This window comes from Schistocerca serialis, chromosome 8, assembly GCF_023864345.2.
Source record: "Schistocerca serialis cubense isolate TAMUIC-IGC-003099 chromosome 8, iqSchSeri2.2, whole genome shotgun sequence".
NCBI lineage: Eukaryota > Metazoa > Arthropoda > Insecta > Orthoptera > Acrididae > Schistocerca > Schistocerca serialis.
Window position 1 is genome coordinate 385,109,556 of NC_064645.1, and position 144,179 is coordinate 385,253,734.

Genomic DNA, 144,179 nt, shown 5'->3' on the forward strand with positions numbered 1-144,179 from the left:
GGAACACGAAACACCAATTTTTTGATCGTGAAATGGACGTTCGAGTATCTCGTGCGGTTTTCTCGCCATTGAATACCTGGTATTCGGCGAATTGTTAATTCCGGATAAATAAAACCTTGTCTCATCTGACATGAAACAGGATGTCGGGTCTATGTGACCAGCAACAAGGTTTTCGAGAAGCCACTGACAATAATCAATTTATTTCGTCTTGTCTCTCTCCTTCAGCTGTTGCACTGTTGTAACGCTGTAAAATTTCAATGTTAATTCATGGACATTTTTACGACACGATGCCGGCCTTGGTGGCCGAGCGGTTCTAGGCGCTTCAGTCCGGAACCGCGCGACTGCTACGGTCGCAGGTTCAAATCCTGCCTCGGGCATGGATGTGTGTGATGTCCTTAGGTTGGTTAGGTTTAAGTAGTTCTAAGTTCTAGGGGACTGATGACCTCAGATGTTAAGTCCCATAGCGCTCAGAGCAATTTGAAACATTTTTACGACACGATGTGTATTTAACACCATTATGTCCGGTTTGCTTGCGTAGTGGTCCTTTTTTTGGGTTGGCAGGAAATCTCCTTCCACTATCGGTAATGGCCTGTAATTATTTTATTTTATCTAATAAAAAGTACCTGGACTCCTATGAGTGGACATTAACATGGGGTCTGTTCACCCTTCGCCTTTATGACGGCTTGAAATCTACTCGGAGCACTGAGACGATGTCTGAATGTCTGTGGAGGAGTTGTAGCTCATTCTTCGTCAAGAGCCGGAACAACAGAAGGTAGTGATGTTGGGAGCTGTCTTGAACCAAGACGACGTTCTTATTCATCCCAAAAGTGTTCCACTGGGTTCAGGTTTGAACTCGGGGCTGGTCAGTGTATTTCAGGAATATTTTTGTCCACAAACCACTGCCCCACAGATGCTACTCTGACAAGGGGCATTGTCATGATGTTACAAACATCACCGTCTCCAAAAAGTCCCTCTACTGTATGAAGTACACTTTCTTTCTTTCGCTTATGCCATAGTCCCACAGCGATCGCAGGGTCGGCGTGGTTACATCGGATTTGGCAAGGTTAGTTTTAGGGATGGCCGAATGCCCTTCCTACCACCACCCCAAACCCCCCCCCCCCCCCCCAGGACGGAATCAGTGTACCCAACTGTCTGCGTCTAGTGTAAATCGTGAAATAGTGCGGACGTGTTTCAAATGTCTGCGACGCGTATAACTGAGGCGGAACGTGGGGACCAGCCCGGTATTCACCTAGCGGGATGTGGAAAACCGCCTAAAAACCACATCCAGGCTGACCGGCACACTGGCCCTCGTCGTTAATCCGCCGGGCGGTTTCGATCCGGGGCCGGCGCGCTTACCCGAGTCCAGGAAGCAGCGCGTTAGCACTCTCGGCTACCCTGGCGGGTTCTGTATCAAATACACAGAGGTAAAAAAGTGTTCATATCCTTTCACATTTATTGTTTTCGTAGTTGCAGTAAGGAGACCAAACCCTAGTCATGAAAGACACCGTTATACCGTAACTCCACTTCCTCCATACTTCACTGTTGGCATTATACACTGTGGTAGGTAACGTTCTCTCCAAACCCAAATACTTCCATCACATTGTCACAGGGTACAGCATGATCACCATTCCAAGTATAGGGTGACTTATCAGCCCAAATCACTCGTTTCCACTCATCCATTGTCCATTGCCGTCGCTCTTCACACCAATTCATGCATCGCATAACGTTGACTACACAAATGTGTGGCTTACAAGGAACTGTTCGATCATTGTACCCGGTAACTCCATATGCACAGTCACTGTGTTAGGTGGTCTGCTGGTATCAATTTGGAACTCACAAATTATTCCTTCCCCTGAGTCCATGAGATTTTTTACAACCAGCGGCGGTAATTCTCGACGATTCCTCTCCGTCAGCACATGAGGGCTGCCTGATCTTGGTTGTTCCTCCGCGGTTCCACTCCACAAGCGCCGAGCGGGATAGCCGCGTGGTCTGGGGCGCCTTGGCACGGTTCGCGCGGCTTCCCCCGCCGGAGATACGAGTCCTCCCTCGGGCATAGGTATGTGTTGTCCTTAGCGTAAGTTAGTTTAATTTAGATTAAGTAGTGTGTAAGCCTAGGGACCGATGACCTCAGCAGTTTGGTCCCATAGGAACTTACCACCACCACCACCACCACCACCATTCCACAATCACATCACCAACATAGGCAAATTTATAACATTTGAAATGTCCCTTATTGATTTGTCAGCTGACACTCAATGACTTCTGCAGGTCACTGAACTCTCCTGCCCGACCGATTGTGCTGTTACTGCCTCTCTCCTGACAACACAGTACTCCCTGTCTCTGGCATACTGCTGGGTCTAACTCTCGTGACATCTAGTGGTCAGTTCAGCAATTACGTAAAGATGTCCGGATACATTTGATCAGATAGTGTATTTAGTTTTGCATTTAAAACCGAACGTATTGTACACTGTGTAACACCTCTATCACTTTGAAAGGTGCGCTCCAGTAGCTAGTTGTAAAAGACTGCTGTACTTGTGAGGGATATTGTTGGAAACGCACATCACGTACAACTCGCAATGTTCTGTCTCTCAGCTGGCGTCTTCTGAAGATGATGATGTTCCCTTTGCTGCAGAAGATATGCACGGCGGTGGCTTCGTTTATGAGTTTATATAGTAACTGTTAGGACTATAGGAGAATGAGGATATACTTCTCAGTAAAGAGCACTTCAGTATAACTTAAGGGACACCTTGTTTTATTCCGGGCTGTAGGTCTTGCCACAACATTGTTACCACCTCATGATTACACACTCTGTCACATGCGTAACTTGCTGAGTAACAAATTCAGTAATGCTTGATAACACTTTATCAGGAACGTTCTGAGCAGTGAACCAATTTATGCACACTACAGCTCGTACTATTAACCTTTTACATACCAGGTGCGGTCTCGCAGACCGCTAACATTTATTGTTACTCTGTTTCTAATGCTTAGACGCGGGGTAGGAGATGTCACTGTTGTCTAGTTGCTCTTTCCCGAATCTGCAATGATTTCCTTTGTCAATAGCCACTTTAATGTGACGTGAACTCATACTATTATTGCTTCTTTCGTGCTGGCGGTTTCTGAGACCACACCTGCCACTTTGTGTTATGGATTCAGTAGCCATGTCTTCACCTGTTGTTCATACTACATCTACATCTACATTTATACTCCGCAAGCCACCCAACGGTGTATGGCGGAGGGCACTTTACGTGCCACTGTCATTACCTCCCTTTCCTGTTTCAGTCGCGTATGGTTCGCGGGAAGAACGACTGTCTGAAAGCCTCCGTGCGCGCTCTAATCTCTCTAATTTTACATTCGTGATCTCCTCGGGAGGTATAAGTAGGGGGAAGCAATATATTCGATACCTCATCCAGAAACGCACCCTCTCGAAACCTTGCGAGCAAGCTACACCGCGATGCAGAGCGCCTCTCTTGCAGAGTCTGCCACTTGAGTTTGTTAAACATCTCCGTAACGCTATCGCGGTTACCAAATAACCCTGTGACGAAACGCGCCGCTCTTCTTTGGATCTTCTCTATCTCCTCCGTCAACCCGATCTGGTACGGATCCCACACTGATGAGCAATACTCAAGTATAGGTCGAACGAGTGTTTTGTAAGCCACCTCCTTTGTTGATGGACTACATTTTCTAAGGACTCTCCCAATGAATCTCAACCTGGTACCCGCCTTACCAACAATTAATTTTATATGATCATTCCACTTCAAATCGTTCCGCACGCATACTCCCAGATATTTTACAGAAGTAACTGCTACCAGTGTTTGTTCCGCTATCGTATAATCATACAATAAAGGATCCTTCTTTCTATGTATTCGCAATACATTACATTTGACTATGTTAAGGGACAGTTGCCACTCCCTGCACCAAGTGCCTATCCGCTGCAGATCTTCCTGCATTTCGCTACAATTTTCTAATGCTGCAACTTCTCTGTATACTACAACATCATCCGCGAAAAGCCGCATGGAACTTCCGACACTATCTACTAGGTCATTTATATATATTGTGAAAAGCAATGGTCCCATAACACTCCCCTGTGGCACGCCAGAGGTTACTTTAACGTCTGTAGACGTCTCTCCATTGATAACAACATGCAGTGTTCTGTTTGCTAAAAACTCTTCAATCCAGCCACACAGCTGGTCTGATATTCCGTAGGCTCTTGCTTTGTTTATCAGGCGACAGTGCGGAACTGTATCGAACGCCTTCCGGAAGTCAAGAAAAATAGCATCTACCTGGGAGCCTGTATCTAATATTTTCTGGGTCTCATGTACAAATAAAGCGAGTTGGGGCTCACACGATCGCTGTTTCCAGAATCCATGTTGATTCCTACATAGTAGATTCTGGGTTTCCAAAAACGACATGATACTCGAGCAAAAAACATGTTCTAAAATTCTACAACAGATCGACGTCTGAGATATAGGTCTATAGTTTTGCGCATCTGCTCGACGACCCTTCTTGAAGACTGGGACTACCTGTGCTCTTTTCCACTCATTTGGAACCTTCCGTTCCTCTAGAGACTTGCGGTACACGGCTGTTAGAAGGGGGGCAAGTTCTTTCGCGTACTCTGTGTAGAATCGAATTGGTATCCCGTCAGGTCCAGTGGACTTTCCTCTGTTGAGTGATTCCAGTTGCTTTTCTGTTCCTTGGACACTTATTTCGATGTCAGCCATTTTTTCGTTTGTGCGAGGATTTAGAGAACTTCCTCTGTGAAACAGCTTTGGAAAAACGTGTTTAGTATTTCAGCTTTACGCGTGTCATCCTCTGTTTCAATGCAATCATCATCCCAGATTGTCTGGATATGCTGTTTCGAGCCACTTACTGATTTAACGTAAGACCAGAACTTCCTAGGATTTTCTGTCAATTCGGTACATAGAATTTTACTTTCGAATTCACTGAACGCTTCACGCATAGCCCTCCTTACGCTAACTTTGACATCGTTTAGCTTCTGTTTGTCTGAGAGGTTTTGGCTGCGTTTAAACTTAGAGTGAAGCTCTCTTTGCTTTCGCAGTAGTTTCCTAACTTTGTTGTTGTACCACGGTGGGTTTTCCCGTCCCTCACAGTTTTACTCGGCACGTACCTGTCTAAAACGCATTTTACGATTGCCTTGAACTTTTTCCATAAACACTCAACATTGTCAGTGTCGGAACAGAAATTTTCGTTTTGATCTGTTAGGTAGTCTGAAATCTGCCTTCTATTATTCTTGCTAAACAGATAAACCTTCCTCCCTTTTTTTATATTCCTACTACCTTCCATATTCAGGGATGCTGCAACGGCCTTATGATCACTGATTCCCTGTTCTGTACATACAGAGTCGAAAAGTTCGGGTCTGTTTGTTATCAGTAGGTCCAAGATGTTATCTCCACGAGTCGGTTCTCTGTTTAATTGCTCGAGGTAATTTTCGGATAGTGCACTCAGTATAATGTCACTCGATGCTCTGTCCCTACCACCCGTCCTAAATATCTGAGTGTCCCAGTCTATATCTGGTAAATTGAAATCTCCACCTAAGACTATAACATGCTGAGAAAATTTACACTCCTGGAAATTGAAATAAGAACACCATGAATTCATTGTCCAAGGAAAGGGAAACTTTATTGACACATTCCTGGGGTCAGATACATCACATGATCACACTGACAGAACCACAGGCACATAGACACAGGCAACAGAGCATGCACAATGTCGGCACTAGTACAGTGTATATCCACCTTTCGCAGCAATGCAGGCTGCTATTCTCCCATGGAGACGATCGTAGAGATGCTGGATGTAGTCCTGTGGAACGGCTAGCCATGCCATTTCCACCTGGCGCCTCAGTTGGACCAGCGTTCGTGCTGGACGTGCAGACCGCGTGAGACGACGCTTCATCCAGTCCCAAACATGCTCAATGGGGGACAGATCCGGAGATCTTGCTGGCCAGGGTAGTTGACTTACACCTTCTAGAGCACGTTGGGTGGCACGGGATACATGCGGACGTGCATTGTCCTGTTGGAACAGCAAGTTCCCTTGCCGGTCTAGGAATGGTAGAACGATGGGTTCGATGACGGTTTGGATGTACCGTGCACTATTCAGTGTCCCCTCGACGATCACCAGTGGTGTACGGCCAGTGTAGGAGATCGCTCCCCACACCATGATGCCGGGTGTTGGCCCTGTGTGCCTCGGTCGTATGCAGTCCTGATTGTGGCGCTCACCTGCACGGCGCCAAACACGCATACGACCATCATTGGCACCAAGGCAGAAGCGACTCTCATCGCTGAAGACGACACGTCTCCATTCGTCCCTCCATTCACGCCTGTCGCGACACCACTGGAGGCGGGCTGCACGATGTTTGGGCGTGAGCGGAAGCGGCCTAACGGTGTGCGGGACCGCAGCCCAGCTTCATGGAGACGGTTGCGAATGGTCCTCGCCGATACCCCAGGAGCAACAGTGTCCCTAATTTGCTGGGAAGTGGCGGTGCGGTCTCCTACGGCACTGCGTAGGATCCTACGGTCTTGGCGTGCATCCGTGCGTCGCTGCGGTCCGGTCCCAGGTCGACGGGCACGTGCACCTTCCGCCGACCACTGGCGACAACATCGATGTACTGTGGAGACCTCACGCCCCACGTGTTGAGCAATTCGGCGGTACGTCCACCCGGCCTCCCGCATGCCCACTATACGCCCTCGCTCAAAGTCCGTCAACTGCACATACGGTTCACGTCCACGCTGTCGCGGCATGCTACCAGTGTTAAAGACTGCGATGGAACTCCGTATGGCACGGCAAACTGGCTGACACTGACGGCGGCGGTGCACAAATGCTGCGCAGCTAGCGCCATTCGACGGCCAACACCGCGGTTCCTGGTGTGTCCGCTGTGCCATGCGTGTGATCATTGCTTGTACAGCCCTCTCGCAGTGTCCGGAGCAAGTATGGTGGGTCTGACACACCGGTGTCAATGTGTTCTTTTTTCCATTTCCCGGAGTGTATGTGAAATGTATTCCAAATTTTCTGTTAGTTGTTCTGCCACTAATGCTGCTGAGTCGGTAAAAGGAGCCAATTATTAACCTAGATCGGTTGTTGAGTGTAACCTCCACCCAAAATAATTCACAGGAACTATCCACTTCTATTTCACTACAGGATAAACTTCTACTAACAGCGACGAACACTCCACCACCGGTTGCATGCAATCTATCCTTTCTAAACACCATCTGTACCTTTGTAAAAATTTCGGCAGAATTTATCTCTGGCTTCAACCAGCTTTCTGTACCTACAACGATTTCGGCTTCGGTGCTTTCTATCAGCGCTTGAAGTTCCGGTACTTTACCAACGCAGCTTCGACAGTTTACAATTACAATACCGATTGTTGCTTGGTCCCCGCATGTCCTGACTTTGCCCTGCACCCGTTGAGGCTGTTGCCCTTTCTGTACTTGCCCAAGGCCATCTAACCTAAGAAACCGCCCAGCCCACGCCACACAACCCCTGCTACCCGTGTAGCCGCTTGTTGCGTGTAGTGGACTCCTGACCTATCCAGCGGAACCCGAAACCCCACCACCCTATGGCGCAAATCGAGGAATCTGCAGCCCACACGGTCGCAGAACCGTCTCAGCCTCTGATTCAGACCCTCCACTCGGCTCTGTACCAAAGGTCCGCAGTCAGTCCTGTCGACGATGCTGCAGATGGTGAGCTCTGCTTTCATCCCGCTAGCGAGACTGGCAGTCTTCACCAAATCAGATAGCCGCCGGAAGCCAGAGAGGATTTCCTCGGATCCATAGCGACACACATCATTGGTGCCGACATGAGCGACCACCTGCAGATGGGTGCACCCTGTACCCTTCATGGCATCCGGAAGGACCCTTTCCACATCTGGAATGACTCCCCCCGGTATGCACACGGAGTGCACATTGGTTTTCTTCCCCTCTCTTGCTGCCATATCCCTAAGGGGCCCCATTACGCGCCCCATTACGGACCCTGACTTTCAGGATACTGTTTTAAAATAGTCTGAGGGTAGCTTTGGAAGTGATGTTGGTTTAGATAGTGACAACGAAATTACAAGTGAACGTAATTCAGAATAGGAACAGTACAAAAGCCAAGATGAATTTGTTTTGAAATCCTTGAATGAAACAAGTGATCAAAGTGATGTAGACAGAACTGTAGAGAATGAAGATTCAGCTAAAAGTTCTCCTAGAAATACGTTTAGTTGAAACAAATATTGCTGGTCGAATAACCCCTTCCAACAAAGACCAATGGCATTATTTTTCCGCATGTTGGATGTAAGTCCGGTGAAAGCGTTTGTCCTTCACAGTTCCTACAAAGGCGATACTCAGATGAGCAGTTTTAATTTTCTGAAGAAGCTTGCAAGTTCAGTAACTGTCACACAGCCCGTGAATTTCGTGTATCTATCACCGTGTTTTGGGTGTAGCAGAACCAAGAGTAGAAGTCGTTGTAGAAAAACTGGAAAACGCGGAACATGCTCCACCTGTGACACAAAAAAGAAGAGAAAGACGTCTTATATTTTTCACCGTTGCAAGAAGCAAATATAGCTTAGTTTCTCTATAAAAATTTCCAGCGAGTGCAGGGAAAACCTCTGACAAGAAAATTGGCTCTGAGCACTATGGGACTTAACAGCTGAGGTCATCAGTCCCCTAGAACTTAGAACTTCTTAAACCTAACTAATCTAAGGACATCACACACATCCATGCCCGAGGCAGGATTCGAACCTGCGACCGTAGCGATCGCGCGGTTCCAGACTGAAGCGCCTAGAACCGCTCGGCCACACTGGCCGGCTAGAAGAAAATTAAAAAACTTGAAAAGTATTAGAGTAACTTTCATTTTTTGAATGTTTTATTGGAGTTTTTATGTTTTTATTGTTACGTGTATAATAAACAATAAAAATATAGCAAAAAGTAAAATTTGGAGCGCAAGGTATTGAGTTTTTATAGCATTAACATTATCGTGTAATATTATGTTCATTTTGTGCACTTTTTTGTTTAAATCAGATTTTTACGTGAAAATAGACTATAAAATTTATATGAATGTATTTATTGTGTAGTATTAATGCAGTCTTTTTAATAAAAAACTGAACTGTTTCACTGAAGCAACTGAATGCAATTTTTATGGCGATCTAAACATTGCGGTCTGTCAGACCGCGCCTGGGACAGAACGTGACAAAAAGTATCCGGGGAAGGTAAGGGCTCACAGAACTCTACATTCGCGACCGTAATGGGCTTCGGCAGTCACATACGCGTCAGTTGTCAACAACGGACTGCACACAACGCATATAATGCACCCTCCTGATGCAATTAACACCATGAATGAAAATAAACATATGCGACCGGAATTGACTACGCCTGTCACGTAGGCAACCTTCACTTTGGTAATCGCCACCTACATCCAATAATGCGATACTTATTAACAGCGACGTCACTTGCTCGACCGTATTTGACAGTCAGCGCCACCAAACTCTAATAATAACGGGATTACACGTAATAACGCTACCAACTATAGACGGGTCACGTTGGGCGTCGCCACCCCATTCTCACCTGCAGTGGAAATAGAGCTGCTGCCTCATACCTTTCGACCATTCAAAGGCCAGGAGAATCCTCTCTACGTTCCCTCAGCCAACATGAATTGTGCACGCTGTCTCTATGTGGACTGTGACACCATAACTCACCACCAAGAGGCTTCCACCTCCTAATAGGCCGCCCATCAATAGGTCTTGCTATGTATTACATGAATCTACACAATCTATTGTTTATGAACTGTAGATTAAAACTGAAGAAACTGCAAAAAGGTAGGAATTTAAGGAGATGGGACTTGGATAAACTGAAAGAATTTTTTGCTTGTTGCTAAGAGATCAAGTGTGTTTTCACAACCGTTTACTATTCGCGTGGGCTCATGAACTAACTGCTCGAAATAATTTTCAGAGAATGCGTTTAGCACAATTTAGGTTGATATTTTATGCTTACCTCCGGAATTAAACACGTATTTTTGCCAACGTATCGAGAGTAAATTAAAGTCACCACCAACTATTATCGTATGAGTCTGGTAGGTGTTTTAAATCAAACTCAAGTTTTCTTTGAACCTTTCAGCAACTGTATCATCTGAATTGGGAGGTCGGTAGAAGGATCCAATTATTATTTTATTCCGGTTGTCAACAATGACCTCTGCCCATACTAACTCACAGGAAGTATCTACTTCAATTTCGCGACAAATTAAACTACTTCTAACAGCAACAAACACGCCACCGCCAACCGTGTTTAGCCTATCCTTTCGGAACACCGTTAGGTTCTTCGCAAAAATTTCGGCTGAGCTTATATCCGGCTTCAGCCAGCTTTCAGTGCCTATACCCATTTGAGCATCAGTGCTTTCTATTAGCGCTTGGAGCTCTGGTACTTTCCCAACACAACTACGACAGTTTACAACTGTTATACCAATGGTTCCTGTATCTACGTACTTCCTGTGTTCAGCCTGCACCTTTTGTGACTGAAGAAGCCCTTCTTGTGTTTTCCCGAGACCCTCTAACCTAAAAAAACCGCCCAGTCCACGCCACACAGCCCCTGCTACCCGTGTGGCCGCCTCCTGCCTATAGTGGACACCTGACCTATTCAGCGGAACCCGAAACCCAACCACCCTTTGGCGCAAATCGAGGAATCTGCAGCCTACGTGGTCGCAAAACCGTCTGAGCCTCTGATTCAGACCATCCACTCGGCTCTGTACCAGAGGTCCGCAATCGGTCCTGTCGACTATGCTGCAAATGGTCAGCTCTGCTTTCATCTTGCAAGCAAGACTGGCAGCCTTTACCACTTCTGTTAGCTGCTCGAAACCAGAGAGAATCTCTTCTGATCCAAAGTGACACACATCATTGGTACCGACGTGAGCAACCACCTGCAGTTGGCTGCACCCTGCTCTTTTCATAGCATCCGGGAGGACCTCTTCCAAATCTGGAATGACTCCACCCGGTATGCACACGGAGTTCACATTGGTCTTCTTCCCCTTCTTGTCAGCCAAGTCCCTAAGGGGCCCCATAACGCGCCTAACGTTGGAGCTTCCAACTACCAATAATCCCACCCTCTGTGATTGCTCGGATCTTGCAGGCTGAGTGGTTTCCTCTGAAACAGGACAGGCGACAGCATCTGGTTCAGCGACAGTGTCAGCCACAGACAGCACCCGGAACCTGTTTGTCAGACAAACCGGGGAGGCCTTACGTGCGGCTGCCTGGGAAGTCTTCCGCCGCCTGTTTCGCCCTGGAACGACCTCCCACTTGGCCACAGGTGAGGGGTCAGCCTCAGTGCGAGCAGCAACTGGGCTGGCCACCGGTGAGGACCGATCGGAGGACTCTGACGTGCTGGACGTCCGTTGGATCCCCACGGCCGGCCCACAACAGTGGTGCCTATCCACTGCAGCCTCAAGCTATGTAACCGAAGCCATCACAGCCTGAAGCTGAGACCGAAGTGTCACAAACTCGGCTCGCATCAGCACGCAACAATCGTCCATACTAAAGACTGTCATACTGTCCATACTAAAGACCGCGGAAAACTAAACTATGCAGGTAAACCGACTATCGACACGTGCTGCGCAACTCTACTGTAGACCATGAGGAAAACGCAGGAACTGTGTCTAGTAATACGCAGATATTCCAAAACCTAACTACCGAAGCACTCAGGTGAAATTAAATAATTCGCCCCTGATTAGGAACTTGTAATATATCACAAAATCGATTTACTTTCCGACGCAAACGAAAAAGCAAGAACTGTGGCTATTAGAAATTAAATTTACACGCAGAAACTCAAGAAAATAAACTATTAAAGCTCGCAGATGATACAATAAAATTCGCTCCTGGTTAGGAACGCGTAAATGTGACAAAAGCGGTTACTTTCCTGTTGCTGCGTCTGTCTCGGTCGGCTACTACTGCCTGCCTGACTGACTCTGTCAATAGTTACTATCTTCAGCTTCCCGCCTTTTAAAGAACAACAACTCTGTAGAGTATGTCTCCATTAACATCAACGATGAAGAGTTAGCATTTGATATTTGTCAGATATAAAGAGGAACAAGCACTATCTCGCAGTTGTCTCTTATTGTGAATGGTTGCCTACAGTCGCAAAAAGTAACAGCTGGTGTTTTCTATGAGTCAGAACGTAGGAAGGAATAAGTGCTGCCCTGCGCTTGTCTCTAATTGTGGTAAAAGTATTTTATTGTGTATTGTTGGAACAGGTTGCAAAACAGAGTGCTCGTCTCTGATAGTGGAAAGTAGACCACAGGAACTGGGAATTGCTGGAAAGTAGAGTGCTAGAATATGCTCATTGATTTGCAAAGACAGAAGGCCACTTTAAGACATGTCTCCGAGTAAATCTTAACTCTTGAGAAATAAATTGTTCTTAAATTGAATCCTTACATGTTTGCTCCCTTATTCTCTTTCTACGAAGCCATCAACTTCTTCTGAGTTCAGGCAGACAACATCAATGTTTTAAGACTCTGTGTGTAACACTGTATTAACGTAAGATGACTTCAGCTAGTACGTGAGACGTTAGGGCCATCAGTGAGAAGGATGCTCTTGTGTTAGTAAATAAGTCATTTGACTGGGCTAAGTCCGAAGTTAGAAAGTTCGTTGAGAATATGAACACTGTGTTCGAAGTAGTCCACATGGATGACACATCATTGCTATTTCGATACATCAAGTTTAAAACCATGCTAGGGCAAAGTTAACTGTTCGGGGTAGAGCTAATAATTGCGATAAAAAAAAGATATTATTGGAAGAAAATTTTTTGGATGAATGCCCCATTGACTGTTACACCTACGAGAATTTTCAGGCCAGACAACGCCCTAGGGAAGCAACTGCCTCATGGCCTAACACAGGGTGGGGCAAACAAAAGTAACCCGGACGAGTGGATACGATTGTGTAGGGGACGATCGTACTCACAATGGAGCAGCGGATGTTCGTTGTGGAAAGTTGCGTGACAACAAAGTCGCGGATACGGTATGGTCAGTCGGTTGCTAAGAAATGTAATGGTGTCAAAGTGCCAGCAAAGAGTGACTTCCAACACTTAGTAAGAAAATGACGTCAGACAGGATCTGTTACCAAAAAACTACATTCCGAAATGTGACTGCACACAAGAAAATGTGTCTGCATTTTGACAGAAAATGCTTCAAAGTTCTATAAGATCAACCCTACGCCTGTCGCAAGAGACTGGCATATCACATCGATCACGCAGACGAATACTCCACTTGGACCTGCACAAGCATCCCTACCAAGTCTCTGTTCTTCATACATTAAAACCAGCAGATGCTCCTCAGCGCCTTAATTTTTGTGAGTGGCTGTTCACCGAGATAATAAGGAATGGCTAGGACATGGCTCTGTTCTTTACGTCTGGTGTAGCCTGGTTTCCCCTGAGTGGTTATGTCAACTCACAGAATCACAGATTCTGGGCAACGGAGAATCCGCATAACTTCCACGAAACACCATTGCATGGCCAGAAGGGCAGGGGCTGGTGTGCAGTGTCTGCACGCCGTATTGGTGGTCCCATCATCTTTCATCACACGCTGACTTCGGCGCATATATCGCCAAATTTTGAAACCATTTGTGCCAACATTAACGGAGGAGGAAAAGACCTGCAACTACTTACGACAGGAAGGGGCAACTGCCCGTACCGCCGGCCGAACATTGGAGCACATTTACACAGTCTTCATGCCTGACAGAGTTGTTAGCATACGCCAGTCTGGTGGCAGCCTTAGCTGGCCACCCAGCTCACCTGATCTGTCAGTGTGCGATTACTCTGTGTGGGGAGACCTCAAGTCTAAGGTGTATCGCAAGTACCCTCATAGTCTCCAATAACTGCAGCAGAAGATTTCGGATGAGACTGCAGCAATTCCAGCAGTCCAACTTCGTTCCTTTTCAGAAACTTGCTGACCAGGGCCAAACAGTGCCCAGAGATGAATGGTGCTTAATTTCAACATATGCTATAGTCAGGTTAGAGCTGTATTCCCTTTCATCTGCTGTGTTTCTTTGTACTCTGGAACTCTGTTCTCCGGGCCATTTTTATTTGCCCCACCTTCTGGAATATATGAATTCATTCACCAGAGTACAGATGCGTCACAATTATAAGGTGCATTAGAATTGGTATACACTAATGCGCTTTCCTCATACAGGGTCTAGCAAGTGATATGATTCAGACAATCGTACAAAGCCGGGGTGAGCACATTAGTTTAGGTGACGCTTTTGAGGTAGCGTTGGAAGTGGAAATCATGCTATCGTACATGAAAGAAAAGGGGTAAGTGCTTTGCAAGGAAGTTAAAATTAAAAGTAATACAGGAGGAAGATGTTACAACTGTGGGCAGAGGTATCACATGGCGAGAGACTGCAGGAAACCAGAGAGGAGCACTAAGGTACGATGGGTAGTGATATCCACAAGAGCAGAAGAAGTCAAGGACTTCCGGAATGTTTGTTACCGTTTCGACGAACAAAGTCACTTGGATTCCAAATATGGAAAGAAAACCGTTTGTGAAAAAGGCAGAAGGAACGGGCATTACCCTCTGGAGTGTAAAACACATAGGTGTTACAGGTGCAACCTATATGGGCACATTAGACCCTGACGCAGTGGGAGATCAGGGACCGTATCCACAAGTTAAAAAGGAAACTATCGCTGGTAAGCACGAAGCAGTCAGACGTTGCCACGGTAAAATGACCAGACTGCGAAGAAGAAACGAAGTTATGACGGATATGACGACGAATTAGCAAGGCAGTTATGGTTATTAACAGATACTCGAGCACATACCGTATAAGCCTTTAAAAGAGCAGAGGCTCCCAAAAGAAGCAGTAGTTAGCAGTAAAGATACCTGTACCCTGAAGAGTGTGACACAAAGTACAGGAGATACATTGAGAAGCATGGATCTGCAATCACTAGTAAAGGGGAAAGTGCTAGTGAAGCTTGAGTTCCAAATCACAGGAGGAGGACTGGACGTTTCTTATGATGGAGTTACAGGAAGCGACTTCCTGAGGAAGAAAAAGGTTTTGATTAACTATGGTGAGACAGTGATCAGAATACAGAACTGATTTCCACTGCTGTCAGTACTCGGGACCGAAGAAACGCCACAAGTTTGTAGGACGCCCGTGGGTCAAATAAGAACGGCAGTTATTGGAAAATGCATTAACAGACACGAAAGAAAGCATGTTTCAAGACAGTCCATATATCGGACTGCAAAGAAAGTGAAACTCGACAGGAATAGTAGATAGCAAAAGAGATCTACGAATAGGAGGGCTGGTCCCACATCAAACAGAGATACGATGAAACACTGTGCGTAACTAGATGTCGAAGGAAGAAGAAAGGTACGCAAATCAAAGACAAGCCATGACACGAAAACTGATGAGTTACTTTTGAAGCAAAATAATGGGCACCGGAAAGTGACATGAGAATAAATCCAAGGGAACAAAAAATTTTAAGGATATTTTTGAAAGAGGCCCGGATCCCAGTAATGAAAAAGAAATGATTATATCCAAACAAGGGATATTCCCGGGCACGTGTATAGCAAGGCATTCACGCCCAGTATTAGCAGAACGCAAAGGAAAGGGTGTGAATGTGCGTCTATATACAATACTGAAAGCGCGAAAGGCAGTATTACAGGACCAAATCCAGAATAGATTAACGAGGATATAATTGTTGGAAGTCAGAGAACATGGAAAGCTCCTGTGTTGCTAGTACTGAAGAAACGAAATGCCTGTGGAACAGTGGAATATAGGTTCGGAACAGACTATAGAAAATTAAATAAAATTCTGGCGGGAATGGCCGTTACCACTCCCAACATAAATAAGATATAGAATAAACTGGGAAAAGTCAAGCACTTCTCCACTTATATTTGACCAGAGGATACAATCAGATTTTAAAGGAATCAGAAGATAGAGGAAAGACTGCACTCATTGCAAATTATCAACATTATATGAGTACGAAAGGGGGAAATGGGGCTACGGGATACACGAAGTAAATTTCAAAGAATAATGAGTGTTTATTTGGCAGGACTGCAAGGGGCAAAGTGTTTATTGTATTTGGATGACATAATTTAATATGGAAGTTCATTAAAGAAACGAAATGAGAAGCTGCAGGAAATCTTGGATAAATGAAAAGGATAGATTGAAGTTACAACCAGATAAGTGCGAATTCCTGAATAACAGGACAATATTCTTAGAGCACAAAATAGCTGATAATAAAGGTGTGGAACCACATGACCATAATGCGGAAAAGATAAGGAACTTCGCAGTTCTGAAAACCATGAAGGAATTAAAAGGTTATTTAGGGCTTGCTGAATATTACTGTCAGTTTATTCCAAAGCTGAGTAAAATTTCGTGTCCATTACATAAACTGCTGAAGACCTAAGTGCCATACGAATGGGGAGATCAGTAACAAGCAGCATTTGGGAAACTGAGAGAGAGAGATTAGTAAATCCTCCCATATTGAGCTAGCCAGATTTCTAGGAACCATTTATAGTCACTGCAGCACACAAATGTGGGGAGCAGCTCTGTAACAAGGAAAGATAGGCACAGAATTACAAATCGTGTATGCTTCATGGTCACTGAATAAGGCTGCAACTAAATTAGAATGTTTAGTGATCTTACGGGTGGCAAAGCAGTTCGGGTTATATGTCTATGTGCAAAATTTTACAAAAAATAACATGTCGTAAATTACTGACCTGGATTTTCAGTGTCAAAGATCCATTGACAAGCCTACAAAAATGCGATTGAAACTAGGAGTATGCTTACGACATCCTATTTTAATCTAGAAAGCTCAATGCAATTGGAGACATTTTAAGTAGAAAGCTATCTGATGATGTAGAGGATTTAAGTGAAAGTATGGGACACGTAAGAGTGATTAGGGTAAATGAAGAACAGTAAAGAGAAAAAGTGGAACTTGGTACAGAGGAAAAGGACGAATTCATGAAGGAATTGCGCGATAAACAGTTAGGCAGACCTCAAGGGGTGCATGGGACGTTAGATTGAATAAAGAATTACAAGCAGTGGAAAGGCATGGAAAGAGACCTAGAAGAATAAGGTTGTAAGTTCACACAGAGCAAGACAAAGACGCCTCTAGTATTTGTAGACACAGTAATGATGGTATTCGTGAAATGTAACGTAGTCATTGTACGTCCATTAGATACAACTACTGGCAGTCGATACATTTTAACCTTCCAAGATGACCTGAGCAAATTTACAGTAGCAGTTCACATCGAGAGGCAGGACACCGACAAAGTGACGAAGAAATTAATAGATGAAATTGTTTTGAGGTACAGAATTCTGTCAGTGTTGTTGACCAAGCAGGAGTCGAATTTTTTAAATGAAGTGTTCAAGAAGATATACAAATTATTAAGGATCAGAAAGATCCAGACAATGTTTCACCCAAAAACAAACTTGGCACTCAAGAGAACACCCAGAAAGCTGTTGGAATATTTACGACACTTCTTTAGATTCATTAGAGAGGGTCATGCTAGATAGGATTTGTGGATACCATAAAGTATTTCTTTATCTGACACAACGCCGCATAGTAACACTGGGTACGCATCTTTTGACTTAGGGTTTTTTCAAGGGTTCTACAAAAGGGGAAAGAAATGTTTAGTATAGTTATAATGATTACAGAAATCAGTTGCGAACTAAAATGCAAGAAAGCACACCGTATGTCACAAGCAAGGATAAAAGAAGTAAACGAAATCAGTAAGTCTCACTATGAGAAGGTAGTGAATCCAGCAGTATTTAGGACAGGAGGTAAGGTTCTCTTGTATGATCAGGTCGTAAGAAATTTCTTAGAATGTATTTTAGAGCACAGCATTATATGTTGTGAGACATGGACTGTGGTAAAACTGGGACAGAAGAGAACTGAAGTTTTTGAGATGTAGTGCTTCAGAAGAATGTTGAAAATTAGGTAGACTGATAAGATAAGGCACGAGGAGAATCGGTGAGGAAAGGAATATATGAAAAACATTGACAAGAAGAAGGAGCAGGATTGTTTGACATGTATTAAGACATCGGGGACTGACTTCCATGGTTCCAAAGAGAGCTGTAGAGGGTAAAAACTGTAGGGAAAACAAGGATTGGAATACATTCAGCAAATAATTCAGGACAGAGGTTGTAAGTGCTACTCTGAGATGAAGAGGTTCCCATAGGAGAGGAATTATGACGGGCCGTATCAAACCAGTCAGAAGACTGATGACTAAAAAAAAATGGATTCATGCTTCAACAAATAATATATTTAGATATTTTCGTACTAGCTAATCTGTTAGGGTATGCCATTAACATTCCACTAGTAGGAAAGGTTCTCTTGTATGATCAGGTCGTAAGAAATTTCTTAGAATGTACTTTTAGAGCACAGCATTATATGTTGTGAGACATGGACTGTGGTAAAACTGGGACAGAAGGGAACTGAAGTTTCTGAGATGTAGTGCTTCAGAAGAATGTTGAAAATTAGGTAGACTGATAAGATAAGGCACGAGGAGAATCGGTGAGGAAAGGAATATATGAAAAACATTGACAAGAAGAAGGAGCAGGATTGTTTGACATGTATTAAGACATCTATTTCTCTCGCAAATGCAGAAAGATGTAGTAATTGGAAACTCTTTTATATACAGCCATAGAAAGAATATTTACTATTACACAAACCTGATAAGTTGTATGCTACACTCTCGACATGTCAATTTCGATACAATGAAATTGTTAAGGGAACAAAAATATAGAAACAAACCTTGGTAATGTTGTTTCTGTCTGCCCAGGACGAGTGTGAAGCCCAATTATTTCAAAGTAGGGAAATCCAAAGACTTGCGCCTGGAAACTAATTACCTCAGCGAAACGTTTGTCAACGCATCAGAGGGATAATGAATGGCTATACATAAGCCCAACGGAAAAAAGTATGACAGTTTCTTCTGAGAAACTGACTTCTGGAGATATTCACCTACAAGGCGTGGGATTGTTAATGTTCCATACAAACAGTAAGGTGTATGAATCGCAGATGTACATCCAGTTGAATAGAATAACACAGACCAATGTCACTCTAAGAGACAATTGCAACGGAAATCGATTGTTGTGAAGAAAAGGAGAATAAGTTAATCATATCAGATGTACCATTAGAATTACAATGAAGACACGTAGTACGTGGTTAGACAACTTACAAGTAGCTGGGAGAAGTTTGTAGGGTGTGGAGCAGACAACAAAGGGAAGCTGACAGAGAAGTGTCCAGCACTATTCTGCAGCTACGTACATCGACTTAATTTTAACTATAATAATAGTTATAGGCTGCTAATTCTCGCACTGCCCATATGTATATACATATATAAGACTGCTACAGGCTATTTTCGTGATGGGAATTATTGCCAGAGAATATATCTTAAGACTTCTGAAGTTAATACACCCGAGGCTGCTCGACATGTAAAGAACAGATGACGTTGTCATTTATGAGAGACATCCTCATGAACAAGAAGATAAGGTGAATTTAAAAAACGAAATGAGAAAAGGAACATCGATATCATGTTACTAGATTATAAGAAATATCATGGAAAAATAAATGTATTTGTAAATTGAAAGGAATAAATTGAAAGGAATTAATGGCAGATGTACTATTTCCCTTGAACTGTGTCAGGAGAATGAAGAAGTATTACAGTTATCAAATTTTCTTAATGTAAGGAGTGGTATTGTTGTGAGGAAACTTTATTAACAGCAATATCAAGACAACGCATGAGGCATGGTGTGAGGTGCACATCAGAAAATGTTCCAGTGCTTTCACCAAGATAACTATCAAATGCTGGCATACAGCCAGAATGTTCGAGAACCAATATTTAGGAAGACCTTCAAAAGAGTCAGAGGAAAACATCTCTATAGAAGGAACTTGTACAAGTGCCCTCGAAAAACCAATATATGAACGGCCATTGCAGGGGCCAACAAATTGATAACCAGGAAATATCTAGAAGCGGTACAAGAGCTGAGTCGTCGGGAGGAGCTACTATAGAGTAATTTTTGGATGCTGCTGCAGTAAAACCACTAAAAGACTGTCCACGTTCGAGGGAAGGCAACTGCATTTCCGACAAGTACCCAGCAACATTTATTCTCTTGAGTTTTCTGCCTGTTAGAGAACGAGTTGTTTAGAGTTTGTTTCCAGTAACAGCAACGATTAGGAGTTAGTATTTTCTGCGTGTCAGAATATAAAGAGAAAAAAGTTCTGTCTTGCACTTCTCTTCTATAGGGAACGATTGTGTATAGTTACATCGAATAATAGTAGTATTTTTAGCAGCTATTTCGCCCACAAGTCGAGTTTATGCCGCTAGGTGGTAACACTGTCACTGCGTTACAGTCACTATTGATGGTAAAAAATCTAAGGTGGAGTCGGCGGGAAATCCAAAAAACCGTGTGAAATTCAAAATAGATCAGTTGTCCTGGCTATGAAATGATGAGAAATTTTTAAAGAAGTTGGTGCGAAATTTAACAAAATCCAGTTAGCTCAATTGTGCTTTATACCCCAACCATCCTCCACCTCTCCTAACAAGCAATTACAGCAAAGTATTAAAAGAAGGCATTCAATCAGAATAAAATAAATTAAAAAATCATACTACCCAACTTGTGGTTTATACCCCTTCCTCCTGCCACCTCTTGCTTCCTGCCTATCATAGTTCAATATTAAATATGAGAGAGCCAATGAAAAAGTCAAAGGTGGGGGAAACAGTCCTGTTGCGTCAGTGGAAAAAGTAAAAAAACTCTCCCGTTTCCTTATTTCCAATAAATAACACAATGTAGTACTTCTTATCTCCTGTGTGGTACTACAAATCAAATATGGCAGAAGTAGGCCAGTTACGTTAATGAGAAATCCTTCAGCCCATATCTCCAGTCAATTATACTGCAGTATTAAAAATCCAAGTTGATGGAAATAAACAAATTGTGTGCTTCATACCCCACACCCCATCCCCTTTCCAGTCATTCAGTGTTTTGATATATACTTCCCTGTCTCCAAACAATGAGAGTATATTATTAAAAGTAGTCAAATATGCAGTAAAAATTATGAAACCTTAGTTTGAAGTCAAAGATATTCATAATTTCCAAAAGACATTTACCTCTAGCGTAAAAACAGTGTCAAATCACATGATTTACATACATATGTATACCTCTGACGAAAGTAATTAAAAAACTGCAAGATCAATGATATACACTGTGTATATTAAACAGAGTACACACACTGCATAGTACTCCAACATTGTCTCTTCCTTTTCAGTCAGAAGTGTGTATTAAAATGCAAGAACCAATCACAATGTAGCCCAATGTGGGTTGTGTGCTCAAAAGTATCCCAACGACCTGAAATACTTAGCAACAAAATACGACACACACCTCTTTCTGATGTCTCAGGAGGAATGGTCAATGAAGATGATGTACCACTAGCAAAATAAAATCAATCTCAATTATTGAAAATGACTGGGGGCCTAGATTAGGTTAAGTACAAGAAAAACATTATAATGGTCAAATTAATTACTTCACCTCATCTACGATGCTTGTTAAAATTGTCATGATGTTCTAAAATGGATCAGAAACCACAATTTTTATCTCGCAACATTACCTAAATACGTGAAGTGTATTCACTCTAAAAATGTGTGTAGTATCATCATCTATCGTTATAGTCTGTAAATCACCAGTTTAGGAAGGGGGAGGGGGGACTGAAGGTTGTACATCAAAAGAAAAAATACAATAGTTGACAAGTATTACAGACAAACTGCTGCTGCATTTGGGAAACTATTGCTTGCTAAAAAAATCTGTAATCAACTACATGAACATCTAAACACACACACACACACACACACACACACACACACACACACACACACACACACAACAAATTTTTTAGGAAAACGAAGAAACGAGGTGTTCAATTTTAGGCACGAATAAGGTGTTTTATTGCGATATTTAACTTACACTGTAGAATGACATAGACTGTTTCTACCCGCTCATGAGAAAGACGACTCAAGACGATAACAGTGAGAGATATGAAGTCTCCAAAGACAATGTTAGAATCGAGGTGGTGGTAGTTGGGATGTTTAAGGGGGACTAAACAGCTAAGGTCATCAGTCCCCCGTTAGAATCGATGTCGCGAATATAAATAAAATTATTTATCATTTGTGGTGATGATTTTCGTACTTTACAAGCACAGTGAAGCTTCAAATTAAATCTTACTATATGTAAACTGTTTGTATTACTTACTAAAGTACTCTCAGATTGCATATTAGGACTACTGACAGGAAATTTTATGTTAAGCAGCACTCATTTTCGACGAATGTTCGATATGTGTGCCAACCTTGCATGCTCTACAGACCACTAAACATAATATTTTACTACTTCCAAAGCGTCTTATTAAAATACACACAGCTACAGTCTTGCAGCTTGCATGTTGCGACTATTCATAAGAAATTGTAGGTTTGGTAGCACTCGTTTTTGACGAAAATTTGGTATGTGTAGTACACCTGCATGCTCTGTGGACCTTTAAACAAAATATTTTTGTGTTTCTAAAGTCTGTGTAACGTATTTAAATACACACAGCTTGCATGCTTATCATATACAGAAAACTTCTACCTAAATTAAAGCAAAAAAAAAAAAAAACAATAGTAAGAATCGCACGCTTCACTAGCTTCAAGTTAAACGTTTCTACATCCAAACGGTTTGTGTTACTTATGAAAATACTCTCAGATCACTTATAAGATTAATGAGAAAAGACTGTTGGGTTAAGCAACACTCTTTAATAGTCACACAAGTGCGTTATACCTAAATCTGCTTCTATATTAATACAAATAACTGTCTTTTAACAATAGCGATTTATTTTTCACAGTTAACGAAGTACGCACTGTACATTAACAATCCGTTTGATATGTTAAATTTGTTTGTTGATACTGAATTTATTATGACTAATTTGCTCTTTTTATAGCTAAAACAGGATTCTGACACACAGTACATAGGAAGGGGAAGGTTCTCAATTAACACAAACAACGATGTGTTCACATGGAAAGAATAGCACCCCTTTTCTTCTTGGAAAGAAAACTTACACATGTGATTATTGTCAAAAACATCCCTCAACCTTTTATCGTACGATTTACTTGCTTAGCAACACGGACTTCGGTGCTGAAGTATATTGATTTGAGTCCCAGCACTTTTTATTTTATTTACATGTCAAGTTCCATAGGACCAAACTGAGGAGCAAGTATAAAAGGTCATGGAATGTGTCAGTACATGAAATTACAACATAAAAACAATAACATGTAGAATAAAATGTTTATTAAACCAAAAAAGTCTAACCATAAGTTAAAGTAAAAGCAATGAACAAATATAACATAAGAATCAGCTTAATTTTTCAAGCAACTCCTCAGTAGGATAGAAGGAGTTACCCATGAGGAAACTCTTCAGTTTCGATTTGAAAGCTGGTGGATTACTGCTAAGATTTTTGAATTCTTGTGGTAGGTTATTGAACTTGGATGTAGCAGTATACTGCACATCTTTCTGCACAAGAGTTAAGGAAGTCTGATCCAAATGTAGGTTGCATTTCTGCCGAGTGTTAACTGAGTGAAAGCTGCTTATTCTTGGGAATAAGCTGTTATTGTTAACAAGAAACGACAATAAAGAATATAAATGTATTGAGAGGCCAATATCAAAATACCCAAACCAGTGAACAGGGGTCGACCAGAGGTTCACGAACTTACTCCACTTATTGCCCAAACAGCCTGTTTCTGAGCCAGAAATATCCTTCTAGTACCTCTGTAGATTTTCTTAGCTAGGGAGATGTGGAACTTGGCTGATCAAGGTAGGGATGTCTGGAACTCGGATGCACAGGAGATTGCGATATTTACAGCTGTGAAGATGCAATAGATATTTTGGGCTACTTTATACCGTTGGAGTGGGAACTAGTACACTTGTGCGACTGTGGGGTAAATTGATACATTTTGGGGCAAGTTGATACAGTTTGGGGGGTAATTTTATACGCTTGGAGGTAAGCTGATACACTTTTAGGGCGAACTGATACAATTGGGGATAATTTGAAACACTCTGGCGCAAGTTGATGCACATCTGTGGCTAGATAATCCACTTTTAGGACATGTTGATTCAGTTTGAGTGGTACTTTAGTGAAGTTTGTGACAAGTTTATACGCTTTTAGACAGGTTGATACAATTTGAGTGGTAATTTAATACACTTTTGGTGCAGGTTGACACATTTTACAGGGTAATTGAAGGCACATTTAGGACAAATTGATACAACTTTGGGGATAGTTGATACATTTTGAGTGGTAATATGATACACTGTTGGGTAAGGTGATACACTTTTGTGGCAAGTTGATACAGTTAGAGAGGTAATTTGATACGTGTTGGAGGCTAGTTGATGTACTTTGAGGCAGGCTGATGCAAATTTTGGTGTATGATGATATAATGTGTTCTTTGATACAATCATTTTTTGATACACTCATAGAGAATCATCTCTGGAGCAATTTGATTCACTTTGAAGGATAATATGATACACCTTTGGGGCAAGTTGATATGTTTCTGAGGCAAGCTAATACTCTTTTAGGACAAATTATTGCAGTTTGAGGGGTACTTTGATACACTTTCGTGGCAAGTTGATAGACTTCTAGGACAGGTCGATAGCTGATGCATTGTGGGAGGTAACTGGACATACGTTTGAGTCAAGCCTATAAACCTTTGGGGCAAGCTGATACAGTCAGAGGTCTAATTTTATCCAGCAATTTGATACATCCTTGAGGCAAGTTGATACAGTTGAGGAAGAATTTGTTATACTTTGGGGCAAGGTGGTAGGCTCTTGGAGCAAGTTGATATACTTTTATTTATAATTTCGTATCCTTTTCGTTCAAGTTGACTCACTATTGTTCGAAGTTGCTATATTTTATTGGGCAATTTGATGCACTTTTGGGGCAAGTCGGTACACTTATTGGGACACTTTCATGGCAAGTTGGTATAGTCTGAGGTGTAACATGATAAACATTTGTCCAAACTGTTACACTTTAGGGGTAAGATTATACAGTTATGGAGTAAGTTGAGACACATTTGGGTAACATTATAAAGGGAAATCATGGGCTCTTTAAGTGGCCACAAAACTTTATGGGAAAAACTGGGCCTAAGGGATTTCGAATGCTTCATTTATTGGTTTAATACATGCAAGTAACTTACAAAGCTATGTTCATTACAAATTACGTAAATTTAGTCATAAAATATAATATAAGGGAAGAAATGAACTTTGTCAAACAGAGCTATTACCCCAATAAACAAGTTACTTTAAAAAATTATGAGCCTTTATAATACAAATGATTAACAATTTTAACAGGAGGAATAACTCAGAGCAAAACTTAGTTTCAAATAACAATGACATGAGCCGACATTAACGATACCTTTAAAATAGAAACTTTCGGTTTGATTTAAATAAATAATAACTTACATTGCAGTTTCCAATGAAAGAATGAAGTTAAATACCCCCACCTTTATTTTAAATGGAAGTCTGCCCCACTTAAACCTGAGATGCTGTCTCCAATGTTTACAAATTTATCCTTGCTTTCTTCCAGTTAGATTCAGTAACTCCTGGATTGATCTCCTTAGGTAAGATTTATCCAATGGCCATAAACGAGTAAGGGATCAGTTAATGGGGTAGGACAAAATAAATAGTTTCGTGCTGAGCGTGTTAAAGCAAAATTAAGCCAATAGATAGAACTATCTCACTTCTCCTGAGCCTTGAAATGGAAAATAATTAGTGCAGGCTTAAGATTCCTGTTGATCCGTTCAGCAAATGACAACTTACGATAATGTGGAGTGATTGTGATATGCTGAACGCCATTCTGGAAACACGATCTCCTGTATTTCCTAGAAGTGAACGCTGGGGTGTTATCACTAACTAAGGACTTAAATGGACGAAACACCGAAAAAATTTTAGTTAGACGATGAATGATCAAACCAAGTAAAGCGCGAAAAGGCATCCACCACAACAAGGATATATCGATTTCCATTCCGGTGCAGGGCGGAGATCCGACATAATCGACATAAGATTTGTTCATTGGATGATCTTCACGAGTCGAATACAGAAAATATTTCTTAGAATTGGGATCAGGTTTGGCTATTTTACATTTCTCGCACTCCCCCACCAAACGTGGACATTCTTGTACGAGAAAAACCACATAAGATGTTCCATAATTTTAGCAGTGTCCTGTAAAGTCCAGAACGTCCCCCTATCACAGAGTTATGAAAATAGTGGAATATGGCAGGTATCAAATCTTTAGGAAGACAAATTTTAACCCACGACCCTGACTAGCCTTAAGGAAAACAAACCTTTTTCTCAAGGTATAATCATCGAATTCTTCAGCCCTTTGTAAACGACACTTAATGGAATGAATGGCGGGGATTAGTGAACACAAGGTCATTGAGGCGAGGCTCAAAACCATATCAACCAAAACCACTAAAAATAAACGCAAAATATATCTATTTAAAACAGCTGATAAAAATTCGCTTGATGCCTTCTTAGGAGAGAGTCTCAATTCCTTCCAAGCTAATTATGTAAGTGTAAACCAGATATGGCTCAAATTCAATGACATAGTATCGACGGCAATAGATAGATTCATACCGCGTGAGTTAATAAGAGACGGGAGTGATCCACCATGGTACACAAAACACGTCAAAACACTGTTGCAGAAGCAACGAAGAAAGCTTTCCAAATTCAGAAGAACGCAAAATCCCCAAGACTGGCTAAGTTTCACGTAAGCTCGAAATTTAGTGCGGACGTCAATGCGAGATGCTTGTAATAGTTTCCACAATAAAACATTGTCCCAAAATATGGTAGAAAACCCAAAGAGATTCTGGTCGTATGTAAAGTACACCAGTGGCAAAAAACAGTCAATACCGTCACTGCGCGATAGCGTTGGAAATGTTACCGATGATGGTGCCACTAAAGCGAAGTTACTAAATGCAGTTTTCCGTAATTCCTTCACGAAAGAAGATGAAGTAAATATTCCAGAATTCGAAATCAGAACAGCTGTTAGCATGAGTCACATAAAAGTGTTGCGAAAAAACTCAAATCACTTAAGAAAGGCAAGTCTTCCGGTCCAGATGGTATACCAATCAGGTTCTTTTAAGAGTATGCAGACACAATAGCGGATTTCTTAGCAATCATATACAGCCGCTCACTTGACGAAAGGTTTGTTCCAAAAGACTGGAAAGTAGCAGAGGTCACACCAATATTCAAGAAAGGAAATTATTGAATTACAGATCCATATAACTGACCTCAATTTGCAGTAGGATTTTGGAGCATATACTGTACTCGAACATTATGAATCTCTTTGAAGAAAAGACGTATTGATACATAACCAACAGGGATTCAGAAAATATCGTTCTTGTGCAACACAGCTAGCTCTTTATTCCCATGAAGTAATGAGTGCTGTCGACAAGGGATCTCAGATCGATTCCATATTCCTAGATTTCCAAAAGGCTTTTGATACCGTTCCTCACAAGCGACTGTTAATCAAATTGCGTGCGTATGGAGTATCGTCTCAATTGTGTGACTGGATTCGTGATTTACTCTCAGAGAGGTCACAGTTCGTAGTGATAGACGGTAAATCATCGAGTCGAACGGAAGTGATATCTGGCGTTCCGCAAGGTAGTGTCATAGGCCCTCTGCTGTTCCTGATTTACATAAACGATCTAGGTGATAATCTGAGCAGCCCCCTTAGATTGTTTGCAGATGATGCTGTAATTTACCGTCTAGTAAAATCATCAGACGATCTATTCGAATTACAAAATGATCTAGAGAGAATTTCTGTATGGTGCGAAAAGTGGCAATTGGCACTAAACAAAGAAAAGTGCGACGTCATCCACATGGCTACTAAAAGAAATCCGATAAATATTGGGTATACGATAAATCGCACAAATCTATGGGCTGTCAATTCTACTGAATATCTAGGAATTACAATTACGAGCAACTTAAATTGGGAAGAACACATGGATAATATTGTGGGGAAGGTGAAACAAAGACTGCGCTTTGTTGGCAGAACACTTAGAAGATGCGACAAACCCACTAAAGAGACAGCCTACGTTACACTTGTCCGTCCTCTGCTGGAATATTGCTGCGCGGTGTGCGATCCTTACCAGGTAGGATTGACGGAGGACATGGAAAAAGTGCAAAGAAGTGCAGCTCGTTTCTTGTTATCGGGCAATAGGGGTGAGAGTGTCACTGACGTGATACGCGAAATTTCAATCACCAACTTTCTCTTCCGAATTCTAAAATATTTTGTTGACACCCATCTACGTAGGGAGAAATGATCATCATAATAAAATAAGAGAAATCAGAGCTCGAACGGAAAGATTTAGGTGTTCCTTTCTCCACGTGCCATTCGAGAGTGGAATGGTAGAGAAGTAGAATGAAAATGGATCGATGAACCCTCTGCCAGGCACTTAAGTGTGAATTGCAGAGTGCCGGCCGAAGTGGCCGTGCGGTTAAAGGCGCTGCAGTCTGGAACCGCAAGACCGCTACGGTCGCAGGTTCGAATCCTGCCTCGGGCATGGATGTTTGTGATGTCCTTAGGTTAGTTAGGTTTAACTAGTTCTAAGTTCTAGGGGACTAATGACCTCAGAAGTTGAGTCCCATAGTGCTCAGAGCCATTTTTGAATTGCAGAGTAACCATGTAAACGTAGATGTAGCACTGCGGCTCTGCACCTCGCCTGTGTAACACACCTACTTCGCTGAGCTGGTCATCCTCCGGAAATATTCGAATGAGTGCGTCGGCAACTTGGTTGTGAGCATCTTTTATACGCCTAACAGTAAACTTGAATGTAGATATGTGGACTGCCCAACGGGCGATTCTCCATTTTTCCTGGGGCGTCCAATAACTCAGCTCAGAGCTTGATTGCCTACCTAGAGTTGAAGTGCTCTATGATGCAAATAAAATTTGAGCTTTTCTGACGCAAAGAGCTTGGCGAGGGCTTCCCACTCGCACACAGAATACTTCAGTTCGTCAGGAGAGAGCTTACTCGAGACCTAGGCTACAGGAAATCTCCGGCACTCATACTTTCAAACTCTCGCAGAAGGACGGCAGCGTTTCTTGAGTTGGAGGCGTCCGTTTAGACAATAAGCTTAGGGATTCCCAAAACTGTAGGGTTATCCAGTGCTTCCTTAAGATCTTCAAAGGCGACATGATGGCTCTCACCCCAGTTAAAGGACTCTCCCTTTTTGTACAAGTTTTTAAGAGGTGCTGCTAACTGCTGAATTCGTGACGAATTTGCGGAAAAAGTTTGCCATACCAATGAACCTGGTCGCCGCTCTCTTGTTCTTGGAAGGGGAAAACCTACGCAAATCACGCGTACGTTCTTGGTCCATTCCGACCCCGTCAGCTGACCCTAAATGTCCCAAACAGGAAGTATGAGTGTGGGCTTAGTTAGTTTTAGATAATTGCAGGGTCAAGCCAGTCCCTCTATGCGAAGTAAACTTGTTCAAGGTAACTCAAGTGCTCCTCATAGGTGGCAGTATAAACGACAACATCGTCCAAATAGTTATAAAAATATTAAAATCTGATATCTGCAAAAACCTTGTCCAACAGGCGAGACAGTACCGCTGCCCCTTAGAAGAACTGGAAGGATCCATCTTAACTTCATAAAGATTCCAGCCGGTGCAGAAAGTGGTAATACGTTAGCAATCTTCCATTAGAGGTATCTGCTAATTAGCTTGATTTGAATCTAGGACTCTAAAGTAACAAGCTCCAGAAAGCCACATAAAACTGTTTTGGAGATCCGCAAGGGAAAGAATTCTAAGATAACCTTATTTGAGAGCCTTTAGTCAACAACCGCTTGGTAATCGCCTCTCTGTTTTTTAGAAACCAAGAAGAACGGAGTGATATAGAGACAGATGAATGCCCTAAAAACTCTCTCATGGATCATGCCATTAATTATTCCCCTCAGAGCTTTCATCTTGGGCAGAGTTAATCTATATTGAGCTTGCCTCATAGGTACATCATCTTTCAACTCTGTCTCATACTCGACTTCATTGGTGACACCAAGCCTATTGGCTAACACGTCAGAGAACCCCTGAAAGAGCTGCAACAGCTTATCAGTCCTGCCTGCTTCCAAGTGAGCGAGATCAAATTAATCACCTCACTCTAACCCCCCCCCCCATCCGCACACACACACACACACACACACACACACACACACACACACACACACACACACACACGCGCGCGTGCGCGCACACGCACACGCACACACACTGACCAACAAACGGCCGTGGCCGGGACACAGGGAAAATGTTCACTTGGACAAAATTTAGAAAAAGAAAATGTTACCACCATAGTCCAGAACAATACCAGTACACGGTATAAAATCACAGCCCAGCAATAGGTTAACAGTAAGACCATGAATCACCAACAAATTAATCCAGGATACTCAATATGCCCCGCACTTTACTCGTCAGAAGAAACATCTGCCCATTCACCACACGACGTCTCTGATCGGAAGCACGTAAGGAAGACATATTACAAACCGCAAAAATTAAAGGGGCCATTGCTAATCAAGAAAGGAAAATGAACCACCTGAATCAAGCACAGCACAGACAGGCTCCTGAATAAGCTGTGCCCAAACTTAAGACCTGTCTAATGTGAGCACAATGCTGAGGTGGCTTAGAACCACTATCCTTGCTACGCCTGTCCCGATATCATCTGTTTGAACGGGGACCTCATTTCATAGGACAATCTCACACCAGATTCCATCCATCAACACAGCGATGACATCCCCTAGCTTCAGGCTGAAGGGAGGGAACACTTGCCAAATGATTCAAAACTTCTTAAGCATGAGGGACAAGATTACTGTTTTCCTCATGTCTGTCATATGCAAACCTCAACCCGTCAATAGAAGCTATAGTTCATCCAGTTCCGCCAGGGAAGTAGGCTTATTGGAAAATACGACCTGTGAAAGATCCTCGGGTTTCATGCCCGCTAAAACATTCTGAACTATATGATGTTATAAGGCAGCCACGGCAGTGGGAATGCTCTCAACATAATCAGCTAAATTTTTGCAGGTCGATTGTATACGCCAAAAATGCAACGAGTCTTTGCAAAACACCTAAGGTGTCACGTGATATTCAAAGCGAACTGTTAAGCACAAAAAGTTTTCGACGTGGGCAAGTTGTTAAACAGGAAGATTATCAACTCCCCACAATCTTTAACAAGGGGGTACGGCCATGTAGCATATTCCTTGGCAACAACCCTGCTTGCTGAGAACCCTCCCACTCCAAGGGTATTTAGCACCTTATAATCAAGTTAACTCTGTGAAGAAATCTTGAGACACCGGTATACAGTATATGTTGAAACGGACTGGTTACTATGTGAGCCACTGTATTACAAAATGCATATGTCGTTTGGCCACTGCAGCAAAAACACAACCAAGAATAATTTTAATTTAAGGCTGATATTTAAGAGAAGTAGTGTATCATGATTAGTCAACTATTAAACATACATCAATGGATGATGCCACATTATTAGGGTTACATAACTTAGTACAGACATGGCAAACAAAACCAACTCAAATATGAAAATTCATCCCTCTAAAATAATGGGTAAAGACTGGACTTTAGGACATTAATTTATGACTCTTGCATGAGACGTGCACTAGAATTACAATTTGAAGTTTCTTTAAACATCAAGGTAAGTTACCAGAATGCCACGAAGGAAAAAGATGGTGCGTGTAAGAATACAATGACAGCCAGGGCCGCTTAGCACAGTGGTCTTTTCCTTTCAAGAACACTTGACATTAATCACAGGCCAGTAAAATAATCCAGTAAGGCAATACAAAATTCACACACACGGCATACCAGCGCAAACGTTCCAGAACACAACTCTAAAGTCTCACTAAAACGAAATTGAACAGAACGTAACATAAGCTCGCTCTCTTAACCACAGGAAAGCCACTGCAATCTATCACCATGGAGTCGAACACAGTAGAAAAACACCCGTCCGTCAACACGAGCACACCTCTGGCAACCCGGTACTTCCCTCGTAACCAATATCACGTTCCTTGAAGATGCCAAACGATGAATACGAGGCTCGTTTAGGCCGCGATGTTGAGAGCCTTTTTCCTCTCTTGCACCAACAGCCCGTATGCTGCCAGGGAACCTGTTTTTGATTCCAACTCCATAGCCCATACTGCCACGACCAAAGACAACCAAACCCCAAGTTCACCACAGTTGCCCCATCCCCCCCCCCCCCCCCCCAGAGGGAGCCACACTCATTTCAAAACTGTGCAGTCAAAGATGAAAACGACTACCAAAGTCGACAGCGCCTGATAAGCCGCCACGGCTCAACCTCCCACACCAAAGCAGCTAGCCTGCACCCCAAAGTGTGTTAGAGCTAAGTCTGGCCACTTTCTTTTACATGGCTAACATGAATCTTAGATATCTTCATCTTCTTGGTCTTAAGATCACATATGACAAGATTAATCAGGCTTAATAATTGCATAACCCAGCAAGGACCCACGAAACGGGGAGACAATTTATTAGAGGGTTCCTCCTGTCACTCTCTGCCAGTGTTAAAGTTTTGTATGAAAATGTGATCACACACCTTTATTTTAATTGGACGTCTGCCCCAGTTAAAGCTGAGATGCTGTCTCCAATGAGCTAACTCATTATTAATTCTTGCTTCCTTCCAGTTACATTCGATAAAGCTTGGAAAGATCCCCTTAAGCAAGATTTCATCAAAGGACCATAAATGGGCAAGGTACGAGTTAATGAGGTAGGACAACATTAGGGAGGTGCGGGTAGTTTTAATGACTTCATGCTGATTGGTGTTAAAGGCAAAATTAAGCCAAGGGAAAGAACTATCCCACCTCTCCTGGGCTTTGGAATGAAAAATAATTAGTGCAGGTTTAACATTCCTATTGACCCTTTCAGCAAATGACGACTGGCAATAATGTGGAGTGGTTCTAATATGCTGATCGTCGTTCTGGAAACACAATCTACTGAAATCCCTGGAAGTGAGCGCTGGGGCGTTGTCACTAACTAAGGACTTAGATGGACCAAACATTAAAATAAATTTAGTTAGATGTGGAGTGGTCAAAGCTGCAGTAACCCCCTAGCTTGGAACCAACCAAATAAAGCGCAAAAAGACATCCACCGCAACATGGATGTACCGATTTCCATTTCTGGTACAGGGCGGAGATCCGACATAATCGACATAAGTGTTGTCCATTGGATGATCTTCACGAGTGGAATGCAAAAACTCTTTATGAAAATTGGGCCGTACGATGAATAGAAGGCTCCTTTAGGCCGCGATGTTGAGAGCCTTTTTCTCCTCTTTCGCCAACAGACCGGGTGCTGCCAGGAAACCTGTTTTTGATTCCACTCCACAGTCCATACTGCCACGACCAAAGAAAACCAAATCCCAAGTTTACCACGGTTCGCCCAGAAGGAGCCCACTCGTTTGAGAACCTTGCAGTACAAGATGAGAAACGACTACCAGAGTTGATATTACGCGATAAGCTGCCACGGCTCAAACTTGATACACTTTAGGGGCAAGTTGATGTAGTTTGAGACGTAATTTGATGCAAATTTTGTGCTTATTGATACAGTTTCCAGGCACGTTGATAGTATTTGAGGAGTAATTTGATACACTCTTGGTGCAAGTTGGTACGCTTTTCGGTCAACTTGATACTCTTTTAGGTCACATTTAATACAGTTTAGGGTAATTTGATGCAGTTTGATAGTGCACACAAAATAAAAATATTACTTGCAACATTTGCACAATTTGCTCACAGACATCTCTGATTTATTCACCACACTTAATTTCTTCTCTGTCGTTTTAATGCTTATTTTATTTAGACTATAGACTACAATGTCTTGACTTGATAAATCTCAACTTGCTTGTTTGTGTCATAGCTTGCAGGAACAAGTCTCAGCTTGCTTAGTCAACATCATGCTGCCCTCTGCAAGTGCACTTGACACAGTTTCCAAGCATATTTAAGCAGCAGAATATGGTCAGTTTGTTTAATTGTGTTGGGATTAGTTTTGAAGGAACCACGAGAAACTACAAAAAGAAGACAAACAGACCACAACGGCAGAAGAAACATATAGGGAAGCAGCAAAAGAAGTGATAAGAAGGGAAACAACTAGTAAATATGGGATACATTTCATGAAGTTTCGTTGATTCTGTTGAAAAATGGAAACCGATTCTTCTGGTGATAATATTTTATGTAAAGTAATTGAGTGAATATTTTAATTTTCGATGACGCAGAAAAAATTCAATGAATCAATAAGTACAATATTCACTAAGTCTCTTACCATCACTCAGTCGAGATATATTTTTATTTCAGGCCCTAATCTGACTGTACATGACGTTGGATGAAAAAAATTTGTCAACGTTTACTCAGAGGAGGAGGAGGAGGAGAAGAAGAAGGAAGAGGAAGAGAAGGAGGAGGAGGAGGAGGAGGAAAAGAAGGAGAAGAAAATGTTTCCCGTCAGACTCAGGGAGTAAAAATGTAAATTTGTATATTCTCTTAGCATTACTTAATAGATATATTAATGATGTATTGCTCTGAATTTGAGGCCCTAATACAACTTTCTTAAAGTTGAATATAAAAAATCTCAGCTGGTTTTGTCAGAGGAGAAGAAGAAAGCGTGAACACTTCAACTTACCATCCGAGTCAGTGGCTAAAAATGTAAAATAGCATTATTTAAATAGTCTCTTACCATTACTTAACACATATTGTCGAGTTCGGAGAGGGAGTGAGAAGGACACGTTGTAATTACAAGGGCCTACCTCCATCGATGTAATCGATGGGCGAATTTCGCATAGGCAGCTTGCAGAACTGATCCCCGTAAAGAATCTACAAGCTAAAGAGGGTGTTCAGGGGCACAGAGCTCGGTGCACAGTGCAAGGAAACTCAGATCTAATCAAACTCAGACTAATAAAGTTCATTGGAAGTTCACTTCTGACACTACTGGCTTTAGATTCTTCTATTCAGTGCACGATGTTACGATATACGGCTTCATGTAACTCTGTCAGCTGCCTTCTATCTTGTAGTCCTGAGACTATCTTCTCAGTATTATTTCTATCCCGACGTGACTCTAACTGTCCTAGGTCCTCAGCCCGGCGACGCCTGGCACACGGATAGCGTCCCAGGCGTGTGCTCCCCCCTTGGGTTGGGGCGGGTCCCCTTTTTATAACGCTCGTCGAATTTCTACAACATCCCCTCTGACGCACATTGCCAACGAGGAGTGTACATTACCGTATATGGGAAATTCACGAGGCACTCGTGTCACTGTCACGACCTCGGTCATGCGAAGGTTGACCAGAGGCCGTTCCCGTGTGTACTTAGCCTGTGTACCGACCGCCGCCAGTCAGTCGCTGTTTGAATACCCGACTGCGACAACTCCTCCGTCGCCTTCCCAGGCCGCCCCTCGCTTACAACTTTGAATTTAATGCCGTATTCCATCCCGTATTGATAGTGGATTTCGCGACAATATGTTAATGAGAAATTATTCTCCATTTTAGACCCTAATCCAGCTGTGCCTAAGAAATCTCGCCACGTTTTGGCGGAAGAAAGGAAGGCGTGCTTCAGGAAGAAGCATGAACTTCAACCTGCTTCTCAGAGATTGGGACAACTATTCGAAATGAAGACAGACGTCGTGTTAAGAACTTTATATTTATGAAAGAAAAAGAAGAAGAAGATGAATTCGATGGTGGTCAAGGTGGAGGGGATACAGAAGGTCAGCCGGTAACTTTTTTTTCTCTCTCTCTCTCTCTCTCTCTCTCTCTCTCTCTCTCTCTCTCACTCTCACTCTCCCTCTCTTTTTTTCCCCTGAACCAGATGTCAACACACGTGATACTGTACACAGCATCAGATCTGAACCAACAGCAAGAGTGTGGAGGTTTGGTGAATCATCGGTAGATGTTTTGATGGAGATGATTTAATGCTTCACAATGTATACCTGCGAATGACAGGATTATGTAATTCACTGCTTAAAACTGAACCTCCTCGAAAGACTTACGCAATGCAACATCTTCAAAATTATGGTAAAATTCTCAAAGCTACCAGTGTTCATAAGCAAACGTATCTTACCTACAGACAAGTAAATTCCAAAATAGGTTATGAATACATGCATATCGTTAAGGCCGCATTAGATAATACTGGTCGATTATTGTTGAAAGATAATGATGATACACAATTCAGCATGGTAGAGAACACAGTACCAGCTGTGCATGAAAGATATATTCATATTTTGTCAGACGATAAGAAGAATTCAACAGGCATGCACTTCAACCTGCCTCTCAGCGATCAGGGCAGCTACGCTTAAAGAAGACAGAAGAAGACGTTAAAAGTGGTGTACATATAAAAGTAAAAGGTACAGAAGAAGAAGAGGATGATTATCACGATGAAGATTAAGATGGAAAAGAATAGGATGATGACGTTCACGATTGGAAGACAAGTCTTCAACAAATCGTTAGGAGATACCAGTCCGAATGAACTGGTAGAGTGATAAACGATTTTGACGGCTTCGAAAGCGGTGGACAAAAATTCACATGATAATCAAATAGTATCTTCTGAAGAGCAAGTTCGAGAAACATCGATTATCATATAATTTTAGATGGAAAAATAAAATGAAGTTGCATATGAGAAACTAGACGCAGTAGCATGGTGAGGGAAACGTTTGACTCGTGCACCTTCCCTTTTCTCATGTGTGTCAGAATCCTTATTTTAGCCGCAGTAAGAGCGTATTGGTCGTAATAAATTCAATATCAATGAACGGTTCTGATGCACCAAATTAATTCTCGACATCCATTTTTGTGCCTTGTTAAGAGTGAAAAATAAATCGCTACCGTTAAAAACTGTAATTTGTATTTTTTAGAGTAACAGACTTAAGTATAACACACTAATGTACGCTTAAGAGCAATGCTTTATCTAACAGTTTGTATAGGTAATGCTATAATTCCACTGTGAGTATTTTAAAAACTAATACATTGAAATTAAATGCAGAAAAATTTAATCTGAAGCTTGCAAAGCGTGTGAAATCTTAGGTATTCTTGCTCCAATTTCGTGGAAGTTTAGTATATTACTATAATAATTCTAGCTGTGTGTATTTTATTAAGTTAGACACTCCATCAGCTGAAAAATATGTAGTTTAAAGGTCCACAAAATTTGTAAGTATGGTGCAGATATCGAACTGTCATCGAATACAAGTGCTGCTTAATCTAAACTTTCCTATCACAGAGTCAATATGCTAGCTGCGAGTATTTTAGTAAGTAATACTGCCAATTTAGCAACAGCAATAATTTGAAGTTCCATTGTGATTGAAAAGTGTAAGAAATTTCACCAAATGATTAATAATTTTATTTATTCCGAGATATCGACTCTGATGTTGTCTTCGTAGATGTCATATCTCTCTCTTAGTGACTTTAGTCGTCTGTCTCGTGAGTGTGTAGAAACAGTCTACGTCGTTCTACAGTTTAAGTGATATATCGCAATAAAATGTCCTAGTCCATCTTAAAATCGAACTTTATTCGTTCCTTCCCAAAAAAATAGTGTAGTATGTGTGTGTGTGTGTGTGTGTGTGTGTGTGTGTGTGTGTGTGTGTGCATGTGAGTGGTGGTAATTTTATTAGATGTTTGTGTAGTTGGTTAGAGGGTCTTTTAGCGAGCCATAGTTTCCCGAATGCAGCAGCAGTTTGTAATACTTGTCATCGATTGTATTTTTTATTGTGATACAATATCTTCACTCCCTCTCCCTAAATTAGTAATTTTTTTAAAAAAGAAAGTTATGTGATAACGGTACATACATTATCAGATAGAACGCGCTTTACGTATTTAGATACTGTTGCAACATAAACATTACATTTTCAGATGCATTTTAGGATCTTGTGGAATTTCTGATAAGCATAGCAAAATAATTAATTTGAGTCTTAACAGCGTTTTTCTTGTACTTAACCTCAGCTAGGTCCCAATCATTTGTAATAATTGAAATCGACGGCATTTTTCTAGTGACATATTATCTTCACTCTCCATGCCCCCTAACGTATCACAATCATGCTTTGTAGAAGAAAAATAACTTGTTAAAAAATAGTACTATGATAATCGATGTAAATGTCGCACTTTTAAAGCTAGCGACGTACTTTTCAAAAATATTAGAATATTGTGACATCATAGATGAGGGAAATGATTAATTTAAGGCTCTCTATTGTGTCCTATACAAAGTGCAGTACATGTATCGAACTCTGAACGTTTTTACCCAGTACATACACCTGCTGTTGACATTGAGAAGCCGGCCGGAGTGGCCGAGCGGTTCTAGGCGCTACAGTCTGGAACCGCGCGACCTCTACGGTCGCAGGTTCGAATCCTGCCTCGGGCATGGATGTGTGTGATGTCCTTAGGTTAGTTAGGTTTAAGTAGTTCTAAGTTCTAGGGGACTGATGACCACAGCAGTTAAGTCCCATAGTGCTCAGAGCCATTTGAACCATTAGCCATTTTTGACATTGAGAAGAACTTGCAGGCGAGAGGTGAAACTTGTATCACTTTTTAAAAACGGCGTCATCTGTTGGTGACTATAAACAACTGGGATGTGGAACAGCAGTTGATTTTATTTCACACTTTCAGGGTTTACCGAACAGTATTTAAGATAAAACTCACCTTCGATAACTATGTATTCCTAATTTGTTATTTATATTTTGTAAGAAAATGGCAATTTTTAAATTATTTGTAGGGAATTTGTTGTAGTCTCCTTCCAATATTCCATGGAAAATAAAACATTCCTCTGAATGAAATTTGCCGATGTGATTGGTGAGTCAGTTCATAAACGATTTTTTGGAAGTCAGTAAGACAAAGATAGTTGACAAAATTCTCCATATTTTAGACGATTCGGGTACTTCGAGCTATTTTTTGATAAAAAATATTTCATATACTTTTGAATAGAGCACAGATGGAACTATCTTGTGATAATAACACTAGGCTCCGATTGGAGGGATAAGAGAGACTGCATGATTTATTTTTTTGATAAATAATAATTCAGGTATTTCGGAGACTTTTCAGCCCATAGCCAAGATGGGGCTTCTCTGTAACTAGCTGTTGCATTTCAATATAAGGCTCTGGCTTGAGGAAAGGGAGTTGGAAAACTAAGCAACGTATGTGTTCTGTTTTACATTTACAATATGTATATTTGACCTTGCAGTCATTTCAGTTATTTACATCAGGGGTATATAGATGTACATAAATAACATATTTTGACTGCATTTTTACGCTAGAGGAAACGTGTGTAAAGATAATGAATATCTTCGACTTGAACCTGGGGTGTTATAATTTTTATGGTATATCTGATGCTATTTTTAATACTGCACTCTGGTTGGTTGGAGATAGGGATGTGTACACCGAAAATAATGTAATATGACACCATTTAAATACTATGCTCTAACTGGTTGGAATGAGAAGAGAGCATAGGGCACAAAGCACAAAATCAGTCTATTTCTGTCATCACGTATTTGTAATACTATGCCGTGATTTGCTGGAGATGTGGCGGGAAGGACTTTCAGTATCTAGTTAACATAACTGTTCTATTTCTGTCATCGAGGATGTTCTTAATACTGCACTGTCGATAAGGAGTACTGTACTGTATGATTGATTGGAGTTGGGGGGGGGGGGAGAGGATGTTGTTTTTCCACTGACTCAATTAGCCTAATTCCATTATCTTGGATTTTCATTCACTCTATTTTATTTAATACTGCACTATGATTGGCTGAATGGGAGAGGAGGGGGGAGGAGGAGAGCGATATAAAACACAGCTGGGTTAGTTAGATTTTTCAAAGTGTGTTTGATTCTGATGAGATGCCTTGTTTTAATGCTTCGCTGTGATTGGTTGATAGTAGAGGGGGAGGGAGATTGAGGCATAAAGTAGCACTGAGCTAGTTGGAATTTTGAAATTAAAATTTACTGCCAGTGCTATCCTTGATTTTTAAAATTTGCCGCCATCCACAATCTTGGACTATTTAAATTTCCCTCCAGGTTATATGCTGGTCAACTGAGATACTTTGAATTTTACTCCATCCACCATCTTGGTTCTTTTTTTTAATTTCCCAGCAAAAGCTACTGTAGTTCTGTGACTGTGTTACCACCTAGTGGCAGAAACTGGAACTGTGCACCAATGAGCTGTTAGACATACTACTATAGTTGATATTTTGTGTATGTCAGAAAACAGGAAGAAACAATTGTTGTATCGCAGCTGCCTCTAATTGTGGTTAAAGTATTCTACCCGTCTTATGCATTGTCAGAATGTGCTGAAACCAGAGTTCTTGTCTCTGATAGTGAAAGATAGAACTCGGAAACCATGAGTTGCCAGAAAAGGCTACAGAATAGAGTGGTAAGGTGCACTCATGACCATCTAGACCATTGTCTCTGATGCACACTCGCCATCGAGTACAACGTTCTGGGTTTCTACTACTTAAGCAGTTTTCAAGTCACTCACATGTATGGGAACCTGTTCCACATGTTCGTATCTTAGTTAACAGGCTTCAGTAGGGCACAGTGTCAAACGCTTTTCGAGGATCTAGGAATATGGTATCTGCTTGTTGCACTACATCCACGGTTCGCAGGATGTCATGTGAAAAAACGTCAAGCTGAGTTCCCCTCGAGCGATGTTTTCTAAAACCGTGGTGATTTGTAGACAGAAGCATTTCCATCTCAAGAAAATTTATTATACCAAGATTGAGATGGCACCCTGTTGATGAAAATGATGATGATAACGATGATGATAATGATGATGATGACGATGAGTAAGTAACTTCTATTACAAAAGTTGCACGTCGGACTTCAAAGAATAGGTGAGACATTGTGCAGTTTCACACTGCAAGAGAGAAACGAAGCAGAGAGTTGGAGTGAGATAAGGAAGCAGTTGAGAGTATCACGAGCAGGAGGACATTAGCGAGATGGGGCAGACGCCCATGGGGTCTTTCATAACACGTACTCCCATCTGCAGCGGAAGTGCTGAAAGTGCCTCCAGTATGGGCACTCCGTCCGGAAAACAGCGCTTAACTACGGCGCATCCAGAGCTCTAACGGAAATCTGTGGCGTTTGCGGCGGACTTCTGGCTCACTCTGCATTAAAAGAGACCGCTAGCTATTACTGCTGTCCAGATAAGAACTGATATACACGGAAGTTCCAAGTACCTGAGGGCAGAAATTCTTGCTCATGTTTGTGGAGGTAAGGTTCCTAACGGAGCGGAATGTCTTCTGATTACGTCGACAAGTAGCTATTACGGGTGCTGTAACTTTTGTATGTTGAGCAAGAAGATGATCTAGAATTGAACATACATTCATACTCCTCAAGCCACCTTATGATGTATGGCAGCGAGTAATTCGTGTTCTACTGTCTGTTTATCTCCCCATTTCTTGCTCCAATCGAGACGGTAGATGGTATGCGAGAAGAATGAAAGGCTGGTAAGCTTCCGTATGAAGCTTTGTATTCGTTGCTCTTCAAGTAACCGTGATGTTCAGCGCTGCTCTTGTAACATTCTCTAAACTCGAGTGCTGAAAAAACCAAAACTCGGAAAAACTTGAACCTCGAAAATAGCCGAAACTTGAAAAAAAACTAAGAACTCGAAAAATCTAGAAATTTTAAAATACACGACAGTCGATTACAAGAACTCGAAATTTGGAAAACAGTGCACACCACCATACTCACTATAACATACAGTAACATCAGCAGCTAGTAGCTGCTAGCATCCTAGAAGCGGGTAGCACTCATTTCACAAGGCTTCATGCATACGAGACGCCATTTTGACGTCACACCCAGCATCGAAGACAGCAAGAACTTTTGTTCGATGTGGTGTGCTTCGGAGTCTCCATACTGGTATTTCGCATCATGACTTCCGTGTTATGAAAGTATGCCGTTTCAAGGTAACGGCACAGAGAAGATTTATAAAGACACGTCGTCCGCGATTCGATTTATATAATTAAACATTAAACGTCAAATACTGACGTATCAGCAGTTAAAGATTTCATGATTTATAAGTCATAGAATAAAATCTGATGTTGCTTCAAGCTGGTGTCTTGAAGTAGTTACGATTGAGGAGTCACGGTAGTGGTGAAGTGTAAAGTGGTGAGTTTGCATACAGCTGTTTCCAGTTACTTTTTTCTTCGTCTTCGCATTTCTGAAAGATTCTGGGACGTCATTATTAATTTAATAGATCTATGTTCTGTAATATTTGATGTTATTTGTATGAATAAAGAGCTCCGTCAGGAATGAATTGTCACTGTCAATAATTTACAAATTAACAATGAAACATGCAAATGCGAGTAAATATTCAACACGTGTTGATCACCTGGTACAACAAACTACCACTCAGAACAAAAAGGATGTAAAAGGCTGACACCTTAGCAAACGTATGAAAAGGTAACTTTGTCTCAACCACCTATAAATAATAACAGAAAATATACTAAATAGTTTCTTTTAGCATACATCTTTGCCAACAACAATTAAACTGTATCTTTAACCACTAATACGACATTTAGTTTTTGTTTCGAGAGGTACTGAATGTACGGTTGCTTTCAAACAGCATTTATTCACAGAACATAAGGTAAATGAGCTGCTGCTTCAATTCGTGTGCTAGAATGGCCATCCATCCTTTTTAACTACAGACCAACTCCCGAAACTTAGGTTGTTGAGACACCTTGATGAATGATGTTGAATATATACTGTAGGTTAAATGCGTTAAGTGCTGACTGGCTCCGGCTTGTTTGTTGCTCGTAAATCAGAAAGTGGTCTCACTTTCGAGGCTGATGAAGTTGTATTAGCCGGCCGCGGTGGTCTAGCGGTTCTAGGCGCGCAGTCCGGAACCGCGCGACTGCTACGGTCGCAGGTTCGAATCCTGCCTCGGGCATGGATGTGTGTGATGTCCTTAGGTTAGTTAGGTTTAATTAGTTCTAAGTTCTAGGCGACTGATGACCACAGAAGTTAAGTCGCATAGTGCTCAGAGCCATTTGAACCATTTTGAAGTTGTATTAGGAAAAATAGTCTGTATGACTTTTCCAGTAACTTTCGGAACTATTTCTTGCAAACACCTTAAACTCTCCCTAATACACAGCACAGTCCACATGAATGCATACCTTCACACATTTATGAAGAACGTAACTTCTAGGTTAACATACTCTGCATTAAAGAAAATCATAGTCTCCAGTTTTCTCTAATTGAGGCCGATATTATTGTTCAGAAAGTCATGTTCGTGATAAGTGTTATGAACTGCACGGTTACGAAACTTTCCGTCTTCGACAGACCGTGTGACATCAAAATGACGCCACATTTATGTTACCCTCTAGAAGTTCTAAGGATGGCTCACTCTGCACATGTCAGTTGTTTCCACCGCAAATATGTGATCTTGGGCGTTGTATTCACGTGCCTTACAGAAATGTGAGCTTGACTGCTGAGTTCCGTGCGGGATTAGCCGAGCGGTCTGGGCGCTGCAATCATGGAATGTGCGGCTGGTCCCGGCGGAGGTTCGAGTCCTCCCTCGCGCATGGGTGTGTGTGTGTGTCCGTCCTTAGAATAATTTAGGTTAAGTAGTGTGTAAGCTTAGGGACTGATGACCATAGCAGGTAAGTCTCAAAAGATTTCACACACATTTGAACATTTTATTGACTGTTGAACACGTGATTGTGGAACCTTTTTTCATATGAGTACAACAGAGGAATGGGATTTCGTTATGAACAACTAAATTTAGCATATCTTAGCGTGCTAAAATCTGTGATGTTCGTATATTAGTCGTAATTTTTGAAGGAATTACTTCATGTACTGGGATCGTGGCGCGAATAACGGAAATAGTGACGGGTCTGCACACATGCTGCTTTGTGTCTTTTTATTTGGGGCAGCGCTGGAGTGTATTGGCCCAACGAGCTGCGAGCATTCTGCAAATCGTGATTTAACACAAAAACTGGCAAAGAACCGCACTGTTACATCATCCCATAAAGAGCCAGAAGTAGACAGTATAACTTTTACGACAAGATTTTCACTGCCAGCAGTGTTGGTTGGCGTTATATCACCGAAAGATGTAACAAAAACTTTAGAGGAAACCTCAGTTCGCTAGCATGTATGTCACCCCAATCTTACTGAGATCATAGAAGGTGGCTTTAGCCATCCTACAATCAAATGGGATAGTTCAATTTTGTATGGTGGTATCCTGCGAACCAGTTCTAAATTTGTTCCCTGAAGAGTGTCTACAATAAATAGTTTGGAATCCCACTCATGGTGGACATACACTGACGAGGCGTAACATTACGACTACCCTTTTAGTTGCTTGTTGGTGCAACACAGTAATGACTCTGCGTGACGTGGATCCCACAAGTTCTTGGTAGAGCTCTGGAAGCAGATGTCTCCACACAGGTCACACAGTTCCCAAAAACTACGGGGTGGCGGTTTGTGGGCGCAAAAGTGACGTCAGGTAGCACCGCATATGTGTTCCATCGGATTCAGATCAGGCGAATTTGGTGGACAAATCACTATCATGCTCCTCAAAACACTGTAGCATGATTCTGGATAGTTGTGCTGGAAGATGTCCTCCTCGTCGGGAAAGACATCAAGCATGAAGGGATACTGCAATTATGTTTCGTAGTCCACAGCTGTCATGATACCTTCGATTGCTACTACATGTCTCACGGAAGCCAAGGTGAATGACCCCTACAGCACAATACTGCCGCCACAGGCCTGTGATGGCGTGTTCGGACACACAGTCGATCTGGTGTAACAAAAAATGTGATTCATCAGACCAAGTGACACGTTTCCCTTGGTCCATGGTCCAGTTTCCATGATCACGTGTCCACTGTAAATGCATTTATAAAGCATGTGGATCAACATGGAAACCTGTAGAGATCGTCTGCTGCAGATTCCCATATTCAAGAGTGTCTACTGAATGGTTTGGTCCGACATATTTGCACAAGCATGTGAAGTTACGGCCTACTCGACAACTCCCTCACATTCAGTTCGCGTTGATATTAATCACATCCGAGTTTATGCAGTTTTGTTTGAATTTTATTTTTGATGATAAGTTGAAGTGGTTCAAATGTCTCTAAGCACTATTGGACTTAACATCTGAGGTCATCAGTCCTCTAGACTTAGAACTACTTAAACCTAACTAACCTATGGACAACACACACATCCATGCCCGAGGCAGGATTCGAACCTGCGACCGTAGCAGCAGCGCGGTTCCCGACTGAAGCGCCTAAAACCGCTCGGCCACATCGGCTGATCAGAAGTGAGTGACTACAAAATAGAGGTGCAATGTTTCTCGTATAATTTCTTTTCATAACTTTATCTTACAGTTAAGATTCTAAAAGTGCATATGTACACAGTGTTTTGGCTCTGTTGAGCAGTACACATTGGAAAGTGATTCTGTGTCCGGCAGGAGGTAGGGTGACGCCAAGTATACGCCAGAGCACTGTCAAAGGTATGTCACTCTGTGGCCTGTATAATGTGCAGTCGCTTTCAGACGCTGCGTGGGCTGGCGATTTTCATATCTAGTTCTGTTTGTGACGGTACAAACTCCAGTTACTAGATGCATATTTCTAGTATGCAAGGATTGCTTTGTGGAGAGCGAGCGCGCTACATGGTGCGCAATTCGCGGAAGCGCGTGGCGCGCCCGCGCGAGATTTGCAACGGTCGGAGGGATGGTCTGCGCCGCCGGGCGGCCACGTGGCCCGCAGCTTACGGCATTGTTCGGTTTTTCGCGCATTACGCGAAGACTATGTAACTTACGGTAAAGAGCGATGCGGCAGTGGGTTGTGGTCAGCAATATGCACCTTCTCAAAAATCGATCTTTATTTCAAGTCATGAGACGCAACAGTTATAGTAACCTCAAAATCGGTTAATATTACGAATACTGAAAGATTAATAAAAATAATAAATACCAACTTAGAGGGATGAGCGAGCACTCATTAAAAACGTTTTGTCAAAGCGGATCTAGTGCCGTAGTCATATGTTAAGATTCATAAGTAATTAAGCCCGTAAAGAGCAATAAACAAAGTTTGAGGGAAAATTGTTTATAAAATTAGAATAGAAAATTCATGACGTAAAGAACGGCACTATATAATATTTTGTGTGGCATCACACGTATTTTAAACTAGTTAAATTACACTATACAATTAACTTGCAATAGTTTTCATTGTTTGCAAATTATTATTAATATTTATCGCCCATGATTAATTAATTATTATAGATATGAAGATTTTGAGCAGAACAATGTGTAGATCGCTATAGATTACGTCTAAAAACGGCGGTATATGCAGTTCTATGTTAAAACTTTGCAGTACAGATGTCAACAAACAAATTTGCGCTAAGTGGCGGAATTTTGCAAAAACTTGATTTACGGGTGATAGAATAATCCTAGAAACTAATGTAACATAGTAAATAAGATGTACTTTTTAGCGCGTTTCTGATGGTGTACTTATTTCTGTTGAGGGATGTATGTATCAAAATTTGTAACCTTAAATGGTGAGATTGGTACTTAAATAATCAGGGGGTTGACGTCCGAGCCTATATAAACGAGCGGCTATCTTGGCCAGGGGTCAGTCGTTGGTCAGTCATTTTGGAGGGTGGGTGGCGAGCGAGCCCCACTTTTGGGTGACCCATGTGGTCGTTTGAGAATTCTTTTTCGCGCCGATTTATTTTCACAAAGAGTATTGTTTAAGAATGCAAGTGTGCAAGCATATATTTGGTGAACTGGAAGTGCTACGATTATTTGTGTGAGTACGATTTACGAGGTATACATCGACGTACGTGAACATGTGGCGAACTGTGATTTCGCGCCGAAACTGTTAGAACAAAAAGGACAGTGGCCCTTGTGGTTCTGTTCGAATTGATTGAGTAATTTTAGTTTATAGCAGCCTACCTTACTGCTATTGGAGGCTCAGAGTCAAATTATTATTAAAGTAAAACTTTAAACCATCTCACCAGTGCTAATTTCATTGTGTGAAAGACAAGTACAACACCAATAAATAGTGATTGAACTGTGTCCTGAAAAACTGATTTTGCTATAATAATCGCCAAATTTTTGTTCCCTAGCATAAACTGTACTGATGAATATTAATTCAATAAACTATAAGTAGTGTGTGGGTGTGGAACAGTGTACTAATGCACCAAGTGTGGAAATCATCCCCTGAGACTTATATAAGAGCCAAAATTTGCAATAACATTTTTTAACCAACATTTGTATATGTACATTCGTGTGAACTCTGCAAACCACACTTCATTATTTACTGCCCCGACGCATGTTGAATGATTATGACATCGATCTCTACCTGAGAAGCAATATAATCAAGCTGCAGTCACAAGTGTAACATTCAATTTAAAAATGAAAACAAAGATAAGTAAAATAATTAGGCTAGCAGCGAATATTTAGATATTTTAACTAGATATGTTAAAAATACTCTGATAGCACATTGTGTACAGCTTATTTTCCAAAAATGGTGTTTAAGAAACTGGCTTTATTACACATGGCTGTATGTAGCTTGGAAACTTATTTAATTTATGTTGGCAACAAAAGTTTTCATTTTTCAACATTAATTAATGGTGGTGAGGTATTTTGCAAAATTTCAAATTATTACAAAGTTCGATTATACAGTTTTTAAGAATGTTAATTACATATCAGCTTTTATATGAGAAACATTTCTGATATATTATCGTTTCGAAGATATTCCCTCCAAACCTAATATGACAAACTACCATTAGGGGTGTGTTTTACCCCTGAAAAGTAAAATTGGTTGCAAAAAAACAAACATATTCGATTATTTTTCTCCCTCTACACACTCGGCAAGTTTTATCAAGGTCGTTTATTGACACTTGGGAATATTCCCTTGTCAGTAATAAAATATCTTATTTTTCAGTGTCATATTACATGATAATATTTTATTACACTCGACATCGTCAAGCTATCACATTATACTACAAGATACAGCAACACACACATCTTTTATATACATTAGTTGTTAGACAGATATTCTCTCGTGTTCCGACACCTACCCCTATTTCCAATTTTGTTTTTCCGAAGTTTACTTGGAATCAGTCCAAACAAACAGTGCTCATTGCATCTCTCGTATGGTGGCCATTGTCCTATTGATTTGTTCCCCATTACAAGCAAAATGATTTTTTAAAAACGGAATTTTACGTGCAGATTCGATAGAGCAGTCCCATATCGTTCTACAGTTATATCTATTATATCGATGTGTACCAGCAAGGACAGGAAAACACGACTAATAACCAGTACTCCAGGACCACCCTGGGCCAAGCTGACTCCTACAACCATACAGCAGCGCTGCTCAGTCGCTGCTGGAATATTCACTATTCTTCGTTTTCTACTGTTCCTATAAATACACATCAACAAACCAAATAGTGTAAAAGATTAATTTTGGGCCGCTCTATCGAATGGGCTCGTAAAATTCCTCTACAAAAATAATTTCATTTCTAAAGGAAAACAGTCATTTCCGTGTACAATGGGCGTTGCACGAAGGTGTGATGAGTCATATTCGTTTGATACAATTCCAGCTACACATCACAAAAACGAAACTGCAGACATCTGGCGGAACACTAGATAAAATGCGCCAGACGACTTGTAGGAGGGACATACATATATTGTATTTCTCTGTGACAGCCACCAGAGTGCATGTTTAATTTTGTTACCGTGCCTGGCAGGAGATTTAAGAGGCATAAATGGTATCAGATGTTGAGTAATAACTGTGAAGGACATTTGACATGTTGTGTACTCGTGTGAGACAGTGGCAACAGCACCCGACAGAGGTTAAAAATGACGTTATTGTTGATCACTGTTTGGTTGGCTAGTCTAGCTGTGAAGTATCCAGATATGTAGGACATTTGGATGTGATAGTGTCCCATTGTTAGAAAGCATTGAAATGTGAGAGTAGGCATATTTGTTGTCAAGGTTCTGGTGTACCACAACTGATCGCCTTAAGAGAGGGTGTCCACGCATGAAGTGCATTTTAACCTCTACACATCTGTACCTGCCTGCTAAGAACAAACAGTGGACTTCCTGAAACACTGTGTCACACTCCACATCACTTATTGGAGACTAGCAGCAGCCAAACCAGGGAGTTTTCATCCCATGCGTAGCCTGCTGTTAACACTATCACACATAGAGCTACATGTGAAGTGATGCTGTGACTGGGAAGCAACAACTGCCGAACCCTTGGCGGTTAGCATGCGATTCCTCATCCGCAATCAAGACAACAGTGTATCTAGCAAAACCCACTCAGTCTGCCGCCCGCAGTGCTGCAAAGTGGTCACACGCCAGAGCTCTGCTGGCGAGGCACTTGTCGTGATTTGTGTTTACTTCGTCCGCTGATAAGTGTCGACTTCCTTACTGATCAATGTGATACACATCTATCGCTAAACGACTTTTTCTTCGCGATGATGTTAAAATACCACTACACGATCCCACTGATATCCATGTGACTATATTTAGGAGCACCACGTACGTCAGGATGATTAATGATGCAATGTGCGACAGGGTGCTGCAGGAGACGAAACGTGGACTATGTTTCTATCATTCCGACGGCAGTTGAGGGCCCGTTACTGTCAATCACGCTGTTCTCGGAGTAGGAGCAATATAAATATACCAACTGGCTTTCGAACTTCCCAAGGCTGTCATCATTGTGGCAGCTTGGCCCTACGGCAATGACCTGAACCTTATTGCCGAACTACGGGTACAGTTCCCAACCTATGTCATTTTAAATTGTTTCATATAGGTTCGTATCAATCTTCAGAGAGTAGTATGCTCGTGAGAGTTCTGGTGCAAACACCAACCCTCATGCTGTTTTAGCCAATAATCACATAGGTATACTACTACTTATCAAATCTCAAGTTCACAAACCCAGAATAAAATATCGCGTTCCCCCCAACCCTCAAATAAAAAAATCTCTTTTGGCCCTCTCGAAAACATAAAAAATTAATTTCTACAAAAAATGAAAAGCAAAGCTGAGCTGCATGAGAGCTCAGAAAATCAAAATAAAGAAAAATTTAATTTCAGTAAAAGAAAAAATAATCAATTTTTTTAAATACAATAATGTGAGTTGATTAATCTTTATTTACCTTATTACCTTGATAAACGAAATGAAAATTTACAAATTTATTCAATTTTTCATCATTTTTAAAGATTTTAGTATATCGATCTGGCAGAGTAATTTTATATTTTTCATCTAAAACCAATGGTATCTTATCTCCAAATTTAGTTGACAAAACTTCTGCTTTTGAAATGACCTATGGTTTGTATTTTTCCAGGTCCAATAATTGTGTAAAAATTACTGAACAACCATTACTATAATTCTTGAGTTCATGTAATAGATTTTCAGTGGTTCTGTATCATGTAGAAAAAAGAAAGTTAAAAAAAGAAGAATGGAAAATAGTGGGAAAAACAAAGAATGAAAAATGAAAATGTTTTCCAAACGTTCTCCAAATGTTTTTGAGAACACTTCCATTTCTTAAAAACTCAAGTTTTCAGTTTAAAAATTTTCAGCAAGTATTCTATGTTGTGAATCACAAGTCAAATTCTTTTTATCATATATAATAACATAGCAACTGTATCATTTGGAATATTTTCATTAAAGAGTGAACATAATTTCGTTGTTGTGTTTTGAGTAGCTACAACATTTAATGTTTTAGACATATTAATTACATAGATAAGATAATTTTGAATAAAATTGAATAGACTGACAATCAAATCATTGTTTACATCTGTTATTCTTTTAAAATCTCTTAAAGCATCATAAGCTTTTAAGAATTTATTAAGCGGTTCAAGATTTCACAGTTCTTGTGGAAAAACGTCATTTGTACTATTTTTAACATAGATATTTTGTAATTGGACAAGGTTGATTAAAGTAGAAGCATTGAACTGATTATTTTTTCAGTTAGTTTGAAAAACAAAGAAAATGAAGCAAGGCATGTCAAATTCAGTAGAATTATAGTAAATTGTGATGTCCAGTTACAAATCCAGCAAATTCAACTGTTTAGAGTTCAAAGAAAGTAATTGTAATTTTTGGATATTTAAGCCTTTCTTGTTCTAATTCAAATGAAATTTCTGGTTCATGTTTAACAACAGAAACATGAATTTCCTTAATGACAATTTTTCCTTCTTTTGGACAAGAATCAGGAACAGAAGTACCATCATAATTTTTACTAAACCATCAAAGAACTGAATCTTCAGAACTTGAACTCCAAGTGCGAATTATAGTTGAATCACCTTCAAACAAAATTTCTTTATAAACTTTGAAAAATCCACAAAATAATTGTAAAGGATAAAGAACTTGATTAGGTTTATTTTTAATTTTTCCATTGTTAAGAGATTGACCTTCTATAGATGGTCCATTCGAAAGAGAAGTTAAGCAAATAAGAAATAAAAGGACATACAATTCTAGGCAAAATATTGTTTCTTTTCTTTATTTTGATAGCATCAAACGACTTTAAGACATAATTATTAACAAGTTCAATATCTGACTTTCCATCATATGCAGAAAAATCTATTCTATCTGTATGAATAACATCAAAAGTTATGTAAAGTTGTGAAGTTAGGATGAACCCAACCATCACCAATATTACTATTAATCTCTGTCTCCTTGTTAGGAAGTTTTAAATTATTTTCTGCTTTATCATTCACAGGAAACGAGTAAAATTGATAACTCTCGATTTTGTTCATGATTCATTTAGGAAAAAAGTTTATTAATTCATTTTTAAAATTAAAGACACATAAGCTCCATTGAAGTCAATCAAATCATCATTTAGAGTTATTGCAAATTTTGAATAGTATGAAAAATTGGAATTTTTGTAGGATGATTTGTTTCATAAATTATTGGACTCTGACCACAATCTATTGGCTATGATCTGTAGATTAAAACTAAAGAAACTGCAAAAAGATGTTGATTTAAGGAGATGGGACTGTATCAACTGTCAGATCCAGAGGTTGTAGAGAGTTTCAGGGAGAGCATTAGGGAACGATTGACAAGAATGGGGGAAAGACATACAGTAGAAGAAGAATGGGAAGCTTTGGGTGATGAAATAATGAAGGCAGCAGAGGATCAAGTAGGTAAAAAGACGAGGGATAATAAAAATTCTTGGGTAACAGAAGAGATACTGAATTTAATTGATGAAAGGAGAAAATACAAAAATGCGGTAAATGAAGCAACCAAAAGGGAATAGGAACATCTTAAAAATGAGACTGACAGGAAGTGCAAAATGACTAAGCAGGGATGGCTAGAGGACAAATGTAAGGATGTAGAGGCATATATCACTAGGGGTAAGATAGATACTGCTTACAGGAAAATTAAAGAGACCTTTGGCGAAAAGAGAACCATTTGTATGAATATCAAAAGCTCAGATAGAAACCCAGATCTAAGCAAAGAAGGGAAAGCAGAAAGGTGCAAGGAGTATATAGAGGGTCTATACAAGGGCGATGTTCTTGTGGACAACATTATGGAAATGGAAGAGGATGTAGATGAAGATGAAGTGGAGATACGATACTGCGTGAAGAGTTTGACAGAGCACTGAAAGACCTAAGTCGAAACAAGGCCGCAGGAGTAGACAACATTCCATTAGAACTACTTATAGCCTTGGGAGAGCCAGCCCTGACAAATCTCTACCATATGGTGAGCAACTTCAAGAAGAATATAATAATTTCAATCCCAATGAAAGCAGGTGTTGACAGATGTGAAAATTACTGAACTGTCTGTTGAATAAGTCATGGCTGCAAACTACTAACGCGAATACTTTACTGACGAATGGAAAAACTGGTAGATACTGACCTCGGGGAAGATCAGTTTGGATTCCATAGAAATGTTGGAACACGCTTGGCAATACTGACACTATGACTTGTCTTAGAAAATAGATTAAGGAAAGGCAAACTTATGTTTCTAGGATTTGTAGACTTAGAGAAAGCTTTTGGCAATGTTGACTGGAATACTCTCTTCCAAATTCTGAAGGTGGCAGGGGTAAATTACAGGGAGCGAAAGGCGATTTACAATTTGTACAGAAACCAGATGGCAGTTATTAGAGTCAAAGGGCATGAATGGGAAGCAGTGGTTGGGAAGGGAGTGAGACAGGGTTGTAGGCTATCCCTGATGTTATTCAATCTGTATATTGAGCAAGCAGTAAAGGAAACAAAAAAAAATGTGGGGTAGGTATTAAAATCCATGGAGAAGAAATAAAAACTTTGAGGTTCACCGACGACATAGCAATTCTGTCAGAGACAGAAAAGGACCTGGAAGAGCAGCTGAACGGAATCGACAGTGTCTTGAAAGGGGGATATAAGATGAACATCAAGAAAAGCAAAACGAGGATAATGGACTGCGGTCGAATTAAATCAGGTGATGCTGGGGGTATTTGATTAGGAAATGAGACGCTTAAAGTACTAAATGAGTTTTGCTTTTTGGGGAGCAAAATAACTAATGATGGTCGAAGTAGAGAGGATATAAAAGTTAGACTGGCAATGGAAAGGAAAGCGTTTCTGCAGAAGAGAAATTTGTTAGCATCGCGTATAGATTTAAGTGTCAGGAAGTCTTTTCGGAAAGTATTTGTATGGAATGTAGCCATGCATGGAAGTGAAATGTGGACAACAAATAGTTTAGACAAAACGAGAATATAAGCTTTCGAAATGTGGTGTTACAAAAGGATGCTGAAGATTAGATGGGTAGATCACATAACTAATGAGGAGGTACTGAATAGAATTTGAGAGATGAGAAATTTGTATCACAACTTGACTAGAACAAGGGATTAGTTGGTAGGACATTTTCTGAGCCATCAAGGGATCACCAATTTAGTCCTGGAGGGCAGGACAGAGGGTAAAAATCGTAGAGGGAGACCAAGAGATGAATACACTTAACAGATTCAGAAGGATGTAGGTTGCAGTAGGTACTGGGAAATGAAGAAGCTTGCACAGGATAGAGTAGCATGGAGAGCTGTATCAAACCGGTCTCTGGACTGAAGACCACAACAGCAACAAAAACGCAAATGGAATAATTTTAGGAACATCATTAGCAACAGTTTTTTGATTAGGATCAGCAATTTCATAATTAAAACACAAAACTTGAGCAATGCAATCTTCTTTATCTATGTATAATTTTTTATAACATTCAATAACAACTTTATTTAAAATTTCATCTGCTTCAATAAGAAGTTTGGGTATTTCGAATGAATAAATTTCTCTAAATTTTTCAAACCTTATTGACCAACAGGAATCTCTATTGTTTGTTAATTGCAGTAAAGTTTATTATTTTTCAGCCTGATAAAAATAAAACATCCTTTGACTGGGGCTTCGTCTCAGGTAGTCCATTCACTGGTTGCAAGTCTTTCGATTTGACTTCACTCTGGCAACTTGCACGTCAATGGGGATGAAGTGATGATGGGTAGGGCAACACAACACCCAGTCCCTGAGTGAAGAAAATCTCTGAAGCAGCAGGGAATTGAACCCGGGCCCATAGGATTGACATTCTGTTGTACTGACTACTCAGCTTCCATGGGCAGACGAAGCATGATTGTTGGAGCTAAAATAGATGAGTGAAGGCCAACAAATGAAACAGTTTTAAAATTATTTACTAAAGGAACAGTTAATATTTTCTTCAGAATGGAAGAATTAGCACTCAATTGAAATAGTATACTCATTTATATCAATAAAATTATATAAATAAATGAGATATGGGGAGCCAAAAATAAGAATTCCAGAAAAGAAATCAAAAAATAAACATGGCAATTTTTTAGCAAATTCAATCTGCGGATGTGGAGAAACAACATTAATGATCGATAATTATATTCTAGTACCAAGATGACTAAATGAGGAAGAAATTAATCATTTGTAGGTTTATTCAGAATGTTGAAATCAACCAAAATACGCAGAATTTATTAAAAAATGTGAAAAATTTTAGGATGAAATTAATGAAAAAATTGTTAGTTTTATTGGAAATAATGAAGAAATTATTGCATTAGATGAATGTCAAGATAATTCAGTTGTTATTTTGATGACTTCATTCTCAATAATCCAGATATAGTTAGCAAATATTTTATGAGAGGTAGACACAAAGGAGTAGATTGTTTTTATTTAAGTCAAACATACTTAAAAATTCCAATAAAATTAGTCAGAGACAATCTCACTATTTAAAATATTTTCAGACATGATGATACACATCTTAATCACATTTATCATGAGTTGTTGGTGGGGATTTAAAGTTTTATGATTTTAAAGAATTATGTAGTAAATGTTGCAATAGCGATAAATTTGGTTTTTTCAGAATTGACATGTCTAGAAAAATTAATGAAGGTAAATATAGAGAAAAATTAAGAATTTTTTGAACTTTGAACATAGACATTAAACGATGAATGCAGACGTTGAATGTTGAACATAAACTATGAACAGTGAATGTTGAAGATAAATGATGAACACAAATGAGAAATGATGAACATAATTGGTGAATGATAAGCATAAACGTTAAATAGGAAGCATAAATGATGAGTTTAAAATAAAACAACAATTATCATTTTATTCTTAATAAATGTGTATGAAATACAATCCCAAAGTTATCAAATAAGCAAGACAAAACAGAAGAGTAAAAGAGCAATTAAGAGAAGAGTTTAAGAAATAGCAAAAAAAAAAAAAACAAAGAACAGAACATGAAAAAATTTAAACAATAAGATCAACCAGTTATGTATGCAATAGTAAAAGTTAAAGATAGAATCTATCACAAAGATAAACTCTTCCATTGTCGTAATATTTATGCTGTGAAACGAAGTGTACGACAAAATAGTTGTATCGAGTGACAAAAGAACAATATTCCACCACAAAAAAGAGAGAGAAACATGATGAACAGTGTGGAAGGCGAGAACACAAAGATGTCATTATATGGCAGTGATAATAGTGGTAGTGCGACCTCCAGACCAGATGTGAGGAAATGCAGATCAGCAAATTATCCCACTGATGATGCCTTAGAACAGGAGAAGGTGAAACACATACGGGATAAATAAAGTAACTACAGCAGGAAAACGCAGTTTTATTTACAGAACAAGTATCTTCCATTGTGTTTGCTCAATTCTGTGCTAATTAATGTTTATAGATTTTTCATCCATCAATAATGTGAACTGTTTTCATCTCAAATTGAAAGAAGATTTACACGTTTTTCTTATTTATTTTGTGTATGGTAAAGAGGAATAGTTTTTCTCCTTTTTCACTTCTTATTTCATATGAATGAACACTGATTAAAATGTTTGACTTCTTCTCAAATTTTGGAATATCTGTTAGCTGAACTGGAAAATTTATTTCTTCTTTTTCAAAAATTTCATCTGTCTCCCAGCCAAAATTTTTGTATTTATTAACTCTTTGTGCATCAGGATATAATGCAGATTTTATTGAATAAATGCATTTTTGATCTGTGTTTTTCATATAATTACTGATTTTTTATCTTTAATTGTTATTGGTAAATTGATATATGAAGAACCAGATATTGGTTTGTGTCTTTTAACACATAATTCTAAATTGTCTTTAAAATGGAGACCAACCAGATTGTTTTCTTTGCATTTCCTCCATTTCGTTTATTAGTTTATTTATCGATTTTTGATAGTAATCTTCTAAATCTGTTGTTCTTAATAAAATTTGATTTAGTGTTTAAAATTAAATTCTTGGATTTCTTCTTGTCTTTTAAAACTACAATAGAAGTTCATGTTATGTTTAGTTGATTGTCTTTGTATTAAAATCTTTTTTAATTTGATGGTTATTAGTTCTTTGTTTTGATTAAAAACTCTTGTAGATTCCACAATATTATCTATATTGTCAACTCCATACATTATTATTCATGACTTGAAATTAGAAGCTTTTCTGTAAAGTTCTCCAGGTGATTTGAAAAAATCTTAATTTTCTAGTAAATTGAAACTGGGTAAATTTTTCTGATAATTTTTTTTGTTTAATTCCTTGATATTTATCCACTAAACATTTCTGAAGACTATCGTTATTAATAATTTTGCCCTCAGATCCATTGATAAGATCGATTAATTAATGTTCACGAAGTATAGAATAATTTTTTAAAATTTTTGTTTTGCAAATTTGACAAAGATCATTGAAGGATTTTTTACTCAAATCGTTATCTTCATGATACAACGGTTTGAGTAAAAAATCTTCCTTTGACAAGATCAATTATCTGACTTTCTGCAGGCTTAGAATAATATATATATTTTTAGTTTTTCAGATCTGATAAATTTTGTAAGAGATATTTTACTCAAATCGTCATTTATTTTGTTATCTTGGCTTGCAATAAGATCAATCAAGTTTTGCTTTTTAAGCTTGGAATAATTCTTCAGCTTTTCTGTTTTAGTGATTGATTGAAGTTGATTTACAGTTTTAAATTCTAATTCTTTCTCTTCATATTTTTCTTGTTTTCTTTGGTGTTAAAATAATCAATAAACTCTCACAAATCGTTTCCAGCTACGTGTTTGAGTAGGAATTTTTACACAAGTTTCTAAATGTATAATCCTCTTTTCCCTTTACAAAAATTTTCTAAACTATCAAACAGCTCAGATTTGTTCATCATTTTTTCCCCATCGTATTTAGAGTGGAGTAAATTAGATTTTTTATTTAATTGTTCGCTGCTTAAATGTGTCTTTGAGTTTTGAAGTTTGTTGGTGTCCATTTACAGAGAACAAAATATAATAGTTTTTAAATTTTTTAATATCTTGAAATTGAATTTGATTTTTTCGAAATAGGCAAACAAACAGCTCAAGATCGCAAAACGAATTTTTTTTGATTTGGGGCTTGTGGGGAGTGAGAAATTGAATTCTGGGTTTGTGAATTTGAGATTTGATGAGTAGTAGTATACTCGTGTGATTTCTGGGTAAAACAACATCAGGGATGCTGTTTGCGCCATAATTCTCATGAGTATACTACTGCAGAGGAGTAAGAGGAGATTAGTGTTTAACTTTCTGTCAACAATGAGGTCATTAGATATGGAGAACAAGCTTGAATTAGAAAAGGATACCGAATGAACCATCCCATCATTTGCCTGAAGAGATTCAGGGAAATCACATAAAACCAAAATCAAGATGGCTGCATGTGGGTCTGAACCATCATCCTCCCGAATGCGAGTCCAGTGTGCTAACCCCTGCGCCACCACATTCGGTCGATCTGCAGAGTCATGTACCATCCTACCTTCGTATCGGAGGCTGTTGTGCCATCATAATGTATGACAGTCAGTCCAACACCTATTCGAGTTGGAAAGGAGGTCCATTTGCAGTCTGACTGCAACCAACTAAGTATCACACAGCTACCATTGTCAGAAGCTACTGTGCCACCTATGCTAAGTGCCTTACCAAATTACGCAGCAGCCCTCGCTATGCCTGTGGCTTCGCCCAGCCATCGCGTGTTCTCTCTGATCAGCACATCCTGCCATCCAACCACCCTTCAGACGGTGCAGTCGTTGCAGCAGTTGCTCCACCTGTCGACATCACCGCCTCTTGAGACAGATGACACTGTCACAGGTACCTCTCCACAACATACCCTTGACTCCTTCATGTTACCAAACTGAAACCTTTGTACTAGATTGATGCTTCTCCTTGCCATCGTATGAAACTGAGCAACACATGCACAAACAACGCTCACTGCTTCAGTGCAAAAGTCGTCACTGCTGGCTGAGCAGGCCTCACAACACTCTGACCCAAGATGATGGAGACACTGCCCAATTAGCCAATGGTCCCATGCAGGTGTCAGCAGTTGGAACTAGTGATGACCAACACGTTTTGCTGGATGGATAACCAGTGTGCGGGCTGAGATGCCTGTCTCCCTGCTAACGCCTCATAATCTCTCTCAGCACAACAACATTCATATGAATACTGGAGACACCATCAGGACAGGGGCATGGGGTGTCGACATGAAGGAAGTAAATGCCTCCTCTATAGGACTGTCTGCCCCTTCCCCTTCTCGACGAGTTTGCCCATTAATAATGAAATCGACGCACTGTGGTTGGCGGGGTGGGCCCTCCTTGTGGTCCCCACTTCACACTGCCACCAGAGATGGTAGACGCATGTCCGCCACTGCTATCACAAATGTATGGGTTCATCACATTGAACATCAACACCTTTTGCAAGGGCATCAAAACAGCAGCTTCTCTGTAATATACTTCAGACATATGATGTTGACGTCAGCCTGTTTCGGGAAGTTCGTGTTGCCATGCTGCCATCAGTTTGAGGCTAGGGTTCATACATGTCTGCAGGCGATCACTCAGACTGCAGAGTGACCTTTGACGTATGCAAAGGGAACGTGGTCACTGACATGACACTCCTCCCATGTGGCTAGAGCATTGCTGCAGCCTTGTTTGATGTGCACGTCATTGTTATCTGTGCCCTATCGGGCTTCATAAATCATCAGCAGCAGTCCACTTCCTACACTGGCAACATGTCCCCCTGTTTTCTGGAAGATATGATCGCTTGTTTGTGGCTGCAGTTCCGACAGTAGCTTGAACTAGTTACAATGTCCCTAAGAGGGTTGCCCAGAAAGTAGTGAACCGCGTTTTTTTCTTAGCTGCAGACAATGCTATGAATGCAAAACGTTACATATGTGTTATTTGATGTCTCCTGAGTGAGCGAGGCAAGTTTGCGTCACTTGCGACAGATAGCGTAGCTGCAGGACAGTTTCAAAATGGCGTCTGTAGTAGATGTTCGTTGCAAGCAACATGCTGTCATCGAATTTCTCACTACGGAGAAAGAATCTGTGGTGAATATTGGCAAACGCTTGTGCAATGTCTGAGGAGCATCTGCTGTCAACAGAAGTATAGTTAATCACTGGGCACGGAGGGTGAGGTCATCAGAAGGTGGTTCGGTGGAGCTCCACGATTTGCAGTAATCTGGGAGACCATCCACAGCTGTCTCACCTGATACACCTGCCCTAGACCCCTCGGATTTCCACTTGTTTGGACCATTAAAGAATGCCATTAGTGGAAGACATTTTGAGGATGATGAGGAGGTGAAGCACTGGCTCTGCCACCAGGACAAAGATTTGTATCGACACGGCATTCACGCCCTTATTTCGCACTGGAGGAAGACCATAAAACGGGATGGAGATTACATGAAAAAATAGGGTGTGTAGATAGAACACCATTCTTTCGTGAGAACTAGGGGACGGACGCCTAAAAATTAAAAAAAAAAAAAACTGAACCTGACGAGTACTCGAACCTTAGCTCTATGGTGGATATTGGCGAGACGTTCCGGCAGTCTACTCTGGGACCTACAATGGTTGATGCAGTAGTTCAGTGAGATACACGTTGTTCTGTACATTCCGATGCACTGTACGATGTGACACTGTTGCCAGATAATCGTTCTAAGACATAACGTTTTCAGAATGCAGTCTATCTGATTTTGCTTGATAAACTTGTCTTGAATCTTGATGAGGAATCGCATGTCGACCTCCAAGTTCGACAATGTTTCTTCACGCTGTATATTATACCGTGTTTTCAAAGACAATAATTTTCATTCATGTGAACAGTCATCAGCAAGGATATAGATAAAATTTAAATTAAAAACGAAAAAAATGTTCAACAGATAAAACCTCTAAAAAGTAAAAAAAATATGTGTTGTCCCTTTAAGTTTAATATAAATAGTAATATTTTAACCCAAGTGTTGTTGCATCGGGGTATTGCTAAGTAAATAAAATAAAAACCGTATTCATATAACAATGATAAAGCATGAAATTTAAATTCAAGTCAGCTACCTAGGCAACGTAGATTAAATATCAGGTGTGTCGGGAAATTCCTCCTTTAGCATTACGTTTCCTCAACAGTAGTTGAGGATACCAGTATTATTTTTTGAATTCTGGGCAGGTCAGTATTATCTCAGTTGCTTTTCTGAAAACTTTCATATAGCTTTACACACAGTATGTTATATTTCAAGCTAAAATTTATGAAAAGGAGGAACTGGATGTCACGGACGATTATATAATTTTCCGAACTGGGTGTCACATGATTAAGGTAAAAACTGCTAAATACGTTGTTTGCTCTGCAACAAAATCTTTCCTTTGCTAACCACATGCCTATTTGTAGTTAGAGCCTACAGTAGTTTTGATAAAATTTCAGTCTCGATGTTATAATCGATAAGTACTAGTTCTGAAGGTACAGTTAAAATTATTTTTGTAGAAGCATTTGAAATTACGAATTATTTGCACACTTAAAATTTCTATTATTTATTACGCTATCCTGTAATTTTTACTATGTTTATTTCTGGATTACTTTATGAAATAATGATCGAAATTAATAATGTAACGAAACCTAGTAGAAATTCATTTGTTAAGAAAAATTTTAAACTCTTTGGAATATTGTTATTTCCGCAGAGTGTGTGAGTCGTGGGCTTGCCTCTGATGTGATCGGGCGTATTTTTGTATTTGTATGCGAACAGTCCCCCCCATGAACCATGGACCTTGCCGTTGGTGGGGAGGCTTGCGTGCCTCAGCGATAGAGATAGCCGTACCGTAGGTACAACCACAACGGTGGGGTATCTGTTGAGAGGCCAGACAAACGTGTGGTTCCTGAAGAGGGGCAGCAGCCTTTTCAGTAGTTGCAAGGGCAACAGTCTGGATGATTGACTGATCTGGCCTTGTAACAATAACCAAAACGGCCTTGCTGTGCTGGTACTGCGAACGGCTGAAAGCAAGGGGAAACTACAGCCGTAATTTTTCCCGAGTGCATGCAGCTCTGCTACATGGTTAAATGATGACAGCATCGTGAATAGGTTAGAAAATTTAAAAAGGGAAATGGATAGGTTAAAGTTAGATATAGTGGGAATTAGTGAAGTTCGGTGGCAGGAGGAACAAGACTTCTGGTCAGGTGACTACAGGGTTATAAACACAAAGTCAAATAGGGGTAATGCAGCAGTAGGTTTAATAATGAATAGGAAAATAGGAATGCGGGTAAGCTACTACAAACAGCATAGTGAACGCATTATTGTGGCCAAGATGGATACGAGGCCCACACGTCCTACAGTGGTACAAGTTTATATGCCAACTAGCTCTGCAGATGACGAAGAAATTGAAGAAATCTATGATGAAATAAAAGAAATTATTCAGATAGTGAAGGGAGACGAAAATTTAATAGTCATGGGTGACTGGAATTCGAGTGTAGGAAAAGGGAGAGAAGGAAACGTAGTAGGTGAATATGGATTGGGGCTTAGAAATGAAAGAGGAAGCCGCCTGATAGAATTTTGCACAGAGCACAACTTAATCATAGCTAACACTTGGTTTAAGAATCATGATAGAAGGTTGTATACATGGAAGAACCCTGGAGATACTAAAAGATATCAGATAGATTATATAATGGTAAGACAGAGATTTAGGAACCAGGTTTTAAATTGTAAGACATTTCCAGGGGCAGATGTGGACTCTGACCACAATCTACTGGTTATGACCTGTAGATTAAAACTGAAGAAACTGCAAAAAGGTGGGAATTTAAGGAGATGGGACCTGGATAAACTGAAAGAACCAGAAGTTGTACAGAGTTTCAGGGAGAGCATAAGGGAACAGTTGACAGGAATGGGGGGAAGAAATACAGTAGAAGAAGAATGGGTAGCTCAGAGGGATGAAGTAGTGAAGGCAGCAGAGGATCAAGTAGGTAAAAAGAAGAGGGTTAGTAGAAATCCTTGGGTAACAGAAGAAATATTGAATTTAATTGATGAAAGGAGAAAATATAAAAATGCAGTAAATGAAGCAGGCAAAAAGGAATACAAACGTCTCAAAAATGAGATCGACAGGAAGTGCAAAATGGCTAAGCAGGGATGGCTACAGGACAAATGTAAAGATGTAGAGGCTTATCTCACTAGGGGTAAGATAGATACTGCCTACAGGAAAATTAAAGAGACCTTTGGAGATAAGAGAAACACATGTATGAACATCAAGAGCTCAGATGGAAACCCAGTTCTAAGCAAAGAAGGGAAAGCAGAAAGGTGGAAGGAGTATATAGAGGGTCTATACAAGGGCGATGCACTTGAGGACAATATTATGGAAATGGAAGAGGATGTAGATGAAGATGAAATGGGAGATACGATACTGCGTGAAGAGTTTGACAGAGCACTGAAGGACGTGAGTCGAAACAAGGCCCCCGGAGTAGACAACATTCCATTGGAACTACTGACGGGCTTGGGAGAGCCAGTCCTGACAAAACTCTACCATCTGGTGAGCAAGATGTATGAAACAGGCGAAATACCCTCAGACTTCAAGAAAAATATAATAATTCCAATCCCAAAGAAAGCAGGTGTTGACAGATGTGAAAATTACCGAACAATCAGTTTAATAAGTCACAGCTGCAAAGTACTAACACGAATTCTTTACAGACGAATGGAAAAACTAGTAGAAGCCGACCTAGTGGAAGATCAGTTTGGATTCCGTAGAAATACTGGAACACGTGAGGCAATACTGACCTTACGACTTATCTTAGAAGAAAGATTAAGGAAAGGCAAACCTACGTTTCTAGCATTTGTAGACTTAGAGAAAGCTTTTGACAATGTTGACTGGAATACTCTCTTTCAAATTCTAAAGGCGGCAGGGGTAAAATACAGGGAGCGAAAGGCTATTTACAACTTGTACAGAAACCAGATGGCAGTTATAAGAGTTGAGGGACATGAAAGGGAAGCAGTGGTTGGGAAGGGAGTAAGACAGGGTTGTAGCCTCTCCCCGATGTTATTCAATCTCTATATTGAGGAAGCAGTAAAGGAAACAAAAGAAAAATTTGGAGTAGGTATTAAAATCCATGGAGAAGAAATAAAAACTTTGAGGTTCGCCGATGACATTGTAATTCTGTCAGAGACAGCAAAGGACTTGGAAGAGCAGTTGAACGGAATGGATGGTGCCTTGAAGGGAGGATATAAGATGAACATCAACAAAAGCAAAACGAGGATAATGGAATGTAGTCGAGTTATGTCGGGTGATGCTGAGGGTATTAGATTAGGAAATGAGACACTTAAAGTAGTAAAGGAGTTTTGCTATTTGGGGAGCAAAATAACTGATGATGGACGAAGTAGAGAGGATATAAAATGTAGACTGGCAATGGCAAGGAAAGCGTTTCTGAAGAAGAGAAATTTGTTAAATCGAGTATAGATTTAGGTGTCAGGAAGTTATTTCTGAAAGTATTTGTATGGAGTGTAGCCATGTATGGAAGTGAAACATGGACGGTAAATAGTTTGGACAAGAAGAGAATAGAAGCTTTTGAAATGTGGTGCTACAGAAGAATGCTGAAGATTAGATGGGTAGATCACATAACTAATGAGGAAGTATTGAATAGGATTGGGGAGAAGAGAAGTTTGTGGCACAACTTGACCAGAAGAAGGGATCGGTTGGTAGGACATGTTCTGAGGCATCAAGGGATCACCAATTTAGTATTGGAGGGCAGCGTGGAGGGTAAAAATCATAGGGGGAGACCAAGAGATGAATACACTAAGCAGATTCAGAAGGATGTAGGTTGCAGTAGGTACTGGGAGATGAAGAAGCTTGCACAGGATAGAGTAGCATGGAGAGCTGCATCAAACCAGTCTCAGGACTGAAGACCACAACAACAACAACAACAACAACATGCGAACAGTGTTATTTCGGCTTTGTTAATGTGAAAAATAAAAAAAACTGTATGATATACTAAGATGTGAGAAAATCAGTGGAAATATATATTTATGTAAAAAATTCTGCAACAACAATCTTCAAATTTCTTTAGTTCAAACCAACCATGAGGACCTGATGTTAGATATTCAGCTTCAAGAATCGGACCCGTAGACAAGAAGAACTGGAGCCTTCTCAACATGACAAGCTAAGTAAACTTGAAAGTTTATTGTGATCTTCGCTCCTCTCAAATCTTCATAAAAGACTTCTTGGACTGGACATTGTTTAATGTGGACAATAGATGGATGAAAGAAGGTGGGAGATTACACAGAACAACAATATCTAATCGTTGAGTCTAAGTCTTAATTAATTTACTCCGAAAAATTCGCAATGTAGATACAACAGCCAACGACTCCTGCCCTCTCACGGCTGTCCGTTCGGGTCACCGCATTAGCCACGCACCGCGCGCTGCGTATCGCCGAAGGCGCGACTCACACTCGCTATTTAATGAAACGTGATTTAGTAGGCTATCACGTGACCACTGCTGGATATAGGCCCCTTGGGATAGGTTGTTGCATGACACTAATTTCGTACGTAATTACGAAAAATTATAGAAAGTAAATAGGCTTATTAAAGAAGGACTGTTTTCATACTTTATATAATATGAGGTGTATTGCAAAACTTAAGCCCGTCTGGGCATAAAAAGTAAGCTCATGACAAAAGGTTTTTGTTGAAGAGTAATGAGCCTTGTTGGGCTCATGTTATGCATTGGTTTAAACCTTGGTTCCTATTCTGTGTTTGGTTTCCTGTAGTTATTGCGATTATGCTGTTGATCACTCTCTCCATGAGAGGCAGCTGCGGTGTGTATCGATATTCGCACCTTGTGCTATCTTTGGTCTGGTTCTTATAGTTTCCAGCAGTGCTGTGTTCGAGCAGTCGGTTGTTTGGCGTGCAGCAGCGAGGAGATCTCCGTTGGGCGTAGTTTGGCTGGGCCCACATGCGATCTCTAGGCTTTGTCGGAGTGTGTGGGGCTGTCCGCTTTGCTACGAGGTCGATGGCTCACCGACCCCTGGACACGAAAGTTGAGTTTGGATTTAATTTATCAGCAAGTTAAGACTGTTCACATTGTGCTGTCTGGTTCTCGTTGTTGGCTGTTGGGACATTCCCACGAGCAACAACATTTGTCTTCGAGTTGGCGAAGGTTTAGCCACCGTCTGGTGGAGTCTAACTGTATTTGGTTATACGCAATTGAAGTGCACCAGCCGAATTTTCTGTCTTGTGGCCGTTAACGTACCGGTTACCTACCCTGGCCGTTGACATAAATTCAGGCAGTGCCCTTTCCTCACCGTGTTGTCGCTGTCCAGCATGGTGTGTAGTTTGATAGCTTAATGTACGTTTTGTTCTGGGCGTCCATACCTTTTACGTTTTGCATTGAACTGCCGGTTGTGTGCTGGCCGAGTGGAGCGCAAGTTAGCTTGTCGGTGGGTCCGTTGACTGTCTGTTCGTTTGGTTGTCGTCGGATCGAGAATGGTTGGACCGACTGCCTGTCTCACCTATGTGATCGTTAGTATTTTAAGTGCTGACCAGCCCCCGAAACTTCTGAGCGCCGTTAGCTGCACTGCATTTTCTTATTTTCAGTTGTGTGTATTTGTATGGCTCATAGCCAATGGTTTTGAATTAGAGCTGGATTGTTTTTAGTTGTGTTTAAGTCATGGGCCTTCAGCCGTTTTAAAATTAAAGTTCTTTGATTGTCAAGTATTAGATTGTTTGGGGCTTCAGCCTAATTGAAGATAAGGCCTTCTGACTTGTGTTTTTTTATTTAATTTTACCTTGAGTCTTAAATCATGAGCCTTCAGGCGTCTTTAAATTAAGGTTGTTGGTTTTGAAATGTTAGATTTTGGGCCTTCAGCCAAATTGTAGAACTTACTTAACGTGAGGCCTTCTGCCCTCTAAATACTCTCTTTGGCGTCTGAATTTTGAGTTAATGGCTTTTAGCCGTTTTTTTAAAAATTAAAGTGGTTGTGCCCTTAAGGCATAAGATAGCGTGGCGTATTCAGCTGATAATTAAGTTCTAGAATTTGTACAGTAATGTTTGGTCAAATAAATAACGTTATATGTGTTCGAGCATAACTGACAGCCGCTCATTTCGGCACCTTTCCACAATTACAACTACCTGTCCTGTCCTGCGGGTTTAGCAGGGCCTTTCAAGTAATATTTTACTACATATCTACTTTACTTTTCCACATAATCTCTGTTCGCATCAATACACTTTCTGAAACGCTGCAACTGCTTCTTTAACCCCTCTGCATACAAGTCTGCCGCTGGAAATTAAACCAGTTGGTAACGCCAGTCTTAAGTTCACCTAAAAGCGGTAGCGATCATTGGCTATTCAGAACGGAGACTGCTTAAAATTTCTTGGTTTAGGTGAACGTAAATGGCGCCACGACATTAACTATTGTTTCGATTCTGCGTTGGTGTGCGACACCCACCTCTCGTCGCCCGTAACAATCTAGGAAAACAAAATCTTCTCCATCTTTTCTATAGCACTCGAAAAACTGTCGCGCACCAATCATTCTTTGCCCTTTGTGCTGATCAGTGAGCATTTTTGGAACCAACCTTGCACAGAGTTTGTGGTATCCAAGCTGTTCAGTGACAGTCCTGTAGCTTCTAGCAACATTTTGGAATTCATTAGCTGCTCTATTAATCGTTCAGCGCTGATCGCTTCGAAGTTTTTGGTTCCCTTGATCTAGAATGTCGGCGGTCACTCTGCTGTTCATCGTGAACATTTGTGAGGCTATTTTCAAATTCTCGACACCATTTTCGAACTTGTTTGTCATTCATTATTTCTGGTCCATACACTAGGTATAGCTCAGGATTGATTTCAACACCTGAAAATCCTTTTGCTAGCAAAATTCTAATCACACCACGCACTTCACAACTGGGGGATCTACGATTGTCGCGGCCATTACGATCTGCTCTCACTGACTGGAAAACGACTACTGAATCAAACTAACACTCCAGTAGTTTTCTAAAGAGAAGGTAGACAGCCCTGCATGCATGAAACTTCTTTCAGTCGTACCATCAGTTAAATATTGATCACCGCACCTTAGTTTTAGAATACACTTCGTAAATAATTATAACTGCACTAACTATTTTGAGTAGTGGATGTAGGAAGCCCAGGGCTGGAAAAGATGATGCCGAAGAGAAGAGACTTATGCACAGCAGTAATGAAAGAATGCTGTTCTAGGAATGGATAGCTGCTCTTAATTTACCATTTTTTAAATTTGCTTAGCGGTGCCCCACCTCGACAATGCTTCGATCAAAATATTATTGCTTATATATTAAACTTAAAGGGGCAATACATATTTTTTTACTTTTTAGAGGTTTTTTGTGTCGGGTCTTCGTTTAATTTAACACTTTTTAAACTTCTAGTTGCGATAATTCTAAATGAAGTAGAAAGGAAGTGAGCGGCCATTGCGCTCTCTTGCAGTAGTCTGCCTAAACTATTAGAAGAAAATCATTTGATTCAGTACTAAATTGTTGACCTCAAAAAGAACTACAAAAAATTCTGTGAGAGCATATGCTTATCTTTTACAGCTGAGTCACAATCAGCCTTTTTCCGTTCTGTGGATTCTGAAACAGACGATTTTAAAAGACAAAAATCATCGTTGTTGGTCGACGGTAAAAGATAAACACATGTTTTCGCGGACATTTATTTAGATCTTTTTGAGCTCTACAATCTGGTACTACGTAACTTTATGTAGTCTTATATATTGCGGAGCGTATATCACGAGAACAAGCTAGAAGACAGATTTTTTACTTAATTTAGCTGATGAAATTTAAACGGCTCAACATACTTTATATATAGCATGGTTAGGAATCATACCAATTAAACCAGCTTTCGAATAAAATAAAAACTGCATTAAAATTGGACCTTTCGTTAGGGAGCTACGACGCTACAGACAGATACGTAGATACGTTAAACGTGCGTCGAGGGTTAAAAGCAGAGGTGTAAAAACAATTTTACATGTCACAGTTCTTTATGACACAGTCTTGGTTTATATAATGACTTTTTTTTTAATAACATGAATATTTATATATGTGTTTGGAGAGAGAGAGTGAGAGAGAGATTGATTTTTGATAGAGATTTTTACTTTAAGTCGTAACTGGTACCTGAATTTTGGTTGCTGCCTCCTTGAATGATCAGCTTCTGCACCAGTTGTTGACGTATTGCAATTTGGAGGAAGTTATTGCCCTTTAAGGTTTAAAATACGACTCTGTTAGTTACTTGGCCGTATTTCGGATAGCTTTGAGCCCAAGTTTTCGTAGCTTTTCATACCTAAGGGACCACTGTTGTAAGTAAATAAGATCAAACAGCAATCTGGTTTTGTGAGAAAAAGGGATTGCTTAGCGCACAAACTTCCTTCAAACTACACGTCCTGCTACATCAAAATTAGTCAGTGGAGTTCAGCACCATACTATTGTACAAGAACATAATCCAATTACTGTAATTAAGAAATTATGAGAGGTTGTTACTTACTGAATGCAAACTATAGAGAATGCATATCTTTTTCTGTATTTTAGTGAACTTCGTACACTTACAATTCTGTCGATTGATAGATAGCGACGACAATGTTCACCTCCTTTTCCAAAAACAAGATATTTCTAGAATGAGATTTTCACTCTGCAGCGGAGTGTGCGCTGATATGAAACTTCCTGGCAGATTAAAACTGTGTGCCCGACCGAGACTCGAACTCGGGACCTTTGCCTTTCGCGGGCAAGTGCTCTACCAACTGAGCTACCGAAGCACGACTCTCGCCCGGTACTCACAGCTTTACTTCAAGGTAGGAGACGAGGTACTGGCAGAAGTAAAGCTGTGAGTACCGGGCGAGAGTCGTGCTTCGGTAGCTCAGTTGGTAGAGCACTTGCCCGCGAAAGGCAAAGGTCCCGAGTTCGAGTCTCGGTCGGGCACACAGTTTTAATCTGCCAGGAAGTTTCAAGATATTTCTATTCTTCACTTCCAGAAAATTTGTATGCATAAATGTTTGGCAACTCTTACGCACAACTTACTCGGTTTTATCACTAAAATATCAATTTTCATTAAATGTAACAATACGTCCTGAGCGACGGCCTAGCAACACGTCCTCTTTCCACAAGATACGGTTCTTTTTTTTTTAATAAATCAATTGTATTTTTTTTAGAGTCCATAGTCAAAGATTCACAACTACTATCGTTGCGGGGATTGCACGCTAAAGAGTTTCTTGTTGCCCAGCTGCGCTTCACTTCACTTCAAGTGCTTTTTGAATCACATTGGAATTTATGGTATTTACGAGGGCTGTCCAGAAAGTAAGTTCCGATCGGTTGCTAAACGGAAACCACAGTGAAAATCATAAACATTTTATTTGCAAGAGTTAGCTACACTTTCCAGATACTTGTCTACATACATCTACATCTACATCTATACTCCGCGAGCCACCTTACGGTGTGTGGCGGAGGGTACTTATTGTACCACTATCTGATCCCCCCTTCCCTGTTCCATTCACGAATTGTGCGTGGGAAGAACGACTGCTTGTAAGTCTCCGTATTTGCTCTAATTTCTCGGATCTTTTCGTTGTGATCATTACGCGAGATATATGTGGGCGGTAGTAATATGTTGCCCATCTCTTCCCGGAATGTGCTCTCTCGTAATTTCGATAATAAACCTCTCCGTATTGCGTAACGCCTTTCTTGAAGTGTCCGCCATTGGAGCTTGTTCAGCATCTCCGTAACGCTCTCGCGCTGACTAAATGTCCCCATGACGAATCGCGCTGCTTTTCGCTGGATCATGTCTATCTCTTCTATTAATCCAACCTGGTAAGGGTCCCATACTGATGAGCAATACTCAAGAATCGGACGAACAAGCGTTTTGTAAGCTACTTCTTTCGTCGATGAGTCACATTTTCTTAGAATTCTTCCTATGAATCTCAACCTGGCGCCTGCTTTTCCCACTATTTGTTTTATGTGATCATTCCACTTCAGATCGCTCCGGATAGTAACTCCTAAGTATTTTACGGTCGTTACCGCTTCCAATGATTTACCACCTATGGCATAATCGTACTGGAATGGATTTCTGCCCCTATGTATGCGCATTATATTACATTTATCTACGTTTAGGGAAAGCTGCCAGCTGTCGCACCATGCATTAATCCTCTGCAGGTCCTCCTGGAGTACGTACGAGTCTTCTGATGTTGTTACTTTCTTGTAGACAACCGTGTCATCTGCAAATAGCCTCACGGAGCTACCGATGTTGTCAACTAAGTCATTTATGTATATTGTAAACAATAAAGGTCCTATCACGCTTCCCTGCGGTACTCCCGAAATTACCTCTACATCTGCAGATTTTGAACCGTTAAGAATGACATGTTGTGTTCTTTCTTCTATGAAATCCTGAATCCAATCACAAACCTGGTCCGATATTCCGTAAGCTCGTATTTTTTTCACTAAACGTAAGTGCGGAACCGTATCAAATGCCTTCCTGAAGTCCAGGAATACGGCATCAATCTGCTCGCCAGTGTCTACGGCACTGTGAATTTCTTGGGCAAATAGGGCGAGCTGAGTTTCACATGATCTCTGTTTGCGGAATCCATGTTGGTTATGATGAAGGAGATTTGTATTATCTAAGAACGTCATAATACGAGAACACAAAACATGTTCCATTATTCTACAACAGATTGACGTAAGCGAAATAGGCCTATAATTATTCGCATCTGATTTATGACCCTTCTTGAAAATGGGAACGACCTGCGCTTTCTTCCAGTCGCTAGGTACTTTACGTTCTTCCAGCGATCTACGATAAATTGCTGATAGAAAGGGGGCAAGTTCTTTAGCATAATCACTGTAGAATCTTAAGGGTATCTCGTCTGGTCCGGATGCTTTTCCGCTACTAAGTGATAGCAGTTGTTTTTCAATTCCGATATCGTTTATTTCAATATTTTCCATTTTGGCGTCCGTGCGACGGCTGAAGTCAGGGACCGTGTTACGATTTTCCGCAGTGAAACAGTTTCGGAACACTGAATTCAGTATTTCTGCCTTTCTTCGGTCGTCCTCTGTTTCGGTGCCATCGTGGTCAACGAGTGACTGAATAGGGGATTTAGATCCGCTTACCGATTTTACATATGACCAAAACTTTTTAGGGTTCTTGTTTAGATTGTTTGCCAATGTTTTATGTTCGAATTCGTTGAATGCTTCTCTCATTGCTCTCTTTACGCTCTTTTTCGCTTCGTTCAGCTTTTCCTTATCAGCTATGATTCGACTACTCTTAAACCTATGATGAAGCTTTCTTTGTTTCCGTAGTACCTTTCGTACATGATTGTTATACCACGGTGGATCTTTCCCCTCGCTTTGGACCTTAGTCGGTACGAACTTATCTAAGGCGTACTGGACGATGTTTCTGAATTTTTTCCATTTTTGTTCCACATCCTCTTCCTCAGAAATGAACGTTTGATGGTGGTCACTCAGATATTCTGCGATTTGTGCCCTATCACTCTTGTTAAGCAAATATATTTTCCTTCCTTTCTTGGCATTTCTTATTACACTTGTAGTCATTGATGCAACCACTGACTTATGATCACTGATACCCTCTTCTACATTCACGGAGTCGAAAAGTTCCGGTCTATTTGTTGCTATGAGGTCTAAAACGTTAGCTTCACGAGTTGGTTCTCTAACTATCTGCTCGAAGTAATTCTCGGACAAGGCAGTCAGGATAATGTCACAAGAGTCTCTGTCCCTGGCTCCAGTTCTGATTGTGTGACTATCCCATTCTATACCTGGTAGATTGAAGTCTCCCCCTATTACAATAGTATGATCACGAAACTTCTTCACGACGTTCTGCAGGTTCTCTCTGAGGCGCTCAACTACTACGGTTGCTGATGCAGGTGGTCTATAGAAGCATCCGACTATCATATCTGACCCACCTTTGATACTTAACTTAACCCAGATTATTTCACATTCGCATTCGCTAATAACTTCACTGGATATTATTGAATTCTTTACTGCTATAAATACTCCTCCACCATTGGCGTTTATCCTATCCTTGCGGTATATATTCCATTCTGTGTCTAGGATTTCGTTACTGTTCACTTCCGGTTTTAACCAACTTTCCGTTCCTAATACTATATGCGCACTATTTCCTTCAATAAGAGATACTAATTCAGGAACCTTGCCCTGGATACTCCTGCAGTTTACCAATATTACGTTGACTTTTCCTGTTTTTGGTCTCTGAGGACGGACGTTCTTTATCAACGATGATAATGTCCTCTCTGGTAAGCCGTCAGGTATTTTATCGTTTCGCTCAAGGGGGGGTCCCTCTAACCTAAAAAACCCCCGTGTGCACTCCACACGTACTCTGCTACCCTAGTAGCTGCTTCCGGTGTGTAGTGCACGCCTGACCTGTCTAGGGGGGCCCTACAGTTCTCCACCCAATAACGGAGGTCGATGAATTTGCAACCATTATAGTCGCAGAGTCGTCTGAGCCTCTGGTTTAGACCCTCCACACGGCTCCAAACCAGAGGACCGCGATCGACTCTGGGCACTATACATAGTCACCGCTCCGACTAAGACATTTGTCGGAACGTTGTACCAAATTTCCAGCACCATCGTCATAGAAGGCAGCCGCCTGTGCTTTCCGATAATTCTCTACTCTGGTCTATAGCACGTAGCCTATGCCTAAGTGTTGTCTTCGTATCCAGCGTTTCATGTGAACAGAGATGATACTCAGGACAAGCCCTAAGGCTGTGTTGTGGGTGATCGAACACTTCCCATCGAAAAGGCTGCAGGAGCGTCTTCACTGCCCCTGCAGAGTGCGGCTGAGGATTGCCATGAAGAAGGAAGTGCATGGCAGTTGTGTTAGGTGGGCTGCATTCATTAAGGCGAAGCCTCGCAGTGGGCCCTCCTACTTGGCGGGAGACACCGTTGTTCTAGGCACCTTTACTCGCTCACAGTGCGCTCACAGCTGAAACCAGGGTCTTGAGGTGATCGACGGTCATACTAGAGGCACTGCCCAACACATCTGTGCAAAACTTAATCGGGTTTTCACTGTGATGTCCATTTCGCGACCTATCGAGACTTACTTTCTGCACAATCCCTCGTACATACATTACCTAGCTTCTCAGAATAAAATCAGACACAAATTAGTTAAAAAAAGGGGCAGTGAGGCTCACATAACATTACAGGTTTTTAGTTTTTGTTTATTTAATTTATTTGTATTTTAAGTAATAAGGAACTTCTAACGTGTACACAAATCGCTTCCATGCCTGACGAACTGAATGCGTGGAGCGAGGGTTGTGGTGAGGTTTTCATGGGGGGAGGAGGAGAGGGAAAGGGGTTGTCGCTGCAGAGGGAACCAGTGCCCTCGATCTGCCGCGGGCTGCTGGCCACAACTATTCCTTGGCAGCTCTGGTGACGTATTTCAGGAGGTGTGGCTTCCCTTGCTGCAGCCGCGCTATGCGATTACTGTGATCCGGTCTGGTCTTGCTGCGTTCGTGTGAGATCCTGATTGGAAACTGGTGCCCTGCATGTCATCTGAGAGGAACGAAATATTACGGCAGCGCAGAGGTATTTCATTTGTACAGGCATGCACCGAGCTCTGTCTCTGCTGCTGAATACGTTCTTGTCTACAACGCGACGCTTGTGGTATTAAATATGAAGTAATTTCGTCAGCATGTAGTCCCCGAAATTGTGAATGTACGCTGATCCACACTGCAGTGTCGTATAAAAGACAGTATAATGCAAACGTACATGTGGAAGTTCCTTACATCAGAAAGATGAACTGTGACGTGAACCCGGAATCCTGCCCTTCGCGAGTGGTGAGTTTAGTAACTCAGCTATCCAGACACACATGACAGGCTGTCCTCAGAGCTGTTCTGCCACCGATATCTCTCGTATGATGTATGAGACAGGCGAAATTCCCTCAGACTTCAAGAAGAATATAATAATTAAAATCCCAAAGAAAGCAGGTGTTGACAGATGTGAAAATTACCGAACTATCAGTTTAATAAGTCACAGCTGCAAAATACTAACGCGAATTCTTTACAGACGAATGAAAAAACTGGTAGAAGCCAACCTCGGGGAAGATCAGTTTGGATTCCGTAGAAATGTTGGAACACAAGAGGCAATACTGACCCTACGACTTATCGTAGAAGAAAGATTAAAGAAAGGCAAACCTACGTTTCTAGCATTTGTAGACTTAGAGAAAGCTTTTGACCTTGTTGATTGGAATACTCTCTTTCAAATTCTGAAGGTGGCAGGGGTAAAATATAGGGAGCGAAAGGCTATTTACAATTTGTACAAAAACCAGATGGCAGTTATAAGAGTCGAGGGACATGAAAGGGAAGCAGTGGTTGGGAAGGGAGTGAGACAGGGTTGTAGCCTCTCCCCGATGCTATTCGATCTGTATATTTGGCAAGCAGTAAAGGAAACAAAAGAAAAGTTTGGAGTAGGTATTAAAATCCATGGAGAAGAAATAAAAACTTTGAGGATCGCCGATGACATTGTAATTCTGTCAGACAGCAAAGGACTTCGAAGAGCAGTTGAACGGAATGGACAGTGTCTTGAAAGGAGGATATAAGATGAACATCAACAAAAGCAAAACGAGGATAATGGAATGTAGTCGAATTAAGTCGGGTGATGCTGAGGGAATTAGATTAGGAAATGAGACACTTAAAGCAGTAAAGGAGTTTTGCTATTTGGGGAGCAAAATAACTGATTGTCGAAGTAGAGAGGATATAAAATGTAGACAGGCAATGGCAAGGAAAGCTCCTTTTCCTCGAACATATCCGCATACTCTACACCTGCTGCCGCCTTGATCCCCCTCATCCCCTGGTTGCTCCTCTCCTCTCCCATCCCCGCCCCCTGCCACGTCTTCACTGTTGTGTCCCCCATACCCTCCATCTCTACACCCTTCATCTCCTTTCCCAAGGTGGTTTCCATAAACTCCCCCTCCCGGATGATGCCCTCTCTCTCTCCATTTATCCCTCCTATCAACTCTGATCCCAACTCTCCCTCATTTCCTCTGCCCTTTTCCTGGGCTCCCTCTCCCCCACTTCCATCCTCTTTTTCCCCACCTCCCCTCTCTCTGCCCCCTTCTCTCCCCTGAGTCTTTTGCATTTCCCTCCTCTGCCTTTTCCAGTTTCCTCTCATGTCTGCCCTGCCCCTCTCCCCCCTTATGAATCCTCTCCCTCTTTTGGTTCCCCCCCCCTTTTCGTTTTTTCCTCTCCTCCCTCCTTGTTTTCCCTCTCCTCCAGGTAACCCCCCCCCCCCCCCCCTCTGCCCTTGACCAGGGAGTGTCCTCTTCGTGCCGACATTTTCGTGCAGTGTTTTACAGTGAGTGTTTTACAGTGAGTGTTCCGTGTTGTGTGTCTTTTGGTAAGTGTTGCGAACGGCCATCATACTGTCGCTAGGTGTGATTTTATTCTCTTGCAAACAGAAACCAGACTGTCGTCATGTTTTTGTAATTGTGTGTCCACTATGTTACTTGTCTGATTCCTGTGTATTTTATTAATATTGCCAACCCCTTTGCTTTATGTTTTAACTTTCCACAATTTTCCGCCATTTTACAATTTAAGTCACCGTTTTATCGCCTATTTTTCTTGTTTCTTTTCTTCTTACGTTTTTAAAACAGTCTGTAGGCTGTAGAGTAGCGTACTAAGCTGCTGCCAGCCCGCCCCCTTCGTGGGGAACTGAAATTCAATAAAGGAACAAAAAAAAAGCTCAGGCAGCGAGTCTAATCTCGCGTACGTCGGTTTACACCTCGCTTCGCGCTAGACGGTTTACTTCCTTGTTCTGTGTACGAGTGGACGAGTTTGTTTCCTTGTGTTCGATCTTGTCGTATTCGTTCTTTTCTTCGTTGGTCGTGTCCGTCCTCTTCCGTTGCGTTGTTCGCGGGCCTCTCCACGGGTCCCTCCGCGCTTTCCGTCATTGCTACCCCGCGACCGTCCTGGTCGCAGTTACAACAGTACGAACACAGTGAAAGAATAGAGAAAGATATAACATTCTCCTTTAGAAACTTAATGACAAGGGCACTCCTTTCAAAATCAACCTATGTGCCAGAAATTGACAACCCAGAACCGACTTTGATATTCTCTGATCATATACCGTACTTAAATAGAGAGATTATAAGAATAACAACTTTAGAAAAGATCCATTTGGTGAGTGTCAAACAGATAACGATTTACATAGTACATGAAGTTTTTCTACATCCCTTCCCTCTTTGTACTGTAGGGGTACCGGTGTTTTCTCGTGGAGGTAGATCTACATCTGCGTAGAATCTCGGCTAGCTACAGTACTGTGCGATGGGCGCTGATGACCGCGCTGTTTAGCGCCCGTAAACCTCAAACACACACACAGTACTGTGCGAGGCGGAGAGTAACCTGTACCTCTACTTGTCATTACCTTTCCTGTTCCACTCGCAAGCAGAGCGTGTGGAGAACGACTGTCTGTATGCCTCCGTAATAGCCCTAATTTCTCGTATTTTATGTTCGTCGTCCTTCTGCACAGTCTATGTTGGCGGCAATAGAATCGTTCGGCAATCAGCTTCAAATGCCGGTTCTCTAAATTTTTTCAATAGGTTTCTCGAAAAGAACGTTACCCGTCCACCAGGGATTCCCATGTGAGTTCCCGAAGCATCTTCGTAACACCTGTTGTTCGAATGTGCGAAATACTCGCTTGTTGATCGAACCTACTGGTAATAAATTTAGCAGCCCATCTCTGAATTGCTCCAATGTCTTCCTTCAATCCGACCTGGTACGGATCCCATACACTAGCAGTACTCAAGATGGTCAGCGTAAGTCACGGACAGCTCAAAGACAGTTGCGATCTTTTTTATTTGCCAGTAGTTTATTATAGAAGACTTACGCCCACATCAGGTGGGTGCAGGGAGGTGGGCGTCGAACCAACGATCACACTGGGTAAAGTGTAGTCGTGGAAACACCTGCAGGTGCAGCGCACAACACAACTCGAGAGCTAAACATCGTTACAGGGCATACACTTCAGGGTGGTAGCATCTGAACTGTGTCAGGTGAGTTACGGCTGTGTCACCTGGCTATACTGCCAGCAAGGCGAGTGGGGAACCTGCTCAGCCATGGCCAATGACGGAAGCATCGACATCCTGGGTGTGAACCCAGGCCTCGAAGTTTAGTCGGTGGCATCAGGCGTTGGCAGAAGCACAGTGGCTCGGTGGCTGGCAGGGCCTCAGTTCGACCTTCAGCCAGTCCGTCTTGCTGCTGGACTTCCAGGCACTTGGTCCTTTTAGGATGAAGGTTTTGTTATCGCGGTCTCACAGAGGAAGCCCACCTATAGGGGACACTGACTCGATGATTTGCCAGTTCAGTGACAACTCTGGTTGGATGGACAGTATTTATACGGGATGGGGCAAATAAAAGTGGCCTGGAGATGAGAGTTCCAGGGTACAATGAAACACGGCAGAGGAAAGGAAATACAGTACTAACCTCAGTATAGTAAATGTTGAAAGTAACCATCAGTCATCTCTTGGCAGTTTTGGGCCCTGGTCAGCAAGCTGCTGACAGAGGATCGAAACTGGTTTTCTGAAATTGCTGTAGTCTCATCCGAATGCACTTCAGAGGCGGGCTGCTAGATTTGTTAGCGGTAGGTTCGAACGAAACGTAAGCGTTACGGAGATGCTTCGGGAACTCAGATGGGAATCCCTGGAGGGAAGGCGAAGTTCTTTTCGAGAAACACTATTGAGAAAATTTAGAGAACTGGCATTTGAGGCTGGCTGCCGAATTATTCCATTGACGCCAACATACACTGCGCGTAAGAACCACGAAGATAAGATACGACAAATTAGGGCTCACACAGAGGCATATTGAGAATCCTTTTCCCTAGTTCTTGAAGACTACGAGGGTTGTTGCGATACACCTTAGATTTGCGGACTCCCCACACAAAGTAATCACACACTGACAGATCAGGTGACCTGGGTTGCCAGCCGGGTCCGCGACTGGACTGACCTCTGCTAAGAGCTCTGTCATGCTTGAAGGTTGTGTAAATGTGCTCCAAGTCGCATCCGGCTGTATGGGCAGTTTCTCCACCCTGTTGGAAGTAACTGTAGATTTTTTTCCTCCTCGGTTAATGTTGGCACAAATGGTTTCAAAATGTTGTCAATGTAACGTGTCAATGTCAGCGTCTGACGAAAGAAGATGGGACCAATAATACAGGATGCAGACACTGCACAGCCAACCCCTGCTCAAAATCTGTGATTTATCAGACATATCTTAGTGAACAGCCACTCACAAAATTGGAGGCGCTGAGGAGCACCTGTTGGTCTTAATGCATGAACAACAGGCACTCGTTATGGATGCATGTGGAGGTCCGGGTGGGGTATTCGTCCGAATGATCGACGTGATATGCAGGTCTCTTGCGACAGGCGTCGGGTTAATTTGGTAGGACTCTGAAGAATTTTCTGATGAACTGCAGCCACATTTCCTGGTGTGCTGGCACGTTTCGGAATGATTTTTGACTTGTTCAAAACAGATCCTGTGTGTGTCGCCATTTTCAGACTAAGAGTTTGCATGGCGCTCCTTGCTGACTCTTTGACACCATTAAACTTCTCAGCAAACAATTGACTTTGTTGTCACGTAACTTTCCACAACGCACACCCGTTGGTCCATTCACATGGCTATCATCTCCTTTACACTGCTCCACTCACACTGGCACAGCCAACACTATTCTCTGAATCGTGGTGGATTACATGGCGGACGTACACGTGGTGGTTTATATGGATACATTCACGTCCAATCGTATGTACTACTAAGGGCTACTTTTATTTGCTCCATCCTGTACGTGCCAGGGTGGACTTCTTGCTGAATGGTTTGCAGAGGTGTCGTGTACACCACATACTATGTTCTCACAAAATAACCTGAAATTCTAGGATCAATGCCATCACGCGGTTGCAGCACTTTTTGAGCTCCGAAAATTATTTCGCTCAACACCCCACCATCATTTATTAACGTATGTACGATTAGACTATATGGCATATCAAACAAAACTTGTGACTGGATTGAATATTACATCGTGTGAAGGAAGCAGCTTGTTATTTTGGATGGATAGGCACCGACAGAAATAGAAGTAACTTCATGCTTGCCACAGGGAAGTTTGCCAGGACCCTTGCTGTTCATGATGGCAAGTGGCGTTCAATAAGTAATGCAACACATTTTTTTCTCTGGGACAATTTTGGTTGAAAAAATGGGAAATTTGTTGTGGGATATCGTGTAATATTCCCGCTTCAATCCCTACAGTTTCACGAAGTTCCGATCGGTGGAGATGCAATACGTACCCTTCAAAATGGCTTCTGTAAGAGGGTGCTTTCCACGTAGAGAGTTGTCATTCAGTTTATTTTGGCGAAAAACCAGAGCATTGCAGATATTCATAGTCACCTGTAAAATATCTGGTAGTGAACAAAAGCACGGTGGGTCGTTGGCTGAGCCACCTGTCACTGTCGCAGAAAGGTCGCGCAAACCTGTGTGATCCCCCGTGTGGCAGCTGGTCGCACGCAGCTGTGACTCCTACAGTGTTGGAACATGCGGACACTCTTTCGCGGTGGTCGACAGATCACAATCCAATACTTCTCACCTCAACTAGACGTCTTCGTTGGTAGTGCCGACACACTCGTTCACCGGTTAGGCTATTGAAAAGTGTGTGCAAGCTGTGTTCCTCACCGTCTAACGAAATATTAGAAGCCACGACGGACCATCTGTACGGAACTACTTGTACGTTACGAGGCTGATGGTGACGGCTATTTTGTCGAACATCGTCACAGGCGATGGAAGAGGGGTTCATCGGTTCGAACTGGAAACAAAACGGCAATGTATGGTGTGGCGACACACCACCCCTCCTCCGAAGGAAAAGTTTAAAGATGAACCATCAGCCGGTAAAGTCACGGCGACGGTCTTCTGGCACTCTGAAGGAGCTTTGTGTTGTATGTCCTCCATCATGGTGCAACGATCGCCTCTGAAGTGTACTTTGCTACCCTCATGAAACTGAAGAAACGACTTCAGGCCGTTCGTCGCCACAAAAAGGCAAACCAACTTCTCCCTCTCCATAACAACGCAATGCCTCACACAAGCTTGCGCATCCGAGAGCCGCTCACAAAGGTTCGTTGGACTGTTGTACCTCGTCCACCCCACAGTCCAGATCTCGCACCTTCTGTCTTCTACCTGTTTGGCTCAATGAAGGATGTCCTCAGGCGGGCAGCAGTATGTTGATAATGGAGACGTTATTGATGCAGCAATATGTCGACCAGTAGAGAGGTACAGTGCGAGCATACAGGGCAAAGAGCTGGCGACCTCACTGGCCAACATAGGGTTTGGGAAGCACGAAGAGGTGCAGCAGAAAGTCGTCTTTTGCGGGCGGGCATTATCTTCCTGGCCGGCCAGAGTGGCCGAGCGGCTCTAGGCGCTACAGTGTGGAACCGCGCGACCGCTACGGTCGCAGGTTCGAATCCTGCCTCGGGCATGGATGTGTGTGTTGTCCTTAGGTTAGTTACGTTTAAGTAGTTCTAAGTTCTAGGGGACGATGACCTCAGAAGTTAAGTCCCATAGTCCTCAGAGCCATTTGAATCATTATCTTCCTGAAATGTAATCCCAAGATGGTTTGCCGTGAATGACAGCAAAATGGGGTGTAGAATATCTTCGACGTACCGATGTTCTGCAAGGATGCCGCAGGTGACAACCAAAATGGTCTAGCAATGAAACAGCATCCCAGATCATCTCTGCTGCTTGTTGGTCCGTGTGGTGGGTCACAGTCAGGTTGATATCCCACTGCTATCCGAGGCATCTCCAGACACGTCTTCGCCGGTCGTCAGGGCTCAGATCGAGCGGGAATCATCACTGAAGACAACTGTACTGCAGTCAACGAGATTCCAGGCCGAAGACGTGTCAGCCATGGGATACCAACCTCAGCGTCGCCCTCCATATAGCCCGACAACAGGAGTGATGGTATGGGGTGCCATTCCTTTCCACAGCAGGACCCCTTTGCTTGTCATCCGCGGCACCTTTACAGCACATCGGTACGTCGACGATAATCTACGCCAATTTTTGTTGCCCATCACGATAAGCCATACTGGGCTTAAGTTTCAGCTATATAATGCCAGTCTGCACAAGACGAGAGTTTCCACTGCTTGTCTTCCTGCTTTCCAAACCCTACCTTGGCCAGTGAGGTCGCCGGATCTCTTTCCAATAGAGAACGTTTGGAGCATTATAGGCACGGCCCTCCAACCAGCATGGGACAGTTGGGCAGAATTTGGCATGATATCCCTGAAGAGGACATCCAACAAATCTATCGATCAACGCCAAGCCGAATAACTGCTTGCATAATGGCCAGAGGTTGACCAGCGCGCTATTGACTTGCTCAATTTGTGAAGCTCTTCCTCTTCAATAACTCATCCAATTTTTCTGAAACTGGCTGGTTCAAATGGCTCTGAGCACTATGGGACTTAACATCTGAGCTCATCAGTCCCCTAGAACTTAGAGCTACTTAAACCTAACTAACCTAAGGACATCACACACATCCATGCCCGAGGCAGGAATCGAACCTGCGACCGTAGCGGCCACGCGGTTCCAGACTGAAGCACCTAGAACTAGTCGGCCACATCGGCCGGCTTTCTGAAACTGTAACCATTTGTTTGTCTGTACATGTACATCACACCTACCGATATCCGTCCCATTCAGATGATATCTTCACGGTGCGTAATTTCTTTGGCTTAGAGTGTATATGTATTTCTTACGTAAAGAAGCAGGTTGTCACTTGCATGTGGAGAGATACCGCGACTACTGACATCCATTTAAATAGCCTGCGAATCGAGGCAGCATCGGAAAGGCTGCAGCTGCGCCAGGCCAAGCCAGGTGCCTTATTTAGCCACGTAATAACGACCGACGAGTGCTGGGTGTCTCACTATGACCCCGAGACGCTGCAGTGTAAACACGCGTATTCACCACCTGCGAAGGAGGAGAAGACCCATTTATCATCGGGCAAGGTAGGACTACCACGGTGTGGTGCTAATCGTCTGTTCTCTTAACGGGCAAACCGTCACAGTAGCATACTAACGAAATCTCCTCAAAGATTACGAAGCGTTGAGGGATACTGTCTGATGTGGTTCTTTCGCTCCACGGCAACACCTCGTTCCATTCTGCACAGTACACACACACACACACACACACACACACACACACATGCTGTGTCTCCGGGATGTCTAATTCTCCCTCATCCCCCCCCCCCCCCCCCCCCCCCCCCCCCGTATATTCCTGACACGGCACTCAGTGACGTACAGGAAGAAACCAGCATGTGGCAGGCATTGTCAGGATGGCGACGGGTGATGTTTGTGTGACACGTGTCTTAAACACCCAAACTGCAGACTTTTATACAACCAAGATCTCGGGCAAGTCGTTCACCATTGGGAAGAATGTGTCGCGTTGAAAGATACCTGTGTGGAGAAGAAACACCACCACCACCGCGTTTGACGTTCGAAACTTTTTTTTCTAGCTGTAAATTTTATGACTACCCTTCATGTGAAGTTGTAATTAGACCTTTTAATTTTGCTGTAACTATCTGCATCTATCTGTCGGTCAATTATTATAGCTTCACTGTAACTACACTGAAAAATAATGCCCCCGAATTTTTTATTCTGTTCTAAATATCGGCTGAGTTGTTACGCGTCATGCAAATTACTCGGTTGATTTTTCCCATTTCGCTGACGCAAGTTGCAACCCTCTCCGATTCGTAGCGTTTAACATTTTGGTGTGTGACGTAACTATGTCGGTGCGTGAGGAAACTGAATGCACGAATTTGAAGAGTTCGTCCACTCGTGGAGCACCGTCTCCTCCAGCATCACAATACCAGATCACACACGACACCTCCAGAGTGTGCAGCAACCCGACGCTATGGGTTCACTGTCATCGACCATCCTCCATACAGTCACGACTTGACCCCAACCGATTTTCATGTTCCCAAACCTTGAAGAACGTAATCGACGACTTCACTTTGATAGCGATGAAGCGGTGGAAGCACAGGTGAGTTTGTGGCTCCGTTAACAATGTCAAATCTTCTACAGTGACGGTATCCAAAAACTGGTCTCTTGTTGTGAGAAATGTTGCGAGATGTACGTTGTTTTCGTACCTCATTCATTCATTCATTCTTCGATCGGTTAATTTAACTTGCTGTTATGCTTGTTTGGCATCATATTACGCCTGTACTTGTTTTCAGTTCTGTGGAGTAATACGAAGGCCCAGAGGAAGTGTCCACATAACCTGCGTTTAATTTTCTCATCAGCAGATGCCGACTCTGAGCGTGTTTAATGTAGTGGATGAGTGTGAAAGTTTAGCTGCGTTTAGTAAGGATTTCCGATTTGCCTTGGTGAAAGAGTACAGGGGGGCTCCGTTAGCTTTGGTCACTCTATAGCGGGTTAGAGACGCTAAAAGAAAAACTGTAGGAGAGCCCAGCAGCACATTACTGAGTGACCTATCTGACTCAGTCGGCGTACGCCGATGTCGAAACCGATATTCCCGCCAAAATTACAGGCGAGACCTTTCATTGGTCCATCTGATTCCTCGGCAGAAGCTTCTAGAATCTTCTGGCAGCTCTTTATAACAGAAGGGTCCCAAATTAGATATACCTCTAAGCGCACATCTTGGAATGTGATTGGCCTGTACCGTAGTCACAGAGGACGGGTCGGTGAGGACTGCGAAAAAAACGCGGGCAAGGTGCCGTTTTGGTCGCTGGAGTAAAGGCACATAGCTTTGAGAACACGAGGAGGGCGGTCGTGTTAGGTTTGGGAGGTGCTGAAACTACAGTCAAATTTTTGAGTCAAATTAAAGTTCAATCATACTGCGTTGGTAAATTGAGATTATGAAGAATAATTTCATTGCCGTGCTGGTCAGATAAAACGTGGGAATAATTGGGAGTTAATTCAACGCTGAGTTTCTCAAACTTCGGGGCCCTGCACACGGTAGATTCATGTCGGAAGAAGTAGATCAATCATGCTGGATCTCAGAGTTTGCTGCCGTCGGAAGTTGCTTCAGCCAACACGCTGAAATGGTGAGAAACAAATAATGGTAAGCGTGACCAGTGCTGAGTTGTGGATTCTGGAGTAACTGAAAGCTTCGTCAGTATTTTCATCTTTTCTCTTTTGGATAACAGTTAAATTCTGAGACGATTTAGAATAATTGTTTCGGACGTGTGAGTGTCGCTGTGTTCTTTCAGAATAGCTTTGTTCCGAAATAGTCAACCCTGTTATTAACTACCGAACCTTTAATTAGCAGAGCTCTAGGCTGCCTCCCTCAGTTTATTTCCTTCAGGCTCTGCAGCTTTCCTTGCCAAAGTATCAGTGTTCGTTTTCGTTTCCCATAGTTACCTTTGAGGAGCACGTCTCGTGTTTGCATGTATCCCCTCCAATGTAGTTTCCGTTTCATCAGCGCACAAACAACGCTGATCTTTCTCCTATTTAATTTCATTCAACTGCTAATGTGTACTGGACAATATGATGCACTCAGTTTCAATGCTTTCTCAAATTCCATGTCAACTGGACAAGAGAATATTAATTAAATCTTGTATTTTGCAATGCTTCTTTAAAATTATCAATTTCCCAGTCCCACATAATAGCAGTCGGTAGTAGAAATCAGAAAGTACTAACTGCATGCAAAGATCTAGTAGTCGTCATCCTAAGGCAGTACCGAGTTCGCGTTACCTTGCGTAGGGTTCGAATAAGATCTGTCCATTATAAATCAGGTATTAAATACTTCATTTTCTGTGGACAGGCCTCGGTGGGGCCATTGCTCTTAGCGCTGAAAAACTAACGAACGATAGCAAAAAGGCTGGGATGTCTGATGAGGAAAGACACTGATATACTCATATAGGCCAGGAGTGATCATCTGTTGACTCCCCTCAAGTTTTGTGAGTGATAACTGCACAGACACCTACGACGGTTTGTACTACCGTTAATACCAATAAAACAACTGCCTTCCAGTGCGTCCGTCGTCAGATTGAGTGTGTAGAGTTGAAGACCAAAGATGAAGAATGTTAACAAAACTTGTTTTATTTTATAAGCTTTAACATTTCGCACATAAAATATTCGGAGGGTTTACTTTTTAGGACGCCATCATATATGAAGCCGACTTTGCTGGCATTTTGAATGTGACGCATAGCGCGAAATGAATCTAAACATTTTACCCTTCTTACGAGACCGTATTTTCTGTGGTTCTAGCTAATTGTTCTTGGCAGTGCAGAATTTTAATGTTTTGGACGCGACCGAAGGCATAGTATTTATCATGGCCACACAGAACTGGTCCATAGTCTTGTCTTTACAAACGGCTTTCATGAACATGTTTCGAATGGTATTTCAGTACTTCTGTTAGATTTAACTTCACACTTCATCATATATCAGATGTCCTTCTAAATTTTCCGGTCTGTATATCTCTCTAGTACGATAGACGATTTATTACTCTTGCAATGGCCACAGTCCCGATGCGTCTGTCCTTTTTATTGATACCGTGCAGCGGATATTTGTAGCAGCCATGAAACCGTTTACAGCGCCTTCCTTCAACACACAGTTCATTTTCTGCTGCGCTCTTTTCCGAATGTGGGACGAAGTACAGTCTCGCAGAACTGGTCCGTACTTTTTTGTCTTCAGTTTACATTCAGTTATTCTCATTATTAACGGCTTTCATGAACATATTTTGAATGGCGTTGCAGTACTCCTCTTACGTTTTACTTCACACTTCATACACCTTAGTTCAAAAAACGTAGTAACTTTTGCATGTACACTCGACAGCAAAAACAGTGGGTCACCCCTGGATTCCAATGTGTAGACTGCACCTGAATGCATGCAACCAACATAGCATATATGTGTTGCACATAGTCGCAACCCTCCACAGTACAGTCGTTGTAAGATACACAATGGGTACCGCTAGAGACTACTAGAGAACACCAGTCTTTGACAGTCCGTCCACATGTAAAGTAACACCACGATAGTACAGAAGACATCAGACAGTCCTTAACGTTTGTAAACTAAACTTAATTACAATAAGTGACATTTCAAATGTTTGGGACAACTAGTTTTGTCACATAAATCGTTCAGTAATCCTTAGGCACAATTAAATATTTGAGACAGTATATGGATTTATAAAGTTGTATGGCAATTGGAAACAAGTTCTCTGCTGTCTAAAAGGTTTACCCAACACATGCTGAACGTCGTTCAACGTCCAACGGGGAGTGGTTTCGCATCAACTTTATGTAATACTAAGCAGTTAAAAGAAAACGTGATTAACGGCGGCAACCACTCTACGGAAATCCCAACATTAAAAGCGAATCACAAGTAATATCATTGTTCACATTACTCATCAACAGTTACTTGTACACGAAGTTGTACTTTAAATGACATGACCAACGTCTTCGTTCTGGATCCGGATGCAAACCCAGAACGTAAAGCCATTGTTAACCAATCAAAGCTTTGTGCCTTATCGAGACTCGATCACTAGGCAGAAAGAGACGTCAAATATTGAAGTTTGCACCAGTATCGGTTATCAATTCTCAACTTGAACGTAAATGACGATAATGTTTGTACGAAAGCAGCAACCCTAACATGACAATTACCTTCTTGGTAATTAACCTCGTTAGATGTTGTATAGTGTTGCACTGTCAAGGAATAAAGGATGCACATGTTTAAAATTGAAATGCCATCATGTAATGCTGGGGACAAGGATGCGAACCCAGCACCTAATCGGATTGTTGAATAAGTACGTAAAATCAGAATGTAGATATCACAGTTTGTCACCAGTAGTGGGGTTGGAACCGTAAATGACGACTGAAGGTGTATTGCCTGACCGGGATTCGAACCCGGTGCCTACCGCCGTCGTTGTCTAACCAGGAACAGACAAGAAATGTCCAACGTTGGTCCACCATCAGCGAGATGTGCACACGTTTAACTAGAAATAAGGTGATGCAAACGTCTATACTGACTGAGAGTCGAACGCCGCACACATGGTTATGAAGAAACATTAATAATCAACTTCATATTCAGTAGTAGCTAGGAGTAGCATGTTCAGTTGCAAACCTTAAGGCCTTACTCATCCCTAGTAACGTGTTGCCTAATATCTGCGATATTATGATGTTAATTTACAAGTGGATTGACTGCCGTAAAGAGCAATGTTCTCTAGTAGTAGTGTATCATTGAGATGTAAATGAAGTGCCTCAGCAGAAAGTAATTTCCGTCGTGCAGCACGTATTGTTTCAGAGACACTGAGTACATGTTATAAGTGCACAAAACGTGTATTATATACTAAGTATATACTTTTATATGGAGAAGCTGCCGCCAAACCTACTTTTACATTCCGCTTAGTTCAAAAAAATAGTTCAAATGGCTCTGAGCACTATGGGACTTAACTGCTGAGGTCATCAGTCCCCTAGAAGTTAGAACTACTTAAACCTAACTAACCTAAGGACATAACACACATCCATGCCCGAGGCAGGATTCGAACCTGCGACCGTAGCGGTCGTGCGGTTCCAGACTGAAGCGCCTAGAACCTCTTGGCCACTCCGGCCGGCCGTGGTAGAGTCGTCGCTCTCATTGAGGAAGGAGGATGTTCCATCAGAAGCTGGCAGACGGTATGGCGTACCACATACCACTGCAACGAGATGGTGGAGGATCTGCCTTGAAAGAGGCACTAGCAACAGGGGTCCTGGATCAGGCAGGAAGAGAGTGATCTCACAGCAGGAAGACAGGCTCCTAGTGTTTAGGAGCAGAGCAAATCCCTTTCTGAACGCGAGGCAGTTGCGGTGGGAGATTTCCCCGGCTCCAGTGACACGATTCGCCGAAGGCTGCGGGACGCTGGACTACATGCACGACAATCCGCCGTGAAACAAGAGCTCAGCGAAGACAACGTTTTATACCGGCTAGCATTTGCGGAGCTCCATCTGAGGGCGTCGTGGGACAATGTCATTTTCACTGATCAGAAGGTGTTTTCCACCAATAACGACGGTCCACGAATCGTTTACAGGCCGCAAGGGACTCGTCATCGACGCGAATATGTAACCACGACAAGAAGTGGCCGGCTATCTGTTACCTGCTGGGGTTGGAATTCTGCGAGAGGGGCGGGAATTCTTCACAGGATAGAAGGAACTCTAGACAGCTCGCAGTATTCCCACATATTGGAAAATGTGATGCTTCCGTCAGTGCGAATGCTGTACGCAGAAGGGGACGTCACATTAGAAGAGGACCATTCTCCCATTCACAAGTCTGCATTTGTTCAGCAGCGGCTCTCCACGAATGGCGTCAACGTCATAGACTGGCCGCCACGGGCAGCTGATATGAACTCCATGGAAAACATGTGGGCTGAGGTCGCCAGAACATTAACAGAGAACTGGCCACGGAACCAACCAACTACAGCGGACGCTCTTTGGGACCGCGTCCTGGAAGCCTGGGAGGAAGTTGCTTCTTCAGGCTGTTACGTCCGACGGCTTATAAATTCTATGCCAAGACGCGTGATAGAAGTAAAAAATAATGAAGGATTCTGGATAAAATATTAGAGTTCTTAAAATGTTTTGTTAGTCTTCTTTTTCGTAATTTTTCCTCATTGGGAGCTAGTGGAAGATCGCGTGGCAACAGAAAAGATACAATATGGGTTAGCTTTCCTTTGAGTTGCCCTTTTAATTCAAGTGGGTTTCTTTTGAATATACAGTTTCTTAAGTATTCTATTTTGATTTCATTTATACCCTGTCTACATACTTACAAACTAATCAGCGTAGATGGACTTTGTCACAGTAGTTTTTGTTATTTCAAATACGTCTCTATCTTCCCCTCCATCCATGAGTACACCGTCCGTCCTCCACAATACGCCAACGATTTCAAATTATGTTTATTCGCCGCGCTGGATTAGCCGAGCGGTCTCAGGCGCTGCAGTCATGGACTGTGAGGCTGGTCCCGGCGGAGGTTAGAGACCTCCCTCGGGCATGGGTGTGTATGTTTGTCCTTAGGATAATTTAGGTTAAGTAGTGTGTAAGATTATGGACTGATGACCTTAGCAGTTACGTCCCATAAGATTTCACACACATTTGAACATTTGTTTACTCGTTGTTAATATCTCTTCTACTCTCTCTCTGACACTATCGCCGCAAGTGCCCTTCTATTACACTCCCCCAAAACTTTGTAAACATCTAGCGGTTTTCAATGACGCTACATTTTCTCTTTTAGTTGCTGCTGTCTTTACTCTCTACCATTCCTCTCACCACCTATGAAACAGTATTCTTTGATCTCCCCTTCCCTATAACCCATTCTTCGTTCTGACAACAGTCCTTCCTTATCTTTCGGTCCTAAGATAAAACGAACTGTGGCACACATCTAAGTAAGCAATACTTTGCAAGCATTTCACGCTTATATTTTGCACTTCTGCACTTCTATCCATTCCCAGATCCCCGCCCTCCTTCCTGTTATCCGTTCCTTGACATCTGCAACTACATCTAAATGAATACTCTGCAATTCATAATTACGTGCTTGGCAGGGGGTTCTGTGGTCTGGTGGATTAAACTTGTATTGATGTGTAAAACGTGTAGGTTCGCTTCTCACGTCAGGCGTAGATTTTTAACACACTCAAGTATCTCTCCTTCACCCCTCGTAACGCCAAGTGCAGAACGCCAGTAAGCTCCGTAGTTCACTATCCGCAGTGAAGATAACATCCCTTCGCTGCCGACTGGGCATTAGTTTGAGCTGTGACAGATGGAGAAACTCCGTAAGGCAGAGACTCTGTCTCCAGCAAGCCGTCATAAACTAGAAAACGTATTTCATTTAATGAACCAATGGCCATGTAAGTTCATAAGGCTCTTACTTTATTCGAAACTGAGACGTTGAAAATTGTGGTGCTGGACTGGGATTCGAATTCGATTTCACTGTGTTCCCGAAGATTGCAAACTCTTCTAGGCGTCCTCGAAAGGCACCTACCTGGTTTCGAATCCTAATCAGCACAAAATATTCATTATTTCATTTCAAGCCCTAGCATGTGCACTAAGAACTACTGGTGAAAAATAGTTGCATTTTCAACGTCTCTTCGTGCGTTGTCAGCTCTAAAGTGTTCGTTTCAACTCACCCGCATGATAAGCTTTTTATGACATTACAAGATCAAACGTTTCCTTACATCTTTTCAAGTTCAAACATTCCTCTCCATCCTACTGGTGAAAACCGATTTGGGTTTGACGTTGTGTTCGTTGTGATCACCAACGACGACATGTTGCGGATTCAACTTCTAGCCAGCAGAGTATTTTCCCTCACATCATTGAAAGTACAAACATGCCATTCCTAGCTATTATTGGAAAAGAATTTGATAGTAAAAGTTCCTTCATGACCACGTGTGCGGGGTCTGAATTCCATTCAGCACAGAACTATTCGTCGCCTGATGTCTAGCTTAACATGCGCTCATCTCGCTACTGGTCAACCAACAATAGCTATTTATCGTCTGTTCCTGGCTAGAAAACGACGGTGCTAGATGCTGGGTTCGAATCTGTCAGGCAAAAACAATTCTATCGTCAAATAAGGTTCCAGCATTTCGCTATTAGTGAAAACATTTTATATTTAACTTCTGATTTTATGTACAGTCGTGCTCAAAAGGATACGAACGACCTAAATTGCATTTCACTTGATTCCCATGCGACCTACATAACGCAGCTGTCTAGCAGGACCTCTAATCGCTCCTTGGAACAGTCGTTTGACTATTGAAAATGGTTCCAACAAATCACCACTAGAAAACACTGCTCGGTATCGCAATAACTCAAGACGTAAAGTAATGCCACGATACTACAAATATCAGGGAACACCTCATCACAGATAAGACTGTCCTTAAGGCTTGTAAGATCACATTTATTGCAATAACTGACATACCTGAAATGTTAGCACTCTCATTATTACGTCAGACAGGTAATGCACGTAGTAAGTTCGTCGTATTAATGATTTCCTCTCCAAAGTAACGTACCATACTTGTTATTTAACACAAAATGTCATTACAAATTTACGTTATTCACGAGCAGCTAGTTGAGAATATGTATGAACTTCAAATGATACGACGAACCGTCTCGTTCTGCATATGGATTCAAACCCAAGTCATCCGGCGGTTCTAGGCACTTCAGTCCGAACCGTGTGACTGCCACGGTCGCAGGTTCGAATCCTGCCTCGGACATGGATGTGTGTGATGTCCTTAGGTTAGTTAGGTTTAAGTAGTTCTAGGTTCTGGGGGACTGATGACCTCAGATGTAGAGTCCCATAGTGCTCAGAGCCATTTGAACCAATCATGCAGGTTAAGATTTCGTGACTGACGGAAATTAAGTCATTCCTGACTAGGCATAAAGAAAGTGATATACCTCATTTTTACACAGTATCAGTTAGCAAATATCAACATAACGTAACATTTTTAACGGACGCGAATTCCTACCAAGCATCTATTGTCCCTGTTAACGAACTACGAGAGATGTTAAATATTGCTACTTCACAAGTATCTTTCTTGAAATGCAGTGAGGTAAAGCTTTGTGTTGGACAGGGATTCGAACCCAGAACCTAATCGGATTGTTATCGAAGCACAATCAACTTTGACATATCGGATTTTATCGGCAGTAGCTAGATGTATTAACTGAAATGACGAGACGAAACAATTTTTTCCTTCCCAGGACTCCGACCCGGCACATATCGCTGTTATATTCTAGAGAAAAGGAACGTTAAGTATGGGTTTGTTACACCAGCAGCGACATGTGAGCATGTTTGAAATAGAAATAATATGACAAAGAGTTCAGTGCTGACTAGGAATCGAACCCCACACATATCATTGACCACACACAGAGACGTCAGCTACCGAATTTTCCTTCACCAGCAGCTCGGAATAACATCCTTGAACTTACAGTGATCTCGCAAATAGTTCTGTGTCTCACTGGGAGTCAAAATCGTCAAATATCGTTAGTGTTGCCTACGAATGAAAATGCATTAAAAATAAACATTATCCACCAGCAGATAGGTGTTCTCATGCTAGAGCTTGACAATACATAGTGAAAAGTTTAGTGCTGGGCCAGGATTACAATTCATTCATGCGCATTATGTGGAGATGTTGAGGAATCTGCAGTTTTGAACAAACAACATGTCACGAAGGGATCAAATTCAACGTTAAGGGCGGTCTGAGTTGCATTCCCAGTTCAGAACCAATTTTATCGACATACGGAAGCTCAAATAAAAGACGGAATAAGTGTCCTGTAACCATACACAGGGTTTATTTCGTCACTAGAAAAAATAACTAGTATAAGAAAGGTTACTGGTGATCGAGTTTCTACATGTTGCCACTCCTTACTTTGTGGTTCCACCTAACGTCTACTTGGTAGAGAAGGAATATCATGTTTAATGTGATTTTCGGACCACAATTTCATTATACCTTTTTCACTTGGCGTAGCCATAAGAGAATACAATCTCCCCCCCCCCCCCCCCCATCCAAAAGCATCGGCAGAAGTTGGAATCAAACGGAGACCAACATCTTATGAAACTATCATCAGTCCAACAGACCACCAATACCCTCTTCTCTACGATTCATTTCCCTATCATAACACCGTTAGGGCACACAAGATGAAAATTCTGACACACAGGCTCCCTGTAGTGGTTTGCAGGATGTTCAGTACATTCACTTACTTGGTTGACCCTATTGCCATGAAGTAGCTGCCTTGGCTGCCCAGTACATACATTCGACTCTATTTTGTAATCACCGAAATAAAATAACGTAACTGCCACCTACACAGAACTGCCAACAGTGTAGGATGCAGAAATTTAAATAGCAAGTGTTCCTTTCGATATGAGCTACTCTATTGCGCTATCTGTTTGTTGAAACCATCATGCAGTGCAAAAGAAATGCTATAGCTGTCTGTCTCTCAGAAGTCTAGATCCAGCCGTATGCAATACCTCACAGCCCTGTGGAATGCCGAAGTTCTGGAGGAACTGTTGTTCACTTCCAGTGGTGCTGTAACTACGTCACAGCTAGTAGCGTAACGGTAAGCGTCACGCACTGTTAATAAGACGTCGCGTGTTCTAATACATTCGCTACTACATTTTTTTTAAAACGCAATTCTGCTGTCTGTGAAGTCATCAGTTTAATGGATCTTTGAACATAATTCTCTTCACTTCTCAACCCAAAATAGTCGCATGTGGAAGAAAGGCTAACTTCTGCGTCATTTTGTTCTTTTCAGGTTTAATAGACGGCCAGGCAGCAGATGCGTCTCGAAGCTTTTGTATTACGTATGGGGAGAGTGCATCGTGCCAAAATAGTCAGAAAAGTATTTTCTACATTAGCGGTGGTCTGGTAGTGGCATTTTATTCTTCTTCAAACCTTGTTCGCATATAATTCGTTGATGATTAATTTCTCTCTCATGTTTAGTATTGTTTTAACAACACTAAGAGAAACCTTGCGAAAACTGTGCACTGTATTGTAAGAAATGAAATAAAACTACCCATGATAACCTTACGACGAAAGTAAGTCTGTTTTAACTAAACTGAGTATCTGTACACAAGCGTGCCTCTATCTGCACGAATTAGTAAAATATTAATCACTTATATTTCGATTGGGTCTGTGTTTAAATGGTATGCTGTGTCATACTCAACAGGTATGCAAACGTGGCATTTCATGAATAAAGTTGCGTATTCCTAGAAACCCCAAATTTGCTTGTCAGCAGCGGAAAGAGGCGTTACCTGTTGTGCAGCATTGTAAGTTTTTCACCATTGCACTTTGAGCTGAAAGTATGTTCTTGCGATTTGCTAATCAATTTATTTCCTTCATACTTATCACCCTGGCATGGGAGTATTACGTGAAGAACATTATTGAATTTCGTATCGTTGACGGTCGATTCGAATTTCTTCAGAGACGCTTGTATCGTACAGCAGCTTGGCAGTCAGATAGCAGTGATCTACGACAATTAACACAACTTACTGAGTCGAGCTGCCAAGGGGATTTGTTGTGTAAAGGTTTTCTTCTGATTTTGTTACAGAATTTTTTTTCTGGAAATTCGCAGCTCCATGAAATACACAAAAAAAAAAAAAACTCGCACGCCCTGCCCCTACCACGGTTAGAACTGACGATTTTCTTAACCGTTGGAACACGAGAACGGGCGGTAACACGGCGCTACGGACACACTGCTGCCGCACGCCACTCTCATAATGGTATTGGTCGCTCAGCCTCATAACGCATCGTGAAAGATATTAAAAGTTGTCACTTATGTGAAGAATAGCATATCTTTAGCCAAAAAATTGAAATTTCTGTCTCAGTGTCTTAGTTTACGTGAGGATTATATACCACGAGTCATTCAAATGGAAAGGGAATATCAAGTGAATTTAGCGAGTCAGTTCAGTACCATACGCGGAAGTGATTGCACTGTCACAGTGTTGCCAAATGTTTGTGACGATGTTGCCAATTCTCAGCTATGCTAGGAACAGCTCTGTAGTGTTATAGGAGGAGAATCATGTGTTCGTGTCATAGGAGGATACGGAGAGGAGGCGCGGGGTTTGGTTAATATGCAGCGTTTTCTCCTACCAGCTGTGTCAAACATTCAGGTGTGTAATCTTCCATCACGATTACTGTTTCCCACAAAATATATACGAATAAAACACTTACCTTGTTACTTTGTTACAAAAGATTATTTCAGTACAATAAAAAGTCGTTGGAAATCAGCTTTGCAAACCTGTCACGAAAAGTAAGATAAACACTTTGCACCTCGAAATCGATTGCATCTATGTGCAGTCTTGTGATCATACAAGTAGAATTTCATGAATTGCACGAGAATGTAGAAAAATGTTGGTGCCAATGGAAGCTGTAAGAAACACAGTTACCTAATTATTCTGTACCAAGTAATAATGAATTCATTTCATAATTCAGAAGAGAAGAAACTAAAAATTATGCCCATTAAGACAGAAACTAAAGTGCAGATGCGGGCACTGTGCAGATCTGCGCTTTTTCATCTTCAGATCTATACAAATATTGTATACTAACCTGCGTATTCATTGCTTTCGTAATGTTTCCCCTCTTGTTTAGTCTTCTTATGATGAACTGGTTCCACACCCATGAGTCTGATTTTTTTTTTCTTTGTATCCTTCCATCTACTATCTTTGTGTTATTGTTCGGTGTTCAAAAATCAAAATATTATGCCTGCTCCCACGAGGTATTAAAATGAAGTCGCAAAGGGCTAACGAATTATAATCAAAATACAGTGAGACGCCAATTTGTCTGTCGTCATGGTGCTAAGTGGACAGAAATAGTTGGGTATTATTGTCGTCTTTTCTTACTGAGATTTTCATATTACCCTGACACAAGTCGCCGAGATAAATGTGTATATTCTCCGTGACGAAACATCCCACATTCCATTCATCGTGATCCATTCGTTACGTGCATCGGCGGCAATGAGTGATAGGAAAGCTGTTGTGGGGTGACGAATAACGATAACAATGGTAGTAATTACAAATCAATAATCAAGGATGTTTACTGCATTACAGACGATTAACAAAATAACCAAGAATGGCTGAGTGTTTAATTGGCGCACTGAGTAGATGTTCTTACCACTTTGTTACTGAATTCTGTTCTAGTTGGTTGCAGAGAGAAAACAAAGAACCCCGTAGCCATACATATCGCTAGTACAACGAGATATTACCTATCAACTATCCTTGCTTTACATCACGAGACGAACATGGCGTCACTGAGCTGATATTTGAAATACATTTGTTTTCTCTCTCTGTCTCTCTATCTTTTTATTTTTATTTTAATTTTTTGAGGAAAGCATCGAGAAGCGCGATAATAAGCAAGTAGGTATATAACCTGTTCAGTTATTTTCATCGGGATACATAATGCAAAAATACAACTTGTGTTATTGCGTAATTCCAGTTATTGACAGTCTATTCGTGAGCTTGCTCGCATTCAGTGGGGTGAAACCTATCACAGAAGGAAGCAAAACACAAATATTTCTTGCACCATGCGCAACACATAAACGAAATCTCGCTGCACTGACGTGTTGTCCGATATATTGCGCGAAAACATATCTGATTCATGTTGCTAAATACAGCTCTGTCAGATATCAATTTGGAAGCGTACCAAGTGTGTAAAAGTATATCTTGAAATACGCAGAAAGGCTGATAGAGGTATTCGACTGAAACATAGCCATGACCAAAATTGTAACTGGGGTCGACAGCATCGTCGTCTACCACCTTGACAACTCGAACGGTGACAGTGCTCGGCCGGTTACTTACGTTTACTGGTATCAAAGCTACAGCATGAAAACACAAAAATGTTAATAATCCGAAGATAATTAGTTTTGGAACCCATAGAAAGTAAAGCAGTCATCAGTCGCAAGAGTGGTTTGAACACCACAGTGCTTTAATAGGCACGGTCTTGTTGGAGGTGGTATGCTGTTGCTTTCATCCGACCTTCGAGTTGACTTACCTAGCCAGTTAACAGGGGAACCTACAGTTTTACGTGGCTTTCGGACCACAGTACAACTCGGCATTTTTCACATCAAAGAACACTGCCCCAGGGGATATATGTGTAAAACGGCACATAAAAATCGTGGGACTGGTGAGGGATCGAACCTGAGACCTTCGTATCCCTAGCCTTGCTCTTCATCACCTTGCCACCAGGCAGCCAACACTGTGGTTTCTGCTCGCCATTAAAATTAAGGATCTCTCGTTTGTGTCTGCGTTGGCACTTGCGTGTCCCTTAGGAGACCTTACCTTTGGGATTACCCTCGTATACGTGTGTGTAAATGCCTTCCAATGCCCATTGAAGGAAGACAAGGATACGTAGTCTAGCTTCAATATTACAAATACGCCTCAGTTTGTGGATGAACGCAGACTTAGGTTGATAATCATTTTGAATATTTATCAGTACTGTACCCATTGGTGTGAAACTCATTTTCTACCAATGATTCCCACAGCTACAGCAACACTACTTTAATATCTCTCACACAAAATACTTACGCAGTGCTATGAGACGAAAAGATCAACCTGACACAAACTGTGGGAAGTTTGTTTTACAACCTTCGTACCTGGATAAAGAACTTTCCCTATTTGAGATATGTGAACGTTGCTGCATAAGACGATTTAAGAAGAAACTAAAATCCTTCAGCTACGCCAATGTTTAAAGAAATCGTGTTAACGGCACTAAATCGTGGTTTGTAAATCGTTTACCAGCCGTACTCCGCCGCATTTCGCTGGTTCGAAGGCAGAAAGCTTACTGACAAATTTCACAGAACGAAAAGGGGGACGAGTTGTCTCCCACTCGAAGCTCATGTTGTTTTACTTAAATGATTACAGAATCGGGTAAAACGAACAATGAGGTTGTCAGTATAAGCTTATTACTGTTTTCAATATGATGATGCACCGCCCAGGGCCTGTAATGATAAAGAGCCCGTTTAGGTCAGGAATATTGTACACAGAAGTGGAAGAGAGAGAGCACCACTAAATTCTACCATCCGTATGCATTGCGTACACACAGAAATAACTGTTACAGTGTACTTATGGAGCCCAATGAGTGAATTGCATATTTTCGGTGAGAAAGAGCACTGGCAAACAGTCTCCCCTACATTAGGTTACTTAAACTGGCGTCACTTTGAGCTAGAATTTATGACCAGTGACTAAGTGTAAGGACAGTGAGTCGGATGCGGGTTTTGCAACTGTGAAATTCTTTCCTTACATTATGGAAGCGAATATTAAATTTGAACTAATATTGCGAAAATTTAGGACTTGGATAGCTTAGAACGAAAATCTTTCTGTTTATTGCAAAGGAAAACAATTGATTTTCTAAAAAATTCTGTCATACACAACTTGGAACAGGTCACGTCGACCAAATCATATGGAAGAACCGACAGCGACGTATATTGGAAGGCAGTAAAATTCCTTGGCTTTTGGTTTGGCAGTAATCGACAGCCATTTCTAGGCGCAAGTAAATGAAGAAAGGCAGCGCGTTTTCGTTATCAAGTAACGTCTTCATCAATTACTTTAGTTTTAATGTGATCTACGTGTAATTGCTGATGTTTGATATTAACATGAAAAGGATTCCGTAGACAGGGAAAGAACTTGTTCTTGGGGAACTACTTCTATAATCACCAAAAAGACTTAAATGATCTTCAAGCACATGTGTTCCAGCAGCGGTATGAAGGAAATGGTAGTAATAATGACGGTGATAATCGAATTATCCGGTAACTTCACACTTCAGAGTGGATTTTCTCGAACTAAGAAATTTCCTGAATTAGTGAAAATTTCAAAATGGCTTCAAATCGAGGCTAGAAGAGTCTTTACATCCTGCTGACATGGGAATAGCATAATCTCCACCTCAGAAGCTTGCTTCTACTTAACCATTTAATAGACTTGTGTTTTTTTTCTCCGTGACTGGTTTAGTAAATAAGCACATCATCCATTACAGCACACTCCTGGGGCTGAAAAATGTGGCCATAATGGTCTGGCGGAACGAACTATCACAAGTGCAATGCGTGGGTTCAGGCATTTACTTTTAAGAGGCACAAACATATTTACTGTACCTCTGGTAACCTCAAGAGAAAGCTGTTATAATTTAGAATCCGCATTAAACATCACGTTCCTTCATTCCAAACTGGACAGAGCCGGGTTACGTTGGAAAATGACATAGGTGGAGGTCAGGGTAAACAGAAATACTGTCACCAGTAAACTTTCTTACATTAGAAAATTTTATTTTATTTGATGAACTGATAGCCGTCTTAAGGAACAGGACTCTTATTTTACTTGTACTTGATTGAACTAGAGACGTTGAAAAATGATGTGGAACGAGTCATTTTAATGAAAGATTTCTTTACATACCAGTATTCAATTTCTTTACAACAATTTTTTACCCCCCCGCCCCCCCCCCACCTCTCTCTCTCTCTCTCCCTCTCTCTCTCTCTCTCTCATACACACACATTCTCTTTTTATTTTTATTTGTTTGTTGTGCTCGACTATCGGCGAGGCACGAAAACGTCCGTGAATGAGTTTCTCAGTTTTGAGCACAGTTACGAAAGAAATATAAAAACAACTGCGAGAGTTACTGATTTATGATGCTTAGTAGCAGTGAGTACTGAGTATTATTAGTAACTAAGCTCCAGTCCCTAAACCTAGTTACAGAAATGCGAATCAGACGCATTACGTATTCCAGGCCGTAGCAGCCGCGTCTTTGAGGCGCCAGCTATGATCACTTCCCAGCCCGCTGTAGGATCACATCGGTTCGTCTTCTTCCTGCTGGTAATGCAACTGAGATTTGGCAACAACGCAAGGTTTTTTTTGGCAACTCTGTGATCGACGAGTTACTTCCTGGTGTGCACGGAATTAAGCCTCAAAGTTGACTTGATTTCTCGTGTCATTTCCATTGAATAACCTGAGTTGTTATCGCTTGAGATGTAACGGAAGATGGTAAATTTACGGTTTTCAGCTCAGCTTAGTCATTGAACGTGGCAATCGTAACTAATCTCGGGCTGTAAGAGGAAAGCGCAAACCATATCTATCCGCTAGCTCAGTGTTGACATGCAGATCTGTCGAAAAGCGGCTGTTATGGTTCGCGGTTCCAGCCTCGCTGAGTGTAACGTTTTTATCCCTTCTGTGTAAGAGCTGCAAGCAGTCAGATCAAACATCGATAAGCAAATCATAAGAAAATACTTTCAGCTCAAATTGCAATGGTGAAAAACTTACAATGCTGCACAACAGGTAACGCCTCTTTCCGCTGCTGACAAGCAAATTTTGGGTTCCTGGGAATACGTAACTTTATTTATGAAATGCCACGTTTGCATACCTGTTGAGTATGACACAGCATACCATTTAAACACAGACCCAATCGAAATATAAGTAAGTAGTGTTTTACTAATTCGTGCAGATAGAGGCACGCTTGTGTACAGATACTCAGTTTAGTTAAAACAGACTTACTTTGTCGTAAGGTTATTGTGGGTAGTTTTATTTCATTTCTTACAATACAGTGCACAGTTTTCGTAAGGTTTCTTTTAGTGTTGTTAAAACAATACTAAACATGAGAGAGAAATTAATCATCAACGATATATGCGAATCCTCTGATTTTTATCTGTAACAGTCTGACAATTCACATGCAGTTTATTGATTACATGCATGTAGAAAACTTGTTCTGAGTTAAAGCTGTCAAACAAGGTTTTAAGAAAAATAAAATGCCACTACCAGACCACCGCGAACGTAGAAAATACTTTTCTGACTATTTTGGCACGATGCGCTCTCCCCACACACAATACAAAAGCTTCGAGACGCATCTGCTGCCTGGCCGTCTATTAAACCTGAAAAGAACAAAATGATGCAGAAGTTAGCCTTTCTTCCACATGCGACTATTTTGGGTTGAGAAGTGAAGAGAATTATGTTCAAAGATCCATTAAATTGATGTCTTCACAGACAGCAGAATTGCGTTTTAAAAAAGTGTAGTCGCGAATGTATTAGAACACACGACGTCTTATCAACAGTGCGCGACGCTTACCGTTACGCTACTAGCTGTGACGTAGCTACAGCACCACTGAAAGTGAAGAACAGCTCCTCCAGAACTTTGGAATTCCACAGTGCTGTGAGATAATGCATACGGCCGGATCTAGACTTCTGAGAGACACAGTTATAGCATTTCTTCTGCACTGCACGATGGTTTCAACAAACAGATAGCGCAATAGAGTAGCTCATATCGATAGGAACACTTGCTATTTAAATGTCTGCATCCTAAACTGTTGGCAATTCTGTATAGGTGGCAGTTACGTTATTTTATTTCAGTGATTACAAAATAGAGTCGAATGTATGTACTGGGCAGCCAAGGCAGCTACTTCATGGCAATAGGGTCAACCAAGTAAGTGAATGTACTGAACATCCTGCAAACCACTACAGGGAGCCTGTGTGTCAGAATTTTCATCTTGTGTGCCCTAACGGTGTTATGATAGAGAAATGAGTCGTAGAGAAGAGGGTTTTGGTGGTCTGTTGGACTGATGATAGTTTCATAAGATGTTGGTCTCGGTTTGATTCCAACTTCTGCCGATGCTTTTGGATGGGGGGGGGGGGAGATTGTATTCTCTTCTGGCTACGCCAAGTGAAAAAAGGTATAATGAAATTGTGGTCCGAAAATCACATTAAACATGATATTCCTTCTCTACCAAGTAGACGTTAGGTGGAACCACAAAGTAAGGAGTGGCAACATGTAGAAACTCGATCACCAGTAACCTTTCTTATACTAGTTATTTTTTCTAGTGACGAAACAAACCCTGTGTATGGTTACAGGACACTTATTCCGTCTTTTATTTGAGCTTCCGTATGTCGATAAAATTGGTTCTGAACTGGGAATGCAACTCAGACCGCCCTTAACGTTGAATTTGATCCCTTCGTGACATGTTGTTTGTTCAAAACTGCAGATTCCTCAACATCTCCACATAATGCGCATGAATGAATTGTAATCCTGGCCCAGCACTAAACTTTTCACTATGTATTGTCAAGCTCTAGCATGAGAACACCTATCTGCTGGTGGATAATAATGTTTATTTTTAATGCATTTTCATTCGTAGGCAACACTAACGATATCTGACGATTTTGACTCCCAGTGAGACACAGAACTATTTGCGAGATCACTGTAAGTTCAAGGATGTTATTCCGGGCTGCTGGTGGAGGAAAATTCGGTAGCTGACGTCTGTGTGTAGTCAACAGCGATGTGTGTGGGGTTCGATTCCTAGTCTGCACTGAACTGTCATATTATTTCTATTTCAAACATGCCCACATGTCGGTGCTGGTGTAACAAACCCATACTTAACGTTCCTTTTCTCTGGAATATAACAGCGATACGTGCCGGGTCGGAGTCCTGGGAAGGAAAAAATTGTTTCGTCTCGTCATTTCAGTTAATACATCTAGCTACTACCGATAAAATCCGATATGTCAAAGTTGATTGTGCTTCGATAACAATCCGATTAGGTTCTGGGTTCGAATCCCTGTCCAACACAAAGCTTTACCTCACTGCATTTCAAGAAAGTTACTTGTGAAGTAGCAATATTTAACATCTCTCGTAGTTCGTTAACAGGGACAATAGATGCTTGGTAGGAATTCGCGTCCGTTAAAAATGTCACGTTATGTAATTTAAAGTTGATATTTGCTAACTGATACTGTGTAAAAATGAGGTATATCACTTTCTTTACGCCTAGTCAGGAATGACTTAATTTCCGTCAGTCACGAAATCTTAACCTGCATGATGGGTTCAAATGGCTCTGAGCACTAAGGGACTCAACATCTGAGGTCATCAGTCCCCTAGAACCTAGAACTACTTAAACCTAACTAACCTAAGGACATCACATACATCCATGCCCGAGGCAGGATTCGAACCTGCGACCGTAGCAGTCACACGGTTCCGGACTGAAGTACCTAGAAACCGCACGGCCACCGCGGCCTAGCCTGCATGACTTGGGTTTGAATCCATATGCAGAACGAGGCGGTTCGTCGTATCATTTGAAGTTCATACATATTCTCAACTAGCTGCTCGTGAATAACGTAAATTTTTAATGACATTTTGTGTTAAATAACAAGTATGGTACGTTACTTTGGAGAGGAAATCATTAATACGACGAACTTACTACGTGCATTACCTGTCTGACGTAATAATGAGAGTGCTAACATTTCAGGTATGTCAGTTATTGCAATAAATGTGAGCTTACAAGCCTTAAGGACAGTCTTATCTGTGATGTGTTCCCCGATATTTTTAGTATCGTGGTATTACTTAACATCCTGAGTTATTGCGATACAGAGCTGTGTTTTCTAGTGGTGATTTGTTGGAACCATTTTCAATAATCAAACGACTGTATCAAAGAGCGATTAGAGGACCTGCTAGACAGCTGCGTTTTGTGTGTTGCATGGGAATCAGGCGAAATGCAATTTAGGTCGTTCGGATACTTTTGAGCATGACTGTACTTCGTTTACAATCAGATTATGTGCTGGGTACGTATCCCTGTCACAAGCTTTATATGATGGCAATTCAATTTTAAACATGAGCATACCTTGTTCCTTGTGAATGACACCATATTAAACTTCGTTGGGGCTTAGTTCCCAGGATGGTAACTGTTATGACAGGATTCCCAGTTCAGAACAAACATTTTCGTCATTTATTTTCAGGATGTGAATTGATAACTGATACTGGTGCAAACGTTTATACTTTACGTCTCTTTATGCCTAGTGATCCGGTCTCAATAAGGCACAATCAAAGCTTAGTTTAGTTAGCAATGGCTATAGGTGCTGGGTTTGAATCCAGGTCCAAAACGACGACGGTGGTCATGTCATTTAAAGTTCAAATTTGTGTACACGTAGCTGTTGATATGTTACGAGAACAATGATATTACTGGTGATTCGCTGTTAATGTTGAGATTTCCTTAGAGTGCTTGTCGCCATTAATCACGCTTTTCTACTTGTTCGTCCCATATCCAGTTTCCAGAGCCACTCGCCGTTGAGCGACCTTCAGCACGTGGATGGAAAACCTTTTAGAGAGTGAAAAACTTTTTTCAAATTGCCGTACAGCTTTGTAACTCCATATATTGTCTCAAATATTTAACTTTGACTAAGGATTACTGTACGATATATGTAAAACAATCCGTTTTCTCAGAACTTTTGGAATGTCACTTGCTGTAATTAAGGTTAGTTTATGAGTGTTATGGGGTGTATCATCGCTAAGAACGTGTTTTCTAATATGTTTTGTATGACGATATTAGTTGACGCTTAGACTGATAGCCATAAAGACCTTTGGTCTCTTGGTAGTCTCTTGCAGTACCCAGTGTGTGTAGTCAAACGACTGTACCCCAAGGGGTTTTGGTGTGTAGAGGACCTGCAACGCAGCTACGTTACGTTGGTTGTATTCGGCAGTGACCGACTTTTTTGCTGTCAAGTGTACGTTGCAGCTTCTGTCTTCTTCATATTCGGCCTCTGCGTGTCATCATTTTTCACATGACCTTCACCGATCTCACTTTCCTGTTCTTTTTTTCTTCGAACTGTCCTAACTTGTGTGACCGTACCTTAGTACCAGTTGTTGTTGTAATTCCTTCCACACGCCGTGTCCCGCTATTTATCCATTAAATTCAACTGGACTTTATCCTCTGTTACTGAGACGGCTCCAAAAATAAAACTGACAGTTAAAGAAAGCATGAATTGCATTCTTTGTAGGCCTATGAAGTCACAGACTAAACTTTGTTTCAACAATTCCCCAGTTTTCACGGTCTTACTCCTGTTCCCTACATAGCTTGATACGCAAATACCACTAACTGAAATCACTGGTATCGGTGCTACCATCTAAACTACTGATACAAATTAGATGAGCGCACACCGTGTCAGTTGTTCTCACAGCATAAATGATAGCGCACGAAACTGCACAGGTTTTATCTCGATTTCGATCCTTACTACCGTTACAGTCAAATTTTGGTATCACTCTCTTGTTTAGCTTTAGGAAACCAAACGGAGAACACGTTTGGTGACGCCGTCTCTGGCGGGCATAACGTACGGAAGACTTAAAAGATTCGTTAAAAGGAATGGACACCATTTTAACACAGGCCTAAGCATGAACAAGTAGTTGTGAGGATTATTATGATTTGACATAAGGACAGCGAACAACACAACAGTGGAAGAAGGGAGATTACGCAGGATGGCCGAAGCAAAAAGAATTTTCGCGCCGAAGAGAGCTTACTGCAATAAAAAATCTTTAATGATATCGCACACTGATATGAAAATGAGAAAGAAATTCCTGAAGATGTACCTACATAGCACAGCATTGCATGCAAGTGAAAAATAGGCTATGGGAAATACGGAGAAGAAAAACTGGAGACACTGATTTAAGAATTGATAAAATTTCCCGCATGGACAAACGCCCAAGTGAAAAATACTTTCCCTTATAAAATACTGAAAGATTGTGGAAGCAAACTAACGGAAAACAATGGCTGTTTCTGATACATGGTACTATCGAGGGATGTCACAAATCAAGTAGGCAGGTAAAGTTTGTGGAAGACACTTACCCGGACAAAAAGTATCTGGACGTCCCTAGGTAATGCGGAATTGCCCACTAGTACAAAAGGAATTGGAGAGTACTTTGTTAGTAGATAAGCAGCGACAGAAGAATGGGTCGCTCAGGAGAGCTCATTGTCTTCGAATGTACCAGGTGATCAAAAAGTCAATATAAATTTGAAAACTGAATAAATCACGGAATAATGTAGATAGAGAGGTACAAACTGACACACATGCTTGGAGTGACATGGAGTTTTATTAGAACCAAAAAAATACAAAAGTTCACAGAATGTCCGACAGATGGCGCTTCATCTGATCAGAATAGCAATAGTATGAAGGCTTTCACGACCGGATGACATATCTTCTGGTAAACCTTCCGGGATATAAGGTCGTGGTCCATGAAACTCTTCAGCTCCTAACGTTTCGTCCAGAGCTGCGCTGGACATCTTCAGAGGGGTGTTTCTCCTCCGGTGAGTCGGCAAGACTCACCGGAGGAGAAACACCCCTCTGAAGATGTCCAGCGCAGCTCTGGACGAAACGTTAGGAGCTGAAGAGTTTCATGGACCACGACCTTATATCCCGGAAGGTTTACCAGAAGAATAGCAATAATTAGCATAACAAAATACGACAAAGCAAAGATGTTATTTACAGGAAATGCTTAATATGTCCACCATCATTCCTGAACAATAGCTGTAGTCGAGGAATAATATTGTGAACAGCACTGTAAAGCATGTCCGGAGTTATGGTGAGGCATTGGCATCGGATGTTGTCTTTCAGCATCCCTAGAGATGTCGGTCGATCACGATACACTTGCGACTTCAGGTAACCCCAAAGCCAATAATCGGACGGACTGAGGTCTGGGGACCTGGGAGGGCAAGTACGACGAAAGTGGCGGTTGAGCACACGATCATCACCAAATGACGCGCGCAAGAGATCTTTCACGCGCCTGTCGAAAATTTTGTGAACTTTGTGTTTTTTTTTGTTCTAATAAAACCCCATGTCATTCCAAGCATGTGTCAATTTTTACCTCTCTATCTACATTATTCCATGGTTTATTAAGTTTTCAAATTTATACTGACTTTTTGATCACCCAGTAGACTAGTCTCTGAATGTCATCTGAGTAACTAATTCATCAGGGACACTTCAACCCTTCTAAAGCTGCCAAAGCAGACTGTTGGTGATATGGCCGTGAAGTGGAACACGAAGGATCAACCATAGGTAAAACGAGATCAGACAGTACATGTCGTCTGCCTGACCTCGTTTTACATATGGTTGACCCTTCGGGGTATTGTTGTCACTGCAGAGGATGGTTGACAAAAATCGCATGAGATCAGATGGAGGAATCACTGGTGAGTTCCGAAGCGCTACCAGCAGGTCAGCTGTGTGCGAGGACCGTGAGTGAGTACTTAAAAATAATGGGGGACAGTGGTCGAGTGGCTCCTCATAAGCTACACATTTCTCTAGCCAGTGCTAAGTGATGTTTAGGGTGTAATGGGCGACGACAAGGGACAGCAGATGATTGGAGTAGGGCTTTACCCTAAGGGAATCTGATGGAAGGGTTTGGGTTTGACAAATGCATGGGGAACGTTACCTGACTTGCCAACAGGAATGTTCGAAAGAGATGGTGTTACGGTATGGTGCCGTTTTTCGAGATTATGGTGTGTTCCCTTACTGCGCTTAAGAAAACGCTAAACACCGAAGGATATGAATACGTTTTATAATGTTGTATACTGCGTGCAGTAGGGGAACAGTTCAGAAACGATTCTTTTATCAGCATGGAAATGTACTCCGTCATAAAACAGCATGTATGAGACAGTGGTTTGTGGATAATAAAATTCCTGCTATGAAGTGGGCCGCCCAGAGTCCCGGCGTTTACCAAATGGAACACCTTTGGTGTGAGTTAGAACGTCGACTCCGCTCTAGACACAGCGTCCAACACCATTACCTTCTCTGGTTCCAGTTCTTCAGGAAGAATAGGCTGCCATTCCTCCAGACATTCAGACATCTTGTTGGAAGTCAGCCCAGCAGAGTTCAGTCCTGGAGGAGAAGGGTAGACACGCGCCATGTCGACGTCACAGGTGTCCGGATACTTTCGACGATCAGACAGTGCTTGCTATGGCGTCCAGTGCCTTCTGTGCCCCATCTCATGACTGAATTATTCCAAGTAATGTAACAATATGATTAAATTCATGTTAAATGGAATCAGTTAGCTAGTCCAGAACTAAAACTATCTCTCCACTTGTTCCTGGTACTGGTCGTGTGTAATCTTCAATGTGAAACTGATGAGGTGAGTGAGCTATTAAATTAAGTTATTTAGTAAAATTATTTACAACATAGTTCTTAAAACAGGAAATACGCAAGCTTGATTATTGAACTTGTTGTTTCTCTAACAGCATCCTGTAATTAATAGTCACTGGAAGAAACAGCAAAAGGGAGAAATTGTGAAGTACAGAAAGCACATCACAGACGATGTTGTGTGATGTAGTTATGAAGACGTGGAAAAATTGACTTTAGAGAGGAAAACGCAAGCAGTTTCACTTGACCACCTACGTTTACACTTCTTGCAATCAACGACGTTCTTTTTACTGAGTTTCCCAGTAACAATTCAAATAGGCTGAGGAAGATGGAGTCGCCCTGTTTGACACCCATCTACACTGTAAAACATTCAGACCCCATACCTTCAACCCTTACGTGACATTTAGTTTTGTCAGTGCATGAAATGCGCAGTCTGATCAGTTAGGAAGATATTCATGATTGTTCCATTACCCTCTACATGCTTTCTCTAGCATAATAAGAACCATGTTGAGAATATCATGTCCGCGCGGAATATCGTTGTAGTGCTAATGCTCGAACCTTCCTCTTTCATTTGGAGTTGGTTCCGTTGTTCTGCGATAGTTGGAGCCAGCAGAGGAGTGTTCCAAAATGGAGTCTGACATGGACGCGCGTATAAAACATCGATGTGTGATTGAATTCCTCTACTGAAGAAATTGCACCGCCTGAAATCAATCGACTCTTGGTAAAGGTGTGTGGCAACGATAAAATAGACGTGAGCAATGTTATTCGATGGGTACGGCATTTTCAAGGTGGTGAAAAGTGTGCATGACAAGCCACGGTCCGGTCGACTCTGCACATCTGTCATCCCTCGCAATGAGGAGCGTCTTGAACAACTCATGCGTGCTGAGTGACCAGAGAATTGTGTGCAAAGCTGAATGTCGACTGTAACGCCTTGGAAACAACATTAGAACATTTTGGCTACCGCAAAGTCTGTGCGAGATGGGGCCCGCGGTTGCTTACAGAAGAACGAAGACCTCAACGAATGGAAATTTGTCAGGACTTGCTGGACCAATATGAAGCTGAAGGTGACAATTTTCTGAATAGCATCGTCACTGGAGATGAGACGTGGTGTCACCACTACGAGCCAGAATCCAAAAGACAATCCATGAAATGGCGACATGAGAATTCTCCGTCAAAGAAGAAATTTAAGACACAGTCGTTTACAGGCAAAGTTACGTGAACAGACTTCTGGGACAGCCAGGGTGTGGTTGTTTTCGATGTCCTGGAGCCTGGAGATACTGTCAGTACACCGTGCTACAAGACAACACTGACTAAGCTAAAAGCCCGAATTTACAGGGTAAGGCCACAGAAGAAGCCCAGCTTTCACCTGCAACATAACACCAGCCCCACACCAGTTTCACGACCACGGAACTCACTACAAAATTCGGTTGGACTGTCTTACCACATCCACCGTACAGTCCCGATTTAGCGCCTTCAGACTTCCATCTCCTTGGGCCTCTGAAAGATGAATAACGCGGCGAACATTTTCAAGACACGGATGTCAATCTGTAAGGAAGCAATTAGCCTCAGCTGGTTTCGATTTTTACAAGCGCTTCATGCAGGTTTTGGTTCATCCTTGGCAAAAGTGCATAACGAATGATGGTGTCTATGTGGAAAAACAACATTCTGTAGCTGAAATAAAGTGCATAACGAGTGGTGGTGACTCTGTGAGAAAATGACAGACTGTCTCTGAAATATTGCTCTATTTAGATGTGCTGTTGTGATTTATGTATTCCTGTAGTTTCCGCGAATATATATATATATACAGCTCTAAAAAGGATAAAAAATTGTAGGCTTTCTCGAAATCTATAAATAGGCAGTAGGTTTTCTTATTACATTTCTACATCTTTCGAAATTATTGTCTGAGACTGAATATTTGGTCCGTCGTTGACATACCTATCCGAAGTCCGGCCCGGTGATCTTCAAGCTTTTCCTCCGCATATGGCAACAGCATTAGTAAAAGACTGCGCTGTATAATAATACCCCTGTAATTCTCATACTTGCTTCTTTTTTCTGTCTTGTTTAGTGCCGTATTATTGGCTGTTGCTATTCATAGGGCATCTTTTCATTTCTCCAAAGCAGCAGCATCCTTCTAGACAGTGTTTTTCGTTGATACTGAAAATCTGACTTTTATCTGTTTTTTTTTGCTGTTTAAAGTTTCTTTAGCAATGTTGCAGTCACAAACTTGAACGAGACGCCGCTAAGTTATAGACCCCAACTCCAGAGATCCGTTATTTTGCTACATCGGCCGAGTCCTGAGATTGGTTTTCGGATAACAGACGTCTAGTCATCTTCCCAAGTTTAGGAGGTGACCGCTGCACTTGGTTGAATCACTCACAACGTTGAGAGATCGTAATGAAGATGCGGACCATATGTCAAGGTTCATCTGAGAACATATAGGTCACTTTATTTCTTTACTGTGACATAGCCAAAGCCTCATAGATAAACGATCATTATACGAAGCCAAAATTAGTGTAAGGAGGGTCACGAGTCAAGCGTTCAACGAATAGGAAAATAGAACTCTAGCTACCAACTTAAGTGAAAGTCTTAAGAAGTTCTCGTCTTACTGTATGTTAAATCTGATCGAAGCAGCCCGGTCACTCTGTAACCATAACGGAACTGAAACAGAGAATGACACAGAAAAGACTGAAATATGAACGTCTTTTCCCAAGAAGATCACAGAGGAAGTTCACACTGTAGTTCTTCCTTTGAATGGTCGAACAAACGACAAAATGACAGATATCGAAATAAATATCCAAAGGATAGAAACGAGACTGAAATTGCTTAACAGAGGAAAGGCTATTGGACCTGACGGGATAAAAATTCGATTCTACACAGAGTATACAAAAGAACTTGCCCCTCTTCTATCAGCGGTTTGCTGTAGGTCTCTAGATGAGTGAAGCGTTCCTAATGATATGAAAAAGCAGAGGTCATTCCCGTTTTCAAGAACGGTAACCGAACATACAAAATTATAGACCTGTATTTCGGACGTCGGTCAGTTGTAATATTTTTGAACATTTTTTATGCTTTTATGCTATGACATTTCTCGAGACCGCAAAATCTCCTCTGCTGGAACCAACATTGGTTCCGAAAATCGTGTGCAATTCAGCTGCCTCTATTCCTCTACGAGACACAGAAAGCAGTAGATACATGCATCCAAGTAGATATCATGTTCTTTGACTTGCGAAAAGCATTCGATACAGTTCCGCACTGCCGCCTAATGAACAAAATAGAGCGTATGGAATGTCAGACCAACTTTGTGACTGGACGAAGAGTTCCTAGCAAAAAGAACACAGCAAATCATTCTGCATGGACAGAAGTGTTCAGAGGTACAAGTACCTTCGGGAGTGCCAGCGGGGAGTGTTAGAGGATCATTACTTATTACACTGACGTAGTAGATGACGCTGGAAGGTCCATGAGGTTTTTGACGGATGATGCTGTTGTACACGGAGAAATCGCGACGCCAGAAAATTGCAGCGTGCAGCAAAATGCAAGAAAATCTGCGAAGTGTCGACGCTTCGTGCAGTGTGTGGCAACTGACGCTCAACATGAAGAAATGTGACGTATTGCGAATGCATAGATGGAGAGAACCTTTACTGTATGATCACAACACTGCAGAACAATCAATAGAAGCATTTACGTCCATAAAACATCTAGGAGTATGCGTACGGAGCTATCTGAAATAGAACGACCACATAAATTTAAATGCCAGTAAGGCAGATTGCCAGACTGAGATTCAGGAAATATAGTCCATCAACAAAGGAAGTAACTCTTCGATGTGGGATCTGCACCAGATAGAACTGATAGAGGAAATAAAGAAGATCTAAAGAAGTGTAACACGTTTCGTCACAGGTTCGTTTAGTATGCGCGAAAGCGTCACTGAAATGCTCAGCTAGCTTCAGTGGCAGACGCTGCAAGAGAGGCATTCTGGATCATCTCATGATCTCTGCTAAAGTTCCGAGAGCGTACATTCTTGGAAGAGTCAACCAATGTACTACTTCCTTCTTCGTATATCTCACGAAAATACCAGGAAGATAAAATCGGAGAGATTCGAGCCCACAGGGAGGCTTACCAGCAATCTTTCTTCCCGCGAACAATACGGGACTGGAACAGGAAAAGGGGGAAGTGACACTGGTACACTAAGTACCCTCCACCATCGGAGCATAGATATTGATGCAGATGAAACTGACGAGTATAAGCACACAGGACAAAACGTTGGTGACCCGCAGCTAATATTGTGAATCACGGCTTCTAGCCTTGCTAGTGGCTACAGTTTGGGAAGCAAAAGAGTTTGCTCGGCTTTTCAGGCTTTCCTTGTTGGGCTGAAGGTACTCATTGACGATTAGATCTTGTAGAGCTAACGAACTGAGTGCGTATGGAATGCTGTGATTCGCCTTCTGTTCTAACTTGTCCCACACGTTCCCTGTGGGGTTAAGTTAGAGAGATTTAGCAAGTTATCCGAGGTGCGATAGTGCCTGAATGCTAATGAAACACGGAACGTATGCGAGTGCCGGTCGCAGTTGGCCAAGCTGTTCTAGGCACTACAGTCTGGAACCGCGCGACCACTACGGTCACAGGTTCGAATCCTGCCTCGGGCATGGATGTATGTGATGTCCTTAGGTTAGTTAGGTTTAAGTAGTTGTAAGTTCTACGGGACTGAAGACCTTAGAACTTGTCCCATAGTGCTCAGAGCCATTTGAACAATTTGAACGTATGCGAGTAGTTATGTGAACACGGTTGTCGTAATCACGGAAGACAGGAGTGCCTACAGCATATTGATCGTGAGGATACAGAAGGAAGGGCAACAACTGGTCACCGAAAATGTATGAATAAACAATCTGGCTCATGTACACGCAAAACATCCCGAAAACACACAGAACTACCTCTAGCCTGAAATACACCCATCAAATCCTGCAGATGGCACTCTCTATTTGGCCATCGGAGCAGTGGACGACTGTCATTTGAAGAGACTCGTCGGACCGCACTACGTTTCTCCATTCAGTTACTGTCCAGTTTGCCCACTGAAGCTGTGCAGATTTATGTGCTACTGTGACGATGGACTCTTGTGAGGTACCCAATCCGAAACGTCCACGGCATGTTTTCCCCTCAGTAATGTTCACTCAAAGTGGTTGAGATGGTTCTGCGTCCAGTGACAGGAATAATTTTGAAATTTACTGTGACCGACAAGACGTGAAACTCGGCTTCATTCCCTTCTAGTTAGAATCGTTTTTCAACCATTGATCTTACGCTGTGTTACTTGACTGCGAGCGGTACATTATCACTCGTAAGCACGTTGGAAAGTCCATGTTGATATTCCAACAAATTAGGCAACTTCATCTTGGGTGCGGTATAGGCACTTGGCGACACTTGATTTCTGCCAGGCTGACGCGTCTTCACGCCACTATACTGGGTGGTTATAATTAAAGTGCAGCTATGCACAGAGGTCCAGTGTGCGACATAATTATCGTATGGCAGCGAAATTCGGTAGACATTCTAAAGCGTTAATGCGGAAGCGATTAAAGATGGAAAACAGTTAGTTAAACCTTTGGCCGCCAAGTTCAAATATGGCGCTGTACTTCCAAGAAAGGCGTATAGAAATGTTTTCATATGCAATGGATTAGAAGCAGGACGTGCGCAGAAAATGTCAAACAAGTAAGAAAGGCATAATGTTGATGTTATTATTAACTACTGCTTACACAATTTGTTCAGTATGAGCACCGGAGGCTCCGAAGAGATGCTGTACAGCGCTAGATTTGTACCCGGTGGCCAAAATTGTAACTATTTTTTTCTGCGTAAATCGGTTCCGCATTAGTGCATTAGAAAATGTACCAAGTTTCACTTTCATGCGATGATTACAGACCACATTGGACTTCTGTGGGTAGCTGCACTTTAATTATAACTACCCGATATTGAGCTGACGCCTTACAACCGACTGGTACGCACACACCACGTCACTACCATGACTTCCGTCAACGGCGAAGGCTCACATGGTCACTTGGCAGCATTTGTACACCACCTAAGGCTATCTAAGCGCCCAGTATGTTCTTTTACAGGATGACTAATGTCTGGTGACATTCCTTACCACATAAGATGTCCAACTAAGACTTTCACAGCTTTATTTCTGCAAAACTATTTCTACGAATACCACTCTCCTGTATGCTGATATCCACTTAGATTCACCTGTTATACACATTTTTAGCCTGTTTGTCATCAACTAACACATTTTACACTTTCACCATCTTTCCATTTGCGGTTGTGGTTCTGTGACATAGTTTTGGCCGGAGGGGGAGGTGCTAGCAGTAATGAAACTGTGAAGGCAAATCATGTCTCATCCCTAGATGGCTCAGTCTGTAAGAGCATTGCCTGCATGTTGCAAACGTTCCGGGTTCGAGTACCGTCCGCCACACAGCTGGAATCCCCCAGCATCTTTTAGAACAGTGCACACTCGAATGAAGAGGGGAGAATCTTTCTGAAAGGAAAACAGTCTCCTGCATACTAGAAACAATTGGACAAAATATATCTGAAACACAAAATCGACTTCACCATTTTGCTGGACAATCATCAATATCCTGCCATTGCTGTAACTCCCTTTTCGTTTCTCGCGCCTTTTGGATTGCAGCAAACTGGCGTATAAAATATGGAAGTGTTTCTTAAATGGCTCAAATTGACAAATCATTTTTCGTGTTTGCTTTCGGCAAACGTTAAACCTATCTCACACGAAGCATTCGTTTAACAGGTACAGGACTGTTTTATCCGATATGCATACGGAGGCAGGTCTGTTCTAAGTTTTTAATCATTGGTCGTTCAGTACTTTCTCAACGTTGTGGTTCAAGTTCTGTGACGTCCTTTACACGGATCGATTTGAAGACAAGTACTGTCATGTTGAATTAAAATTTTCATTTCCATAGACTGCTAGCCTTTAAAATTTCAGTAACATGAAGGTGTCCTCCATCAAACGTGAAACTGGGGTGACCTGTACTACATGCTTGAATATGGAAGTGGAATTTGAACGCAATCGCACGTAGCACCATGTACATTAGTACATATATGTTAAGCTTACGCAGCTACATTCCCATTCTGAAGTCAGATATGAATACTTGTTCGTGAAACGATACCTTGCATGAGAAAGTGAAAAGGCTACCAGCTTGAGCAGGAATTCGACTGCGGCAAAGTAGTGGCCTATCGATACTGCAGTTAATCGGTTTGCAATATTGCTGTTCGCGTTGGGAACGATCCCACAAATTTAATCTGAATGTGGAATAAACTGATTATGGGGGTCATACTCAACGCCATGTGTTACCTAAGCATCTCCACTCAACTAGAGCCCGAGAGGACGGACACATTCTTTACTGAGTCATGCAGTATCGTGCAGCCATGTCACGTACCTTGATGAGGTGTTCGGTTTTCAGGGACGGGTCAAGGCTTGGTTCTGAGCAATATAGAACATCTGAGGTCATCAGTCCCCTAGAACTTAGAAGTACTTAAATCTAACTAACCTAAGGACATCACACACATCCATGACCGAGGCAGGAGTCGAACCTGCGACCGTAGCGGTCGCGCGGTTCCAGACTGTAGCGCCTAGAACCGCTCGGCCACTCCGTCCGGCTAGTCAAGGCTTGTTAGTGTCTGTCTTCCCCCCTCCCCAAATACTGCTTGCCATTGCCCAGACTTTAAACGTGACACAGATGTATATGGTTTTAATAATAGACCCAGTAAGAATGAAAAATATAAAATGTTTTAATGTAATAACAACAAATTATTTACTAATCATAAAATTTATAAAATATTTTAATGTAAATAAAGGCTAAAGAAAAAAAAAGAATTTTAATCTAATAATAATACATTCCTTTCCTATAACGTCCGAGACTGCAGTTCTGAAATATATAGCCTTTGAGAAGCATATGTCCGAAAATTTGGGCAGGACGTGTGTCACGTACTCATTACAAGGATTGTAATAGCAACAAACTCTCACAACTTTAACAACACCACCATTTACAAAATTCATACACTGCAGTGTGAACTCACAGGTATGACTGTTTCACTAAGCACTGTTCCACTAATCAGCGAACTATTGGTATACGAGTGTGTAAATTAAGGGAATGGGATTTCGTTCAGTTGTTTCCCTCTACATCAAGAAAAAACAACTTTTTCTATTTCCCCTTAATGAATGGTCTTTTTCTTTCATGTCTTCTTGCTGTCTGCCAGTTCTACCTGTGGATTCATGAACTGTCGGATTTGATTGGTCAGCACAGTTGGATGCCATACGACGGACGTGGGTCGAAGATTTTCTTCGCTCGAGGGGATTGGGTGTTGTGTTGTTCTCGCCAGCATTTGATCACAATCGACATCCAAGTCACCGAAGCAGTGTCAGATAAAAACATTTCTCCCATGCCGCTGGACTCCTCCAAAGGTGACGTCCGTCCAGAAATGTCATAAGGACATTTCGTTGTTGACGACAGGTCGGTGAGCCTGTGAATGTGTACGCCTTTACCTGGCAGGGATGTTGCCTGCAGCCGATCAGGATACACGCCCCTCCACGTCAGCAGCCCCTCACACAAACAACTGGGAAACACCCAGTGTTTAAACACAGTGTGTGACTTTTAGAATTGCCTGCCAGTTTTGAGGCTCTCTGGTTTCACGATACTTTACTCTCCGCAGGTTAGCTGCTCATTTTCGCAACTGATACACGAAAAATAGACTGGGGTGCAAAATTTAAGGACGAAAGTAGTTTTCCCATGATGTGGCACTGCCAAGTTAGAGAACTCGATGAAACTATGTACACAAAAACTTCACTGAAGTGCCAAAGAAACTTGTATAAGCATGCGTATTCAAATACAGAGATCCGTAAACAGGCAGAATACGGCTTGCGGTCGGCAAAGACCATATAAGACACAAAGTGTCTGGCGCAGTTGTTTGATCGGTTACTGCTGCTACAATAGCAGGTTATCAAGATTTAAGTGAATTTCAACGTGGTGTTACAGTCGGTGCACGAGCGATGGGTCGCAGCATTTCCGAGGTAGCGATGAAGTGAGGATTTTCCAGTACAACCATCTCACGAGTGTATCGTGAATATCAAGAATCCGGTAAAACATCAGATCTCCACATCGCTGCGGCCGGAAAAATATTCTACAAGAACGGGACCAACGACGCCTGAAAGGAAGCACTTCCGCGTGCTCTCGGGAGCCCTACACGATGTCAGTCAGGTGCACCAGTTCCTTTGGCTCTTCAGTGTATATACCGGGTGACCAAAAAGTCAGTATAAATTTGGAAACTGAATAAATCACGGAATAATGTAGATAGAGAGGTACAAATTGACACACATTCTTGGAATGACATGGGGTTTTATTAGAACCAAAAAAATACAAAAGTTCAAAAAATGTCCGACAGATGGCGCTTCATCTGTTCAGAATAGCAATAATTAGCATAACAAAGTAAGACGAAGCAAAGATGATGTTCTTTACAGGAAATGCTCAATATGTCCACCATCATTCCTCAAGAATAGCTGTAGTCGAGGAATAATGTTGTGAACAGCACTGTAAAGCATGTCCGGAGTTATGTTGAGGCATTGGCGTCGGATGTTGTCTTTCAGTATCCCAAGAGATGTCGGTCGATCACGATACACTTGCGACTTCGGGTAACCCCAAAGCCAATAATCGTACGGACTGAGGTCTGGGGACCTGGGAGGCCAAGCATGGCGAATGTGGCGGCTGAGCACACGATCATCACCAAACGACGGGCGCAAGAGATCTTTCACGCGTCTTTACTTTTTTTTTTGGCTCTAATAAAACCCCATGTCATTCCAAGCATGTGTGTCAGTTTTTACCTCTCTATCTATATTATTCCGTGGTTTATTAAGTTTTCAAATTTATACTGACTTTTTGATCACCCGGTACATGTAGAATTGCTACAGTATCGTATAGGAGGTGACAGAAAAAAATACGCAATGAGACGAACAAAAATGACAATTTTATTCAAAGATTATAATTTCAGTGAAGTTATCGCGATTTGTAATGGTCCCCTGGACCTTCCACAACGCAGGACGTGGTTCTTAATAGATTGACAAATGCTGTACGGTGGATGGTGTGCATGTGAAAGGTCTGCAATCTGTTTCACCAACGCATGGCACACGTGCTCGATGGCATTTAAGTCGCCGGAACGGGCGAATATCCAGTCAGTCCAAGAGCTCGTTCACCTTCCGATCAGACGTGATCGCCCATAGTCGTCCATAAAAATAAACTCACGACCGAATGAAACCTTGAAGAGTAGCACTTGGAGAAGGGGTACAGTACCACAATAACGTCGACCAATGAGCGTACTGTGATCAAAAATTGGGAAGTTAGTGCACCCGTGCAACATTGTCTCCCCACACCATAACACATGCACTCCCAAAACGATCATGTTCGACAATGTTCGAAGTACCCTCATGTAGCTAATCTATACGTTGCATGGGTGTACTGACACGTGCGTCTTTTCAGGGGTTCATTCGGCCCTGACCTTACATTTGTCAGAGACACTGCGCGGCCCCATCGAACAGCACCGGTGCAAGAGCTTTTGGAACGGGAGGATATTCGGCGAATGGACAGGTCTGACAGTTCCCGCGACTTATATCGCACCGACCACGTGTGCGCTGCGGCACATCCACGGGCCGTAACGACCATCCAGCGATCGTCATCGCCGCTAGAGGAGTAATGGCACGTCCTACCACAACTACTCCTTAACAACCTTGTGGCCAGCCAGGGGGCACGTTTCAGATCACGCACTGCCTACCGTGACCCTATTAATAACCCTGACCCGCCGTCTCTGGTGTCCAATCGACACCCCATATTTATTTCAGCTGCCTTCTGTGCAATACTGCAGCAGTTCTTTCTATGTATCGCCCAAGTTTCATAGAGCTATGTTACTTGGCAGCGAACATCATGAGAGAGTTAGTTTCGTTCTTAAGTTATTCGCAGCAGTGTTTAAATGATTATACTAAAATTTTTAGGGGCTCATGACCCCTGTGACAACCTTAACCCCTTCCCCTGCTGTACACTCCATCTCAATAGGATCCATACGTGACACTAAATCAAGAAATGTGCCTGTTTGCTGCAATGCAGGTGTGTACAGCGACAACGCGACGAGGCCTGGAGCATGATTTTCTGTCAGTAAGGCGACTGTTGTCGCGGCTGAATTGAAGTTGCAACAGAGTGAGACGCACAGGTAGTGGTGTCCCCAAACAAAGTACTGTGCCCACCAGCGGCACCACATCGACCTTTCAGACAAGGTACGGTCCTTTGTAAAGCATCAGAGTGCATATGTCACCATCAGATGGCCCTACGCCGTACCATTGTGTAGAAAAGAAAATCACCTCTGGTTCACAGGGCCGATAATTTTGACAAGAGGCGTTGCATTTACGAAAAGAAAATGACTGTGCCCTATTTTCGATGTCACGCTGACTTTATCCTTCAACAAAATAACGAAAGGTTGTATGTTGCTAATCCTTTCCTGACCAACCTCAATACAGAAAGTGTTCGACTATTCGACCTTCTCCACACATTCACCCACAGGAAACCTCTCGTTATGGTTGGTTGCTTGACTTGGAGAGCGGACTTAACAGCGAAGTCGTCGGTCCCTTCGGACTGGGGATCTTGTTGTTGTTGTTGTTGTGGTCTTCAGTGCAGAGATTGGTTTGATGCAGCTCTCCATGCTACTCTATCCTGTGCGAGCTTCATCTCCCAGTACGTACTGCAACCTACATCCTTCTGTATCTGTTTACTGCATTCATCTCTTGGTCTCCCTTTACGATTTTTACCCTCCACGCTGCCCTCCAATACTAAATTGGTGATCCTTTGATGCCTCAGAACATGTACTACCAACCGATCCCTTCTTCTAGTCAAGTTGTGCTACAAACTTCTCTTCTCCCCAATTCTATTCAGTACCTCCTCATTAGTTATGCGATCTACCCATCTAATCTTCAGCATTCTTCTGTAGCACCACATTTCGAAAGTTTCTATTGTCTTCTTGTCCAAACTATTTATCGTCCATGTTTCACTTCCACACATGGCTACATTCCATACAAATACTTTCAGAAACGTCTTCCTGACACTTAAATCTATACTCGATGTTAACAAATTTCTCTTCTTCAGAAACGCTTTCCTTGCCATTGCCAGTCTACATTTTATATCCTCTCTACTTCGGCCATCATCAGTTATATTGCTACCCAAATAGAAAAACTCATCTACTACTCTAAGTGTCTCATTTCCTAATCTAATACCCTCCGCATCATCCGACTTAATTCGACTACATTCCATTATCCTCGTTTTGCTTTTGTTGATGTTCATCTTATATCCTCCTTGCAAGACACTGTCCATTCCGTTCAACTGCTCTTCCAGGTGCTTTGCTGTCTCTCACAGAATTACCATGTCATCGGAAAACCTCAAAGTTTTTACTTCTTCTCCATGGATTTTAATTCCTACTCCGAATTTTTCTTTTGTTTCTCTTACTGCTTGCTGAATATACTGATTGAATAACATCGGGGAGAGTCTACAACCCCGTCTCACTCCCTTCAGAACCACTGCTTCCCTTTCATGTCCCTCGACTCTTATAACTGCCATCTGGTTTCTGTACAAATTTTAAATAGCATTTCGCTCCCTGTATTTTACCCCTGCCATCTTCAGAATTTGAAAGAGAGTATTCCAGGCAACATTGTCAAAGACTTTCTCTAAGTCTACAAATGCTATAAACGTAGGTTTACCTTTCCTTAATCTATCTTCTAAGATAAGTCATACGTTCAGTATTGCCTCGCGTGTTCCAAAATTTCTACGGAATCCAAACTGATCTTCCCCGAGGTCGGCTTCTACCAGTTTTTCCATTCGTCTGTAAAGAATTCGCATTAGTATTTGGCAGCTGTGACTTATTAAACTGATAGTTCGGTAATTGTCACATCTGTCAACACCTGCTTTCTTTGGGATTTGAATTATTGTACTCTTCTTGAAGTCTGAGGGTATTTCGCCTGTCTCATACATCTTGCTCACCAGATGGTAGAGTTTTGTCATGGCTGGCTCTCCCAAGGCTATCAGTAGTTCAAATAGAATGTTGTCTACTCCCCGGGCCTTGTTTCGTCTTAGGTCTCTCAGTGCTCTGTCAAACTCTTGACGCAGTATCATATCTCCCATTTCATCATCTACGTCCTCTTCGATTTCCATAATATTGTCCTCAAGTACATCGCCCTTGTATTGACCCTCTATATACTTCCTCCACCTTTCTGATTTCCCTTCTTTGCTTAGAACTGGGTTTCCATCTAAGCTCTTGATATTCATACAAGTGATTCTCTTTTCTCCAAAGGTCTCTTTAATTTTCCTGTTGGCAGTATCTATCTTACTCCTAGTAATACAGGGTGAGTCACCTAACGTTACCGCTGGATATATTTCGTAAACCACATCAAATACTGACGAACCGATTCCACAGACCGAACGTGAGGAGAGGGGCTAGTGTAATAGTTTAATACAAACCATACAAAAATGCACAGAAGTATGTTTTTTAACACAAAACCTATGTTTTTTAAATGGAACCACGTTAGTTTTGTTAGCACACCTGAACATATAAACAAAAACGTAATCAGTGCCGTTTGTTGCATTGTAAAATGTTAATTACATCCGGAGATATTGTAACCTAAAGTTGACGCTTGAAACCTCCGACGTTCAGTTGCGTGTTCTAACAAACACGGGCCACTGTCGGCGTGCAGCATTTGCAAGGACATGTCTACGATGACGACCGTGTTTACGAGTGTGGCTGTAGTGCACTGTTGTGGTTTGGTCTAGCTGTCGCAGTGTCCGCATGTAGCGCTTGCTGCTATTGTTATTCTGCATTTGTCTCCGCACGCAGACCAACTGTAGTGCACCGTGTTACCAGACGTCTGTGATAGTGCAGTGTTGTAGGAACCATGGTGTATTCGAAAAGGCGGGGATGATACTCATCTATGGCGAGTGTCTAAAGCCTGCAGGGTGTATGCAGAACGGTACCCGGACAAAGCATCCAACGTGCCACACATAGCAAAACATCTACCGCCAACTGTATGCAACAGGTATGGTCGTAGCACGCAAACGGGTCCGTAACAGGCCCGTCACAGGAGAAGCGGATGCAGTTGGTGTGTTAGCTGCTGTTGCCATGAACCCACACATGAGTACACGGGACATTGCGAGAGCCGGTGGACTGAGTCAAAGTAGCGTCATGTGCATACTGCATCGTCACCGCTTTCACCCGTTTCATGTGTCGCTACATCAGCAATTACATGGTGATGACTTTAATCATCGAGTGCAATTCTGTCAATGGGCATTAACAGAGAATGTGTTGCAGTTCTACCTGTTTACCGATTAAGCGGGTTTCACAAACCATGGGGCAGTGACTCTACGGAATATGCATTACTGGTCCGTGGACAATCCTCGCTGGCTCACAGGTAGAGCGACAGCGACCGTGGACTGTAAATGTGTGGTGCGGAATCATTGGCGACCACCTCATTGGTCCTCACTTCATTGCAGGGGCCCAAACAGCTGCAACATACATCGCATTTCTACAGAATGATCTGCCAACGTTGCTCTAAAATGTCCCACTGGAAACGCGTCGACGTATGTGGTATCAGCATGATGGTGCACCTGCACATTCCGCAATTAACACTAGGCTGACCCTTGACAGGATGTTCGACGGGCGTTTCATAGGACGTGGAGGACGCATAAATTGGCCAGCCCGTTCTCCTGATCTTACACCTCTGGACTTCTTTCTGTGGGGTACGTTAAAGGAGAATGTGTACCGTGATGTGCCTAGAACCCCAGAGGATATGAAACAACGTATTGTGGCAGCCTGCGGCGACATTACACCAGATGTAGTGCGGCGTGTACGACATTCATTACGTCAGAGATTGCAATTGTGTGCAGAAAATGATGGCCACCACATTGAACATCTATTGGCCTGACATGTCGGGACACACTCTATTCCACTCCGTAATTGAAAACGGAAACCACGTGTGTACGTGTACCTCACCCCTCATGGTAATGTACATGCGTGTCAGTGAAAAAGACCAATAAAAAGGTGTTAGCTTGTGGACGTACAGTGGTTTGACACTGGACTCGCATTCGGGAGGACGACGGTCCAATCCCGTGTCCGGCCATCCTGATTTAGGTTTTCTGTGATTTCCCTAAATCATTCCAGGCAAATGCCGGGATGGTTCCTCTGAAAGGGCACGGTCGACTTCCTTCCCTAATCCGATGAGACCGATGACCACGCTGTCTGGTCTCCTTCCCCAAAAAAAAACCAACAACAAAAACATGTGGACGTAATGTGCTGTTCCAGTCTCTTCTGTACCTAAGGTCCATCACCGATCCCTTTGGATCCCTACATAATTCGGTGCTCTCCGATACACACGATCGAACAGCGGAGGAGTGGTACTCAAGCGTCAACTTTGGCTTGAAATATCTCCGGATGTAATTAACATTTTACAATGCAACAAACGGTAGTGATTACGTATTTGTTTATATGTTCAGATGTGCTAACAAAACTAACAGGCTTCCATTTAAAAAAAACGTAGGTTTGTGTTAAAAAACATACTTTCGTGCATGTTTTTATGGTTTGTATTAACCAATTACACTAGCCCCTCTCCTCACGTTCGGTCTGCGGAATCGGTTCGTCAGTATTTGATGTGGTTTACGAAATATATCCAGCGGTAATGTTACGTGACTCATCCTATATATGCCTCTACATCCTTACGTTTGTCCTCCAGCCATCTCTGCTTAGCCTTTTTGCACTTCCTGTCGATCTCATTTTTGAGACGTTTGTATTCCTTTTTGCCCGTTTCATTTACACCTTTTTTATATTTTCTCCTTCAATCAATTAAATTCAATATTTATTGGCATAGAAACTTGTACTACTGTGGTAGGCGTGGGCTTCGTTACTATCTTTGCTATAATAATGCATTCACTATGCTGTTCGTAGTAGCTTACCCGCGCTCCTATTTTCCCGTTCATTACTAAACCTACTCCATAAGTACCCCTCTTTGATTTTGTATGTATATCCACGTATTCACCTAAACAGAAGTCTTATTCCTCCTGCCACCGAACTTCACTTATTCCCGCTATATCTAACTTTAACCTATTCATTTCCCTTTTTAAATTTTCTAACCTACCTGCTCGATTAAGGGATCTGAAACTCGACGCTCGGATCCGTAGAACGCCAGTTTTCTTTCTTCTGATAACGATGTCCTCCCGAGTAGTCCCCGCCCGGAGGTCCGAATGGGGGACTATTTTATCTCCGGAATATTTTATCCAAGAAGACGCCATCATCATTTAACCATACAGTAAAGCTGTATGTCCTCGGGAAAAATTACGGCTGTAGTTTCCCCTTGCTTTCAGCCGTTCGCAGTACCAACACAGCAAGGCCGTTTTGGTTAATGTTACAAGGCCAGATTAGTCAATCATCCAGACTGTTCCCCTGCAACTACTGAAAAGGCTGCTGCCCCTCTTCAGGAACCACACGTTTGTCTGGCCTCTCAATAGATACCCCTCCGTTGTGGTTGCACCTACGGTACGGCTATCTGTATCGCTGAGGCACGCAAGCCTTCCCACCAACGGTAAGGACCATTGTTCATGGGGGGGGGGGGGGGGTAGTTGGGGGAGCATGGGGAAGGAAGTCGACCGTGCCCTTTCGAAGGAACCATTCCGGCATTTGCCTGAAGCGATTTACGAAAATGACGGGAAACCTAAACCAGGATGGCTGGATGCGGGTTTGAACCGTCGTCCTCCCGAACGCGAGTTCAGTGTGCTAGCCACTGCGCGACCTCGCTCAGTCCTCGCGTTATGCTGCGGCAGCTTAGTTGGCAGAGCACTTGGCAACAAAATGTGAAGGTCCGGGGTTTGACTCTTGGTCTGGCATACATTTGTAATCTACCAGGAAATTTTTACCTCTCGTCGTGTTTTACCAAGAGACTGGAACACCATCACTTGTATTGATGAGCAGAGAGGTTAAGCGGCGTGTATCCGCCATACGGGTCCTGTTCGACTCGATGCCCAATCGGCTTACAGCCGCCGTTTCTCTCTGAACTGGCAGCTCTTTACACTAATTTCCTCGCCTTGTGCGTCCCCGAGGCACCTACAGCTTTAAGCATAGACAGTAAGGTGGCTAAAGTCATGGGATACCTTCTGATGTCGTGTCAGTGCAGCGACTCGATGAGGCTTCGACACAAAAAGTCACTGATAATTCCGTCCTTGTTTGGGAACATGAAGTCCGTGAACGGCTGCAAATCGTCTCCAAGTAACTGAACACCCAGAAGACCCGATCTGTTCCATGTAAACACAGCCCACACCATTATTTAGCCACCACCTTGGATAGTGCATTCTGACAAGCTGGGTCCATGGTTTCCGTCGGGACTATGCCACACTAGAACCCTATCATCAACTGAAATCGGGACTCATCTGACGGCGCCACGGTTGTCCAGGGTCTAACCGATATGGTCACGAACCCAAGAGAAGCGCTGTTGGCGATGTCGTGCTATTAGAAAGACATCCGCGTCGGTCGTCTGCTGAGATAGCCGATTAACGCCAGATTTCGCCGCACTGTCCTAACACATACGTCCGTCTTACGCCTCACATTGATTTCTGCGGTTGTTTCACGCAGTGTTATTTGTATGTTAGCACTGACCTCGCGAACCTTTCTGCTCTCGGCCATTAAGTGAAGGCCGTCGGTGACTTTTGTCCGTGGTGGGAGGTAATACCTGGAATTTGGTATTCTCGGCCCACTCGGTGCTGCGGATTGCGGAATATTGAATTACCTAAAGATTTCCTAAACCGAATGTCTCATGCGTCTACCCTCAACTACCATTCCTCGTGGAAAGTCTGTTCATGCGCGCTGAACAGCATAATTGGTTCGCAAACCTTGCCATGTGAATCACCTGAGTACAAATGACAGCTCCTCCATTGCGCTGCCGTATACCTCGAGCACGCGACATTGCCGACATCTGTGTGTGTAGACATTGCTATCCCGCAACATTTGTCAACTCAGTCTATTCTACCTACCTGTACTGACGTTATAATTTTATTGCCCAGCACTGAAGCTATTAAAAATTAAAGATTAGTTTCCTTATCAATCAGACCAATTTACGTTCCTGATACGCCACTGAAAATAAGACTTTTATCACGGAATATATTTACAATTTACCTTAGTAAAAACCCACATACAATATACAGGGTGTCCATTCATCGTGACCGGGCCAAATATCTCACGAAATATCCGTCAAACGAAAAAACTATAAAGAACGAAACTTGTCTACCTTGAAGGGGGAAACCAGATGGCGCTATGGGTGGCCCGCTAGATGGCGCTGCCGTCGATCAAACGGATATCAACTGCGTTTTTTAAAATAGGAATCCCCATTTTTATTAGATATTCGTGTAGTACGTAAATAAATATGAATCTTTTACTTGGACCACTTTTTTCGCTTTGTGATACATGGCGCTGTAATTCTCACAAACATGTGGCTCACAATTTTAGGCGAACAGTTGCTAACAGGTAGAATTTTGAAATTAAAATACAGAACGTAGGTACATTTGAACATTTTATTTCGGTTGTTCCAATGTGATACATGTACCTTTGTGAACTTATCATTGCTGAGAACCCATGCTGTTACAGCGTGATTACCTGTAAATACCACATCAATGCAATAAATGCTGAAAATGATGTCCGTCAACCTCAATGCATTTAATACGTGTAACGACATTCCTCTGAACAGCGAGTAGTTCGCTTTCCGTAATGTTCGCACATGCATTCACAATGCGCTGACGCATGTTGTCAGGCGTTGTCGGACTACGATAGCAAATACCCTTCAACTTTCCCCATAGAAAGAAATCCGGGGACGTCAGATACGGTGAACGTGCGGACCATGGTGTGGTGCTTCGACGACCAATCCACCTGTCATGAAATATGCTATTCAATACCGCTTCACCAGCACGCGAGCTACGTGCCGGACATTCATCATGTTGGAAGTACATCACCATTCTGTCATGCAATGAAACATCTTGTACTAATGTCGGTAGAACATTACGTAGGAAATCAGCATACATTGCACCATTTAGATCCCCATCGATAAAATGGGGGCCAATTATACTCCCTCCCATTAATCCTTCCTCCCCATTAATCGGCCAAGATCGCTGACGTTCCACTTTCGCAGCCATCGTGGATTTTCCGTTGCCCAATAGTGCATGTTATGCCGGTTTACGTTACCGCTGTTGGTGAACGACGCTTCGTCGCTAAATAGAACGCGTGCAAAAAGATCTGTCATCGTCCCGTAATTTCTCCTGTGCCCAGTGCCAGAACTGTACACGACGTTCAAAGTCGTCACCATGCAGTTCCTGGTGCATAGAAGTATGGAACGGGTGCAATCGATGTTGATGTAGCATTCTCAACACTGACGTTTTTGAGATTCCCGATTCTCGCGCAGTTGGTCTGCTACTGATGTGCGGATTAGCCGCGACAGCAGCTAAAAGATCTACTTGGGCATCATCATTTGTTGCAGGTCGTCGCTGACGTTTCACATGTGGCTGAACACTTCCTGTTACCTTAAATAACGTAACTATCCGGCGAACGGTCCTGACACTTGGATGATGTCGTCCAGGATACCGAGCAGCATACATAGCACACGCCCGTTGGGCATTTTGATCACAATAGCAATACAAGGGCGATGTACTTGAGGACAATATCATGGAAATGGAAGGGGATGTAGATGAAGATGAAATAGGAGATATGATACTGCGTGAAGAGTTTGACAGAGCACTGAAAGACCTGAGTCGAAACAAGGCCCCCGGAGTAGACAACATTCCATTGGAACTACTGACGGCCTTGGGAGAGCCAGTCCTGACAAAACTCTACCATCTGGTGAGCAAGATGTATGAAACAGGTGAAATACCCTCAGACATCAAGAAGAATATAATAATTACAATCCCAAAGAAAGCAGGTGTTGACAGATGTGAAAATTACCGAACTATCAGTTTAATAAGTCACAGCTGCAAAATACTAACACGAATTCTTTACAGACGAATGGAAAAACTAGTAGAAGCCAACCTCGGGGAAGATCAGTTTGGATTCCGTAGAAACACTGGAACACGTGAGGCAGTACTGACCCTACGACTTATCTTAGAAGAAAGATTAAGGAAAGGCAAACCTACGTTTCTAGCATTTGTAGACTTAGAGAAAGCTTTTGTCAATGTTGACTGGAATACTCTCTTTCAAATTCTAAAGGTGGCAGGGGTAAAATACAGGGAGCGAAAGGCTATTTACAATTTGTAAAGAAACCAGATGGCAGTTATAAGAGTCGAGGGACATGAAAGGGAAGCAGTGGTTTGGGAAGGGAGTAAGAGAGGGTTGTAGCCTCTCCCCGATCTTGTTCAATCTGTATATTGAGCGAGCAGTAAAGGAAACAAAAGAAAAATTCGGAGTAGGTATTAAAATCCATGGAGAAGAAATAAAAACTTCGAGGTTCGCCGATGACACTGTAATTCTGTCAGACAGCAAAGGACTTGGAAGAGCAGTTGAATGGAATGGACAGTGTCTTGAAAGGAGGATATAAGATGAACATCAACAAAAGCAAAACGAGGATAATGGAATGTAGTCTAATTAAGTCGGGTGATGCTGAGGGAATTAGATTAGGGAATGAGACACTTAAAGTAGTAAAGGAGTTTAGCTATTTGGGGAGCAAAATAACTGATGATGGTCGAAGTAGAGAGGATATAAAATGTAGACTGGCAATGGCAAGGAAAGCGTTTCTGAAGAAGAGAAATTTAACATCGAGTATTGATTTCAGTGTCAGGAAGTCATTTCTGAAAGTATTTGTATGGAGTGGAGCCATGTATGGAAGTAAAACATGGACGATAAATAGTTTGGACAAGAAGAGAATAGAAGCTTTCGAAATGTGGTGCTACAGAAGAATGCTGAAGATTGGATGGGTAGATCACATAAACAATGAGGAAGTATTGAATAGGATTGGGGAGAAGTGAAGTTTGTGGCACAACTTGACCAGAAGAAGGAATCGGTTGGTAGGACATGTTCTGAGGCATCAAGGGATCACAAATTTAGTATTGGAGGGCAGCGTGGAGGGTAAAAATCGTAGAGGGAGACCAAGAGATGAAAACACTAAGCAGATTCAGAAGGATGTAGGTTGCAGTAGGTACTGGGAGATGAAGAAGCTTGCACAGGATCGAGTAGCATGGAGAGCTGCATCAAACCAGTCTCAGGACTGAAGACCACAACAACAACAACAACAAATAGCCATACATCAACACGATATCGACCTTTTCCGCTATTGGAAAACAGTCCATTTTAACAAGGTTACTGTATCACGAAGCAAATACCATCCGCACTGGTGGAATGTTACGTGATACCACGTACTTATACGTTTGTGACTATTATAGCGCCATCTATCACAAAGCGTAAAAGATGGTCCAACTAAAACATTCCGATTTCTTTACGTACTACACGAGTATGTAATAAAAATGTGGGCTTCTATTTTAATAAAACGCAGTTGATATGCGTTTGACCTATGGCAGCGCCATCTAGCGGGCCAACTATAGCGCCATCTGGTTTCCCCCTTCAAGTTAGACGCGCTTCGTTCTTTGTAGTTTTTTGTTTGATGCTTATTTCGTGAGAGATTTGGCCAGGTCACTATCAATGGACCAACCTGTATATTTCGTTCGTAAAGAAGAAAAAAATACACCGAAACGCACACGATCAACTTTTCAAAACTATACCTGTTTACCAAGAAAATAGAAACAAACTTCAGTTGTTATCAACACCACCTCTCCCCTAATAAGAGAACTTTTTACACTGACAGAAAGTCGCAACATCAAAAAATAATTGATGCAGAGTAATAAAATTCAGGTCATTAACATTGCAAGATCACAGGTTAATGTAAGCGCGAGATAAGCACTGCAAATGTGAAACGCTGGTGTATTAATAAGAGTAACCGGCAGAATGTTGAATGCCAACTTCGTAACGTGCGTGGATTGTGTTGTGCAGGTGCCGGATGTCAGTTTATAGGATGGAGTATCCATACCTGCTTCACTTGGTCTGTCAATACAGGGACGGATAATGCTGGTTGTTGATGACGCTGGAGCTGTCGTCCGATGAAGACACATATGGTCTCGATTCTAGACAGGTTTAGTGATCGAGCAGGCCAAGGCAACATTTCGACACTCTGAAGGGCAAGTAAAGTTACAACAGCGTTATCTGGGCGAGTGTTATCCTGTTGGAAAGCAACCACCGCAACGATGTTGATGAACGGCAGCACAACAGGTCGAATCACAAGACTGACGTATAAATTTGCACTCAAGGTTCATGAGATAACCACGATAACTGCTGTTACACGAAATCACATCCCAGACAATAACTCCAGGTGTATGTCCAGTGTGTCTAGCATGCATATAGGCTGATTACAGGCCGTTAACTGGTCTGCTTGTAACAACACTCGGCCGTAACTGGTCACGATGAAGGACCAGCTTTTATGAGAAACCACAACGGACCACCAGCCGGCTCTCGAATGAGCTCTCGCTTGTCACCACTGGAGTCGCAAATGGTGGTGATTTGGGGTCACTGGAAAGCAATTACAGGGCGTCTGGCTCGGAGCTTTCCTCGAAGTAACCGATTTGTAATAGTTCGATCTGTCAGTGCGGTGCCAACCGCTGCTCACATTGCCGAAGCGGATGCAGTACAATGTGCCAGTCATTCACCGAACAGGACGGTGTTCCCTCTCGGTAGTGGCACGTGGCCGTCTGGACCCCGGTCTGCTTGCGACCGTCCATTCTCGTGACCGCCGCTGCTAGCAATGATGTACAGTGGCTACGTTCCTGACAAGTCCTTCTGCAGTATTGCAGAAGGAACATCCAGCTTCTCGTAGTCCTATTGCACGACCTCGTTCAAACTCAGCGAGGTGTTGACAATGGCGACTTTATGGCCTTGAAGACATTCTTGACTAACATTAGCTGGTAAGACGTGTATATTTCTATTGTCTACTGTCAAACCACAATTTATGAAAGATGTTTATATTTTATTAATTAAGTAGCAATAATTAATATTTGTCATGTTGGAAATAATTGTGGTAGCAGGGAATGTCTGCACCAAAGTATTGTTGGCAGGAGATGGGGGTTGGGGGTTGGGTTGTTTGGGGAAGGAGAGCAGACAGCGAGGTCATCGGTCTCATCGGATTAGGGAAGGACGAGGAAGGAAGTCGGCCGTGCCCTTTCAAAGGAACCAGTCGGCATTTGCCTGGAGCGATTTAGGGAAATCACGGAAAACCTAAATCAGGATGACCGGACGCGGGATTGAACCGTCGTCCTCCCGAATGCGAGTCCAGTGTGCTAGCCACTGCGCCACCTCGCTCGGTGGCAGGAGAGACTGCACATTGGTATAATTTTAAAAAGGGCGGGAGAGACCGCGAATGGATACATTTTAAGAAAAGAGCGGGATAGACCGCGCATTGATACATTTTGCAATGGTAGTAGGAATTGTCTGCACCAGAAAGCATTGTTGGCGGGAGAGACCGCACTTTAGCGTTCGTAGGAAGTAAGTAGTAAGCGAGAAGTGAAGCGAGTCGGTACCACGTCTGAAGCGAGAGGTTGAGAGGAGCGGTGTGCCTGCCAGCCACTAGCTATGATTTACAAGAGATTATAAGCGGATGTACAGGGACATCAGCTAACTATTATCGTAAGAGGAACTAATATTATTAAATTTTTTTTTTTTTTTTGAGAAACGTAAGAGTACTGAAGGTATGTTTGCGCAATGCTAGTTGTAAGGGTATTGTAAAAAGTCCCATTTGAACGTTTGTAAAATCATTTCGTTCAGAATTTGTGCCAGAAATATTGCATTACTGATTATAATCCATCCCAAAAACCATCAACGTAAAACTTTGCAAAATTTTATTGTTGTCAAGAAAAGGTTTAACTATGAATTACGTAACTTCAGTCAAGTTAATTAGACAATAACGTCAGCTTTGCTATTAAAGAATAACGTCAGTTTTGGTAATAAATACAGCCACTTATTATGACAGCCCACCAGCAGGTTATAGAGTATAGTAAAACAGAGTAAGTATATTCATGTCATAGTTCGATGTATGTCAGATGGCGATCCAGTAACAGTAAAAAAAGGTAAGGAACAGTTTTGGGTTATTGCAGGTAACGACTGAGGGCCACGACGACGAAACGTTCTATGTTTCGTCGAAATAATCAGCAAATCACTTTTAATAAGCAGCATTTAAATTTGTATTCGAAGATTGCTATTATTATTATTATTATTGAGAAAGAGAATTAATTTCAAATTGAAGATTTCGTTTGTTATTATTAAGCAAGAGATAGAAATCCTAATGGAAGGTTTCATACGTTATTGTAGAAGGGAAGACTGCGTAACACAGAAGAGATATAGAGGAGACGGGAAGGTTTCAAGCTCACCACGTCCAGTTTTAAAGGTGCCTAACGCTCACGACCGTTACAGCGTGTATTTAACGCAAAACTGATTTTCATCCTTATAGTCGCGCTGCTAGCTCCGCTCTTACGTGATTGGAGCGATTTTTGAATCGACATCGTTTTTCAGATTTAGAAACACGCCTGACAACTATTATTTATATTGCACAGCTCCTTGGTATTGCGATTTTTTTTTCTGTCAATGTATTTCCTTTTAACAGTAGCGAAAACGCTATGAGACATACAGATCTCTGCTGGTTAAGTCTCATTAAGGCATTTTATCAGTCAGACAAAGAACTTGTTTGAAGTATTTCCTGAAACGTTGAGACGATTTACCCCGTGACATGTTCATACATCAAAATTAGTCTCACGGGAATTTTTGCCGTTATGTTTTCCCATATTTTGACAGATTTTTATACAATTTATAGTCTGCCACAATGAGCATTTTAGGGGAGTGAATATGTAAGTAGACCGTTTAGGTTTTTATGTTAGTAACGTCACCTAGCGCTCTGTATGAAGATCACTGGTTGTGCTGTGTGCAGTCTGTGGCTGCTTGGCATTGTTGGAATATTTGCCACTGTGGTGTTGGGCAGTTGGATGTGAAAAGCGCGTAGCGTTGCGCATTTGGAGGTGAGCCGCCAGCAGTGGCGGATGTGGGGAGAGAGATGGCAGAATTTTAAGAGTGGACGATCTGGACGTGTCCATCAGAAAGAGTAAATTTGTAATACTGGATATCATGAACTGATACATATGACTTTTGAACATTATTAAGGTACATTGTTTGTGTTGTATCAAAATATTTCATTTGCTGACTATGCCTACCAGTAGTTAGTGCCTTCAGTAGTCAGAATCTTTCATTTAGCTGGCGGTAGTGGCCCTCGCTGTATTGCAGTCGTTCGAGTAACGAAGATTTTTGTGGGGTAAGCGATTCACGAAAGGTATAGGTTATAGTTAGTGAGGGCCATTCTTTTGTAGGGATTATTGAAAGTCAGACTGCGTTGCGCTAAAAATATTGTGTGTCAGTTTAGTGATGATCAGAATAAGTAAAGAGAGAAATGTCTCAGTACGTTCAGTTCTGCTCAGCTGTTTGAAAATCAAATAACGTAAGGGGTTTATCAGCACAGTCATTCATAAATTTTTCTAAGGGGACGTTTCAAATATTTCGCAGTAGTCGTATTTATTTAAGGAATAAAGCCAGAAAAATAGGTATAATCGAAGTATGTTACAATACTCTACCACTTTCTGTTCACATAAGAAGCCATGAATGCACAAAATGTCTCTGTGAATGGGATGCAACGGATAAACTAAGTGCCTTTTGCCCAGCACCGGAACTATTTTCGACTACATATGTTACACAGCATGTACTGCCGACTGTCTGCATGTCACAGATGAATTTCAGAGAAGGATATCTATAGGCAGGCTGAATCTCGACGCAGCCAGAGAATGCAGTCAAAGACAAAAGGGGAGCAGCAGCGAGCGAGCGCATCTGGGGAGAGGGGAGTTACTAGCAATTTGGCGGAACTGCTTCACGAACGTCGGAGAGCGCCGATTCCCAAGAAGATCGATCTCAAGGACGAGCAGAACAATGGAGGCGAGATATGTAACCATCTGGGGACCGTCGGGCAGCCGTAAAAGAGAGCAATTCAGAACTGCATGAAAGCATCGGCTCTGAATGCGAATCCAGGGCGGAGCCTCCAGAGAGAAGAAATCTGCGATCGGAAATCTGCAAGAAGGCAGCATCCCTATTACTTATGAAACAAGTGTCAGTCTCAATGCAACCAACCTATTTTCAGTTTAACTGTTCGTCCATGTGGATCCTTAAAGCAGATCGTTAATTATTGCGATGGCTGCAGGAACCGTTAGCAAGTTACAGGACGTGCCGAAGAGTAATAGCTGCGATTTTTTAATGTGAAAACTCTTAAAACTTTTCAGATGGAACGTCATATCTACATATTTGCAGCCATCTGCCGCTAGAGGGCTCCGAATTGAAGAGTGTAATGTGGCAGTATTACAGCGTGCTGTAATTGAACTTAGAGTTCGAGCAGTTCGTCCGCACATGGATTCCCCCCCCCCCCCCCCCCCCCCCTCCTTCAGTATGACAATGCCATATCACACACTAACGCTGAGGGATGTGCAGCAATCCGACGACTTGGGTTCACTGTCGTCGGATCATCCTCCAGCGACTTGGCCCCATCCGATTTCCATGTGTTTTAAAAAACTTAAAGAACACCTTCGAGGACGTCACTTTGATAGTGATGTGGTGCAAGCAGAGATGAGGTTGTGGCTACGTCAACAAAGTCAAACAATCCACAGTGACTGTATCAACAAAATAGTCTCTCGTTGGAAGCAATGTTTTCGTCGCCAGAGTACTATGGTGAAAATTAAACATACAAATACGAATAATAAAGATATATAATTTGATCAGTTGAAACGTCCCCTTAGAAATATTTATGAATGATTGTGCTGATAAAAACCTCTTACATTATTTGATTTTCAAACAGCTGAGTAGAACTGAACGTACTCAGACATTTCGCTCTTTACCTGTTCTGATCAACACTAAACTGACACACAATAATTTTAGCGCAACGCAGTCTGACTTTCAAAAATCCCTACAAAAGAATGGCCCTGACTAACAATAATCTATACCTTTCGTGAATCGCTTACCCCACAAAAATCTTCGTTACTCGAACTACTGCAAAACAGCGAGAGCCAATACTGCCAGCTAAATAAGTTTCTAACTATTGAAGGCACTAACTACTGATAGGCATACTAAGCAAATGAAAGATTTTGATAGAGAACAAACAATGTATTTACCTTAATAGTGTGCAAAAGTCATAATATATATCAGTTCATGACATCCAGCCTTACAAATTTACTGTCTTTGATGGACAAACGTCCAGATCATCTGCTCTCAAAACAGTCTCTCTCCCCACATCCACCATTGCTGGCGGCTCACCTCCAACTGCGCAACGCTACGCGCTGTTAACAGCCAACTGCCAAACACAATAGCGAATTCCAACAATGCAAACCAGCCACAGACTGCACACAGCAGAGTCAGTGATTTTCATATAGATCGCTACATGGCATTACCAACATAAAAACCTAAACAGCCTACTTACACAGTTCTCGGGTATCCGACCGGGTAGCGTCGTAATTTCTACACAATATTTCGATAGACGTACACGTTGGCATCTTCAGGTACTTCTTCGCAGTACCTTTGATGAAAAACTGTCAAGAAACTTCGACCACGAGCGGCTGCACCGCCATGACTGTATGGGCTACCAAAAGTCCACAAGGATGGGACACCTATGCGTCCAATAGTCAGCAACCTATGAACTGGCCCAGCACCTGACGGGTCTCCTTAGTCCATTTGTGGGAAAATGCGAACACCACATCCGCAATTCCATCCACTTTGTGCAACGTATACAAGAACTTCGGCTCCAGGATAGCGACTTCATAGTGAACTTCGACGTAGTGTCCCTCTTCACTAGGGTACCACTGCAAGACTCCATCGATCTGATAAGCAATAAATTCGACAACAACCTAACAAGGCTCTTCGAGTTCGTGCTCACCTCAACATACTTCCTGTTCGACGGAAATTATTATGAACAGGCAGATGGCGTCGCCATGGGATGCCCACGTTCACCGGTTGTAGTCAACTTTTTTATGGAGAATTTAGAGGAGAAGGCACCAGAACAAGCCAAACAAAAACCAGCTTGTTTCTTCCGCTACGTGGATGACACGTTCGTTGTTTGGCCGCATGGACGGGACATATTAAATGAATTTCGCGAACTCCTCAACTCGCTGCACCCCAACATACAGTTCACGATGGAGGTGGAGAATTATGGTGCCCTACCGTTTCTTGACGTGCTGGTGAAACGGAAACCTGACGGCAAGCTGGGACACAGTGTATACAGAAAACCTACACACACGGATTTGTACCTGAATGCCTTCAGTTGCCACCACAACTCAGAGAATGAAGGCGTTTTGCGCACACTTGTTCAGAGGGCACGATCGATCTGCGATCAGGAGAGCCTTCCAGCAGAACTGCAGCACCGCGAGACAACATTTCGGAAAAATGGGTACAACCAGACGCAAATAAGGCACACACTCAACAGACTGCGCCAAGAGAACAAGAAGAAGAAACAGAAGAACAAAAGTCACTGACGTGCATTCAGTTTGTCGGAAACTTCTCAAGAAAAATCGGTAGAATCCTGGGGAAACACAATGTGAAATGTGTATTCCGACCCCCTGCAAAAACCTTGATTCTACTGGGTTCAGTGGAAGATGACGTAGGCCTTCGAAATCCCGGTGTTTATCAAATTCCCCGTCAGTGCGAAAAAAATCATACGTTGGGGAGACAGTCCCCACTGTAGAAGAGAGGTGCCACGAACACAAGCGCCATACCGAATGACGCCCGGCCACTAAATCAGCCGTGGCTGACCATTGTATAAAGACTGGCCATACTATGGATTAAGAAAAAACAAAAATACTCCGTCAATTCTCCTAGTCCTGGGAGTGCGTTACTAGAGAGGTCGTCGAAATCCGACTACAGGACGATCTAATTAATAAAGACAGCGACCTTCAACTTAGTCAGGCTTCGAACCCTGCACTCAGCCTGGAGAGAAAGATGCGGTCCCAGAGATCGAGGACCGCCCCCGACGGCGGCAGCAGGGAGACTGCAGACCCCAGTTCAGACCCAGGTGCCGCTTCCACCACCACTTCCAGTAGCCGCCGCGCCGGCCACACCAAAGACACCAGGAGAGGAACGGTGGGTAACGGCTAGTATATATATGGGGCGCCGAGAGGAACAGCACAGCATTCGTCAGGAACCACCTGAAGATGGCAGCGTGTACGTCTGCCGAAATATTGTGGAGAAATTATGACGCTACCCGGTCGGATACCCGAGAACTGTTCAAATTGGAAATACGCCGGGAAAACTTCAGATCGGAATAGAGATATCGATTGTGAATAATTTTTTTTATTTAAAAGCTTTAAGTGTTTTCACATAAAAAAATTGGAGGTATTACTTGCCGGCATGCGCTCGTAAAAGTTGTCTTCCATTATTGTGAACATTATTCTTGTGCTAAGATAGTAGAAGTGACAAGTTACCATACATTACTAAACATCGCTGGGAGGAACTTCTTTATGCTTGCCAAATTATTCTAGAAGAAAACTCCAAAAAATAAACATGACAAGGACCAAGTCGAACTAAAAATTAAACTGATTACATTTTATCGAACAATGAAGAAATTGCACAACGTGTGACGCTTCTAAATGGCGTTCGAATTGCATGCGATCACAGACTCGTAAAATGCAGTCTAAAGATGCATATGCAGCTGGTACGAAACGAACTCATCAGACAGGAAGTAAAAATTTGTTTCTTTTAATGGACAAGTCGCCATTTGACTTTATTGCTGTTCATTTAATTTTGACCCAGGTTTCAGCCTTCTTACAATTTTCAAGTGATTCAGTTCCTGTAAGTAACATATTTTACAAGACATCAAGCTCAAAATTGGACACAAATTAAGTAAAATATTCGCTCCCCACGAAATGCCGATGTAAAATCATCTTGTAAGGAGCATGTCATATTTAAGAAAAACAGGTTTACTTCGGTATATACCGAAGTCTGCAACTTGTAATAGCGATACGTCACTAGTCACTTCCGTCAGTGCTTAGGCAAAAGTCAACTCGCCCACGCAGCTGGAGACGCCCCCCCGCTTGCGGCTTCGGACTTCCTCTTTAAGCTAACCCGGCCGCCACGCAACCCGTCTCTCTCGCTGTACGTGGAACGGCGAAATGTGGAAGCTCTAGAGTCTAGTTAGTCATCTCGTGTAGCGGACCACAAGTAGAACGGCCAGGTTTAGTATTCGCCAATGAGCTGACGACGAGTATTTGCTTACCAAATCCGGGGAAAATGTCTCCTGTAACCTAACTGCGGATGGACACGTGTCCACGGTTCTGGAGACCTGAACGAGAAAGCTATAGATTGTTCTCGTAAAAGCTCTCGTTTCTCCGCTGCGTGTTTGTTTCTATTTATTTTGAGTTTCGCCTTAGTACGGGAATTCGCGCAACAGCTTCGTTATACAAGAAAGGACTTTTCGTTGCACAGGGCGGTTCCTCAGGGCAGTTTCTTCGAATTACATGCGGTAAATTACTGAATTTCGCTATATCATCTTAAAATAGCATGGTAAAGATTGAATAGCAAAGAAAACACAAACACAGAGATGTGACTACACCGATGGAATGATAAATTATTTCCGTTTACCGTTTGGGTTGTAATTTGATTAACTGAATTTTATATGATATTAATCTTTTCTATCTACTCGTACAGACACGTTCAGTCTCCTACTGTTATTTCATCTAAGGGAATGATGCCTTAGATAGGAGATGTGGACTTAAACAGCGTCCATTCTCGTGCGATGATGGAATATACGCACTATCGAGGTCCGCTAAGTGCTGCGCTGTCTTCAAACTAGTTTACCGTATAAATATTCCTACATTGGTTAATGGGCAATCCCTTTTCGTGGATGATAACTGTACTAAGCAACGAATAACGCAAATTATTAATTAAATAATGATAAACACGACGCTCAGTGAGCCGCTCAATAAATATAACTTCTGGCCGGTCCACATCCCACTTACATATCGAGGATAAACCAAAGCGCTAATTGAATTATGGGAATTCTGAGTACGGGCGGTACGCCATGCAACATGGTGGAAACGGATCTATGTGACAGTGCGGAAACACAATGTGGACACCCAACTCATGTTCTCTGGATAATATGGCTATTTTTTCAGACTAATCAGTTACATTTGGTGGGAAAAAAACACATCCACGAAATGATTCTACTGTATTGAACGTAACATGAAACTACCTACTAAACAGACCTCACAATTTTCCAATCGGTCAATAATCAGTTTCTGTCAAATTAAGTCTAAATGGTCTCTTACGAATATGTGAACTGCGTAGGAAAATATGGATCAGGATGTGCCCTCATTATTTAGTGATTGCGACGATTTTGTCTCAATTTCCTGCTCCTGCGCATTAGCACACACAGATTAAAACACACTGAAATTTCCTCTAACTCGGTGACACTGATTAAACATAGCAAGACAGCACTGATTATGATAAACATCCAAATGCTACCAGAAGTGAGCCCACAAAACAATTATTCCCACAGATAAAATAAGTTACTGAAATTCTATTCCCATCCAAACAAACCCGCTCAGACGCATTATGTTCCATTACAGGCAATCAGGGGCGGCACGCTCGTACATACAGGGAGACAATTATTGAATTGTGTGAAAAAAGTAAATTAGTTACAAACTACGGCGTGCACACACTTTATTCGACATGTAAACGTCACTACACATATTGCCGCGCGGGATTAGCCGAGTGGTCTAGGCCGCTGCAGTCATGGACTGTGCGGCTTGTCCCGGCGGAGGTTCGAGTCCTCCCTCGCGCATGTGTGTGTGTGTGTGTGTGTGTGTGTGTGTGTGTGTGTGTGTGTGTGTGTGTTTGTCCTTAGGATAATTTAGGTTAAGTAGTGTGTAAGCTTAGGGACTGATGACCTTAGTAGTTAAGTCCCCTAAGATTTCACACGCATTTGAACTACACATATTATGACATATTCGATATACCTGCCATCTTGGCGATGATGTAGCACACACGAACAACGAAATTCTGTATGACCCACTGAAGTGTCGGAACATCGATATTGTCGATGACCACCTCAATGGATTTTTCGGCTTAGCACTGGTTTTGGGGCTATTTCTGTACACCTTGTCTTTCATATGACCTCGAAAAAATGGGTCGCCTGTGTTCAGATCTCGAGGATATGGCGGCCAATCGAGGTCCGTGAAAGTAGCGTCTGGATACCCCAGAGCCAGAATGCCGTCCCCAAAGTGCTCCTGCAGGACATCAAACACTCCTGTTTCGATGGGTTCGACTTCCGTCTTGCATGAAACACATCTTGTCGAAATCAGGGTGACTTTGGATAATGGGGATGAAATCATATTCCAAAACCTTCATGTACCGTTCGGTATTCACCGTCTCATCAAGTAATATCGCACCGATTATTCGGTGACTGCACATTGCACACTACACAGTTATGATGAAGAGATTTCTCGATGGCGAAATGCGGATTCTCAGTCGCCCAAATGCGCCAATTTTGCTTATTGTCGAAGCTAGCCAAATAAAAGTGGATCTCGTCGTGCTCACGCGCATATTAATTCCCATCGTGCCCTACAGCCAACCGTGCAGTTTGAACGTCCTAACGCAAACCATTCAGAAGTTACGACGATTTTATCTCACATAGTTCAATAATTGTAACTTTGTATCTCCCACACACTCCAGTGCGGTAATCAACAGACGAATTCGGCGCTGTCTCACTTTCTTTCCACGGTGACCCAATAAATTTCTACACGATTACTTTCTCAAGTACTTCACACTCATTCACTTCCTATATTTATCTGCATTCATCAGGAATGGTGGTGTCACACAGCCTCGTGCAATGCCCATCTACGGGCCTTTAGAGCACTGGCATAATTGCTCACCACAGTCCGTTCCTGGGAGTTAGAGAGAAATAATGCACACAATCACTTGCAAGATGTTGCAACTTATTACTACACACGCAGAACCTAACATGAATACGACACAAGCACGCTTCCCTCTCATTGTCAGAGCAACCCGCGACCACCAGGTCCATCGAAGAGGAAGGTCCAGCTATTCACCCTTAAATCGTGCTTGCCTGGACAAAATGTTTCACTCGGAAGTAAATATTGGAACTAATTCTACAGCACGTTATGTATATTGCAACCTTAACACTATGCACACGCATGACTATTGTAAGCGCTGCCTAAGGTAGATGACCATTAAAAAGGCAAAGGATCCTCACTTGTAAGGTCCTTCCTGATTGAATATTCTAAAAAAATGAAAAAAAGATATAAATCTCCCTCTAAACTATCGACATGAATTTCCAGTGCTTAATTTCAGTGGACTGTTTCACGTAAGATACCCTCATTGTAGTGATCTTGCTGAGCACCTACGACATTCAACACCAAGTCTCCACAGTCAGCGTCCAAGTGCCCAACACGGCGGTTACAAAGACCATCCGTCCTGCCGGTTCGTGAGGGGAGGGGGGGGGGGGGGGGGATACGGACTTGTACCCTAGGCAACCTTGGCACACTGCGCCTGCAGATCCATCCACATCTTTGGCTCACACACCCAAGGGTAGTGGTCTGAAGTTGGCAACAACTTGTAGCTGCAGTGGCACTATCTTTGAAAGCCACCGCAACCATGTAGCTTACAACGCACGCACGCACACACCTTGCTTACTCAACACAAACTGCAGGAAAGAGCCAAACACATAAAACAAATATTAGAGAGTGAGGACACTTGAGGGATGGAATAGGATATGCAGAAAAGTAAACAAATAAATACCTCATGTTTAAAGGACTGAATTTTGCTCCCGCACCTGTTTCACCGCCACTAGTGGATTTCGTCAGTGACATTGAAGAAGCTGTACGCCGTCTTGATACAGATGAAGCGGAGGAAGTTCGTCGAGAGTCTTGCCGTGTGTTGACCAGAGGTGCACCAATGAAGAGCAAGATCTCGCCCATGGAGTGGATAGCCCTCCGTAACTTACGAGCAGATGTGGATACGGTAGTCTTAAAATCTGACAAAGGAAACGCCACTGTCCACATACCAAGGGACGAATATATTAATAAAATCAATGTTTTATTATGTGACTCAACGTATCACAAAATCGATAAGGATCCCACGAGCCGAGTGGTGCGAAAAACAACAGAACTTTTATCAAATAGTTCTCTACCGTAGGAGGTAATCAAGAGACTGAAACCAAACAGTTCAGTTCCACCTAGGCTATATGGACTGCCTAAGATCCACAAGGAAAATGGGCCGTTACGGCCAATTGTGAGTAACATTGGAGCAGCCAAGCAAAATTTTTGGCATCTTTGCTCAAACCAGTGATAGGCAAGTATGCTCATCACATAAGGAATTCCAGTTATTTTATCAGCCAACTTCAGTCACTATAGCTGCAAAGTAACGACTTATTGGTCAGTCTTGATGTGGTTTCTCTTTTCACAAAGGTGCCTCTTGTGGACTCACTACACCTCATTGGAAATATGTTTGGTGCAGACATTACAGCATTGTTTCAGCACACTCTCTCCTCTACATTTTTATATTTAACAACGAATTTTACGAACAATCTGACGGTGTCACCATGGGGAGTCCTTTGTCTCCTCTGGTGGCCAATCTTTTTATGGAAGATTTTGAGGAGAGAGCACTCGACTCTGCCACTTTTAAACCGACAGTATTTTGGCGATACGTTGACGACACTTTTATAGTGTGGCCTCATGGTCTGGACCGTCTTCAAGAATTTTTACGTCACATGAACGTCATGCATGAAAACATAAACTTTACCATGGAGAAAGATGGTTGTCCGCCAATTTTAGACGTCTTGGTTAGACGGAAGAGTGATGGCACACTTGGTCACTCGGTGTACAGAAGGCCCACTCATACAGACGTGTATCTACCAGCTACTGGTAACCACCATCCAGCACAAACAATGAGCGTTCTCAAAACCTTGATTCACCGTGCCCATACCATCTCTGACCCCGACAGCCTTCATGCGGAACTGGAACACCTGCTAAAAGTATTTCTGAAGAATAGATTTTCACCTAGGCAAGTGAACAGAGTGATGCACACCTACAAACGACGGAACAAGGAAGAGGAAGAGGCCTTCAGGTCGACTGCTTATCCACCATTTATTGGGAATATTTCTTCACAGATAGGCAGAATATTGAGAAAGTATCAAGTGAGAGTCATCTTTCGCCCTCCTTCCAAAATTTCATCACTCGTGGGATCCGTTAAAGACGACCTCGGCCTGCGTAAATCAGGTGTTTACAAGATTCCGTGTGAATGTGGCAAATCATATATAGGGCAAACAACACGAACTGTGCAGGAACGCATTGTGGAACACCAACGGCATACTAGCCTTCTCCAACACACCAAGTCCGCAATCGCCGAACATTGTATTTCCACAGACCATTCCGTTAACTACAACGACACAAAAATTTTGGCCCATACATCAAACTTTTGGAGCTCGATTATCAATGAATCTGTGGAAATAAGATTGTCTGACAACGACTCTCATCAATCGAGATAGCGGTTATCAACTAAACTCTGCTTGGAATCCTGTTATAGAGAAACTTCGTAGTCGACGTAGTTATCTGCATAAAGATGAAAATCGACCTGATATCGATACGCAAAGCTTTCACCGTGGAGGGCGCGAGGCGCAGCGCAAGGAGTTGTTATGAACGCGCACGCTCAGTAGCGCATGCGCAATGTCACCTCAGTATGGCTTTAAATAGCGGAGCTCAGCGCGTACTCGCCAGTACTACTGCAGTGGTACTCACCTGAAGAGAGCCAGAGGACTCTGCGCCGAAATATCGCGGCAGGACGTTACTGATATCCGGAAGTTCTCCCGTGTGTTTATGGAACAAATAAATTCCTCTCCTCTACAAAATCTTTGTGTATTCTATAACATAACTTGAGAAAAATAGCCAATCATGGCCTGATGTCTGATTTAGTATAAGAAACACGTGTAGTAGAAAGAATGTTTCACTTTCAATATGAAAATATTTTTTTAAATTTATTCTTAGGCCGAAAGAAAAATGTTATCCGAAAAGATAACTTCAGAAGCATATATAGCTCCACGTACACCGTTGTGGTAGGAGCT